Source organism: Chelon labrosus (genome assembly GCF_963514085.1).
Source record: "Chelon labrosus genome assembly, chromosome: 23".
Taxonomy (NCBI): Eukaryota; Metazoa; Chordata; class Actinopteri; order Mugiliformes; family Mugilidae; genus Chelon; species Chelon labrosus.
Window position 1 is genome coordinate 14252032 of NC_140356.1, and position 144179 is coordinate 14396210.

A 144179-nucleotide genomic window follows, 5' to 3' on the forward strand; every position below is an offset into this window, starting at 1 on the left:
AGTATCATATAACGAGATTGCATGGTCAGACATGGAGGGTTGGTCCTGAGCCGCTGCACTCGGGCGCGCCGCCACTGTGGCTCCAGAACATTGAATGTGGCCAACCTGACCGGTGCCTGACACCTAGCATGTTTTGATGATGGGAGGAAACCGGAGTGCCTGGAGAAAACCCACGCAGACACGGGGAGAACATGCAAACTCCACACAGAAAGGCCTCCGCCCTGGGAATTTGAACCAGCGACCTTCTTGCTGTGAGGCACCAACGCTACCCACTGTGCCACCGTGCTGCCCGTGCATCCACACATATGAATGCCAGGTCCAAAAGTTTCCCAGCAGAACATTGAATTGTCACAAGATGTTATTTACTTCTCCTGTCAGTGGTTTTAATGTTGTGGCTGATCGGCGTAAGTAGCCTACTGCTCAGCAAAAACGTTACAAAGTCGAATTTATTAATGAATTTATTGGTGATTAACCAACCAAAGCTTTTCCAATAATTCAATTTGAGTGGTTCTTTAACTGAATTGCTTGGTGTGAATATTGTCATTTGTGGCGCCATCAGTTACCAAGAAGCGCATGAGAATAAGCAGCGACAGATCTGATTAGGGCACCTTTTAACTGTTCACCTCTTGGATTTGATAAGCTTACTTTTATGTTTATCCAGTTCCATAATCATAAGGTGATAATGTTATGTTGGATCGGTGTGCATGTGCTTATAAACTATGCAATGAAGACGTAGCTGAGTTCAGCTGTAAAAACTGGGAATTGGGATACTCCAGCAAGGATTATAAACTTTAACCGGTTACTTACAGAAATGCTATAATCCTGACACAGTGGTAACAAACTGCACTAACTGTGTTTGGCTTGGCTACTGTGGATGTGGGACCGGCTGATTTAAAGGCAGCCATTGCAAGTTAACCCTAAAAAAACCATGAACCGTCATATAATTCAAACACTAACTAAATAATCAATGTTAACAACTTCAGTCACTTAACAACCCCGAAAAGTGCACAATGTCCATGCCTCAGCCTTTGCCATAAACAGGGTCGACAATGACAGACCCGAAAAGAGGCCTGTCACGAGGAGAGCAGAGAATCGCGGGCCTGTGTAATTAGAATCGATAATTCATTTTCCCCTTTTCTGCCACTGTTCCATTCAAACAAGCCCTCACACACTGCAGAGAGAGCTTCCAAATCTCTGCAGGGTAGCGGTAATTGGACTGGGGATTTTTTTTTTCTCCTTTCCTCTCCACTTCTTCTCTTTTTGCACCTGACCAAAATCTCATCAGCTAAATGCAGAGGAGAGCATTCTTCTTGGGGTAATTGTCTTCGACTGCCATGTGATGTTTTCGCTGCCCTTTTCCAGGTGCTGGTATTGTTCTTCCGGGCTGGTTAATTTGGGGAGCAGCAGGAACTTTTGGTCGTTGGAGTGTATGGGTGCCAGACAATGACGGTGTCATGCTATTTATCCCCCTGGCAATAATGGAGCCTATTAGAGGTCTGCAACCGAAAGGCTTGCAGTCAGTAAGTGGATGAGGAATAGGACTTGGATTTCTATGTGTATTGGCCGGAATAATTATAGGAGTTCTTAGGTTTTCTTCACTTGGATGGTGGATTTAATCACAGACAAACGAGGAGGTACCCATTGTGTGAATGTGTGGATTCAAATTCTTGATTGCCTCCTCCTCTATCTGTGCATTTGAGCAAAGGTAATTACTCCTCGCCGTTAATGTAATGGACGTCAATTGCACATATTCGGATTCATTTTCATTCCCCGGATAGTCGGGGGCAATTTTCTTGACAAATTCATCGTGATTAACACATCATCGTCATCGTCGTCATCATCCCCAGCACAACCACCAATGCCGATCATTGCTATTACCGTCACTCACGGCGCTCATCATCGTAATCTCGGCCGAAATCATCGTCATCATTGATCCGTATTGGTGTGGCCGTCGTAACCATTGTAATCATCTCCGTCACAACAGCTGTCAAACGTGGAGCTCGCTTCACTTCAAACCTGTGAAGCGAATGGCAGTCAGTGTCAAGCAGAAAATTGCTCTGGGACATCGTATAGATCATGGCTACCTAAACATGCCTTAGCTTCCGCAGAGGCACACCGCGGCCGCACATTTCTATCTGTGGGTGTCACCCACAGAGACACAGATAATGGCGGTAGAGACCGGCTTCTCTGTCACTCTGCCATTCCCATCTCCCTGGCTGGGATTTAATGTGACACTTATAGCTATTGCATGGCTTAGCCCCCAGATAGCAGGGAACCACGCCTGAATGGAAATGAGATTGTCATCTGTCAGCTACACCCATCAAACCACTGGGAGAATGACGACAAAAAAAAAGGAGAGAAAGATTGAGAGTGATACTGGGTGATGGAGAGAAAGAGGAGGAACCCTGAAGATGCCTCTTATATAGGCCCCTCATCATTGAAGGCCTTATCTGAAAAAGGCAATGCTGGCGTGGCTCAGATGGCAAAGAATACAAATGCGGACGGACATGAATCATTGCCTAATATCATGCAGGTCTTTCGCCCAGTAGGATTTTTCATCTGAGCTTCATGATGTAAAAGCTAGTGGTGCACAGAGGGCAAAGCTGCTTTTTTATATATATATATATATATATATATATATATATATATATATATGTGTGTGTGTGTATCACTTGTTACATGTCAAAAAGATAAAGGAGCCCCTCAAAACATAAGAGCAACCATTATTACGACTCCTAGAGATTCTGCAACCCACAAGCAACATCATCCATTTTTGTTATTTACTGACGTGTTCCCTGGTAATACTGTATAGCTCAGAATGTAATAGGCTGTTTAGACTTTTGCGTCAATTTGACGCCGTATACGGCGACGGCGCAAACCCTACACAGACCTGTAGCTCCATAGCTGTTGTGCACCTCCCCAGAAATGTAACTACACGCCATGGCAACGCAGACTGCAAGAGCTGTGATTGGTCCGCTTGGTAGTAGCATGGTTCCGATTTAGTTCTTCCAGCTGCTTCTCCATCTCTGCAATCTTCGAATTGATTGTTTGGATCATTAAAGATGGAACACATCGAGGAAAGGTTAAAGGGAAACTAGTGTTTTTTTACAACCTGGACCTTATTTCTGGCATAAAATACGATTGTTTACTCACCCATATAACTTTTGTGTAATTTGTAGTCCTTCGGGAGATATTTAGATCTGCGTATATACATACAGTGGGAGTGACTGGGGCACCGAAACGCAGCCTCTAAATAACGCATTATCTGCTACTGCTATGGTTCGTCCACAACCTCAGAATCTGAAAATTATTCAGCCATGTTGCAAAAAACTAGCAGTAGCAAAGTACAGGTAAACAAGCCAACCGTCGCAGGTGCGTGGGGCGCTCAGAGATGACATCATCCAGGTCAGAAGACATCATCCGGTGTCTGTAGAGTGACCTACAGACCCCGGATAACAGGTAACTCCGGACTCAACGAGGAATAGCACTAGCATACGATAACAAAATATTGGTGAAAGAGTTTCGTGGCAGATTAAGCGTTATTAAGAGGCTGCGTCTCGGTGCCCCAGTCACTCCCACTATATAGATACACACAGATCTAAATATCTCCCGAAGGAATACAAATTACACAAAAGTTATATGGGTGAGTAAACGATCATATTTTATGCCAAAAATAAGGTCCAGGTTGTAAAAAATAGTAGTTCCCCTTTAACTGAGGAAGGTTTGGAGATACAAACATTTGTAGGACTTGTCTTCACAAATTCCGGTCGCCGTTGCTGAAGCAGGAAGTAGAAACAAAAATGGGCCTGACTGGCAAAAAAAAGACAGCGCCGACTAGAGCTTGGGTGCCGTTGTAATGGAGCGAGCCAGGCTGATTAGCACACAAGTATAAATGGCTCGCACCGGCATCGGCTACATACGTAAGTTACGGCGTCTGTGTCCCGCAGTACCTTAAAAGAGCCTTAAGTATTCGGAAAGTGAAACATTTCTCTTCAATGTTCTTACTCAAACACACTGGATTTGAAATCACTGCAGATTAACAGGTGTTTAAAGGTGTTCACGTGCACATTACAAGAAAATACCCAGTGGTTAAGGAGTTTGACTATGAACTCCACCTTCTCTCTGTTTGAATGCTGTCATCTCTTCCATTAAATTCACACAACGCCAACAAACTCTAACTTTGTTTTACTTGACCATCATCTTTCTAATTACTTTTTTGTGCCCTGAAACTGGGTCACCATGCATGAAAAGTAAATTAAATTATCACGTAAACACCCTCAAGTCGAAGCCAATTTAACCTCGGAGTCACCTAAGGCGCGTCGGCACATACCCCAAAATGCGTCACTTGCCAAAAACTCTCAGGCTCCCCCCTGCACGGGGTAGAATAATACAAAGAGCAGCCTCATCCAATCCTCTTGAAGGTGATAGCAGAAGCGAGTGGGAGGCCGGTGAGGCAAAATCAAATTAGCATCACAATAAATCAGCGGTAGAGAGACAGCAGTCAGAGTAAAGGTGAGGGAAGGAGGCCATGGATTTTCTGCCACGGGGGCGACTTGCTGTCAGTCAAGTGCCTGGAGGAGCGCTGTACACCGAGAGCGAGACCACAAAAGGGACATCCGTACCGACTCGGTCGGACACCTACGCACACATGTGCGCGTCGCACGCACCAGCTAATGCGCCACATGCGCGCTCTCTTCCGTGCATCGATTCCTCAAAAATAAGAAATCATTGACTGTGGCCAACTTGACTTGGGTGTGTTGACAGTGATCGATATGGATGTGCCGAGCTACAGTGAGATCGCAAGTACGGAGTGGGTGTTCTGAATTGCATTATTTCACAGCAAATGCGCGCACACACACACACACGCACACACACACCACTTGGTAATTAGTCAGCCTGACAGAACATCCCATGGCAAGTGAGGACAACTCCACAGCTGAATTAGACCAGAGAAGCTACTCCTGCAAACATACACACAGTCACAGACTTACACACAGTCACCAGGGAGGGTCTCCACACAGTATGAGGGCCTAATTAAGACGCAGGGATAATTGGAGAGGGGGGGTGAGGGGACGGGAGGGGGGGTCCGTGAATGTGTGTGTGTGTGTGGCTGTTTATTTCAAAGAGATGTTCAATTACTCAAAGCAACAGAACATGCGCATGAGCACCAACAACAGCTTCCCGTGGGGGGTCAGACAGAAAAGGAGAGAGGTACTGCGGGCGGCGAAGGCGAAAAAGACAGCAGGCCACAGACATACACGGGGACGCTACGGCACGTACTAAAGGGATGTATGCCAAATTTAGCAAGAGGGAGAGAGAGAGGGAGAGGGAGAGGGAGAGGGAGGCTGAGAGGTCACAAAGAGGGAGGGGGGAGGAAGAAGGATGGGAGGAAGAAGAGAAAGGGGGAGAACGGCGGATGAAAAATGAGGCTAGCTCGCAGACAGGCCTCAGACGACACCGCACGCTCCCAACGTAGCACAGCCTTGGGGATACACAGGGAATTTTGGGTAATGCGGTCCGACGTGCCACAGCTCAGTGGCCCCCTGACTGGCTGCTCTGATCAGGCCGTGGAGCTCATGGGGAGTGTGTGTGGGGGTGGGATGGGTCATGGCGGCGACTCCAGATTGGCTGCAGCGTTTCTAGAGGCAGCCTACGTGGGTTTGTCCTCAAGCTAAGGTCGATTAGCAGCCGAAACTAAAGCTACACACCATTTATCAACAGCAGGCGACGACTACTTGGTTCCATTCCCGAGCTTCGATTGCACACAACATGGTCTTCTGTATTCATTTTATTGTGGGAATACATAGCCGGAGGGTTCAGAGGCACACATTTGCGTTAAGGCGTCGTTCACGTGTACTAAATAGCCCCTAAGTAAGAACCGATGCCACTTCTAACCCTTAAAAATCTACTTTTATTCCGTAAATACACATTTACCTTTGTCTCTTTTCCTGTGCGTACTCCTTCTCCTCACTCAGTGATAATATCTTGCAAGCATGCATACATTTATAACCTGGGGCTCCTTGAAGATTTCTGCCTAAGCCTCAGAAATGCTTACCAGCACAACCGTCAGGCACATGGAGTGATATTAGCTTAATTCAAGGCATGATTAATTGAGAACCAGAGAGACTCTGGTGCCCCGTTCTCAGTCACTTTCAAATTCGGAGACACATCTCTTCAGCGTGCACCCGCCATCCATTGGTAGCAAAGTCATGTATCATGCATTAGGTAATATCTTAATCACCATAAAGATGACTCAAACATAATTAGATTTTCCCCTCGGTGCCCGCCTGATTTGGTGTTTCACTTCCTCCGTGTGAATTTGAGGTCATCTCTCCCCTCCGAGCTCGGGGGAAGTGTTAGGGGCTATCCCTCACCTCTTCTCGCAGCGGGGATTGTCGCTCACTCTTTCGCACTCCACCTCCATTTCTGTCTACTTCACAGATATGAATGGTGCTTTTATGGATGAGCCGCCTAATGAAGGATCCATCTTCCGTAATTAACATTTTCCCGGGCCCGCGAATCGTCGGCGGGTTCAATTATCACTCAGGAGCCCACCTATTGTTCGGGTGGCACGCGCCTGCTAAGTGGAAGTTTATACCTTCAACACTGTGCATTAGTGCACATCAATTATGCAGGTGGCAGCAATTACATATTTATGCATTCTGATAATTACATTTTTAATACAGCAGATGTCAGCCTCATTTATAGCAGTTAATGAAAATGAATGACAGCCATTTTACAGAGGGAAGTTCACAGGAGAGCTGAAAGTATGCGGCTGGGAGGCAGTTTCGTGAGTTGCGAACGAAAATGACGTCTCCTTCATTGATTAGGAGATCTGGAATAACATGAAGTTGTAATTCCATCGCAGAGATCATGATTAATTTGCATAATCGCGCTCTAAGTGCCCGCGCTACAAGATGGCTGCTGTACATATGTGCGCCTACGTGTGCATGCGGCGCTCATTAATAGAGCGAGAGGAGCTCACATCCGCGCGGGCACTCCATAATGCGGCACATCATTATCCGACACTCAGCTTTGTCGGCTAATGAAAGGGAAACGGAACAAGCCGATCAGCTCCTGCGCGTTGTCTAGCGGTTCTGTATAATCAAAGGCTTAAAAAAAGCAACAAACTGGGGCAAAAGTTTAAAAGCGGCGCGAAGGTTCGGCGTTCCCCAGGAGTAAAGGAACTCAAATTCATGATTTCGTCCAGCTGCTGACATTTGAAAAGCGAGTCACCAGCTGTGAGTGGCATCCCCCTACAATTCAAGTGCAATTTTTTTCGGCGTCCAGTCACATGCACCGACGCATCGACGAATGCCCCGTGGGAGGATGACTCCACATTCTAATGCGGCGGTCGCGTCTCCGGAAATATCTCTTGCTTCGACCGCCCGCCGCCACGAGGAATTGAAAATAAAATCAGCGCACGTGAGCGTCGCCGTGCTTTGAACTTCGCTGTCACGCCTCATCAATACTGCAAACGCGCTCGAACGCCGAGCACTTCCTAAACCCCAAGGTGTGTGAATTATTTGGTGGCCATTAGCGTGGCGGAATAAGGGTTGGTGCCATCAAGCGAGGTACTTTTAAGAGTCGCTCTAAAAAGCAGATTTCGGGATATGTTCGACAAGAGAATCAAATAAAAACAGCCTTGTGTTTGCTCTTTGGCAGGTGATTGATTGGTGGAAAGTTTTCCGGTGATAAAAAAAGGCTTTCTCAAACTATTAGCGTGTTTATTTGGGTGACACCTAGTTATGTTATGTCTTCATTTTCCGTGCTTTTCTGAACTAATTCCAGCTTGTTTGTTTCATAAGGCACAGTCACTTCTTGACAGGCGGCTACATATTCCGAATACCAGCCTCATCCGCGAGAAGCTTATTGACTATGAAGTGCAAAATTGAACACGTCTCCCTTGGGTGTAGGCCATCACTTCTGTCTGGGCTTAGTTAAGTTTGAGGAGCTCGTGCATCACGTCGACTTGGCAAGAGGAGGAGGACCCCACACAGACAGAGAAAACTGTGAAAACGAGCGCGATGTTAACGAGACGTGCGGGGGCCGCCGTGACATCCGCAGACTTCTTTATTTTTCTTTCGGGTTTCTTTTTCATTTTTCCAGCGCCGGTGCCTTCGACTTGTTTTGATGGCTGGCGAAGTTAAGGGCATATGTAAATGATTGCTGATCAATACCTGCCAGCACCTGGAGAGAATCCGAGCCTCGGCTGGAGCTGCGGTGCATTCCTATCTGTCAGCCACGGACTTCTGCCCTAAATTGAAAATCCAATACTTGTTTATGGAGCTCCAGATATTGCGATTAATTAAATTTTCTTCATGCTGTCAGTCTTTTACCCCCTTTCCCCCGCTGGTGATTCATGGGGCGGAAAAGCAGAGTCCATCTTCCTTACTGTCTCTCATTTGCCCCTCCCCCACCCTGGCGTTCTAGCTTGTGGGAATTTTTTTTTCCAGAATGAAAGAGATGTCAAAAAGAAAAAAAAACACAGTAAAAAAATAAATAAAAATGACAGGCCGGTGTCAAAACAATTCACCCGTGGTAATATTTGTGCAAAGGAGCTTTAACATGGTGACAGAAATGCACATACAATATTCATGAGATGGATCTCAGGAGCTTCTCAGATGGGTTTCATGTGCGAACTAGTGATTGACTGGCTTATAATTGTGTTGGTCATCAATCGAGCAACACTGACAAGGACAAAAAGGACATTCAACAAAGGCGTGAAATGTGAGCTGAGGCTCGCATTGAGCAGTGCCAATAAACAATGTTGTCCCAGAATCTGCAGTATTTGTTGAGGGGATTAATGCCCCCGAAATGAGGGACGTTGCATAAATTAGGTAAACAAGTAAAAAGAATTTTGAGTCGGAGGATTAATCAAAACCTGCGGACGACTGTGCCCGGTAAGCCACGAACACGACTGCTTTCAAGTGCAGTTTGTCCGCCAGTCTTTTCCCTCATGTGTCCCTGCAACCTCCGGCGAGGCGAGGCTCCGCTGCAACCTGTTGCCTTGGAGACGGCGGGCGAGCTCCGAAAACAGCGGCGTCAAGGCGGCGACGAGCAGGCGGACGGCGTTTCATTTGCTTTCCTGTTAATTGAAAAGCTGTGTTTGTTTCCCGGCTCGCTCGGCCCTTAATGGTTTTCACATGAACGCTTTGACAGGTAAGGAGCTTACCCTGCCACGCAAACATTAACATGACATTATATCGCGCCGTCTCCGCCCTCCTGAGACAGAGCAATTACTGTTTATAGGTGGCACGGTGGACATCACTTCAATTACGTAGCTGGAAGGCTGTCAACTTGGGCCAAATCTAGGAAGTCATTATAATGGTACTGTTCTGGTAGTAATTAAGTCAAGCAAATTGCAAACTAGTTATTATCTTCTAATTAATTTCATCAGGATCCACCTCTCTGCGCTGCTCTTGCATCATCACCATCATCACTCCCAGCGCCATCGTTGCCGTCCGTCTGCGTAATGTAACCGTCTCCCTTTGAACCCTGAATCCTACACCGGGGCTCTGCGGTACATCCATCACAATCCCTTCGCAGGTCGTCCTCGAGTTTTAAGCCTTCCAGTGTGATCCAGTATGATGGCTCTCTCCACGGGCGAAAACAAGAAAATGAAATTGATGCAGGAGTTGGAGGGCTGGAGTTCGCCATTCCCCAAATCGCATCCTGAGGATCTTAAAAGCAAGGGGGATGAAAACAGGATGCTGGTATCAATCTGCCCGCTGCATGCCCCTGACGGATGGCCCGAACCACTATCCCTAATTACCTGCTTGTTAACAGCAGAGAGAACAGAGCAGACCCGAAAGGAGGAAGCCTTCCCATGCTTCCACGTCGCTCTTTGTCCTTCCTTCCTCTTGCTATGGATAGTGTCGGAGGAAGCCCTAGAAATGTTTCCCCCATTGTGTCTTGTTTAGCAAGATAGGCATCAGTCATCAAACTTTGGCTTCGGGACAACCTTGCAACGGTCAATGTAATGGAGTGCCGGCCGGCAGCTCTGGACCCCACAGATTGATGCCGGCGCGTTGATTAATGCCAGGGCACACACGCCCAGGTTAGTGGAGGCCTGACAGCTTTATTGATAAATTAAACACATGGCCACATGAAAAGCATCAATCTCTCGGCTCCTCTCCTCGCTTTTTTTCCCGTCCTTGAGCGTTCCTCAGAGCTAATCTCAAGTGGTGGTTTTGGAGTACTGTCAGCTCGGAGGCTACTCAGTCTGCGGTTGTTTTATTGCCGTCTACAAATACCGGCCTGGGATTAGAATTCAGCCGCAACTCATGGTAGAAAAAAAAAAAAACAACAAAAAAAACAAGCCTCTCAAAGTTCACGGAGCCACTGGGCTGGAACTTCTTGTTAAACTCAGAGGCAGTGTTCGCTTTGATGTCTTGGTTCACCGGTATCAAATGCAACTCAATGGATCTAATTGAAATTGATGCAGGAGATCGTCCCTGAAGTCAAAGTTTTGACTGTAAAGACCGCTCAGGTCTGCCGCGGCAAATTAGCGGCGGAGCAGCATATGTAGGTCATAGGCGGGCCTTTTAACGCTCGCCATCATTATTTGATCAGAGCTAACAAAGCCGATCAAATAACGAAGGCGGCGAAAGCAGGAGGGCAACAAATCTTAAACCGCGAGGCTGAACTCAATCCATCAGGGATCGGAACGGGACGAGAGGAGGAGCGTCAAAGGAAATTAAATCAAAGGGAACAACACAAGGACTCAGACGGAGAGATAATGTCCGCACTCCCCTCCCCGTACACACAGCCCTGTCCACGTTCCCTTCCATCGTGTCTCCCACAGACAGATGGATGCACTTTTGAAGGGGAGACCGAGGAAACTTTTAATGAACAAGAAGCTGGCTGAGGGGCTTTCTGAATTATCTCATGGTCGATAAGCACCCCACAGCGCAAATGGCACCGCAAAGGGCTTTGGTCAGATAAACAGCGTCTTTTCAGAAGAAGAACAGAGGAGGGAGCTGACACTCGAGGAGAGATTAACAGGGTCTCTTTTCAGGGCTCGTCAGGCCCATTGGACGGGAATTGAAACAGTGGAATAGAACTCAAAGAAGAGTGGAGAAGACTCATGACCAAAAAACGTCCTTTTTCAAAGATTCTTTTACGCGTTCATCTTGAAAATATGCAAAGTACCGTAGTAACTGTTTATTAAAAAGACACATTTTCTGTTGCTAACATAAAGTGACAGCACCTACAATACTGTATTTCTATGTATTAACTCTTTTCCATGCCAACATACATGCATATGAAATGAAGTGACATCCCATTCTTAATCCACAGGGTTTAATTTGACGTCGGCCCACCCTTTGCTTCAACTCTTCTGGGAAGTCTTTCCATAGGGTTTAGGAGTATGTTTATGGCATTTTTTTTTTTACCATAAGTGCATATGTGAGGTCAGACACTGATGTTGGGTGAATTTCTTCCACACCAAACTCGCTAATCCGTGTCTTTATGGACCTTGCTTTGTGCACAAGAAGGGGCCATCCCCAAACTGTTCCCACAAAGTTGGGAGCATGGAACTGTCCAAAATCTCTTGGAAGCATTCAGAGTTCCTTTCACTGGAACTAACGGGCCAAGCCCAGCTCCTGAAAGCCCCCCTCCACCACACTTCACACTTGGCACAATGCAGTCAGACAAGCACCGTTCTCCTGCCAACCACCAAACTCAGATTTGTCTGTAGCGATTGACTCTGCAGAAAGTTGTCGACCTCTGTCATTTTACTTGGCCTGCCGTTCCCATTCACTTCCACTTTGTTATAACACCACTGACAGTTGACTGTGGAATATTTAGTAGCGAGGAAATTTCACGACTGGACTTCTTGCACAGGTGGCATCCTATCACGGTACCTCGCTGGAATTCACTGAGCTCCTGAGAGCGACCCATTCTTTCACAAATGTTTGTAGAAGCAGTCTGCATGTCGAGGTGCTTGATTTTATACACCTGTGGCCATGGAAGTGATTGGAACACCTGAATTCAATTATTTGGATAGGTGAGTGAATACTTTTGGTAAGATAGTGTATCTTACTATACCCTTGCTTGAGTGTAAAAAAAACAAAACAAGAATATTTAAAACATTATATTTGGACTCTGGATTTGCACAAACATACAATAGCGACATTAACAAGCTACACACTGATGTTTAAAGGTAACCAGTGAAGGCTGTACATTACATTCAATCCCAGTTCTTCAGGCTCCCACTGTCAGGCATGATGACAATGAGTCTTAAGCCAAAAAAAACAATCGTAAGAAGTGTCGGAATTGTTTAAACTGAGACCACGTTTCATAAAAAAATAAAACGGCCCACCACATGAAGCACAACCCTCATGCGCAAAAATCTCTGTTTCTGACCTTAAAACAAGACGCCATCGTGCTCCCATTAACGAGACTCCACTAAACCAGATGCTAACATGGAAGCTAGCATGACGGGGATACGTTTTAGCGCACTTGCCAAGTTCTAAGTGGTTTGTTTATTCACCGCGTACAAACCTATAAAACTAAATGCAGAGTCATATCATTTTCATTTACATAATCGCATTAGAGTTGGGCATAAGCAGCCATTTGCAGCTAAATAACACAGGTGCATTTCCAGTTGTGCAGGCTCTCTGACGAGCTTCAAATCCAGATTCAGAGCTCATCTTTTAAAAACAGCTCACTCCATTTAACCTGTTCTCCCTATTATCTAATTTCTGTATACTTTATTATTATTATTGTTATAGTTATTAGCAACATAGCGCTATCAGCACTAGCGCTATGTTTCTTACCTTTCAAAGTTATATCATACTCGATTCTAATCAATGCCAAACGGTACGGTTGAATAAAAGGTTGAAAGATTAAGTGGTAAGGATCAATCAACGACTAATCTAACAGCTAAAAAATAAGCAACAGATGGATCGAAAAAATAACTGAAAGATTAATAGACTGAAAAATAATCGTTGTATATGATGGCAGGTATATTCACAGTGATTCCACCAGTGCACTGATGTAACGTTAGAACAGGAAGGCAAACGCGTAGGTTGAAAACTAGACTCTGCTTTTATGTGCTTTTTTTTTTTCTGCACACATACACACAATGCATAACTGCAGAGCTGGCTTGCATAAACAAAAATGCAAGCGAGGACAGGTCGTGACACCAGGGAATCCATAATTTTTCTTTGTTTTGCGTGGCCGGGCACCAAACAATCGATCACCCCTCCCCCGAACTTTGATTTCCAACCTTGTCGCAATCACCACGCTTCCCACGGGAGCCCTTAATTGATCTGAGGACATCAAACAGAGATTGTGACAGCACTCTCCAAAGGTCAGAAGGCACAAGCTTTGATCCCCAGACACAAATGCAGATTATGTAGGTTGCTGATTTGGATTCATTATCCCGCGCCCGCAGCAGTGCTCCTTCTCTTGTTCTTACACCGGTTCTTATCGCCGAGCGAAATTATTCAGCGCGACGTGGCGCAGTAATCGTATTGAATGCACTAAATTCATTGCTTATTTGTCAAACAGATCAAACAATATTGAGAATTTCCATATCACGCAAGACAGAGGACATGCAAAGCCACTTATTATCCTGTGACGGTTATTATTCGGCATTGTGATGAAAAATGCACGGCTGTCGAGCAGATAACCCCCCCAACCACACACACTGTAAGTCATCAAAAAAAAAAAAAAAAGCACATCCAATAATTTTCTCATAATCTTAAATATGTTTATGGGAGGCCATTTGTCAACGTTAGTGATTATTAAAAAATGCAATAAAAATAAAAAATACATTGCAACGCAGCGTTTGAGTGAATTACGGCGGAGGTTTTTTGAGGACGAGGGAGCGCTGTTACATTTCTCAGCGTGTCAGTACGAGGGACTCAATTTAAATTTTTTCGGCAGCCTGCGCCTTTAAATCAGATGTGCCATCATTTACTGCATTGCAGATGAGAAGTCATTAGAGCCACCAGTCGAACACTCCATTGACCCCAGCGGTATTCATGAGATAAACTTGTTCACCCAACGGAAAGCCTCCCACTGGGAGCCAGAATGGTGTCCCAGCAAAACCAGTGTAATGGCGCAGCTCGGTGTGTTTTCCGGGTGTGAGTGTGCAAGCCACGGTGAGTGAGGCGGGTGAGCAGGCTGAGATCAACCTCCAGCCTTCTTACAGGGCTTTGAAATCTTTATTGACCTGTGAAGGTGAGCGTTTTAATGACCTCTCATAAGCAGGGAGGTATACTATGTGGTTAATGCGGTAAATGGGATGCACCCTTAATTGAGCTGAGCTCTGCACATTAAGTCAGTTGAGATGCATTGATGATTTTCAAGTATGCACTTTTCAACTCAGCAGTTAAAAATTGCTAAATGTATTATAGTTATTATTTTTTTTGGATGACGTTGATGGTGTCATTTTAGCCGAGAATGAGAATCTCTAGCAAATTTAGAACTTTTTGCGATTGTTCGGCGAATCTAAATGTAAATGTAAACGACTCTGAGAAAATTGCCCGTGATTTCCTCTTGTTTTCACCTCCTCGAGGAGGAAGCCACTCCGCAGTCTTCCTCGGCGAGCGGTAAACACAAACTGTCAGCCCGGATTTGCAATTTTTACCAAACAAACTCCCGTCTCCGCGAAAAGCCCGTTAGGCCCAATCAATGCCAACAAACTGACACCCGCAGATGAATCTGTTTCGAAAATCCCTTAGCTTGGAGAAAAGGCGAGCGGAGAGCGCACTGGCATTCCTAAGGAGCTATCCGTCATTATGTTCCCAGCACACACAGGAAGCAGATGATGTACAAACATAATATCATTTGCCGGGGCTTATCAAGCCTGAAATATAATTTTTCAGGATGGCGAGAGGAGGGGGGGGAAAAAAAGAGCAGAGAATGTGTCTTTGGATCTTTTAAGTGATTTGATTCTGAGACGAAAGCATGTAAATATGAATGCATTTTGTAAACAGTGGGATAATATGACAAATTTGAGGTAAATCAGGATATTGGGAGTTATTACGGATTTAAAACTGCCTTTTAAATGCCAAATTAACGGGTTCATTTGAAGAATGTACACGCATCTGAGGCTGGGTGAGAAAGGAGACGAACTTCAGTCAAGTTTGGAAAGAATCCTAAAGTAAATGTGCAAATTTATTGCAATTCAGGTCAGCTTTACCCAGCCAAACAGCGCGAAAGACATCCGAGAGTCCTTCAAATCCGCGTTAGTGCTGCCTCTATGGATTTAGTAGGTCAAGGGTAGCTGGGCACAGCAGGGTGGTATGAGCACTGTGGGAAGAGTGCAAAGTACCAGAGAAGGTCTGAGCAAGGGCAGCTTTTGATTAAGACCTTTCTACTACAATGCTCATTTGGAATTTTCACCTGCACGTTGCTGCTACTGCTGCTGCTGCTGCTGCTGCTGCTTTAATACAGCAGAGGTATAAGTATTGGCAACCCTGTTATGTTTTAGCTCTGGGTCAAGAGCAGGGTGCAGTGGCAGATGAATTCTTACAGGCTGTGCAGGTAGTTTCTCCTAAAAAATAAAAATTGAGCTACGCAAGGGTTAGATTTATGGGTTTGTTTGCAGATTTGTGAAGTGTATATTTCACCTCGATGACAAGCTCTGTGCGTGTGAGTGTGTGTGTGTGAAGGAAGGGTGACATGATTTATGGAGAAACTGGGTCATTGCTGAAGCAAAAAATTAGGTATCACCTCACATACGTATAACAAATTATAAACCATGTTGACATTTAAGAGCCATTACCCTTCAGCATACTTGCAACATGTTATTAAAGCTTTTACACCTGAGCTGAGGTGCAAGCGTAAAATGTGCACGGGCGGAAAGGGAAAAGGCTTGGGCGCTTTCTGTTTTGAAAACTTATGCAAATCTCATTGTCTGTATCATATTAGCCGAACGTCCTCTAAAGTCCTATAAAGCACAGTGATAATCGAATAGAACGGATACATGATACCTAACCGCGACCAACAGAAGTGAATGCATGCCCCCGAGCAACAATTATTTCAGGTTCTGTTTGGTATTAGCTTCCAGTCCCCGCAAAGCAGATCCAGGACACGGTGTCTTTACACATTCACTGGGCTCACGGCCGTGGGACTGGGACGCGACTCTGGCTCTGATGTGCTAACAGATGATACCTGGACTCCGCTGGAGAGGAGTCCAGGCACTGATGCCCAGTCAGGGCTCAGCGGCGCAGGCTGATGGACCACCCCATGGGAACACAAGTAGCTGCCCAAGCATGGCAGACAGGACAGAGAGAGAGAGAGAGAGAGGGGGGCAGTACCACAGAGAGTGAGAGGGCCCACATGTAAGACAAGACATGGTTAGTTACCCCTCCGCTCCACAGTAACACTAGAAGGTAAAAGATGGGACGGCTGAGAAGCAGTGGTACGAGACTTTGGCTGCGGTAGAGGATCACAGTTGGCTACATATGTATTAATTAAGACATTAATGAATAAAGTAAAGGCGTGCACCAGTTCCAATCCGCTTGATTGTGAGCTGCGCTGTCGCATGCTTGGATCGGTATCTCCAGGACGAGACTGATCCAACTCAATTTTTGGCACCACGATTATTCTGGTAGTATAAAATTACCGGTCCTGCTGTCACCATGTGGAGATGTTAATTATTGGGAAATTACTATGTACCAACATGACATAAAATTTAATTAGCTTGAAGCAAAGTTCAAACCATTAAGATAACTATGCACCAATCAGGCATAGCATTATGACCACCTTCCTGATATTGTGTAGGTCTCCCTTGTGCCTCCGTGACTCATCAGAGAATGGACATGGGCCTTCTGAGGGTGTCCTGTGGTGTCTGGCAACAGGATGTCGTTATTTGGGGCCTTTGGGTTGAGGGGAGGGGCCATCAGATACTTGATCAGTTTGGGATCTAGGGAATTTGGAGGCCAGGTCAACACCTTGTGCTGTTTTTCATGTTTTTTGAGTTGTTCCTAAACCATTGCATCCTGGCAGAGTTGGCTGCTGCCATCAAGGAGTGTCATTGCTATGGGATGGTGGTGCCTAGTCTGGTCTAGGTGGGTGGTACATGTCTAAGTATCATGCACACGAATGAATGCCAAGTCCAAACGTTTCCCAGCAGAACGTTGCATTGTCACAAGATGCTCAATGTTATTTACCCGTTAGTGGTTTTAATGTTGCTGCTTATTGGTGTAAATTAGCTATACTGGCTATATTTCTCTCGACAGAAGAGCTACGTCCTGGATATTCAAACAATTGGGCAATGTTCAAGAGGCATCGCAGGGCATGTTGTGTTTGGAACTGGCCCTGATCAGGCAACTGTGGAGATTACAGCTGCACTGTGGTGTGGCCCGCAGCTAAGAGTGCAAACCCTTTGCCAACAAGAGGCTGAGACAAAGACATGGCAGAAAGCATTAAGGGGCTTTTCAGACAGAAAATCCTGCCGCATCCGCTATTGTGTCGAAACACGGCATTAAAGCAACGGCAAAGCTCAGTCTTGACTAAGCGGCAGTGTAAGTGTGGATTACACTGGATGGCGTTTTTCCTTTTTCCTTTTTGCCCAACTGGTGAACCACGCAAACCTGCAAGACAAACAGGAAAGTAAAAGCAACTGGCTTAATAAAATATCAAATAACTTAGAAGAAATGTACACAAATAAAACAAAAATGAAAGAATTTCTGCATTTGCCAAGCCTCGGAGCAATACAGTGCCACCTTTGCAGGACGTTTCTACTAAAAAAAAAACTTCTCTGGACATTTTCCAGAATTTTCTATTGGAAAACGCTCGATGTGGGCATCAGCACATATTTGCAAGGGCAAAGGAAAAACAAAGGCACATATGGATTAACATATCAATGTGTCTACAAACCGAGGAGGCTGAGCGCACGGGCTGTAGCTTCAAGGTGCTGCTTTTATTCATGAGCCTGGGAGCTGCAGATGCATCGCTCCAATTCCCCAACTCACTGGTCCACCTGATAAACTCTGTTTTAGAGCGCCGACAACAAAGCGCGGGAGCACACGAGCTCTTTGTGTTTTGTCAGAAAATTATGTCACAGGGGAACACGGTAAGAAATTCCAACGCCCTAGTTATAGCTCCACTCTCAGATGTGTATAAACATAGAGAGAGGTACATATCCTGTAGGCATATTTAGTTCAAGCAAGGTTTGAAGCGTATGCGATGCATTCAAACCTATAGGCACCTAAAAGCAGCTTTCATGCCCCTCTAAAAAGCTGCACGTTAGTCCCATCTGCGTTTGCTAAGCATCACTTGCAGCATGCCCAATTTTATTGCAGGGAATTAGAGGGAGGGATAGAAGGACACACACACAGAGAGAGAGAGAGAGAGGAACGAGCTGACATTTTGATTAAGGTAGCGACAAATTTTATTTGCAGTTTCGAAATGTCTCCTCTGTATTTCCCCCCGGACGTTTGAGGTTAGACGGGACAGGTATTCTGTCCCAACTTCAGCTGTCAGGCATCGATCCTCCCTAGATTACACATCAGTTGCGGCTACAGTTCACGGCAAGACAAGTGTTATAAATTATGGAGCAGCCAACAGACGAAGACTGCATCTCCAGGGCAGATTTGCAACGTACCTAATGATAGAATTCAATGTAAAGTTTAAAGTGACGTAAAGGTCAATAGCGTCCAAAACGCATGGAGCCGGGATGCTATTGACCTTGAGTAAATATCAGCTTGAAAGGAGCTGGATATTCTCTGCTGCTATTGTTCTCATGTAAAGTGGTAATTTCGCTTTAGTGTTTTGCCATAATACTTGGCGCACGGTTATCCTGCTCCCTAAACCCTACCGCTGACGCTAACCGAACGCGCTCGTATCCATTTTCCCCAGACAAACAGTTTACACTCTATTAGGCGTATGGTTGCAGGGATGCAAAATAGAAAAGTGGACCTCGGTAAATGCGCCAAATCTGCAGTCTGGGAATCCTCTGTGCCTCAAATAGGCAATTGTCCCTTGTCATATTTACTGACTGACCCATCGCCAATCATCCAATTTGATGTGAATACATCTCGCCTACATTTCCTCTTCCTTCGCCACACAAACCCCGTTTCCATTGATTCCCAAATTGAACTCAAGCAAGCAGGACAAGTACGAGCTGAATAATCACCTCATCGAAACGGAGCGAAGATACCAGCTGGGAGTCGTGTTTGTACTGTATCCGTCAGAGGAAAGAAAAAAAATAAATCAGGGCACAGATTTCATCCAGAATCATTTTCTCCACATGCGCACAAAACTGCTTCACTTTATTCTATTTGAGCCAGACACGAGTGAGAGGAAATTGTGTTTTGTTAGCCATGTGAGCAGAGAGAGAGTTGAAGTAAACTATAAATCATCAGCAGAGGAAGGACATGCTAGCTACCAGGTTTACTCACATAAGGGGAGAACTCCAGGGGCGTATCTGCTGTAAGATTTACATCATTTTGGATTGGAGATTGTGTCTATCTGCGGTTCCTTTAAGGGTTGAAGTCAGGTCCGTTCAGTTTGCCTGGCTATAAACCAGCCAGGAAATGAAACTGTACAGTGGTAGGTGTTGCAAAGGGACGTTTCCTGTTTACTAACAGCCCTCTGCCAAAAAACTTAACCTGATGGGCTGAGTGTCTCTGTTATAATTCCATAACCGCGGGCTGCCTGCTCCCCTTAAGCCGTGCCCTCTAGTATGAGCCTGAGAGGATGAGAAAGCCCATCTCTTCACTGCTAAGTCTAAATCTGACAGTCTCTCTTTGCCTTACAGGGCAAGGAGGGGAATATTTATTTTTTATTTTTTGCACTCTTCCCAGGGGGAGATGGGTGAGTGCTATGCTCACAGCATATAAGAGGCTCACACGGCAATGCTGAGGAGCTGGCCATTTCATGGCAACTCTCTGCTGTGACAGATGGGCAGTGTGCTATTGCCATAGCCTTGAGTTTAAAAACCCAAGCTGCTTACTGAGTGAGGGAGATGAACGAAGGGAGACGGTGGGTGGAGCTACTGCAGGGTGGAAAAAGTAAGGAGATCAATGGAGACGTGAAGAAATTATGACACACATACTGTACTCTGACAAAAAACGATAAAAAAAAAAAAAAAAAGGTGGATGAGTTTAGTTCTGAAAGCACGTTTAAAGGAGATTGCAGCAAGATCAAGACAAAAAAGGAAGGAGACAGAGTGGATATTACTGAAGCATGAGAATCATAGCCGTCCTGGTGGGAAACCATACATACAGCCTGAGCACTAAATTAGTTTCCAACAGGGAGTTCATCTGTTGCTCCCACTGAGAAGCTCTTGGTCACAATTCAAATGGAGAAAATGATTTGACTTAAATTCTTACTGACAAATGAGGATTTGCTGTGTCACAAGGGGAGGAATGACGGGATGCTAATGGAAAAACTACCTTTTTATTTTTTATTTTTATCGCTTTGGTTCAGAGTCCTGTTTTTAAAAAGCGTACAGCCGTGCAAGCGCTTTTGAAGGTTCAATACCTGTACATACACAAATCAGGCATAGCATTATGACCACCTTCCTAATAGTGTGTAGGTCTCGTTTGTGCCTCCGTGACTCGTCAGAGAATGGACATGGGTCTTCTGAGGGTGTCCTTTGGTGTCTTGCAACAGAAATGTTGCAGTAGGGGCCTTTGGGTCCTACGGGTTGAGGGGAGGGGCCTCTGTGGATCATCCCACAGATACTTGATCAGTTTGGCATCTAGTGAATTTGGAGGTCAGGTCAACACCTTGTGCTGTTCTTCATGTTTTGCTGAGTTGTTCCTGAACCGTTTTTGTGTGTGTGTCTGTGTCATATATGGCATCCTGCTGGGGATGGCTGCTACCATCAATGAGTGGGGGGTGGGGGTGCCTGGTCTGGTCTAGGTGGGTGCTACATGTTTAAGTAACATCCACACGAATGAATGCCAGGTCTAAAAGTTTCCCAGCAGAACATTGTATTGTCGCAAGGTGGTCAATGTTATTTACTTGGTTACCTGGTCATAATGTTGTGGCAGTGCTGAAAGTAAAGTGTTTTTCGTCTCTAAACACTTTTGTTTTAAATCTGTCCTCTGAATGCGAGTTTCTTTTTTTTTTTTTTATTTAATCTGGAGCACCAAACATTGTCTCGGATACTTCTTAGACTCTGTTGAGTAGCCGTCAGCTCTGGAAGTCGCACACAGTTGGTTGTTGTATAACTTCTGGTGCAAAAGTGCAAGAATGTCACCACAGACAACACATTTAAAACTCTCGTAAAGATGAGCTCAATCAGCGTTGTGTGGACTTTTATCTTTAAAGGTTGTGCCTGATTGTTTTATTGTATTTCAGAGTCGTGTTCGGACAAGTCATACTTCATGACTGACAGTAGGTTTGTATTTCCTTTGACACATTTATTTTGGTCCTCTGATGAGAAGAATTCTGTCTCGTGCTCAGCACCATCCCTTTGTGCACCACCGGGCTTACTGCTGACATTTATCTAAATGAGCTCAGGTTCATCCAAGTCCAAACTCCGTTGCAGCTGCAAGTCTACTGACAAGCTAACTTTAAATGCAGCTTCATATCCCTCATTTGTTGATTTCTCAGATTTATCCATCACCCAGCTGTCAGATTGTCAATTAAGAGCTCGGTTTGTTTATCAAGACCGGAATGAAGTACAGGAAATAAATCATGTAGATGCCTGTTATCGCCAGGTAGCAAGTAATCTTTGCTGCTTCCCTCCGACAGAAAACATGCTGGTATGGCTGAGGAATCTGATTAATTAAATGGAAAAACAACGGGAAGTGCAATACTGTGTTAACACTTGGAGGAGTGTCTCAACAGTACTCTGCGCTCTCAGATCTAACCGTTGTATAACAGCAGCTATGCAATTGTGGAGGCAGCCGTGGGACATCTGACCTCTTTACAATTCTAAATTACGGTGCGTTCAAATGAGGTTGTGTTTACGCTATTCACAAGAGGAATCCACATTTACACCCAACTCGTGTGGTATTCACAACCTCAAAAGTGGAAATTCTCTGAAAGCTCTGTGTTGAGCAGACAATTTCAGAAACTGTGAAGGCCACTAAAGTTCTTTTTTTCTGCGGATGGAGACCGTTATTAAACTTAATTCTATTGTAATTCATGTAGAGTTTTTCATTGTATTTTATAATATGTGTGAGAACAGTGCCGATATTCCTGATGACCTTTTCATTATTCCTTCACATAATATATATATATATTTTGTCACTCGCTTGTTAGCTTGCAAAGCTGTTAACCTCTGCGACTTCTACGCGGCAAGCATTCTCACAACATGACAGAGCTATTACCACAAGCGTTTTGCATACATGACTTCACATGTCATAATCACAATTGCATGAACTCAATTTGTGAAGCTGCCGGTAAGTACTTATTATGAGAAATATAATGTCAGTATAGGAAAAGCAATTCATTTAATTATTGTGTTCAATGCATAGACTGTATATAAATATGGACTACGTGTCGCCACTTCCTTGCGTTGGCCAAACCGACGCTGTTTTCCCAGGGATACAGGCAGCGTTTTCGTATAATTAATACTGCTCTCTGGTCTACCTCCACCAGTTACAAGGAAATGTTGGATTATACACTGTACTTATTTTTTCGTATATTTTTTTTAACAACTCTCCAACGAGACTGCTTTAGGGAGCGGTTGGGATGGCAACTGGTAGTCACTATTATGTCACATCCTGTTTGTTTAGCGTCAAATAAGTAACTAAAAGGAAACCTATCCAAACAATTGACACTTGAACATGCATCAATATTATATTAACTACCTAAAATGGCAGAAAGCATCCTAGTGTTTTAGTTTGGCCCAAGTCCCGCCCACTAACATGGAGGGGGTGGGGCTTATGACCAATACTGCAGACAGCCACCAGGGGGAGCTCTACTTGCTTTGGCTTCACTTTTGAGAAGCTGTCCATCTTTATACTGTCTATGGTGGGGTGATTGAAAACAACTACTGCACCAGCAAGCCTGGCTTACTGCAATCTACGTTGTACAATATCTTACTCCTTTATCTACATAAAAGAAACTAAAGATTTACTTGGACGTGGCAAATTTCATTATCGATTAAGGTCAATCCAATAGTCTTGGATATAGCAGAGAGCTCTTAGACTCTGCCAAAGTCAGTCATCTGTATTTGTGCCTGTATACATTCAACAGTCGCTGATGCCACTAAGCTAAAGCACCAGATACCGGCGATTATTTTGTAGAGCTGAGGTGTGATCCTAGCGAGCCTCTGTGTGCCTCTGGAGCACTGACAGAATCAATACATCTAAAGTAGAAATCAAACCGCAGCAAACTGAGACACTCACACACATACACACACTTCCACCTCGGTGTGCATACGGCTGAGTACAGATTAGGCACTTTCCCAGAGGACCGGTGAGGACTTTGGTTACCCTCCACAGACACACACTTACAAATATAAAGGTGTGCACAAGCCTCTCCATTCCCTCTCTCCTTCCACGCGCATTTCCCCCGTCCCCTGCAGGGGAGGCGGCTTTCTTCAGTCTCCAATTTATAGTGAATTACCAGCTGTCCCGCCAGAGGCCCCGGTGATCCTCTCTACTTCTCTTTATTTATAAGCCACTTCCTTCAAGATTTGCACTGTGGAAGAAAAGGAAAAAAAAAACAAAAAACACACTTCACTCCTCCAGAAGTACTAGAAAGGCGGCCCGGAGAGAGTCATGTCACCGCATGCAAGCTGCAACACACTGAAAATGTAACAAAACAAGACATTTTTTAGACTAAATCTCGTGTCCATCTGTTACTATTAAGGCGCTGGTAGGGAACGGAGAAAAAGGGGCGCAGCAGCGAGGGAGGGGGAGGAGGAGGGAACGGATTCGAGAAAATGAGAGTGCACCGAGAAGAGGAAGCACGCAACCTTCATATGCTCCCTATGCATTGCAAATCATGCTTACATTATGCGGCCATCATCTTTTATGCAAATTGTTTGAGTGCCGCAACAGTGTGTTATACATATTCATGCTGCAGGAGGAACATGGCACCTGTCTGCAGATGGGCTGCTTACGGTAAATCTTTGCGTTAATGCAGAGCATATGCAGAGAGGGCACGGCGATTATGCACCGGCAGATGAGATACTTTTTCTGCTGCTGACTTGAAGAGAAATGACTTGCTGCGAAACCGCGCAACATCCTGATCTCATATTGTGGATAAATATTTCCATACAGGTCGTGCAGGTTTTTTTTTTCCCCCCCCCATCGATTTCAGAATAAGTTATCTGCATTTAATCTACGGCGGAAAACGGAAACGTTCAGCAGTTTAAAAATTGTGTGCCTTTGTACGCCGCGCAGCGACGCAGGTAACTTTCCGCACGATGTTGTGACGAGGGAGCGCAGTGGTGTGAATAAACAGGTGAGGTACAGAGGTGGGCTCGGCGGTGAGTCTGTCTGTCTGTTTTGTGATGAACAGTCAAAGAAGGGTCAGGCCTGTCATGGTCTGATCACATCAGCAGAGGGGATTTGGGGCCTGTCACAGCCATGACAGGCCCCAAAATGCGTCGGGAGGAGGGCGACAGGCTTCCTCTGTCTTCCTGTGAGCTGCGGTCGTCCCTTTGAGGCGGGCGTCTGGCTTCATGGAGCAAAGTTTTGGTTTTATTGCATCACGGCGCGTGCAGGGATTCGCAAAGTACGAGCTCACATCGATAGGACACTTTGAGGAAAGCATGATGGTTGTCAGCATCGTGTGGCCCGTGGAAACAGTTGGAGCCCGCGGAAACTGGGTCGAAAAAAGGTGAATATCAGCAAACGAATGCGAACAAACAACGCAGCGGGAGCACTGGGGCATGCGTGCGCTGTTTATGCCGGTGGAGGCTGAATTTGGGTTATCGCTTGAGGGGAGCGAAGAAAGAGCCGGAAGAGATCCTCGATAGCAGACGCACACGAGGGTAGACTCAATAATACACTGAAATCCACAACAAAACAAAAAAAAAAAGGCGCACGTAATTAAAAAGCTTGGAAAATTGGACGCCGCAACTTGCGAGGGCAAAAATGAGGGAGCTTGTTGTCCCCGAACAGATCCCGTTCACGGCACTCCTCTCCTCCCGCGTTTGAAAGACATCTCTGCGAATTTCATGGCTGTGTAATTATCCCTCCGTTCTAAAGTAGACATTAGTGAAGACATCCCGCCACTCTTGCAGGGATCCTATTAAGACAGGTAATTAAAGGCGGCGCAAAGGAAAATTGGCTGAGGAATGCATATTGAAAAGAGCCTCAAATGTGGGCAATAAATCTCCTGCCTGTCTGTCTTTAGGGCGCTTTGTTTGAGTGTATTATTCAGCAGCCTCTTTTGGCCGAGGCCAGAGAGAAGCATATGCTGACAGGAAGGGGGACCGAGAGGGTGGCCAAGCGGCGGCCATTTTGTAGGTGACCTACTTCTGTTTTAATAAATAGAGGGACGGGAGGATGCGGGGGGGAAGGTTTGCCAAAGAAAGCCATTTGTCCTTGCGGCACCTTTAGTGTACAGTGCGGTACAAACAATTCAGAGCTCTTGGCGTCCCCACGTGAAAGCGACACTTTTAAATTACACCAACGCTGATTTATTCAATTCACACGTCAGCCACGGTAACAAAGGCATTCATCATAAAGAGGCCGATTTGCATTCGGCACGGCGTCTGAGCCGGGCCTGCTTCCGTGTCGCGCCCCCCCAACCGATGTTTATAACTCTAATCACATTATGGTATTCCGATGAACATTTTCATCACCTGACGCCTTCCTGAAAGCTCCATCGCCGAACGGCTGAGCGGCCGATGAGCGCGCCCCGTCGTCGATTGATTGAACGCTCAAGCGGGAGAAAGGCCCCGCTTGAAAGTGAGGGGCTCGGCAAGTGAATATCGACAATTCAGGCAGGACATGAGACAGAGACAATGGAGGGAGAGTATTGGAAGCGATTGTAAATGGAAACAATCGATATCACGTAACATTCAGGAGGGGTCGCGGGAGGAGGGGGGAAAATAAATAAATAAATCAAATGCACAGTCTAATTGAGATTGCTATTGAGGTATGTGTCAATCCAATACCTGCAGCTATGGAGGGCTTATAAGGGGCAGCGGCTCTGAACCAGAGCCTAGATTGGATTCTTATTTGGAGTAGAGAGAACTTCGCTGAACCACCTTTAATGTGGACAAATGACTCTCATTATCTTCTTCTCCATTGAATAGCAGTTAGCGGAGTAGGCCTTTAAAGAAAGGAAATCAGATTCAAGAGGGCTCTCTATCTCTTCCCTCCTTCACTGTCTGCTATACACAAGAGAGCACAGCCTGGAGAATACAGGGATACACACTTCAATTTAGAAAGCATGAATAAACAATGGGGTTTCCATGTGCTGAAGAAATTTCCCCTGGCGACGTTCGCTCACGCACTCCACAGTCCGACACACTCGCACACGTGTGGCGCTCGCCGTGCGGACGGGACACACACAGGCTCGGTGCCATGGATACTGATAATAATATAAACAACAAAAAAAAAAGATATCTGGCCTCACCGACGCTGACGGCGTGCGAAATATCTGCGCAAACATCTCCGATCGCTAACTTTCCAAGAGACACTCCGACTTATGTGAAATAAAATGAAGGGGAGAAAAAAAAAAGTCCCACATACACTCTGACAACTGCGTCGTTTTATGGGATGTGATAGGGAGCGCAAAATTACTTGCTCACAGCAGAGTGCAGTGTCACAGTGGAAACTGCTGTGAACACAAATTTGGATAATGATCATGCATACACATGCGCCAAGAGAGAAACATAAACAGCCGGAAAGTGCAGCGCTGTAGAGATCTTTGTAACAATCTATTTGAAGGAGACATTTCTTAAGAGAGCGCCGAGATGGAAACAAACTGTTCCCGCAATAAAGCCTCCCCCGGCGCACAAATTAGGATAAGAGACTCGGGATGAGTTAGAAATCCTTCTTTGAAGCATATGCGCCTGTTGACGAGTGGTCTACTGTACTTTTTTTTTCTATGAGTGTGAGATTTGCATTCTTGAAAGCGCGAGAGAGAGTGTGTGTGTGTGTACGTGTGTGCCCCCTCGGTCCTGGTTCCTTTAATTCTGTGAGCTAAGATAATGAGAATTTTATCTGCGGCTCCTCCGAGGCGCGGGGCTCTGATTGAATGGGAGCAGAGTGTAACGGATGAGACGAGCGATAGTGGGCCGGCTAGGTTACACTCAAGCAGGCTAACGCGCCGCCCGCGTTCTCTACGGGGGAAACACGGATAGTGTGTTTGTGTCAGCGCTGGGGGAGGTAATGGAATGTGGCGTGTACCTGTGACAAAACGGGAGCCCCCTTGGGTTGCGAAGGATGCCACGGCTGTGATAATAATAACGCTCACTATGTGTCTGAAAATAGGACACGGTGCAACGCTGCAGCATGCAGCACAAGTTCATGTTTATTCAAGCTGCAAAAAATGGCAAATAAACTGTTGTTTTTTGTTGCTTTCCATTAAATTTTTTTTTTTAAATAATGCATACAGAGCACGTCTTCACCCCTTGCCTTTCCCTTCCGCGATTAATCTTTTCCGAACAGAACAGCGCACCTGATGAGTCAGACAGCACATAGCCTAAAACTTCATTTTAAAGATTAATCTAATTAATTGAATTGCACTACTTTTCCCAAATGTGGAAAGTCGACTCAGCCTGACCCGAAGTTGTAGTCTCTATCACTCTATTCCTCTTTTTTTTTTTTTTTTTATGGCTGTGCGCAGGATTTTATGTCAGCAGAGGCAGTAATCCCAGAATCTCTTTTAATTGGCCACCATCACTTTTTATCTATGACCCAGAAAGAGATGCTTATACGGTAAATGCATTTTACTAGCTCATCTAATTGAGGAGAAAAAGATAAGAGGAGATGCTTTGGTTAAAAATAAGCCAGCGTCTGCAAGCCAGAGTGTAAATCGTATGATTATATAAACTGGATTTTCAAATTATATATATATATATATATACACACACACACCCACACACACACACACACATGATGGCTAAAAGTAAAAAGGCTGCGCTGTCAATAAAAACAGACACACACCTTTAACTTGTAAATTAAGTTTTTTACCTCTAAACAAAGAACAACCTCTTTCTGGAACATTATTAAAGGGGAATTACCGTTTTTTTTTTTACAACCTGGACCTTATTTCTGGCATATAATACTATCGTTTACTCACCCATATAACTTTAGTGTAATTTTTAGTCCTTCACTGAATATTTAGATCCAGTGGAGTGCTGCGTATGTCCATATAGTGGAAGTGATTGGGGCACCAAAACCCAGCCTCTAAATAACGCATTATCTGCCGCGAAACTCATTCATTTCACCGATATTTTGTTATGATACGCTAGTGCTATTCCCCGTTGAGTCCGGAGTTACCTGTTATCATCATCCCGGGTCTGTAGATTGACCTACTAACCTCTGACCTGGATGATGACGACTTTGTTTATGATGGACGTCCTTACTGTTTTGAGCCAGAGTATACGGATGAGGAGCTCGTTGAAAGGAGGATGCGGAGGCGGAGAGAGGAACAGCTGGCCAAAGAACAACAAACCGCTGCACGTCCGCGAATAGGAAACAGGTAACTCCGGACTCAACGGGGTATAGCACTAGCGTATCATAACAAAATATTGGTGTAATTAATGATTTTCGCAGCAGATAATGCGTTATTTAGAGGCTGCGTTTCGGTGCCCCACTCACTCCCACTATATGGATATAAATTTTATGCCAGAATTAAGGTCCAGGTTGTAAAAAAATGGTAGTTCCCCTTTAATAATTATTACGCATAGGCAAACTTTTTAAAGAGCACATTCTGTAGCATCTGTGTTGTGCTTTGTGTGGAAACAGCAGTCTTTTTTCTTTTTTTTTTTACTTTCTTTAAAAGGTGACATTGTCCTCTTTGTGTTGAACAGGTGAGTCCATGACATCCATTATACAATGACTAATCTCATTCCCTGCTCCCCTTATCTGCCTTTGCCTTTTCTCGTCTTCCTGTGATAACGATGCCAGGGGGAAAGAAAAAAAGAAAAAAAAAATGTTTTGAAACGACTTCTTTGAGCTTCATGGCTCACTATCAAACGAGGATCCATCTGCATCAAACTTCTCTTTTTCACAGCGGCACAGAAAATGAGTCTCTCACAACGAAGCAGGAGAAGAGAAAATGGATGTCTGGGTATAAACTTAATGCATCTCTCGCTTTTGTCTTGTTTGCTGGCTTTTGCTCTGCGGGGCTTCTCGCTAATCAACAAACGCTTTCTTATTAACAAAAAAAGAAAAAAAAAACACATCTCCGACTCATTACGTCCGTGGCAAGGCTCCCTCATTCTCGTAAGCTTTTCTTACAAGTGATAAATCAGGCGAGGAACAAAGCTGACAATTAAAAAGAGGTCATTTAGAATCAACTGATAAAAAAAACACACACACTGGGAGTTGGTGGCAAGGAAGGCTAATGGAGAAAAGAGTAGCCTGACCCTGAAATGACATAGCAATTGACTGACAGTTTTATGGGTACAATGGTCACTACTTCAGGAATTACAAACCATAATTTGCGGTGTAGTATGGGTTATATTAAAATAGGCAATAGGTGATGCTTAAGAAGATTTATTCATAGCTTAGGACAAATGTCAACAGTGATGACTCTACAGATGAGATATGAGCTAAGCAAGCATACGAGGAACATGGACACATATCACATATGTATTAAACATAAGTCACCTAAAAGGTTTTTACTGTTCTCTCCATTATATCAGTAACGCTGAACGCCTGCTACCGCGGGTGTACATAAGGTGAACACGTAGTCTTGCCTTTTCAGTTGCACACATGAACCTGTAATGCAAAATAAATGAGTGGCAGTGCAATCCTGGGATGTGGTGGGGCGAACACTTTGCATGATCTAAAACTGAAGAGACAGGCACTGTAGTTACTGCCCCGTGTCTTAGAGGGGAAATTGGTTTGTCTGGTGTAACGCTGGCACTCATAATCAACCTAGAAAGTCTGAATTCAGAAGGTGAATGACATGATTTGACTTGAATTGCTGCCTGTGCAATTGAATGCCACCACCAACCGGACACGTTGCAGTTTATATCCATGCCCGCTCGCACTCAGTCGTAATTAGCATATGAATGAATAGGTTGTGACCGAGAATGTGTTTAGTGAGGCGTTTCAGCAGAATTTGAAGTAAATCCTTCAAACTGTTACTGAGATATCGCACGAACATGTTGAGCTATGGCCCATTGGTCAAAGTGACCTTGATCCTTGACTTCTGAACTGATTCTAAATAGTCCATGACTGTGTTTTTGAGATATTGTATTCACAGAAATCGGAACCGCTCAACCCAAGGTTATGTGGCACTTGAAACATATGGCGGTGATGCAAACTTTGGCATCACATGAAAACCTGAGAACAGAGATGTGGGTCCTCACACCGTGTTCAAAAATGTCCAGATAGAAACTTCCACTGCATCGTTTTCATACCAAACGAAACACTAAGGCGCCGTTTTCTTTGACGACAGACCTCCTTAAATTACACCACCTCTTCCTTTTGCCAAAGAGCCCAGAATATGCTGGCAAAAAGTAGGCGGCGTAATCCTGGGATATGGTGGGAAGAACACTTGCATGATCTAAAACAGAAGAGACAGACACTGTAGTCGCTGTCCTGCGTCTTAGGGGAAATTGGTTTGTCTGGTGTAACGCTGACAATCTGAATCAACCTAGAAAATCTGTCCTGCCTGTACAATTGAATGCCTCCACCAACCGGAAATGTGTGTAATGTGTGAGAGTAGTTTATATCCAGTCATAAGTAGCATTTGAATTATTGGCTTATGACCAAGAATGTGTTTAGTGAAATGTTTTGTCCGAATTTGAAGTAATTCCCACAAAGCTTTACAGAGATATCACATTTCCGTGTCGAGCTATGGCCAAAAAATGTGTTTAGCGACATCAAAGTGACCTTAATCTTTGACCTTCGGACATCAGATTCTAAATGCTTCATCCTTGAGTCCAAACGGACGTGTGTGCCAAATTTGAAGAAATTCCTTCTTGAGATCTTGTGTTCACAGGAATCAGAAACACCCAAACAGAGGTTATACCATGAGTCATCTGGCACTTGAAGCCTATGGCGATTACGCAAACTTTGATTTCACATGAGAATTTGAGAACAGAGATGTCATTCCTTACACCGGGTTCAAAAATGTCCAGCTAGACACTTCCACTGCTTATTCGGCCAGCACTGCATCCTTTTCATACCAAACGAAAAACTAAGGCTGCATTTTCCTTGACAACGGACCTGCCTGAAATTACACCGCCCCTTCCTCCGCTACACAAAGACCTTTGCATGTTTAATACAGGGCTGCTTCGAGATTGAAAGTCCACTGAGACGAAAACCAATAAACCCCAAAAATCATTCTCCGCCGGGGAACAGCAATAAGGAGTGGGAATCAAAGAGGCCACAAGTGTCAGAATGGATGAACCATTTCTCGACAGAAGACGGAGGCTTCAAAACCACTTATCAACAGCTAGGATTGCTGTTCTCTCATTCCCTCCCAGGTGGTTTCACACCAATTCACACCTTAATTCATGTGACTCTGATGAATCTTATGTTAACTACCGTGTGACCTCAACAAAATGTCTGCGAATCCCCACCAGACTGTAGAATTTCTTCAAAATCAAATAGCAAGTTTGGTTATTTTTGATTTAGTAGTTTGGGATTTACTATGGTCTGAATTACTAAACTCTTCTAAGTTTTGATTGCATGTCTTGCTTTTACAAAACTGTACAAAGACAAACTCTGTGTCTATGTCTGGGATTTCAAACTGACAAAAGAACTGCAGACAAAAAAACAGTAACTTAAGCTCCTACCCCAAACAACATGGTATGATGCTTGAATTCCTATCAAACCTTTTTCCACTCGGAAGTGATTGACTTGATGAACAATGCCCCAGGTCCTTTGGTGCAGTGGGGTTTTGCCGTTGCAGTTTGTGGATAGGAAAGCAGATGATGATGCTTCAGTATACATGAGCAAATCCAAAGTCAGAAGTATGTAGGAACTAAATAAACTGCAGGAATCCTAAGACTGTGGACCCAAAGAAACGCAACATCCGTAAAAAACTGCATACTGATGCGTATGACATTACCACATCAATCAGTGCTGACAGGTAGGTAATGATTATGTATTGATTATGACAGGATCAAAGGAGGTGGATGTGGGAGCTTGGGGCGGATGTGTGGGCCAACAAAACATTAGACTTCAACACAGGGTGCCGATACAGATATGCCACTCATTTTTAATAATAAAGGAGACCAGTAGTTTGGATTTATGGGTCACAAGTCTTAAAGGGGAACTACTGTTTTTACAACTCAGACCTTATTTCTGGCACAAAACATGATCGTTTACTCACCCATATAACTTTGGTGTCATTTGGAGTCATTCGGACAAATTTAGATCCGCGTATATCCATATAGTGGGAGTGACTGGGGCACCGAAACGCAGCCTCTAAATAACGCTTTATCTGCTGCAAAACTGATTTATTTCACCAATATTTTGTTATGATACGCTAGTGCTATTCCCCGTTGAGTCCGGAGTTACCAAAATATTAGTGAAATGAACCAGTTTCACGGCAAATAATGCGTTATTTAGAGGCTGCGTTTCGGTGCCCCAGTCACTCCCACTATGTGGATATACGCTTGAGGGACACTGTCAGAAAATGTTAATATTAACATCGTATTTTTGCTGAAAACCTTTGTTTACTAGTTTTTTTTCGACAAGGAAATCACCTAAAAAATACAGTAATTGCAGAGGACATGGACAAAATGGCAAACTTTTTAATTTGAAGAACTTAGATGCTTTAAGTGCAAGATAATTGTACGCTGGTTTAAGAATAAACTCTGCTGAACTAAAGTAGTATGACATAACTTTTACCTACTTCTGGGCTTAACACTGTATTTCGATTTTTTAAAAATGCCATCAGCCATTATGTCTATTAAAGACTAGACGGTATACCTCTACAGAGAAAACCACCAAAGAATACGAATGTTGTTTTGATTTCACCTTTTATTTCGCTATCCTTCATCTTTAGAGTTGTCTGATCAAGCTTGAGCAGACAGATTGTTGCGAGATTTAAAAAAAATTTCTGACTCCTCTGAGCCCCACTATCATTAGATACCTATCATAATAAAAGCGGCATAGTGCTTTTCCATATTTGTATTGCCATTATGGTTAGGTCAAGAGTGTGCTGCTGTCATTATGTACAAATTGGCAGGTACGATAGACCCGTAACCCCATCTTTAACCTCTTTTAAACAAATGTCTAACCGCTTCTTTGATAACACTTAAAGACACAGAACTTGGTAAGTGGACCCTAAGGGATGATAGTCGATGAGAGGTGCTTTTAATAATGCATAACACAGAGGCAGGAAGCCCTTCAAATTTCTGCCAGGTTTGTGGCAACGGAGACAATGAAAATCTTTCTACAGCGAAAAAAGAAAGTGAGCAAAGAGTAGAAATATATGCCATTTGGAGTGAGGTTGTTGTGCAGCAATGTCGCTCCAGCACGGATTAATTATACTAAGTTTGCATCGATCCGTCACTAGACTTTAAAAAGAATACAATCCGAACCCCATCAACGGGCTTTAGTTGCAACAAAAAGAGAAGAAAATGACTCACATTCCTAAATATGCATCCACACATGCTTTATCCGAGGTGTAAATCGCAGTTTGTAAAGTATGAATCACACATCACTCACAAACCATTAAGCTCAATAATTTGTGTCATATCCAAATCATTTTCCTATGACAGCCCGGCGCCGACGTGCTAATGTAATCTCGGGTTGTTAATTGTGTTAAATCATAATTAAGAAGACAATGGAAACACAGATTTAGCGCCGGCTCCATTGTTGTGAGAAGACTGTTATTTTTCACTTGAGAATCTGTATAATGAGCGCCGCCGCGCAATAAATAATATCCAGACAGTTGTATTGTTCGGGCCCTTTGAAATCAACGCAATCGGAGTACCGAGCTTTATCTCTAACTGCAAGTCTTAAATTGGAGATTCGTTATTGTCTCCCAGAGCCTGTTGAAAGAGAGGGAAAAAAAACTCCTGGTTTCATAGGAATATCAAAAAAAAAAATTAATTGGTTTTGGGAAAGGTTTTTGTCATGAAAGGTGTGTGGTGTGTTGTACAAACTGTGCTCGTATAGCATGAGTGTTTGCATCTATACAGTTTATGTGCGGCTGATCTGCCCAGCAGTGTTTGGACAACGTAGCCGCCCAGATGCCAGGCTTTCTCAGAAGAGGATCGATGCAAATGGCTCGCCGTTGCAATCACAGATGCCACAAGCAAGGACAGAGAGGAAGCCAACATCCCCCTCTCTCTCCCTCTCTCTTTCTGTCAGTTTGTCTGTCTCTCTCTCTCTCTCTCTGATACGCACTCTCCCTCTGTGGCACAAAATGATCTGCCACTCTGAGCAAGAGTCTGCGCTACAGGGCGGCCGCTGGCATCCATTTATCAGCGCCGGGCCCATCCAGAATATTGTCTCTCCTTCTGGCAGCAAGCAAATCAAACAAAAGAGAGGACAAATGGAGAGCACGGAGGGGGGGGACAAAAAGGGAACGACGAGGAAAAATAGTGGGACTTCTCCTGCCAACCTCTTCAATCAGGTGAACAGATACACATCGAGCGAAAGCGAAAGGCTCGGATGAAAAATCATCGCTTGCGAGATGTGGGCTGCGGAGTAAGGCCAATGACATCCTCTCCACACTCTGCATGCATCTCTGACTCCCCCTCCCGCGCACACATTCATCTCCTCTCAACCTTTCCTCGCCCATCATGACTCCTCCTCCAGCTCTGATTATCTATCTGCCTTCAATTTCTCTCTCACTCCTACTGGCTATCACGCCCCCTCTCCCTCTTATTCAGCCATCTAGACTCCCTTTCTTCAAATTGGTTTCCTTTCAGAGCCAGAGTCATTCCCCTTGATCACCTATCTGCTCCCCTTGCCTCCTGTCACCTCCCTACTGCACAAAATATGCATTTAAACAAGTAAGCAATCTGGATATTTGAGGCATTTTTGCTCAGATTTTAAGAAACATCTCGATTGTTATTGTCTTTTTTTTCCCCCATATAGGGTTCAGCCTCCACCCCCACCACACCACACCTTTGCAGGGGTCTCGCCTGGCTGAGTCGACGCCGGTGGCCTTGCAGACAGCAAGCTGTGGCCATTACCTTAAGCACGTCTGGCTGGGGAAAGCTAGATTAAGGGAGGAATGAATAAGGCTTCTTCTTGTGAGCGCTGGCCACCTACCTATAAATCACCTGCTAGCACCCCACAGCTATACCCCCTTTGTCAAAAGTCTCTCAGCCGACCAGAATTTCACTGCTGCTCCCTTTTCTTTCCCCTTCCACATTTCCTCCATTTGTTACCTTTCTCGCCCTATACCTGCTTGCCTTTCTCCACTTTTCCTTCCTGTCTGTTTCTTTACTTATCTTTGCTCCACTCTGCTAGGTATACACTTTTCCATCAATTCTCCTCCCGTCTATCTCTAGTACCCTTTTCAGCTGTCTTTATCTCACGGTTATCTTTCTCCCGCTCTCTCTCCTGCAGCCGTGCACTTTAACTTGCTGTCTTCACTGTTATTCCTTGTCTTTTTCCCCCCACTCTATCTCCTAAATTCTGCTCCTCCCGCCGCTTCCAGTGGACCGTGTAAAGGAACAAAGAAGGCAGCCTGGGTGGTAAAATCAGTTGTACTTTGAGTGTGAGCAAGAGCACCTGAGACGGAGAAATGAAAGCCTCGGGGTTTTAAGGAGAAAACGTCTTGCACCGCTTGCGCTTCATGATTATTTAGCACACAGTAAAATGGCCTTTTCGGATGGCAATTCATCCACTGTGTTTATTCCGCGCTGCCTATTGAAAAACATGCAATGAGCCCGAAATGGTGTAGGACTAAATACCTTGGTTCTAAATGGCTGTATTTGATGCGATTAGATTAAACTCTAATGATCCCTGTGGGGAAAATTGGGTCCTTACCGCAGAAAAGAATAGATACAGCGTGGAAATAAATAAGCCCTTAGCTAATAGAGGGCATAAAATATGTGGCACACAACTGCAACCAGTGGGAGCTACTGTTGAAGTTATTGCCGTTGAAAAAGCGGCTGAACATAAATGACCACATAAATGCACATTAAAAGGGTTTAAGTCGCCGCAGTATTGACAGTCGAATTTCCAACAAAACGATCAGGAATGCCATAAAAACGTTCACTTTTTCGACTGCACTGTTGACAAACTGATGACTTGAAACTTGAGCTAAAACTTCTATGCATAAAGTAAATCTTTCATTAATCACTACGATTAGATTTCTGCACGTGAATATACATAATCTGTAGGGTTTGGACACCGTTTAGGTGCTAGAAGCTCTCAGGTTTCAAAGTATTATTGACATTTGAGTGGACTTTGGTTGCAGGCAGGTAAACTGTCAGGTGGAAGACCCTGTCGTTGCCATAGAGTCTTAGCAAGGAAGCTAACATGTTGCGTTAGTCAAGAAAATACCTAAGGCAAGGTTGTTGCAACGCTTTTAGAAAATTAACTGACCTTAAACTGTCCAGCCATTTTTGTGCAGTTGCATCTCAGTTATCAAGTACTAGTCAAACAATGACCTATGACGCATGGACCAGGTAGTTTGAACCGGATATTCCTTATTTGTTATCTGGTTATTTCTGGCTACAATGGAAGGCCTAAAACTTTAACCGTTGTCCCAAAGGCTAAATAGGCGACAGGTTTCAAAGGTGGATCTTGCCCTAACAATCTTCTTAATGCAACAGTTTCCTCAGAAGACATGTGAACAGAGTTGTACCCTAACTGGACTGGTACATTCTCACAAGACTCTCCAAGAATCTCAAAACAAGCCAAAATTCATTGGTTCAAATCTGACTGCCAGCCAGCAGCGGTGAGGATCCTCGGGGTAATTTGTAGTCTGAGTGACGGTATTAGCTCTATTTTCAAATGGAATACTCCCTGCACTTCATGAGTACGCTCCGAAAACCCCCGGAGTTTTGTAATGAGGCGGTAATGGAAAAGGAACCGAGTGGATCTCTTTTAACCTCCACACACCCCCACACCCTCCATTTTCCCAAACACACTTCTTAACCACATCCATGTGCATACAGACACACACAAAATTGAATTTGGCTAAATTATAAAGTGCTTTTCCATTTCGCCAAAGCTAGGGTGCTGAACTTCCCGTATGCTGGCTGAGAAAGGAAAAGTGATAGAGTAGAAGACGGAGAGGAGGGGGAGGTCAGAGACGGATGGATGAGGTCTCGGAGAGAGATATAAATGGAAAAGCGTGCAGTGGAGAGAGAAAGACCCATCATCCGGCACAGTTACTGCCCACAGAATGGCAGCACTATGTCTTGTCGTGCACGTGTGCACAGCTTGTTTGCGCTCGCAGGTGTGCGAGCGGCGAAAAAGGCGCAGCCCTCGCTACCCGTGTGTCATCATCAATATAATTGCGGCTAATTGGAGTGTGTCAGAGATAACGGATGCTCAGGTAACGCCGCACACAAAAACGTCTGACAAAGACATAACCGGGATGAATGGGCGCTGCCGACACCTTGAGCAATACAGATGTGCGATAATGATGTCACTCGCTTTGACTTCCTGCATCAGGCACGGCGCCGACTGCTGGCTTGACTTGAGTTCTCCAACTGATGCAGCTGAAGGTCATCGACAGCTCATTCGGGTAAAGACGGTTTTGTTGTGCGGTATTCTGTTTCTGTGGGTGAACTCTTCACAAATTCCTCCAAGGGTTCCTGGAAATCTCTAGAATACAAGTATGACTCATGTTTTTTTCTATTTAGTTTAGTACTAATAAAAACAGTTCAGTCCTTTGCAGGAACAAAGCAGCCCCCGATTATTGATTTGCAGTATGTTCCACAATGAAATAATAATAAAACCAGAGAGATTAAAAGGTTTCTACCATGATCTTTAGCGTCTCATATGGGGTTTTATATATACATATATGCTTATGGTAGTGCTAACAAATATTGCCAAACTTATTTTGTGCATGTTTTATGCAGAAAATGGCCGAAAAGCTCAAGGTCATAGTCAGGTTAGATTCAATGAAGAGTCCAAAGCCCATAGGCATACAGTGTAAAATGATATAAATCAGATAACAGCAGTCCTAGGATCCTCATATGTTGCAAGGGGAACTGGAATTGATGCATATTTGTGATTTTGGATCATAAATGATCTAACCGACTGCAAACGCTCCCATTTACTTCTCTCTTAACTGCTGAATTGATTAGTTGTTTCAGCTCTAGTCATATGATTTACAGCATAAAGTGTGTAATCATTTTGCATTGAAAATCCCAAGTACCCAAATACTGCAATTAGTCTGTGATTGGAACCGTGATACAGAGGAGACGGCTCCCCTCCATACTCTAGGCTCCACAATCTGTCTGTGATGACACCTCTATTCCAGACAATACAATCAGACAGAAAGGTGGAGATGAAACGGTTTAGCCGCGATCAAGAATTCCTTCCACGGAGGTCTGCCGAATCCCGCGGAATGGAGGGGAGCTAAACTGTCCCAATCACGTTGATGTGGACTTAATGAGAGGCTTTAAATTTGTCTGCCAATCACGCCCGCCTTAAGACTCCGAATCCTCGGGCCTGAAACTCTCTACCTGCTCATATCTGGGAGTAACTACATCAAAAGTTGATGGCGGAGAGGGCCGGCGGTGGCTCATTGGTATGAGCGCAGGGGTCTGTTCGGCTGCATTAAGCCCCGGCAAGTTCATTAAGCCGCATGAGAAGGGAAGGACGAACAGTGGGGCAGATAGATGGGCTGCCTTGATCAACGCAGATGAATGTTCAGCTCTTCTGCACGACAGGCCGCGGGGATGAAGTCTGAAGTGAATTAATGTATGTGCATTTAGGATGTGCGTGGAAGTGCGGCTGTAATGAGAGGGAGGGCCGAGAAGAACATGCATGTGTGAAACAAGAAGGAACATGTAGATAAAGTGGAAACATATGAATCTCACTCTATCGGGGGGAAAAAAAGAGGACATAACACAGAGACCTCTTACAGTAAGTGCTCCACTTCTCCACAGTGCAAGGGTGCAGCCCTCGTTACCGCTTGAAGGCTATCAATTTACGCTTCAGACTGCTGCCGGTGTATCGGCCGGGCACTTCTCTCTAATCTGATGAGCGCAGTTACAGGAAACGTGATAGAAAGAGCAAACCGCAGACGTAACCTGACGCCTCTTCATCATTGAGATGGCAGTGAAAGGCGCAGGGATGATAGAAGGCGAGAAGCTTGGCTCATTTTAGTAAATAGAGAGACAGAGGACAGACAAACAGTTCTTTCTGTCTCCCAGAGAGCCTGCCTATCTCCCAAGGCACCGCAATCTCCCTAAATAGGAGCACCTCGGAAAATGAAGACGGGCGATTTTGGGAGAAAAGACGAATATGTGAAGGCTTTTATTTTTCCGTGTAGGGAGAAAGAAAATGTGTGTGCGTGTAAAACTCACAAAGCAAAGGATGCCCACCCCTCTTTAATATACTTGATTTGTGCCGGAAAATCTCAAAGACAGATGCTAGAATATCATTTGAATGCATTTGGGTGCTGACTGGCCCGGCAGACAAGCTGGCTGGCACTCGTCGCCGGCCAAGAACAGAGTCCCCGTCCGGATCATTATGTTGTTTCATTCCACTCCGTCGGCCTGCTCCGCTGTCAATCTGTTGCGCTTGTGCATTTTTTTACTGTATTATTTGCCATGTGTTCATGGGTGATTTTTCTCTCCTTTGAAGCAAAATGCGCTTAAGGGGTTGATCTACGAGTTTACCGATTCTGCGTAGAGTAGTAGAACAGCTCGGCAAGGACAAAGACCGGATGACAGCTTCAGATCAAAATGCACATAAATCCTGACTCATAACACTTTTATTTTTATTATTATTATTCATGGGGCAGCTGTGACTCAGTAGGTAGAGCGGGTTGCCCACAAACTAACCCGAGTTCCCCCCAGCTGTTGAGCATTTAGCGGTCGAGTGGTTAAATGCGACGTTGGGCCAAATAGCTTTCTCCAAAGGAAAATCAGGTCCTGAAACAGAAACCTAAAGCCTTTCCGTCAAGGCTACTAGAAACCTAACAATGTAATTCATTGCGCCGTTAATTAATTATTGCACCACCAGATTGTTCGATCAATGAACAACGGGACGTTATTAGCAAGAATCCCGGGCGAAGTCGCGGTAACGTGTTCCCCGACGCGCTGAGGGCACACCGAGCATTTGACAGAAAGGGGGAAACGCTGCAAACAAAAACATCTGCTATTATTCAATTCCCAGTTGTGGCATATCTTGACCTGATGAAAGAGAAATGAATAAATCATGCTCCATTAAATGTCATTACGCCTGTTAGCAAAATCTAATTCTACTAAAGTTCAGCGCCGGTTTACAAATTGAATGTAATTGCCCAGAATGCAAATGGACTGGGCTGTTGTTTGTGCGAATGTGAGACCAAGCGAGAAAAGACTGAGGAGTGCGTGAGAGAGAGTGAGAGAGAGAGAGAGGGAAAGAAAGAAAAACAAAAAATGTCGCAGAGGAAAGAGGAGGAAAACCTTCAAGCGCCAGAATAATGGGCGACACTTATTCTTCAGAGTTTCCATTCAGAAGTCTGAGCTGCTGCAGCGCCGGGAATTGACGATTGTCAGGGCTTTAAAAACTGATGGTTTCATTCCAGGAAAAAAAGAAAGAAGAAGAGAGATGGGGGAAATGTAATTACCCAGCGTGAGCTGTGTGGGAGTTTTACTGTTTGATAATTATCCCTTTAAGGCACGCTAAACTTTTCCTTAGCTATCTGTATAAAACTCCACAGAGAACCAGAAGCAGGAGAGAGGTCGCCCGGATTCAGGAGGGAAAAGAAATTAGATAAATGTGATCAGATAAACAATGCATCGCAAAAAAGGGAAGAAACGGCTGCCTTGCTAAGTCGCAAAAATGTATTAACTTGTAGTGGTTACCATGAGATTTTTGCAAAAGTTACCTGTCTCCTTGTGGAATGAGGCATCAAAGCAAGCTGCACTTTGGAAATGGATGACAGGGACATTTGATAGGCCACTTTTCACTTCCACGACTCGCTCCACCGTGCCATCCGTCTCTTTTATGGATGCATCAGCGCGTGCACGGAAAACCCATGCACTACGTTTACTCCGCTTTGTGTCCGCGAACACGAATGTGTGCAAACACGCGCGCACAAGCGGGAGCGGCTACAGTGTTGTGCCACGTTAATGCGCTGTCCATGAAAAATCCTCCAGCATGAAGAAGTAATATGTGAGCCTGACCTTATGGCACACAGCTGAGAATGAAAATACATTTGACTAAGACAGACGCTCAACAATCCAAATGAAAGCAAATAAAAAAGGCCAAAGTCAGAGGGAGTAACTTATCGCGGCGCAGCCTCGCTCTGCAGCTCAAACTGGAAACTTTCCAAAAGCTGTGAAAATACCATCTGAATGTATTTTATCTTTAAAATAAACCCAAAATTTAATCCCGTAGTTATTTTTTTCTTTTTTATTGGTCGACTATACGACAGAGTATTACTTTCAAACATCCGCGATATTCACCATCTCTCCCTTCACGAGCCTAAAGAAGCGTCACATTAACCTGAAGCAGCTAGTTTCGTGTCACGCCGGAGCTTTTCATCACGGTTGAAGCTGCTTCCACTTGCCTTCCGCTTCAGTAAGCTCCCGAAATAAGATAAATAGGAATCGCCTTAATTTGTTGCTGCCGGCATCTTCAGATCTCAGCCCTGGTAATATCCGTTTATCCCACAGGTGTAGTTCAAACCATGTGTAAAACCTGAGTCATCAGCTTAACATCTCTATCAGTGGCATTAATCTGGGTGATGCATTAGATCTTTGTAATTAATGGAGGATTGCGTGGTGTCATAAACTGGAGTAGATAAGGGAGACTCAGAAACGCGTGTACCCGTAACATTCACTGCATTGCGGGTGAGGCTAGTTTTCCGTAACCATCCCGCACAGATTGATAAGCGCCACAGTTTCGGCTGCAGGGGTGACCCACAAGTCCAGCGAGTGACATCTGAGATGTTATGTGCATGTCTGTAAATGTGTGTGTGTTTCTCTATTTGCTTGCAGGATGATGTTCTTTTACGCCAGAGAGCCAATTAGCGTCTCCCGGTTTGACAGCCGTCTCGCCAGGAGAGGTGCCGTCATACATGTTAATTGTGGTCTTGAGCGGCCGCGGAGGTTCTCGGGCTGCCTCGTTACAACGTCAACCAGTGGCGATACACTCACCCGTTCCCCCCCGTCGCCAACCTCTCAGTCACCAGTTTGTTACGCAGAGTTAGCGAGCAACGCTCCCGAGGAACGACCTTCTAGAGACAGAGGAGAGCAAATGCACCGCCGTGGTCATCTAGGAACAACTATTGACGAGACTAGTCGCAGATTCTCCAACACAGAGCTGTCTCGTCGCCACATCTCGGAGATTTTGGTTAAGAAAACAACAGACGAGTGCGATCACGCTGTGCTGATAGCTACGCTCCGTATTGGCAGGAAGCACATGCAACATCAGCAAAATACTGCAAGAGAGTAGTGGGAGCAGCAGGGAGCTGGGGAGTAAATAGGGGAAGCAGAGGCAACAATGGGAACTTTAACAAGAGGCGTAAACAAACTTAAAGACTTGAAGAAAAGAAGGATTTTGGAAATGGATGCAAACCTAGGATTTGGAAAAGAATGGGTATTCGAAATTCATGTAAGATGGATTAAAGTGAAAACAAATTGTTATCCATCCATTTTAGAGTCGGTCACACTTGAGGTCTCTCAAGTTTGTGTCTCAGAAATAAGGCAGAAAAGAAATTGGAGTCCAAAAAGCTTGTTGTCTGGGGAGTACGTGATATGCAGATAATAAGCAGCGCTTTTACCATTAGAGCCACAAAAGATGCTTTGATCCTCGGAGCGAATACTCGTCTCCGGTGTGGGAAAAGCGCGGTCAAAGTGCTGAAAGTAGATTTCTACCCAACATGAGAAATAATATCCCCAAAGACTTTAGAGGGCAAACATTACAGACGGTCTGATTGAGCAGAATCAGTCTGAAACAAGCACAAGCACCTCCGCTACAGTTTAAGGAAAAAACACAGACAACAACCAGGTTAATCTGAATCGATGACACTTTCCCCCCCGGGGCGGCTGTTCTCCTCTGAACTGGAGAAAGTAATCCACCTTTTCAGATAAAGAGGGCTGTGTTCTCAATCTTACAGGGGCTAATTCTCATCCTGGCTGCGTCCGTCGCACGCCAACTGTAAACCGCCCCCGGTGCGAGCCGGAGGTGGTGATCTGACAAAGCCAGAAGGACAACATCATCAGCAGACAATAGAGATGGCACCTTAATGTCATCCAACTGGACAATATCCAGGCCGTGGCTGCACTTTTAATATCCTGCGCATGAATATCACTAACAAAAGAGGAGACAAGGCCTTTGTCGGAGTCCGGCTCAGTTCATTAATACACAGGATTAGATGTTACAATCCCTTGTGCCAAAATCCCAGGCAAAACACATTTAGAGGCCCTGTCCAACTGAGAAACTCTAATAAACCTATAGTCGTGTGATATGACGCTTAATCTACAATCTAAATGAACTAAGTAAATGCTGCTGGCTTGTATGTCCCGCTCAGCAGCAGACGCTAACTCAAACCTTGTGAAATATAAGCTAACCAAATGCTGCTGGCTAGCTTAACCTACTATCTAAATGAGCTAAGTAAATGCTGCTGGCTTGTATGGCCCGCTCAGCAGCAGATGCTAACTCAAACCTTGTGAAATATAAGCTAACCAAATGCTGCTGGCTAGCTTAACCTACTATCTAAATGAACTAAGTAAATGCTGCTGGCTTGTATGTCCCGCTCAGCAGCAGACGCTAACTCAGACCTTGTGAAATATAAGCTAACCAAATGCTGCTGGCTAGCTTAACCTACAATCTAAATGAACTATGAAATGAAATGGCTTGTAGGCCCACAGAGCAACAGAGGATAATTCGAACCTTGTGAAATATAAGCTAACCTAACGCTGCTGGCTTGTATGGCCCGCTCAGCAGCTAACCATAGCTACCAAGCAATATGAAGACATCAGGAACCTGGCCTAAACAACAGCAGTATGCAGCATATCATTGGGGTTTTCAAGTGGGCACCTCCCTTCACCGATGTTTTAGGTTAGGCCCACGACACCTCAAGAAGGCTTAACAGTGACTTCCAGCGTCCTGGAGTCACCCTCCTCCAGACTGCCACTGCACAGCCCCGTTTTCCTCACCATTCAATGTCTATCAACAACTAATATTTCAATCATTAGCCTAGTCCTTTTATGAACCACGAGCCAAACAAACAAATCTACCATGGTTCGCCCCGTTGATGCGGACTGAACCACGTAACAAACAAACAAATCACGTAACAAACAAATCTGCCGTGGTTCGCCCCGATGATGCGGACTGAACCACGAACAGTCAGAAAATGATTGAGTCACAACATCGACCCTTGCACCCGGCACTCATGCAGCATCCCTTAAGAGACACCAGAAAGTCATGTTGACCGAATATCTCATGCAGAGATGAGAGTTCCCTAAAAGTCAGACTCTTTTCATTTTAAAGGGGTTAATTGACATGCAACTGAGAAGAAGAGAGAACTGGAAGGGGAGAGAGGCAGAGCATTACAGAAAGTCCTAGAGCATTGAGAGGAAGGTCAGAGAAACATTGGCAGATGTTAGAAAATGTCCCAGAAGTATTCTCTTTGCTACGATGTGCGATTCCCTCACCAAGAGAGAGAGAGAGAGAGAGAGAGAGCACAACAATAGCAGATACAAACAAGAAGCAGAGCCCCAGCTATCAATGAAATTCACACATTTATGTTAATCTGACTTGCAGATGTAAACACATTTGCATACATGTTTAAATATATGGGCGCAAACATGGGTTGTGCACACAAACAGAGACGCGGGAAGCAGCGGGAGCATTTGCATTTTGTTATCTCCCTCTTGTCATTGCTCAACGTGCTGTATTCCTGGTCTCGTCGAGAAGCTCGGCTTGGATTGCATACAGTCATTTGTTGCTGTATCCTTTCACCATGCTGTTTATAATACACAACGCGTCTCCCACAGCCTCCAGACTGCCACGGCAACTGCACACACACACACACACACACACACACACACACACACACACACCTGCAATAGCTACGTCAGCCCACCCAAGGACATTCAGCATGTCAGCTCTGATTAAGCCTGCACTCAGCCTGTAGAATAGAGTTCTTGGGTGGAAGAAGAGGCGCGGAGGAAAAGAAACGACTTGTGTCCAGTAATAAATCGCCGCAGGCAGCCGGGCTCTTCAGAGCCACGGCCCGGCCGACCCCCAGCAGATGCCGGCCGGTTTGCCGTGCCAGTTGCGTCGCCGGCCCGTGGGCCAGCGCCATCATGAGCGATGGCCGCCATCCAAGGCGGGGGTCCGCCGCCACAGGCGCAGGTGTAGACGTCGTTAACATCCAATAAGAAGAGAGCGGATCCCTGCGGGTTGGGCAAAGTGATATTGATGGAGGCTCCACTGCAGTTGCCTGGTTCACTGAGCAAATATGAGAATAAATATGGCCTTTTGTATAGCACGCGCCTTTCATTAATATTAACCAACGGCCTCAATGGTGCACGAGAGTGTCCATTAACAGCGGTCACTACGGGTTGACAGCCGCCGTCTGCTTAGATTTTTATTTGCAGTCGTTGTTGACTGTTTTACCGCTCTCTCTCCCCCCGTCGTCTTTCAAAGGAAGCCAGCATATGTAAGGCATGATCCAATAAATTCTTCCGGCGCCAAGTTGGCAAAGTCAATTATGTTTGTTGTTTACTGGGAAGTCGGGAGATTACGCGACCATTTGCCAAGTTAGAGACATGCTCGGCTGCAAATTAATCCTGTGAGGATTCGTATTGTTTTGGCGCACACCTTTCTCCTACCACTCTGTGTTGGTATTGCCAGCAAATTGAGTAGCTGTGCGTACGTGACAAAGAAGCAAAGGACGAACAAGGCTGGACATGAATTAAATGATCTGGTGGCTGGCCACGTCAGCTATCAATCCATGAATGACCTTTTCTAGGCGTCTAATCTTGTCCAACATCAGCCCAAGTTTCTTTAAGTTTAAATAATACTCACGTCACGTGCTCTGGTTGGACACATGGCCTTCATATGCTGGTGTCCTGTTTTATTATCAAGGCCTAAACACAACTTCCTGGAAGTCATATGATAAGTGGCCAGATCTGAGATTCAGAGTGTTAGACTCTCAAGTCGGTACTGACTTAAAGTCCGGGGGGCGAAAACCACCAGATAAGCAGTGTCTGAGCCACATCTGGGCAAGGATTAGACAAGTGGAAGAGCCTCTGTTCTCCTCAAGGCGGAATATTTGCTTCCCTACAGTTGTTCCTCAATCACCAGGACGATCTACCCCCGGCTGTCTATCTGCGCTTCAAAAGAAACCTTCCCTTGGTTTTCTCTGGCGCCTTCTCTCATGTGCCGCTCGTGTCCATTGAGGGGATTTCACTTAATCTGTCGCGCTTGAAGATAGCCCTGTCGCCGCCAGTCACTTCACGTCGGCGAGTCTTCATTTTAGGACCAGAAAAGCCCACACAGGCTCTTTATCAGGTACAGACGCACAAAGATGCCTCCAGCTTCGCCTCTGGCTAAGAGGCAGAGGGTTCCAGGGAATGGGTCCACTTCCGCGCAACTGTTTTCAGATCTCTTTCTTTCCACATGCCAGGGTCGCGGCGAGGAATGCAAGTATTAAGCTTCGCCCATGTAAGCCTGAAAAAACATTATATATACATTAAACGTTTATATGGGGGGGAAAAAAAGCAAGGTTACTTATTGTAACCCCACTTCAAATGAGTACATGATGCATCCCCCATATCACGCTTCAGTTGCCGCTTGGGTACATACAGTATAATGTACTGTTCATGACTACATACAGGCTTCTTCAAAGAGTGTGAGGAGTAAGTACACAAAAATGCCAGTGCACTGATCCATGGATCCATTACGGACTTTTTCTTTCTTTGCAGATCATATATGACCATAAAGATAAATAATTAATACTAGATAGAATAATAATTTATCAGTATGCCTCCCGGTGCTGCACTTTTGTTCAATTTTTAAACTAAACAGCACCAGCACATTGTTAGCATGCATGAAAATGAGCTCTTTACGTCTGTGAATGTACTCTTTTATGCACAGTGTCAGACTTCAGTGCTCTTATCCTTCCTATTTTGCTCACTGCATTTTTTAAATTTTTTTTTCCATTTGTTAAGACTTACATCTTCACTCTTCTTGCATATTCAGGGAGCAGCGGCGTGCTGGTGCCCCTGGGGGGTCTGGAGGCATTGAGTAAAGGCTGCTACAAGGTTCTAATGCAGACCTCTCATGCTAGTCATGACCACCTTGTGGCCTGACTTGACCAAGTACTTTAATTATAAGAGCTGTAAAAGTTGCTGCTTGGTTTTGCAATAATTCCATTTTTACTGTTTTGGGACACGATTAGGCCTTGGTTTATTGACACTCCAACACTAATGAGCTATCATATCTGAGCTCAAACACCTGTAAACCTTGATGTAAGGACACAGGGAGGATGCAGTGACTTGAAGATGTGTCTATAACATCTTAATGAATCTGGATGGATAATTTCAGAGCGAATAATAAACAATAAATTCTGATTGACTTTGACCCCGTTCACACCTGGCATTAAAATCAGATCCAGATCAAAGTGTCCACATAGATTGAAGGCAGATCAATCTCCAGCATAGTGTCTTGAATAACCTCCATAACTGAGGACTGCCAATGACTGCTAGCTGCTAATGTGCTGGTTTAGTTGCATTCACGTTTGCAGTTACACCGATCAGGCATAACATTATGACCACCTTCCTAATATTGTGTAGGTCTCCCTTGTGCCTCCAAAACAGTTGTAACTCATTAGAGAATGGACATGGGAACTTCTGAGGGTGTCCTGTGGTGTCTGGCAACAGAATGTTGTTAGTGGGGGTCCTTTGGGTCCTATGGGTTGAAGGGAGGGGCCTTTGAGGATCATCCCACACATACTTGATCAGTTTGCGAATTTGGAGGCCAGGTCAACACCTTGTGCTGTTCTTCATGTTTTTTTGAGTTGTTCCTAAAGTGTTTTTGTGTGTGTGTGCCTGTGTCAGGCTGCATCCTGCTGGGGATGACTGCTGCCATCAAGGAGTGTCATTGCTATGGGGTGGGGGTGCCTGGTCTGGTCTAGGTGGTTGCTACATGTCTAAGTAACATCCACAGGAATGCCAGGTCCCAATGTTATTTACTTCTCCTGTTAGTGGTCATAATGTTATGTATGTTCAGTGTAGTCACAATGCAGACAATTGGCTCTAGACACAGTTTCCTCAGTGCCACTTGGCTGCATTTACACCAGTGCTTTCACATGGTCAAGTGTTATTGGATGGTAATCTGACCAACCAAAATGCATTTTAATGCCACGTGTTGGCAGTTGGGTCCTTGACGGATTGCCACATTTATTCACTCTAAAGAAGAAAAAAAAAACTATTATTCTGTATTATCCATGATCAGTGTGCAGGAAACTGCAGCAGAGCTCCATTCAAGGGCACATGTCAAGCAGAGCCTGGATCACCATACATGTATGTGATGAATGCGAACACATGTATGCGTGTCATGGCCCATATGTATTAATTATCTTTCATAAGCTTATCTGGGATGAGTTTTTAATTAAAATGATAATTGAGAAGAACCATAGTGATATAACACATGAGGAAGAGACACTGACTTGATTTATTTGCAATTAATCAATATTTGGTTGCATTGTTCTGGCGCGCAGCCACCGCATACATTAGAGTGTCCTGAAGCCTCTGCAGGCTGCATCCCTGATGTTTAGTCTACAGACAACTCAGCTGCTAACGTTCCTGAAATGTGACAGAACTGTAATGTTTACCGAATCTGTAGAAGCATATGATTCTGTCCTCAGAACATCATGACATATTTTTCTCATTCAAGTTAAATAACAGCGGCAGTGCATCGATGTTTCCGGAGGGCCTGATAAATCACTGGCTGAAATTCCACGAGCATCTGCATTTTTCTGTGCAAGTTTGGAGGTGGTGAGGCTGGCAGGCACACGCTGTGAGGGATGAGTAATGACGCCAAATTGAAAGGCGGAGGAAGTAAACACACTGGGCTGTTGTTTCTATTGGACATTTCACCCTGGGGCTGCAGCCACAGAAAGCCCTTCTACTAAAATTTATTACGGCCCGTCTGTACCCCCTACCGCAAAAGCCAAGTAATTTTAAACCTATGGGACACAGAAACTGCTCTTTGCATTCCTTATATCTGAGCTCCCTTTCTTCTTGTTTCGCCCTCCTGCAAGGCCAGGTGTGAACTAAGTGATTGCTGTCACCTGAAACAGATTGTTAGAAGCTGCACAGAGAACAACAGGCGCCATGCCCCAGACAAAAACCGGAGAGGATGCGCGCACAGTCCCATCTTCACAACTCGAGATTAATGTGCACGGTGCAAGAGCGTGCAACCACTACACACTAAAAGCCAAAAGAGGGAAGCTACCAGCTTTATTTCCTGGCCTTTCTCAAACTGGCAGGTCAAGCTACAGGGCTGGCCCGCGGCCCATGTCTCAGGGATAAAGCTAAGCCTGGGCATATCCTCAGCCTGGCTGCCGGTCAACAGGCCGCACAATCCCTGGCAGTGGGTGGAGAGCTTTCTCCCTCCTACTCCGTCCCAGCCATCGCTTTCATTTTTTTTTTCCTTGGATTTAAAGGTTATCTTCAACCATCCTGTCTGGGGCCTCTGGCGAGAGTTGGAGAGAGTGGCCGGCCCGCCACAGGTGTGAGGGCTGCAGATAAGCAAAGGAAGGCGGGAGAGGAAGCGACGGGCGAAGGGGCGGGGCGGAGGAAGGCAAAGAGATACCGAGCTCCGCGGCGGCCCGAAACTGACCTTCATTCACGATATTGTACACAGACGAAGTGCTCCCGGGACGAGAAACCAAAAAGACTGTTCCACATGGCTAAACCGCGCAGCTGTAATCTTCCCTACTCAGCGAGGCAGCTTTTCAGGAGAGAGACAGAGAATACAGAAATAGAGAGACAAGGCCATTGTGGCAGAAGTGCGGGCTGAGAGGGAGGGGGGGCAAACATGTAGTGTACATAATAAAGTATGCATCACGTAGCGTTTGAGACAAACGTGAACTTGGCCTCGGAATGTTTTTTTTTTTTTTTTTTCCAAGGGCTGCACTAATGCGAGGGATCGCGGCTATCATCTTTTCTTGCAGCTTTACAAAAGTGAAAACAGAGCCAGGGCCGGGACACAGGCAGCCAGTCCCAAGGTTCACTAGCTCACTTTCGGTATGCGTAGCTCCGCCATTAATAACTAATAGGTGGAACATTAGGGGGAAATGGTGAATATGTCTTGAGGGCCTACATTAGCCTGGCACACAGCATCTCCTTATCTGTGTGTAGGACACGAAAGCGAGAGAGAGAGAGACCGAGAGAGAGAGATGAGAGGCGTTGTCCTCTCTTTGACTTTCTTCCTCCATTAACTGCCCTGGGAGGATAATTCGAGTGTGACTAAAAGTGCACGGAAACGGCGCAGACGTATGCAAACGGAGGGTGCACAAAGCACGTGCGCAGCCATTCATTCAGCAGCGGAGGCGCGCACCCCTTGATGTCCCCACTATGCATGCAAGTGCACGCACGGAAACTAGTTAGACGTTTAGTGTTCCGCCGCGGTGATGCAATAACTCAAACTCCAGTCGGCAGCTATACTGGATGCTTTGTCTCCATTCTTGAGTGTTAACACATTTGCACTGCACTCGTCAATATTATCAGGAGCTGCAAGATAATATGCGTGCCACCTTATTACTCATTACCCACATAATGAGATGCATTACCACCTCAATTGAACTGTCCTTGCACAAACAATTAAAATAGAAAAAAAAACACCACCGATACACATTCACGTCTATATTTTACTCAAGAAAATCCCTAACAGGTATAATATTAATGAATAATATCTGAGTTAATTTTTATTTGTTGCAACGCCGTGCAATTTCAAGGTAATTTAAGAGTCCAAATAATTGAATGGATTCAACATTCGAGTGTTAAAGGTGACGCTGAAAGCCACAGAGAAATTAATGGAACAAACAAACACATTTTATGCCGCAGCTATGTTTAATTTACATAAGGAGATGAGCGACGAGATGCTGATTTGCATGCGTGCACAGGCGTCTACTGAAACATCACAAAATCCATTCCTGTGGAATCAGAGGTGAGACTGCGACGTGACAGGAAATGAAAGCGAAAACTTCAAATCTGCTGCAACGAGTGGGGGATTTATGCAGCGCGGGGGAAAGTTACTTTTTTTTTTGTTTTTGGTGGGGAATGTTCATAATTATCATAATAACTAATGATGATTCATGGATTGTTTTTCAGAGATCAGCGATGCGCAAAAATTGCATCGTGATCGGGGAGGAGGGAGCTGCCCCTGCGCGCTCGGCTAGAGCGCACCGATTTTTTGAAACGCACCACTTAGTAGTAACCCGAACACGTATGTGTACAGAAAGAGAGGGAGAACCAATCTTCTATATCTCTGGCTAATTTCAGAGTCTGGCCGCACAAACATCATTAATCAAGCTGACTAAGATTAGTCGCCGGCGAGCTCCCCTACCTGTTTATTATAATTAAATCGATGTACGTGTCATTGCAGGCGCGGGCCCGAAACACGGCAGAGGTGGTTACGCTCAACACCAAAGACAAGCTAAGAAAAAAAAAAAAAAAGAAACAAACAAAGAAAACCAAGAGAAAGCTTGAGAAAGAAGTGATGGAGGTAAAATTAAGGTCAAGAGCTAGCTGTGCATAGGCAGAGTTGGATACAAGTTAAGGCTTGCAGACTGGTGGCAGAGGTGAGGGCCGCCTTTTGTTGTCCTGTACTTTAAAGAAAACCTCCACTACATCCGAAAGAACGGGTGCAAGTTTTCAGCACATTGTGTAACCCCCTCACTCATAGTTACGCTGCACAACAGAAATCCGCTCAGGAAAGGAAATCGCAGCGATGGAAACCCAAGTAAAAAAAGTGGAGAGAAAAGGGCAGACCACACACATTTAAGCAAGCACTCCCCTGTGTGAGCCCTACAGGCCGACAGAAACCGAAGTTTGTGTGTTTCTTTTCTTTGTGTTTTATTCCTCATGTTGTGTCAGGCCCTCTTTGGGAAATAAAATAGTTCAGCTCACTGGCTTTACTTAAAGGGGAACTACTGTTTTTTTACAACTTAGATCTTATTTCTGCCATAATATACAATCATTTACTCACCCATAAAACTTTTGTGTCATTTGCACTCGTTCAGGTGATTAGATCAGCGTATATCCATATAGTGGGAGTGAATGGGGCACCGAGACGCAACCTCTAAATAACGCATTATCTGCCACGAAACTCGTTAATTTCACCAATATTTTGTTATAATATGCTAGTGCTATTCCCTGTTGAGTCATAACTCATAAAATCCTAACAAAATATTGGTGAAATGAACGAGTTTCGCGGCAGATAATGCGATATTTAGAGGCTGCGTCTCGATGCCCCAGTCACTCCCATTATATGGATATACACTGATCTAATTATCTCCTGAATGAGTGCAAATGACACAAAGGTTATATGGGTGAGTAAACGATCGTATTTTATGCTAGAAATAAGGTCCAGGTTGTAAAAAAAACAGTAGTTCCCCTTTAAGAAACCGCCGTGTGCCCGGTGCTGTAGGAGCAGATGGAGAGCAGCACCACCAGTGCATACCTCCGTTTATATATGGGAGAGAGGCGTAGAATGAGAAGAGGTTGGGCGAGTGTGCAGGCATGCAGAAAGGTAGATATTTGATTTGATATTGGGGGAGCACACAAGACATAAAGCAAGTGAAGCCACTAAAACTTTTTTTTTTGCCAATAAGGTGACATGGTAATGGGTCATAAAGGGGAAGTAAATTGGGAGGCTGAGGTTTACGACTGGAGTGGTGCGGTGCTTTGAGAGCCAGAGGGAGGAGCAGTGGAATCATATCTGGGCAGCACATATGGACCAGACTTGCCATAAAGTCTGTTTGTCGGGGGGGTAAACTCCTTCCTGCCGTAAAACTCCTTCTCCGGCAGGGATTTTGACAACTGCCCCGATATTTTTTTATGTGGCGATATCCTCCAAAATCTGCTCGTGTTATTGCAACAAATTGCAAAATCCACACAGATGTGACAATTACCTATCCATTTGTCTGTATTAATGTGCATGTTTAATCACACTTAGGGAATAGGCCCCGCGGATACCGTGTCAGTTTAACTTGGGCGATCCGAATATTCCTGTTTCGACAAGAATGGGGTACATGTATAGAAACTCAGCACACTACAGTGAAATTGGACTGAAGATAATGTGGCTGGGATGATTGCAGTTTGAGCGGAGGAAAGTAAGAGGTGAACCCGGCGGCGCCGTGAATAAAACATGAGGGGACCGATAGGGCCACAGCGACTAAAATGAGACAGCTGTGTCTTTGTACGGCATCAACCCTCGACCCCATCGTCAAACCGGTTGACACCGCACACACCTGAACCAAGCATTAAAAGCACAGGGAAGCTTGTAATTAGATGGCGTCCCTAAGAGTACGGACACACTAGACTGTCATCAAAGAAGTACGGGCAACAAAGGCGGAAAGTGACATCTCCTCGCGACGCCTGTGCCCCGACCAAAAATTTGCATTTGAACGTACCGCAAAGACTATCGTGAATGATCAACTAGTACGTACTGTATGTTATGTGCTTGAATGGAAGGAAATAACTTTCTGCAAGTGGGGTAGTCTGTATTCAGACACCAAGCTAGTCAATGAGAGTCTGTGACAGTGTTGTAAGAAAGGCCAAATATACAATAGTTTTGGCATTTCCGTGAACACCCACACATCATTAGAAACTGATGCCTGCTCATACCCAATCCGCCCATACCTCTCTGGTTCCTCCTCACAGCCAATTACATGCACTAGCACTGCAACAAGCCTAAAAATGAAATGAACGTGACTTCAGAGTCCGAGGAAAAAATTAACAAAAAGAGTCTTTTTCAGACACTACATTTCTGAAAAATCATGCCAAAGGAAATGAACACACGTAAAGTCTCTAGATTTTAAGCGTGTGCATTTTCACATTGTTTTAGTACATATGGTAGTTTGGGTCGGGCGGCACAGTGGCGTGGTGGTTAGCACTGATGCCTCACAGCAACAAGGTTCCGGGTTCTCATCAAATCCATGGGCCGACTGGGCCTTTCTATGTGGAGTTTGCATGTTCTCCCTGTGTCTGCATGGGTTCTCTCCGGGTACTCCGGCTTCCTCCCACCATCCAAAGACATGCTGGTCAGGTTAATTGGTGATTCTAAATTGGCCGTAGGTGTCAATGGTTGTCAGTCTCTCTGCGTTAGCCCTGTGATAGACTGGAGACCTGTCCTCTCGCCCGATGACAGCTGGGATAGGCTCTGGCACGGCCTGCGACCCTTCACAGGTCAAGCGGTTACAGAAGATGAATGAAGATACCTTGGGTCAAAGTACGCCAATTTTAAAACGACAGTATGATATTTCTTCGTTTACCATCCGGCAACACTGGTATGTGTCTAACTTAGGTGGTTTGGCCTTCACCATTGCCCTCTTACTCATTTCACACAGGTGCAGAACAAATATGCTAGCTGGACGCTCGTTGTCGTCTTGTTCAAGGTAAATTTTTGGGCAATGTGAGGCAATGTTACAGTGGACCTGGCTGTTTGTTGTGGCCTTACGTTGCTGGCCAAAGTCGGCAAGAGCAGCATTTTCTCCAAACGAACATCATGTTTGCCTTCAGCTTTGTTGCAGAGCATGCTCCCGCTTGACTTCCTCTGTGAAGTTAGCATGTGTTGTTTTCAATAGAAGGATAAAACCAATAACTGAGTTCTGTTTCACGCTGTTAAGCAACCGGGCTGACGAGAATACAAATAGTGTCCAGCAATCAGAGCCAATCTTCTTAGTAATGTTCTCATTTCTTCACTGTAATTATACTAATTCCTACAAATTAATGGGGTAATGATTTGGGGATCTTAAAATTCGACACGCGAAACCTCTACAATGACAAATTAAAATGGTATTATCAAAGGGATTTCCAGGTGAAGTACGGTACAGAGACGAAAACATCCATCAAAACTAAATATGGGAAAGTGGCTTAACTATTCACGGCAAAAAAACAAAACATGCATGGGCCATTCTCTCAATGTTTAGTCCTCAGGTTTCATTCAGGTACAATCTTCAAATTTAAACAGAGCTGGTTTTGAGGCAATGGACCCCCCTGCAGACAGCCGGCGGGACTCACAGGAGAATATGCTTACTGCTTTCAATTAAATGTCAAGTGGAGCTTCGTGTGCAGATTTCAGGCTCTGGGCGTACCATGCAGCCCCTTGGCAGACTGCTCAACTGCACCCGGCCCATTATCACGAGGCCAAGCCATAAAATACCACAGAAGCAGGCTTGGCCGGAGCTCCCAAATCTAACTCGAGCAAGCGCCCTTGTCCAAGCTTACAGGCTGTTCTCATCGCCAGCATTCACAACACACACACACACACACACACACATGGCTGCAGTATTGGTGTTAATCAGATGCTGCTTTGGAGGGGAGGATGACTCATGTGCTTTGTGGGTGTTTGAGGAGGGATGTTCTTAGGTCAAAGTAGGTCATGGGGTAAATGGCTGTGTATTTTATCTTATGGGTATTAGGAGTGGATCCCTTATGTAGCTATATGCTGATGGATCGCTGATGTCAGCTCATTAGTGGTGCTACCTATGCAAAGTCATCAGTCCATGTAGGTGTAGCGGGGCTCTCTGGTTTAACAGGGAGCAGAACAGAAGCGAGGAGTTTGATGGTAAAATAGAAACCTGATGCTAAAATGCACCTACAACTTAAATGGGACGTCGGTCCGACAGACAAGTTTGAAATAATTAGACAAAATTTAGGAATTAACTTCAGCCTTTGGGAGATCCTAACCCTAACCCTAGACCGACATGTTGGGAAAAGAAAATGTGTTTAATTCATCCAGGGTTTAACAGATCTGTAGAATCTATGCCAAGGAGAAGCTAAGCTTTTCTGGCAGCTCATTGTTATAACCCTACTCTTCACTAAAACAAATCTATCAAGTTTCACCATTTCTTTTCCCTTTTGGGCCACTGCTAAGATACTGGCCCTAATTCACAGAGATATATAGTTATAAATTAAATGAAAACTTAGTTAAACTCCATACATGGTTGTCAATCCAATGGAACAACTTTGGGAGATTTTTGGACCAACATGTTAAACGGTAGTCTGAACTACTTTTATTGAAACAACACTTTTCTTCTCTCTTACAGTTGTGCCAAGGAGAAATAAAGCTTTTCTGGCTGCTCAGCGTGTCCCTACTCTTCACGAATACTTAAATCTGGCACTCAAACGTGTATATACAGGCATAACATTATGACCACCTTCCTATTATTGTGTAGGTCTCCCTTGTAGGTCTCCAAAACAGTTGTGACTCATCAGAGAATGGACATGGGCTTTCTGAGGGTGTCCTGTGGTGTCTGGCAACAGAATGTTGATAGTGAGGGGCCTCTGGGTTCTATGGGTTGAGGGGAGGGGCCTCTGTGGATCATCACACGGATACTTGATCAGTTTGGGATCTAGGGCAGAGGTGCCCAATACGTCGAGCGCGATCAACCGGGGAGATCGTATGCCATTATTTTAGACATTAGTCTAATCATTTATATGTTACACCTCTAGAACAAACAGCAACATTCATCTTCTTTCTTTTTTTTTTTTTTTACTTTTTATTGCAACATGCCCTCAGTTCAGTGGCAACCATCCACAGTCATGCACAACATCAACAACAACTCAAGACTGCCATCTCTCCTAAAGTGACAGCGCTATTTTTCTAAAGTTGCAACAATTTTTCTTCAGAGAAAAATAAAAAGAAAGATGGATTGCGCTTTTAACACTGTAGCAACAATTAATATGACTTAGGGTAGGGCATATATTCATTCATTCATTCATTCACCTTCTGTAACCGCTTATTCCTGTTAAAGGTCGTGGGGGTCTACTGGAGCCTATCCCAGCTGTCATCGGGCGAGAGGCGGGGTACACCCTGGACAGGTCGCCAGTCTATTGCAGGGCTAACACAGAGAGACAGACAACCACTCACAATCACATTCACACCTATGGTCAATTTAGAATCACCAATTAACCTAACCAGCATGTCTTTGGACGGTGGGAGGATATTTTATATATATATATATATATATATATATATATATATATATATATATATAGAGAGAGAGAGAGAGAGAGAGAGAGATCACTTTGACTTGGTCATTGTAAAAGTAGCTCGCAAGCCAAACAAATGTGGGCACCCCTGATCTAGTGAATTTAGAGGCCAGGTCAACGCCTTGTGCTGCTCTACATGTTTTTTTTTTTAAGTTGTTCCGAAAGTGTTTTTGTGTGTGTGTCTGTGTCAGCCTGCATCCTGCTGGGGATGGCTGCTGCCCTTGAGGAGTGTCATTGCTATGGGGTTGGGGTGTCTGGTCTAGTCTAGATGGTCTAGGTCTAAGTTTCCAAGCAGATCATTGTATTATCACAAGATGGTCAATGTTATTCGCTTTTCCTGTGGTCATAATGTTATGCTTGATCGGTGTATACTATTACCCAAGCTCAGATAAATCCAAACAGACATGAAGGCTGCCCTGGCTCAATAGAACACTGTTTATTTTCTATTCTTAGCCGTGCTGCAATTACTGGTAAAACTTCAGGCACCATAAGGTTAAGACAATGTTGGTCTCCAGAATTAGGGCTTAAATAAGCCCTAATTCTGCTGCCAGCTTTGAGGTCAAGGAGGTGGTAGCTACTGAGAGAAAATTATAACACGCTTTCTCGAGAGGAGCGAAAGAGAAACCGAGGGAGCGCAAAAGTGACATCTCTCACTGTGTAATGGAACGCAGCGGCGGGTGGCTTACCGCATGTTGTACTGGTTGCCTGGAGCACCATGGCAACAGGGAGAATCAGGGAGGTTCAAGGACTTCACTTGTTCCAGCAACGTTTTAATTACTTCGGGCGCCGGCGTTTATGGCGAAACAGATGCATTCTGGAGCTGCAGGAGAGAAAGAGAGAGAGGGAGAGAGAGACCCAGAGGTTCTGGTGCTCGAGTGCCCTTTCTATCACGGTTTGTGATATGGCTGCAACAATTGGAAATACAGCGAGATTAGAAGAAGCTGACTGATAATGAGAGGGGGAGACGGAGGCAGGGAGAGGGGAAGGAGGGTGGAGAGAAAAAGCAAGAGCGCATGAAAGAGGAATGAGAAGGGAGATGAAGCAAAGTGAACATAGATAGAGATCGACAGTATGGGAGATAGAAGCTGTTTGAAGAAGGAGGTTGGTAAGAGATATGAGGAGGAAGGGCCAAGGGAAAAGGGACGGGCGGGGGGAGTGGAGGGGGGGATATAAAAGCTTCACTATTCCCCTTTTAGATACACATAAAAAGAAGCAACAAAAATAATTATTTGCAAGGATTTTGAGTTTTGCGTTTACTTCGTTTGGCAGCTACGAGGGATGTGAGCGCGCGGCGATAGTGTTTTGCGCATCCCGCTCGTGTGTTTTTCCTTGCGCATGCAGCTCTTTGAGAATACAGCAGCGAAAGCTCCTTATTTTATTTTATATTTTTCCTCCCTGATGCCATGCCTAACACGATCAGCGCTCATTAGGAGCTCTCCAAAGCCCGTGCACCTCACAGACAGGAACCTTCTCCAAAACACAACCCCCGAACCCAGTAAACACACACGGCTTCCGGCCTGCGAGCTTCCTCTCCAGTGTAAACAAACTGGCATCCACTCGAAGCACTGGCAGCGCTACTTGTGTAAAAATGTAATCCAAAAGATTCGCCACGTGGTTCTCACTGCCCACTTTAAAAAAAAAAAATAAAGTAATGAGTTTTATTTTCTCCTTATTGCTTCAGATTCGACTGAAAAGTGATAGTTTGTGAGCATTTAAGCATTCATGTATTCCTTTCAAGCATGTATAATCTCTGCCTTTAAGAAGGAACTGCATCAGATTATATTGCCACTATTTTGTTAATCAGATTCTTCTAATCTTGTTAGAAACCATTACTGCCCGAAACTGGTCCATGGATGAATAATCCCGCGTCATAATCCTCCCAGGAATTATTGGTGTACCTTAAAATCCCCAATTCATTTTGTCACAGTCATCCTTCACCCATGCATCCACAACGAAAAGGAGCAATTTGGCTTCATTTCAGCGGTGGAAGGTTGCTGTTTCTCATCTTAGAGCTAAAGCATGATCACAAGAGGTCGTACATGCAGATCTTATGTGCAAAGACAAGCCTGATAATGCTTTAAGACGAGCTAATCTATTACACCTATGGGTGTTACAGCCGTAGCGAGGTAGCACGCTGTGTGAGAGGAGGCAACGGAGCATAGTATGCGATCGTCCTTGTCAGTGACATGCTTCTTTCTTATCACGGAAGGGGAAGTATTTAGATCCCCCAAGGATACGCTCGGGGAAGTGAGCGGCCCGCGGCTGTCCCTTTTGTTGCCTGTAATGGATTATTTCATACAAACATGCAATCGGGCCGCGTTACTGATGGATAGCAGCCATTGTTATGGTAAAGTCACTCTATCGCCTCCGCTGCCTCCACTATTAATCTCAGTCAAGTCAATGGCGCCATTGTGCAACCCCCCCCAACCCCCACCCCTCCATTAAACCGTACCACCTTAGCTACAATGGAAGTGTCAGTGAAGCGCCTTCCAGACGCTTCCCAGCCGGGGAAGGGGATGTTTTCCTAGCAGACTGCGTGCATTAATGGGCGTATTTAAGAACCTGTAGAGTGAAAGGGAACGAAAAGATAACTCATTTGTAATTGTATGTGCGGCAGATTGACTGCACGCGCGGGTTAAAGGTAGCTAACCTCATTTCCTCGGTGAAAGCGAGCCCGACCGACCCGCCGTGTTAAACAACGTCAGCCCGCGACCCCGGATTGAGAGATGGAAGGGATCGAAATGGAAAAGAGGCAGACAGACTGCGACAAAGGTAGTCTGAACATCCGCAGTCGCAGGCTATCGTCCTAAATTTTTCTCCCAAGCTCTCTCTCTCTCTCTCTCTCGGCCTCATTTTCCTCTTGCCTCGTCTCCAGCTCTTGTTCTCACTCTCTCCTTCCCCGTCTGTCAATTTGTGAAGGCCCCACATCATTACTGTCAAAAATCACACTGCAGTGCCACTACAAAAGCTACACGCACACTATCACATATACAGGCACACACTCGTACTTACCGCCCACTCATGTGTTGAAAGAGAGTGACTTTTTTTTTTTTTTTTTCTCCTCCGACACTCAGTGGCAAGCTTCTCCCACAGGAATCCTGAGTCAGACAGACGAGCAGTGTGAACCTCGGAAGAACCGGAGTCTTTGATTTTCCTGTCAGACACTTTTAGCCCCCTGGCCCTCGGAAAACACTGTTTGTCTCCATCTTCATCTGATTGTGTCACTGTCTCCTTATTGTTTGGTGCGCTTCTGCACTTGTTGATGCAGCCGGCGTCACAATCTGTGCACCTCGCACCATTAGCGAACCGGAGTCTCGGCGACCTTCGGCTCGCTTCATCGAGCAGACGTTTGTTTTGAAAGGCCATGACACAGTCTGCTCCAATTGGTACAAGGGGGAAATGATTGCGAAGGAGGGACGAGGAAGAATGAAAGAGAACATCCTAGATCCTTTAACCGCAGAAGCTACAACCCAAAGCCTCTCTGAGTCGGGGAGCCAGGTGATTAAACCCCCGTCATCAAGTCTCGCACTTTCTTTTCAAGCCACAGGAAGCAGCGGCAGAGCTCTGATTACCATCAATGACACTCCACCCCATCCATCTGATCCCCGTAAGAGGCTGTTAAACCCAAATGGGCTCCCTTGTTAAAAGTGATGTCAAGTAAATAATAGATCTTTTTATCTATGGGCGGGGAACTGGATAAACATAAAAGTGAGCTTATCAAATCCGAGAGGTTCAACAGTTAAAAGGTGCCCTAATCAGATCTGTCGTTGCTTATTCTCGTGCATTTCTTGGTAACCGATGGCGCCGCAGTGGAGGCAGGTGGTTTCGCCTTGAAGTGGAAAACAAACGAGGGTATTCGCACCAAGCAATTCAGTCACAAAAAATAATTTAAATTACATTATTGGAAGTGCTTAGGCTGGTTAATCGCCACTAAATTCATTCATGAATTCAACATTCAGTGTTTTTGCTGAACAGTAGGCCACTTACACCGATCAGCCACATCCATCTTGTGACAATACAATGTTCTGCTGGGGAACTTTTGGACCTGGCATTCATTCATGAGGATGTTACTTAGACATGTAGCACCCACCTAGACCAGACCAGGCACCCCCACCCCATAGCAATGACACTCCTTGGTGGCAGCAGCCATCCCCAGCAGGATGCAGCCTGACACGCCACAAAAACGGTTTAGGGACAATCCAAAAAACATGAAAAACAGCACAAGGTGTTGACCGGGCCTCCAAATTCTCTGGATCCCAAACTGATCAAGTATCTGTGGGATGATCCACAGAGCCCCCCCCCCCCAACCCATAGGACCCTAAGGCCCCCCACTAACAACATTCTGTTGCCAGACACCACAGGACACCCTCAGAAGGCCTATGTCCATTTAGGTGGTCATAATGTTATGCCTGATCTGTGTATCGAATCAGAATTTTTGTAATTAATCAAAGAAAATTTGACGTATCAGACAGCTCGGCGAAGCTCCACGATACATTTGATATTATTGCGACCTTTATAAACTGAAACCAAAAGACAACTTTGTCACCGCTTATTTGTCGAATTAGACAAAGTTCTCTGTCTGTTTCAATCGTTTTCATTGCTGCAAAATGTGACGCAACCAAGACTTCCATAAAAACATAAATATTATATTGCATACCTGATAAACCAAACTGTTTGTATTAAAGGCCAGTCCAACTTAATTGCTAAATCTAGTGGACAAGCACCGGCAAAACTTCCTCCAAAAGTTGGTCTGGAGCTGCTCCGCTGGGAACTGATTACGCTCTGGCAAAGATCTGCTGGGCCAATCAAATCGTTTGGGGCAGAGTTTATGCGGTGACGGACAGAAAGGTAACAGCTTCATAGTCATACACATCATCTGAGCGCCGTAGAGTTGGATTTCTTTACAACAAAATTAAATCCAAATAGCTTGTTACTAGACTCATATCCTGAAAAGATGTGAGTGGGGCTGGGGCAGGGTACCACTTCATATTTAGACATTTAGCGTCCATGCAGCCAAAAAAACATGGTAGTTTTTTCACGGTAGCTTTTTCCTCCTACCTGTTTTTTTGAAAAGGAATTGCTAATCACATGGAAATGTGTACCCGTCAAATCTCTACCTTCACCAGTACTTTTAATCAAGATCGATTGGCTGCTTTTCGCGTTTCTAATCAAGACCCTATAGTTCTGGATGTTAAAGTAATCCTCCCCTTCTTCGACCAATAAAAGGTGTTATTTGTCAGAATAAGAGGCGCTGCACAATACGTACCCCCACTTCACACATGACGGCGTATAACACCTCTTTAACGGCCTAATGCGCGTCTTTCTCGCGTGTGCGGCGAAAAAACAACTACAAAAAAAAAAAAACGAAACGTCGCCATCTGCAAATAAACGGTTGCTGTAGTTATGTAAAGCGGAGAGAGTGTGATGTGAGGCTAAGTGCTTAAAACACACGGCTGTCGGTGCTGATTAAAATTACATCTGCTGGTGGAATATGCTGCAAGGATTTCACTGCAGATGGACGCTTCCAGTGTGTGTGTGTGTGTGGAAATAAACTAATGTGATATTGTGAATGAGGCCGATGTAGAGGCTTCAATCGATCTTGTCAAGAATACAGAAAGCGTTTTTTTTTATTTTTTATTATCGCTCCACTGCAGAGGATGACGACACCCAGAGTCACCTGCTGCAGTGATGTGCGGCCCCTGGGGCTCCAGCTCCGAGTGAGGCATCCACGCGCGAGCCTATAACTCTGCCTCGCTGATGCCACGCTCGGGGATTGCCTCCCTCCACTACAAGGATCCCCTCCCCCCCACCACCTCCTCCTTTTTCTCCTTTCTCCCCACCTGCCATCTCCAACACCTCGTCCCAACGGAGTCGTAAACCGCTCCAGCGGCATCCGCCAGGAGCAATGAGGCCGACGCGCGATCACTTTACACGCAGCAGTCGCAGTCGCACACGCTTCGAACATGTTAACGCGCGTCTGAGTGCATACGTAAAGAACCCCATCAAGCAGGAGTAAACAAACTGCTGACAGCCTTCCTCTTGGTTTTTACACACTCAACGCTAGTAAAGCAAGAGAAGAGATTTGCCGGGACTGATGTTAATGGGTGGGTTGGTAATGTAGCAGCAGACCTAGTTATTAGTGCTTTAAAATGAAGGCCTGTAGAGAAAGAGGGGTAGAGGGATGGGAATTGAAAGCAGGGAGGAAGAAAAAGGGGGGGAGGGAGGAGGCAGACACGCTGACAAATGAAGAAAGTGAGGGAGAAGCTCATTAAGCTACTGTGGTTGAGGGAATAGCCAATAAAATGCAAAAGGGATGATCACGGGAGAGCGGGGAGAGAAAGAGAAAAATAGATGAGAGCCGAGACTGAGGAAGAAAAGGAGATAAGCGAGGGAGGGTGAGAATAGGGGAGGAAGGGAATTGAGGGATGTTTTGAAACGTGGAAAGAAAGACAGTTCCCGCACTCTTATTGCCCATCCCTTCCCTTTCCCATAAACCTGTCAGAATACTACAGGGTGGGTAATGTGAATTTTAACTCGTCCGTGCTCATCTGGATGAGACGTATGGACGGGTGTTTTTATTCTGTCAAGCTTCATTCACAGCGGAACTCGCACTCCTGTCTAAAAGTCTCAAAGGGTAGCTGACATTCGGCAGTGGAGTCCCTTTTAATGCCCCTTATAACAGGTATTACTTTGCGCATTACTCCTGCCTCAGCGCCGGCGAGCGGGGAAATAAATGAGTTGAACACACCTCATTATCTGTTTGCTAGTGGCGGCCACGTGCAGCCACTTTTTAAGATGATCCATTAAAGTAAACCGAAATTAGGTGAGGGTAAATTTACTAGAGCTGGGCCAAAAAAAAAAGTAGAAACTGAAGAGGGAAGATTTGCTCATGGTGCGCTTATCGCTGCGAATTAAGAATTTACATGTTTTTTTTTGCTTTTTGACCTCATAATGGAAGCTGCAGGCCGTGATCAAGGACAGGAGCGCGTCTCGGCACATTGCATTTTTAATCATCCCGCCGCTCGTCGCCCTGAGAGACTTGTGACTTTCCTCTTTCCGAACCGCCTGACGGTAGCCCATTAACAAGTAAGACACAGTTCACAGCACATCAGTGGCAGAGAAAGACAAACTTCCTCATAGTCTGAGCTCGGATTTTTAAATTTCAGGGACAGCAGTTTTTTTTTTTTTTTTTTTTTTTTAAACGTACATTTATTTGCACATAAAGCGACAGTGTCATATTGATGTATGGCATCACTGTAAACAAAATTACCAACAACTCAAAACCCACATTGGCTTATTCATCTTTTACACTTCCGATGATGAATTGTAGCTTTTACTAGTCAGTGAATCACTCTGAGAATATATTTGCAGGTATGTAAACTTAAGTAAGTACGTTTTTAACGGCTCGAATCGCATAAAAACTTTAGCTGCGATTGAAATCCACTTGAAATATCGCACATTGGCAGAGCAAACCGCGTCCTTCCCTGTCCAGTGTGTTTATTGCCAATGCTTGACTTGCCTCGAGCACCTTTATGATTCATTATCCTGTGATTAAGCTTGCCAGAAAATATTAAAGTCACAATTGCTTTATTTGATTACGCTACAAGAAAACTGCAACATCCCCAAGGTGAGGCATTTCAGAAGAGTGGCTTGCGAGGGGCACAGCGGAGTAAGCGCTCGGCTTCGGCGTGATTCAAGAAATAAAAAATGTTGTGTGCATTCAACAGTTTACGCAACTTTCTGCAAAATCAATTCGACGGTCACGACCACTTTGCAGAGCAAACATGTTTTTTCGTTTGCACACCAACACCACGGATACCTCAGAGGGAATAAACTGGCACAGAAGCTCGCATCTTTATACCAGTTTTGCACAATTCATCATGTCAGGAAACACACACAGGACGCAGAATTCTTGGAAAGAGATCAGGGAGAAAGTGTGATGCAGCCGGGGTGTGGGTGAGGGAGTTTGAAGGGGGCTATGACAGCTTCCCCTTTTTGAGTTTAGCCATAAACACGGAGGTATAAACACTTCAGATGAAGTATCTGTGTCAGGTTTGTGGGAGGTAAAGAATCTGCGAGATGAGTCTCAGCCGTCAGAGAGCAGCTATTTTGGTGGAATGTCCGTCACCGGCGTGTCGGGTAATACAAAGCCTGACAGAGGTGCAATACAAATGTAAATGAAGATTTGCTTGACGTGCTGAAGGCTGCGATACTCGAAGATGACAGCCTGCCGTTGTCGAGCCGTCAGAGCGCCTGTAGCGCCAGTTTTGTCGGCGTGTGCCAACCTCTGGTGCCAGCTGATCCCTGTCAGTCGGTAAGTGCTAGCTAGCTAGACAATATTTGTGGTTTTCACGGTGTGTTCAAGTGCAAAAATTTTGGTTCAGGCACATGCAGCAGGTTTGGTGTATCCGTACCGTAACACGCCGTATGGGGATGATGACTTCTGACTATGCCTGGTCTGCACATTTCTAAAGAATGCCTGTTTCCTTTAAATTTTGCCAGATCTATTTGTTATGCGCCGAGGTTAAGCGCTGCCCGTGAGTGCCAAAAGTACAAAGGGCTCATAAAAACATGCTTCTAATATCGTGTGCAGGCTGTAAAAGCCTGCCAAGGGCCGCGGATAGACAGCATTAAGAAGGAATAAAACAATTTGGCCATGTTTATTTACCATTTCGTTCTAATTTCCACTTACAGTCCAAAAAAAAAAAAAAAAAGAGGGTTAAATGAGTAATATCAAACGCTGCAGTGTCCACTGATCAGTACCTATACAACTGAATGTTCTAAGAAATAAAATTACAGCAGCCAATAAAAGACACTTAAAATGGCGAGTTATAGAATATGTGATATTAAATGCAGTAGTATTTTTGTCAAGTGGTACATACTGGAAGCAATGAATGAATAATAAGCCCTAACTGTCTCTAAGATTTACTTGGTCATGGCCTGGATGGCGTATAAAAAGAGTTTTAAAAGCGAGAGTTCAGGGAAAGTGTCAGCATTATATTTTAGATTATTCAACTGAATCCACGGTCCCCTCCCTTTTCTCCCCGCTTTATTCCACTACTCTCCCCCGCCGTCCTCCATTTCCATTATGCTAACTCACTCTTTGATCTCAAACAGTGAAAGGTGGCTTTATCTTAAAACAACAGAGAGGGAGACGATCAGAGACTCCGTAGACCTCAGAGAAATACAGTTGAGAGCGGAACGATAGAGAAAGAGAGGAGAGGTGGGGGCGGTGTGCTTTCAAAAAAAAACCCCAAAAATTAGTCGGCTCTTGGAGGAGGGAAGAAACGGAGTATGATATTCACCTGGATCAAAACATCGCAGAATTAACTTGTCATCCAACCTCCTCCTGGATGCCTCAAGCTGCCTCCCTGATTTCTGCAAGAGGCAGCAGGATAACAGTGCACAAGTTTAGACAGATGTGTACTACAACAAAAGCAATTCAATTAGTTTTGAGAAGAAAAATTGTTAGAAAACTGGTGCCTGTTCACACATCCAAAGTAGATTTAAAATGATCTGGTGGTAGATAATGTAATATTCGCTCATTATTTAGCTCATTTTCTGGTTTCCAACTATCTTGATGAATCAAGCGACATCCATTTAAAAAAAAAAAAAAATACTTGGCAGGCTCGGACAAACTGTCCATCAGAGGCTGACTTTAACTGATCAGGCTGATTAAAAAGATGTGGCGTAGTAGATGAGCACTAGCCTGTCATAGACAGACACATACTCTGATAGAGTTGAGTCTGGTAAGACACCATTAGAATTTCATTATACGATGCTTTTTAACCGATACAGAGGGGAAAAAAACACAATTGGATAGTTTTCTGACCAATCAGAATAATTTTGTTGTAAACTAATTCAACCCAGGGTCATGCAGATGATGTGGAAGGCTACATCACAATCTCTCTTCTGTCCATTACCCAATAAAGCCTACAAACGACTTGATTGGCCCGGGCAGTTGTTTGCCGGAGCATAATCAGTTCCCAACAGAGTGGTTCCAGACCTACGTTCTATCTAGAATGCCACTTGAAGCCGGAGGTCCTACTAGCGAAGTCGTGGCAAATCGATCTACCCCGACTTCACTGAGATACAACAGCCTGACGTCACAGAACAATGGCAGCATGAAAACATAATTTACTAGACTATAAAATGCATTTATCTGTTTTTTTATTTTTGGTCATACTAGATATCATGGTCGGCCATGTTTGTTGTTTATGTTCAACTTGATTCTCCTTTGAGGATGAATCTAGTACACTCCAAGTGGGATAAATCCGACATCCCAGCTTTCTCAAATGCAGCTTTAGACCGGATGTACGGTGAAGATGAAACAGAACAAGCCACAGTCCAAGAAGTTTGGTAGCCAGAAAGTAGTCAGTGGAGGTAGTTACATAATTTGCATGCCATCTTCGAACGGAAAATTCAAACCTACAACAATGACATAGCTGCCAGTAGTTCCTCATTGGAAGCTGATGGTCTGCACCACCATGGATCAGCGTGTGCATAGCTTGAAGCCTGCTCAGATGCATTCTGGTCAGTGTTGCCAGATGGGAAATCAAGAAAAATCGTAAGAAAAGTCACATGCTAGTAGATTTAAAAACTAAGCTATTCTATGTGCATGGAACTGCAATAACACAGAGGCTCGGCCATTTTAACGAGATACCAACGTATTTTGGGGTTTACGGAAATGCCAAGATTATCATGTACTTGGCCTTATTGTATCGTATAGGCCCTAAAACTACCGTATAAATATGATAATTATCATACGTCATGCAACACTGATTCTGGTGTCAGTGAACAAATGATGAACATAAGAATTAAGCTACCTCGCAAGGTAAGCTAAAAGGTACACGAAAAAAGACGCTTGTTGACGTTAGGAAAACTGCAAATGTCAGGTGTATTCACCCTTTCACGTACTACACAAGTCAGTGGCACTTGTATAATTCTCCAAGCTGACTTACACAGAGAGAGTTTTCTATCCTATACCCAGTGTAAAGCATGTATGTACAGTTATTTTTATTTTTTACCCTTTTGCTTCTGTTTTCATTTTAATATTGTATTGTAGTGTTATTACTCCTCATCAGTGGCCACTGGCCTTTGATGTTCGCATGAAAGGCTACGATCCATCAGTGCGTTCAAAATGTAATTGAATCCGACTGAAATTGAATCAAATTGACACAGAAAGAAAGACTTAGAGAGACTCGGGGAGAAGAGCCAGAGCAACTAAAGGCTAAGGATTTTTCAAAGCAGAGGACAGCGAGATTGCCCTTGCAGTAGGACCACCTTATCAATTTGATTAGAGTGTGAAAGGACACTTAAGATCTCAATTGCCTGCGCATTAGTAGTCTACTCAGCCCCCTGCCCTGGAATCCAACGGCTAATGTTTGAGGTAGTGGGGGAGTTTAAAAAGATTATTTGATTTCACTTAGATATGTCTCTGCATGTGAAATCAAATAGCGATTGGATAACGTGTGTGCTAAATATGAAAGGGGCCCGCTTCATTCGGAAGATTGATTTGCATTTCAAATGGTTTTGCCGAGCCGAAAAAAAAACAAAACAAAAAAGAAAACAGCGAGCCCATGGTGCAATATAGGTGAAAGGATTAAAAAATGGCAGCACCTATTAAATGACAAAGATTAGTATATTTCTGCTTCGCCACTGTTGTAGATTAAGCTTTTAACGGCCATGAAAAAAAACAGTTTAAAACGACAAGCTGGGATGAAGATGTATGAGATAAAGTTTTCTTATTTCCCCCTGCTCTCGGCCAGAGAGTGCAGCAGTAGGCAAAAAGTAATAATAATTCAATCTGCAAAAAATAATTCAGAGAGGATGAAGGGACAGATTTCCTATTAGAGCTATTTTATGCTCGGCTTGGAAGAGAGAACAGAGGAGAACAGAGGAGAAGGTGTGCATCAAAGTTAATTTTTCTTCATCATTCGTTGATCTGCGTGTCTGAAGTCGTTGTGCAACTCGCTTCTGTCTTTTAAGACAATCCTTTTAGGGATAATTGGCTGACGGTAAGTTTTTTTGAGACTCAAAGACAGTAAGGAAGAATCACATTGTTTACCATGACTGCAACTGAAATGTGCGTACGTCTTATGCAGAAAGTGTGCATCAAAGTTAAATTTTCTTCATCATTCGTTGATCTGTGTGTCTGAAGTCATTGTGCAACTTGTTTCTTTCTTTCTAAGACAATCCTTTTAGGGATAATTGGCTGACGGTCAGTTTTTTTGAGACTCAAAGACAGTAAGGAAGAATCACATTGTTTACCATGACTGCAACTGAAATGTGCGTACGTCTTTTTTGTCCCGCACCCGAATACATCTTCTTCAGCAGAAAGTAGTCGAAACACTTTCTGATAAACAAATAAATCATTGCAAAACTTTTTTTTTTTGTCGGTGTCTTTTCTGTTTGAGCGTGTTTACGATATATACAGACAAAAATCACCCGGGCCCCGCTCTCCCTCGGGTCTCGTAGCACGGCGCCTCTACATTCCCTAACTCATTCATCCGCGAAAGAATCATCCGGCAGTCAAAACCTCATTAAACTCCTACCTCTTCGACGTGAATAAGGGACTGTCGAAAGTCAGAGAAGTGGCAATTGGATTTGATCTGTCACTTTCCCATAAATACGTTCATTCAAGGCCCGTGGATTGCTTCAGCTGTGGTGCTCATCGCATTCAATTCCTTAGCCCTGGATCCAATTTTCGGAAAACTTATTGGTGAACCAAAATAGCAATGGAGCTTTTTACTGCAGGTCTCCTGGTTAGGAGGTAAGGCAGTGCGCCTTGATAGAGTATTATAACCGAGCATACACATTTAGAACATGCATATGCCTTTGTGCAAGGTTTCAGGTGGAGATATATGTGAGTATGCATGCAAGAGTTCCTGTGGTAGTTTTCAAAGTTTTTATATATCTAATATTGGTTTTTGTGCTATATCAAACACCTCATAGTCTCATGGTGAGACTAATCATTACTAACATGGCATATCCAGCCAATAAAGATGACTCACATCACCAAGGGAACAGAGCACATTTCCTTTATGCAATTTCTTATTTTCTCTCTCGCATTTTCCCTCCGCGGGTCTCCGGCTGTGTCTCGCTAATTTCTCTAGCCCTCACCTCCATTTTCCCTCCTTTCATTACCTTCCTCCTTGAGCATCGGTAAACGCACCCTCTTCTCTCCGTCTCAGGTCATCAAGCTCAGATTCTTTCTGCTCATCGAGGTGAGCCGGCTGAGATCCGGGAATCGCAGAGGGGTTGGGAAGAGGCGCATTTCTACAGTGCCACGGTGGATAGTGTACACACAAATATGCTGATGGCAGGCCCGGGGCAGGGGTGAGACCGATCCCTGTGTTTACTGTTTTTATTGGTGTTTGTGATGGGCTACTGCTGAGACAGTCAAACATCTCATCGCCAAAACAATATCTGGAGCAGAGGCACAGAAAGATAGCACCTTCCCTTTGCTTGCCCAGAGGTTTAAAAGAACGATATATGAATGAATGAATACACAGATATGCAGTGATGTTCGATCACTGGGGGTCATTTATCCAGACAGAGAACACAATTATGCACACACACAAAAAAAAAAAGGAGATTAAAGAAAATGCACGGCTTGGAGGAGCAAAAGCATGAGGTAATTTAACTGAAATGTCCCCCACAGGCTGAAAGGAGGCGTAAAGTAGGTTTGTAGCTTGTATGTTATTATGTGTGTTTGTGTGTGTGCACGTTTGGGATTTGCATTTCTGCGTGCACACATGTGGGTGTGTGGCCGGCTAGCGGTTATGTAAGGCACTAATTGTCATGCAGTGCACAAGGTGCAGACGCTAACCACAGACATGACGCTTTCTCCAGGCCCGCAGCGATGAATATTAAAATATTTCTGAATAATGTAATTGCCAAGGGAGAGCATGTAAACATCAAAACACTTTCTGCAAGCGTATATACATATACATATATATATATATATATATATATATATGTATATGTATATGTGTTAGTTTTTAAGACTAGCTCCACGTCTGTTTATCTTGCACACACACCTATGTGCTCGTGAGTGCTTCCATGTGCTTCATGTGTCCGCTTTTATGAGCGCGTCTGAGCGGAATTGCATTTGAAAGCCACATGCGTCCGCCCCTGCATGCTTGTGGGTCCACTTTATATCAGAGAAACTGGCAAATGAACGCTATACATCACAAGTTCTGAGACACCGACGCAGATGTTTGAATTAATAAGTAGTGGTGCCACGACGGCGGCAGAGTCCTAACACATGCATGTAATATTTATGGGCTCCGCATCAAATCATCTCGGCCTAAATTGGCCTTAAATCCTGCAAATTGGTCGGCCTTTTAAGATAAGAAATCTCCGCGCATAGGTCGCTCTACAATTTATCAGATGAAGTAACTTGGTTGAAATCTTAAGACTTCTTTTGGGGGGATGGGGGGATTTGAGCTCTTAACTGGTCCCTGTCATGATATCAGAGAATAATTTAAGAACAGAGAGATCTCGATAAGGGCGGAAATATTTCAAAGAGCATGAGGAATCAGATACAACAAGAAATAATCAATTTTGTATGAGACGTTTCTTGAGCAATTTGCAGCCTATGTTAGCCAAGACTTCTAAGACCCACCACAAAAATGAGCATTAGTGTCCTTCACTTTTATTTTGTTTGGCTCCTCCAAAACTCTGTGGGGTAATCTTTCGAATCCCTAATTCGCCGCCACAGGCTTAAACCACCTAATGAAATATAATTAGCGTGTCTTGAATTCCTGACGTTGCTATACAGGCTCTACACTTCCTCCTGGGATCCTGAGTACAGACACTGTTGTGGTTTATGCTTCCGCCCTTTTGCCCTCTTTGGCATTCCTCTTAATATAATCAATACTTATTATTATCTTTCCTACCACTGTTATCGTTGTGGTTTCTCCTCTTGTGAGAAAGCCCGCCAACGAGTCATGGCATCACTTAAGATGGATTTGTTTCACGTGCTCTTTCTTTGCGAACTTTGATCATGAATCTCATTATTTATCAATTAGTTGGTTTACAAATTACGAATTACGATTATATGACCGTTTTTGTTCTCAATCGGTTTATTAACGGGCTTCATTAATCAGCGCCGCTTTGAGACCTGCTGCGCCTGGCGCTGGGCAACGACCACATGAGATTTAACATCCTACCTGATTTCTAAATCAGGGTGCAGCGCACACTTCAGTAGAGTTTTATTTTTTCCCCCCTAATCTCAAAACATGCACACTCGACGAGACTTGAAAATAACAGGGCGACACGCTCTTAGGGATATTGCTTTGATTGTAGAGCCGAATCAAGGAGCGCTGAATGCACCGCCTCATCCAATCTCATTGGGAAGTGGATGCAAATAAAGTGACTCTGGTGTACTAGCAGCCTTGTAAAACTTTTTTATATTCGTCTAGACTCAGAGTGGAGTGCGGTTGATGTCTCCGTGGGACTAGACGCCATAACCTACGCCGGTTTTTGAGACTCAAAGACAGTAAGGTAGAATCACATTGTTTACCATGACTGCAACTGAAATGTGCGTACGTCTTTTTTTCCCGCACCCGAATACATCTTCATAACCTCTGCATCACTGTGTGATTGTGGACACCTCACACTACCAGATAATCTGGGCTGAAACTTGGATCAGAGCAAGGCCCAGACTGTCGGGAGGTTTGAACCATGTAGTCTGAGCCCAGGTTAACAGGGACAAAGACATGGACTCGGACATGGAGTGGATAAAAGACAAAGCCAAACCGCACTCAGTGGATTTTTCTGGTGAACATTTTGGACAGTGACTTGTAATGTTTCAATGTTTTATGTGTTTGCCTTCCAGTAACAAAAAAAAATAAAAACCCATAAACCTCTTACACTCTTGGGATATTGGTGCAGAAATGTACAAAAGTGCTTCTTGACAGCATGACATGGAAGAGGAATTTCAATTGCTCTGAAAGAAGTTACGAGCCAAGGATTCTTTCTGTCTTTGGTTCAGTGTCTATAACTCACCGGGGCATGGGTCTTGAATGGGACAATAACAGCCCCGCTGTGAAATCGGAGTCTGCAGAGGAGAAGAGAAACTGGGTGATTGGTGCTTCATTCAGTCAATTGCTCATGCCCGAGGCTTCTTGACACGGGAAGAGCTCTCTGTACAAATTTAACCCACAGTAAGAGACAAGATGTCCAGGGAAGAGCAACTGGACTCCTTGCAAACCCAGCTGGGCTGAGCTGATTCATTTTCCTTAAGGTATGCTGCATTACCACATTCCATTACATGAATAGCTATCTCATGGGGTTCACACTGTTCATATTGTTAAGTCTGAGTTATAAAATGGAACAAGTCAGCAGATATCAGCGAGTTATGGTGCTACACTGGAAAGGAAAGAATTTTTTTTTGTGTGTGTTTCGGCCCCAGCAGCCTGCAGGAATCAGATGACTTCCTTGTCATATTCACAGAGGCCATTATTTCTTCTCTTTTTGACACCAGTGTTCGTGTTCAATTCATTCAAAAGGTGAGACAGCATTCACTCAAAGTCAATCACGGCGCAGTGGCTCACAACCGCTTCTTTTCTATAACCACACAATTACAATATTTATGAGAACTCCTGCTGATGGAAAGACTATTTCTCCGCCGCCGCCGCCCCTCCCCGTCTCCCCGTTTCTTTTGTGGCCCTCATTCTTTTCTCTTGCCTTATTTTAATGAAAAGTGTGATGCTGAATCACTCGGGCATTCTGTGGATTTTGTAATTTCCACAACACGGTGACAAGAATAACTACGAGCCGATGGTCCTAAAGACAGCTCCCAGATTAAAAACATTAACAAAACACAGGAGAATAAAAGGCAGAATCCCTCTTCTTCTGTGGCCCCACTTTGCCCCTGAGAGCCTCGAACAATAACTCATATGAAATGATTGAAAAATGAAATGTTCATTACAATGACCCCCAGACAGTGAGGGAAGAGTGAGGCAAAATGACTGCGTTTAAGAGTGGAGCGAACAGAAGGGAACACAAATGTTCCCATCGGGGTGAGTATCTTCTAATACAGCTCCGCCGGGGGGGAAGATTATTGATAGCGATTGTATGATTGTGGGTGGGTGGGGTGGCATTAAAAATATTCCCACCACCACTGCTCCTGCCTGCACTGCCTCTTCTTCATTCCATTAAACCTCGCCGCTATAATATTCATCAGAACTGCTACTCTGTGGTCGTTCCCGTGCTTCAGCAGGCGAGTGAAATCTAAATCATTGGAACTTGAGGGTTGCGTCCCAGTGAGATATGACTTATTCATGGCGTCGTGTACATACCAGGGGGATGATTATCTACCCATGGGGCCCGGCCTCCTACCAAGGGCGCTCTAAAGAAATGTTAACCAGTGGTGTAGCACTTTATGTGCTGCCCAAAGCGTCTGTTCTTTGAAACAATAAGGAGAAATATTACAGAGAAAGGTTTGCAGGCGGTGTTAGGGTTTGTTGAAAGCTGGCTCTGTTGAAGCCAAGCTGAATGTTAAAGGTGCAGACAAGCAAATACAGAACAGTCACCCTGCCATCTCTGCGAGGCTGCATTTTAGCCAGAGAAGGGCTCTGGGCCTGTGGTTTGGGTTAGCTGCCAACTATGAGTCTATAACTAGTTATAAGAAGAGTCCAGCTCAGTATTCTTTGTACACGTGGCTAGACATCATGGCAGAGGCAAAGATGTTGACAGCAGAAGCTAAGAAGAGGAAAGAAAATGACCAAGCTAGGCCAGACAAGAGTAAATCTTGGAATGGCTTTTAGCCGTTGGCAAGAGCGTCGTGAGATAAATGCAGCAAGACGGACGTGGAGCTGGCTTTCTCTTGCTGTTAGGAAGTGATATTAGCTGCTTTGCTTGATGCACTTACTCAAAGATGTCGACTAGCAAGTTTTTTGTTCATAAACCACTTCGACAGTGGCTTAGCGCCTATGCTTTTGATGGAAGCGCCTGCTCTGCTTAACTGGTGCTACTACAAACTTAGCTGTTTTTATATCTTGGTAAACTTTGTAAAGGGGTAGTTGGCGTTGTTAATCACTCAACTAGTAAAAGGTTAAGTGGATTTATTCAACCGAAGCACGTGCAACACTAAGTTGCCTTTTTTGGCAGATGATTTAAATGCTTTTGTGTTTAATTCACAGGCTCTGTTCCAGTCCCTTGTTTGCTAGAGATTCTGCTCATATATGTGCATGTGATTGGTAAGCCTGATGCCACATGACCAAGTCCCCACTTAACAGGTGGCTCACTGGCTTATATGTACACTGCCTCGCCAAAAAAAGGTCGTTGGACCACCTTTAGCTTCGATTACAGCGCTCATTCGCTGTGGCATTGTTTTGATAAGCTTCTTCAACGTCACAAGATTTATTTCCATCCAGTGCTGCATTAATTTTTCACCAAGACCTTGTATTGATGATGGGATTCTCAATGAGGTTAAGGTCTGGACTCTGTGGTGGCCAATCCATGTGTGAAAATTATGTCTCATGCTCCCTGAACCACCCTTTCACAATTTGAGCCCGATGAATCCTGGCATTGTCATCATGGAATGGTTGTTTGAGAAATGAGAAGCTACTCATTGCATCAGTTGGAGTTAAATAAGGAAGATAATCACTCATGCAGTAAATATCCAATAGGAGTAATCAGTAATCATTGGTACAGTTCACTCAAAATCACAAACTTAAGAGCCCAAGGAAAAGTTCACCAAAGTCAATCCAATGACCACGTCAAAATGATCTACTTACACTGTAAATGAAATTAAATAAATATCCACTCGATCTACCAGCACCACCTTTGCAAATTCCCGGTCAATCGCGAGCTACGTATTGGGCATCCCTGTGATACACCGTCTGGGGACCATGTTTATCTGTATTAACTTTAATTGCAATCTCCCAAACGGCTAACCACATAACTATGCAGTAACCTCCATGTGACAGCTATGAATTGCTAAAGTTAATTGCACTTAACTGCATTCACCTTGAAATCCCAGGTGTAAAAAAAACATAAAATAAATAGTCTTGTTACAATTAAAAGAAGCACAGCTCTGCATCCTGAGACAGGACAAGCATTACCCAGACTCTCAAGTTCAGCTTTCTAGGATAATAACACAAAGTACACACCGAAAACGCACACAAATGCTCGTGCACATCCTGCATCATCATGAAAGTATTGTATTGTATTCGTATCTGTGGTAATCCCAGCACAGACAAAGCAAGGGAACTGGGGGTAATGGTGGCACCTACTCCGGGGACGGCAACCATTTCATGGCTGGTCACTCTGGTCTCTCCAAGCACAGTGTTGTGATCGATCCACACACACACACGACCGCCCTCTCTCTCTTCCTGCCTCTCCTTGCTTCCCTCCCTCTTTTCTAGGACATTTTAAGCTGGCTTACGCAGTGATGCATTAGATTGCACAGCACCCCACGAGGGCCAACTCATCAAAAACTTGATCCACGGAGAGGCAGGTGGGAGAATAGGTTTGGAGAAGCTATCTCAAGTGGAAACCTGTGGATAAGATAAACTCTATTTAAAACTTGAGAAACTACTAAGCAGAACATTTTCACAAATGTAGTGCCGTGCTGCCAGTCAGTCTAAAATATGTACAATAATGGAAAGGGGATGAAATGGGTTTGAAATTCCCATGACTCAACCGCAATATAATCAACAAAAAGAGGGTCAGTTCAGTCCAATTTGATTTATATAGCGCTGATAACAATCTGCAAACTGTCTCAAGACACTTTCCAGGGCTCGGGAGGAAAAAAACTCCCTTTTAATCAGTAGAAACTTTGAGTAGCTCATATGATGGGCCCATCAGCTTGTGGCGGGTCGAGTAGGGAGACAGAAAAAAGGAGGTTGGGACAGAAGAGAAGGGAGTACATGATACCACGAGATGCACGATACATGGAAGACGATGGATAATGAATAAAAAGAGAAAATATTGATTGAAGAAAGGTTTAGTCTTGTCTGGTCTGGTCTGGTGTAGGTGGGTACTACATGTCTAAGTAACATCCATACGAATGCCAGGTCCAAAAGCTTCCCAGCAGAACATTGAATTGTCACAAGACGGTCAATGTTAGTCACTCCTCCTCTCAGTAGTTTTAATGTTGTGGCTGATTGGTGTAAGGTATCATGAGCAACGTATAGGCAGGAATCAAAAGGTGGGGCCAGGACCATAGATCAGTAACATGCAGCTCCGGGCCAGAAACATACATGTTCTTCTGCAACCGCTTGTTCCTGTGAAGCGTCACGGGGGGTGCCGGAGCCTGTCCCAGCTGTCATCGGGCAAAAGGCGGGGTACACCCTGGACAGGTCGCCAGTCCATCGCAGAGCTAACACAGAGAGACAGACAATCATTCACACTCACATGCACACCTACGGCCAATTTAGAATTACCAATTAACCTAACGAGCATGTCTTTGGATGGTGGGAGGAAGCCGGAGTACCCGGAGAGAACCCACGCAGACACAGGGAGAACATGCAAACTCAACACAGAAACTTCGTTGACGTGGTCGCAATCAGATTCATGTCACACTCGTAACAGCCCACCCTAGCTACCCCATAGACTCGGTGTCCTTCCGCTGGTCTCGTCACTGCGTCGGACCGGCCATTAAATGATTCAGTGGGCTGTCCCGGCTTTTTACATGAACCTGTCACAGCCTTGCGTTTCATTATTGATGAGACACTGAGTGCGAGATACTCAAATATGCGAGATTTGCAAACTTCTGTCAGAACGAGCACTCTTCTCTGTATCGTCATCTGCTGCTGACATGAAATAGAGAAAGTGGTAAGAGCATTGTATGTGTGTGTGTGTGTGTGTGCCACTGCCTACTCCGCATTATGCTTGGCAAATTTGACACCTCATTATAGTTCGGATTTCACCTTGGCTCAACCTATGGCCCCAGGTGTTGCCACTGGAACGCTGCGTACTCCCCCGTTACGAGGATCCTCAAAGTCACACGCTCTGGCAGCAGCTGCAATTAGCCGTCCGCCAGCAAACTTTACCAGGATACCGGATATTCCTTTTCTTAATCTGCATGTTCACAACAGTAAATATAACTATTGCCATGTTGTAAATCTGCCCGTGTTCACACCAGAAAGCCAAGCGGGGCCCTCTAAGCTGGATTTGGTTGAGCAAACAAGCTCTGTGAAATGAAATCTGCTCACACAAACGCGAGACATTGTGCTCGAGTGTGTACCGCTCTTGGTGAGGGAGCCGAGGGAAGAAGGCAAAAATGACTTGTGCGATCCCTTTTGTAAATGGGCAGTCCATCCGTCTGTGTCTCCTGCAGTCTCTCCGCGCACTCTCGCTCTCCTTTCATTTCCTTTATCCCGGGCTCTAAGGTGTATCTCAAGCCTTTTTCTCGGTATCAAAGCTCTTTTGTGTTATCTCGGCATCAAATCATATCATCCACACACACACACATATACTGTACGTACAGACATTGTGCCTTTTTCTTTTTCTTGGAACAATGGTGCTCCTTGGTTGAGGGAGCAGCCAGGCTAGATAAGCACAGAGCCTTGATCCCAGAGACACCCGTTTGACACAGTTGCAGTGTAATTAAAGTCCCCTACCACGCTGACCACAAGCCCCTAAACCTCGGTCTCCACTGGGGCAGGCGTGCACGTTTGTGTGTGTTTAGCGTGTGTGTGTGTGTGCGTGTTTCTGTGTGTTTTGCTGCGCGTGCTGTCGATTTGCTTCTCCTGACATTTGAGTCGGTGCAATCTTCTCGTGCAGCACAACTTTGTGATCACACATGGCTGAACACACGCAGAGGGAAAATGAAAAAGAATACAATCTCGTTTTCAAAACAAGAGAGTTGACGCGAGGTTAACGGTTTTCTGTGATTTTTTTTTATAAGAATACAAGTAATGTGGATAAACTGAAGCAGGGGAGTTGAAGGGTTTCTCTTGCCTGCTGGAGGGTCAATGTCAGAATGTCCTTAATGTATTATTCTTACAATAATTCCTTCTTTCCGAGCGTGGAAGTGGAAGCAAGTGCGCTCACTGTATATCAACCCTTTACTAGTTTGCACTTCCATCGAAACCGCTGCAGTGCATTGAATCAGGAATTAAATGGAATTAAAGGACAGGAGACAGCATCACCAAAAGGTAATTGGTTATAGAGATACGGTGCATGAGAGTATGGTGGGATAGAACGGACAAAAGGAAAAAAAAAAAGGACTGAAATCCCCGTTTGTCCCTGCAAGAGAAGCTCTATCGATTCCCCAATGCAGATAATTTGGCATAAGAGGTTTTATACCCGTAGCTGCTGACGTTATAGAAGAGCTGAGCGGGTGAAGGTTGACTCTGATCAAGATGACACAAAATAAAGTGCACGAAAGGAGCTGATACAGTAAATATATATCTTTATCCTTTTCTGTGCACAAAAAAAGGCAGTTAAAGGCAGATTCTTTCTCATTTGTAATCTTTTAATTCTAATTCAGTGATCCCAGTCAGACCCGAGCAAAAGCTTCCTAACACGACCCTAATGCAGACGGAACTTTTCATTCCTCGCCAGCTGCTACCACTCCCTTCCTTCTATCTGGCCCTCCTTCCCTTTGCCTCTCTGTACGATTATCTCCCCTTCTCTTCCGCCAAAGACAAAGAAAATAGATGGTCTGTGCCAGAAAGTGTGGCTTTGTGTGCGGGAAGGAACAGTGTGCTTTCGCGGTGTCTATGCACATGCACGTGCACGTGCACGCGCAGATGATTGTGTAGCTGTAAAAGACAAAGCCTCTTTTGTAATTTATGCAATTGGATTACAGCGGTGCAGACCTGCTGTTTCCTGTGTAAGAATCTAGGAGGCTTTCCGAATCCACGTGCTCGTGATTGAATTAGCTTTTGTTCCGAGTTGCCGCCTTACACACTGCAGCGGGACGCGGTGCAGGTGGCGCCACGTTCGGCGCGCTACATTCGAACACGGCTCCTCGGCGAGATTGTGCGTCTGCAGGATTCGCTGAGCGGCGACCGAGCATGTAATTCCCCACTCGGGGTTGCCGCCAAAGCTTTAGCACGCTACCTTGGCTCCTGCGGTGGCGCGGTGTCACAACGAAGCGTTTATGGTGATGTGCCATGTCCCAACACATGCAGCGGAAAATTATAGAGACTTCAAAGAAGCCTCAGAAAAAATAGGCCTAATTTTGAAAACTCTAGAAGGAACAGATATTCCTTCACTTGCAGGAAGGAATACGTCAGCAACATGGTTCATCAAGCGACTATAAACCAACTAAGACTGGATTTAACCATGCACAGATAAACAGTTTGGTGAACATAATGCAACTAAACAATAAAACTAACATTCCTTGACAACTGCGATACCTTCTACTGAGATACATCTGTGTAGGTTCCTCAGTTATTCAGGTAATCACATATCCAAAAGAGTTTGACGACGTTTCGCAGACTAAAATTTTCATCACCTGTCATCATTTGGAGCTAATGACTGATAAGGGGCTGTTAGAGAACCTTTCATTGGAGAAAGAAGACAGTTTCCTTCAGCTACAGGTGAGTATCTGGTCCATACCAGCCTCTGACAAGCAACACCCACAGTTGTTCTTTGTTAAATCCCAAACTCCTCACCAGTCTCTTAGAACTGAAGAAGCTCCTTGGATGAAACATCTTCAAGAAACTCTACAAGTCCAGTTGCCCTTCCTTTCAGCTTTTTATTGCTTCTACTGAGACGTGAGCTTTGGAAAAAGGCCAACCGAGGCAGTTGCTTCTGCGGCGACGCAAACCGCAAGAGGTGTGATTGATCCGCTTGGCAGTAGCGTGTTTCCGCTTTAGCATTTCCGACTGCTTCTCCATCTCCGCAAATTGATGTTTTGGATCAATAAAGATGGAACTCATCGAGGAAAGGTTAGCTGAGAAGGTTCAGAGGTACAGACATTTATATGACTCGTCTTCCGCGATATTTCACCGAAAGTTTCAGTCGCCATTGTTGAATGTAAAACAGGAAGTAGAATCAAAAATGAGGCTTTGTGCGTAGGTTACGCCGTCTAAGTCCCGCAGTACCCTAAAAGAGCCTTCAACACTTTCCTTTTCCCTTTAACTGAAACACACGTGAAACATTAAAAACTCATTCGAATCCTCTAATGGAGGCACAAGCGGCTAAAAGAGAATATAATTTTTCCCCGTAATCATTTTCATAATTACAGTAACAACTCCTGCGCTCGGGGAAGTTTTATTGAGTTTGCCTCGGTCTGAACTTTTTGTCTGAAATTAAATAAATACAAAGTGTGATCCATGAAATAAAAGCGGTTGCGAAATGTGACATTTAATTTATTTGTTTTTTTCTTTGGATGCGACTGTACCTCCCTGGTTGATTTTGTGTTACATTACGTCTCCACCTGTAGGCTGACATTAAGGCGCTTTTGGAGGCTTTTTAACAGTAATTGCTGACTGGAAAAACAATTTATTTGAAAACTTATTTGAAAAACCCGAAGGGAAAAGACACTTTGAAAATACTAGACTGCTAGAATAACATATATTCAGAGTGCTGGTGAAATCCCCGCTATCACACTGTCATTTCGGAGTTTGTATAATGGTGGTGGACTGGCAGACTCCGTATACACGTCCAGCTAGAGGCACAAGTAAAAAATTGACTGTTGTACTTATCAGTTCGTGCTGAACTACTATCAGCCCACTACTGATTTAGAGTGTTTTGAATCAATAGACACATTTTTGGCGCTCTCAAAATGATGGACTGGTTTGCTGCTGCGGAGACATACAGAACATCGCTGCTGCTGCTAAAAGTGAATTTCGAAGCTACAACTTTAAAACTAGTAAAATAGACTTGTGTGACTCATCTCAGCCAGGAGACGTGTAAAAAGAAAATAGACGGTAGACTTTCACACTTCATATTCTCCTCACAAGAAATATAATTCATTTCTAACGTGTTTTGTATTTATTTTTTTTCATATTTTATATATTATGATTGTTGAAGAAGGGAAACTATACATTAGCATACATACCGGCTTCAGAGCAAAGAGTGTAGTGCTGGTGTGTGTGTGTGTGCATCCATTCTGTTATAGCAGAGCCATTGCGGCTGTCCTTCAGCGATGCTGACGGAGGATATAAATTCATTACTCCCTGAAGCAGACAGCCCATCATTCTCAACACAGTGGTTCTGCATTCACATACGGCGCACACTTATGTGTGTGCAAGTGCAACACCTATGTTTGTGTGTGTGTGTGTGTGTGGTCGGGAGGTATCTGTTTGCATTCCCCAGTCTGGTGTGTGGGTGTCAGTACTGGTGAAGGTCAACCAGATAGGTGGGGTCAGTGGACTGTTATTCAACAGCAGCCGTAACAGTAGCTGTCAGGAATATTGATTGACAGCGTTTACAGCAGACAGCTCGGCTCACCATGCCACCGACATAAAATGCAAGACTTCCACTCCAGTGAAGGAGCCCATGATTATCTGCCTGCATTTATCACACTTCCAATACACGCTGGTTTCAAGATCATGAGCTGACCACACGGTACATGTGAATATTGATCCGAGTGGGCTACGGCGTGCTGTGTTTATTGTACGTTGACCCCTTCACAAATGCTCTTGACCTTCCATGACAAGAAAATGTATTGCATGTGTGCACCGTTATCTCCAAAGGATAGAAAAGTGAGAAGAAACAACAAGAGATTATAGCCAGGCTAGCAGCAATGTTGGGCAGCAGGCGTGTGCGTGAGCTAAATGCTAATGTGTTCACAGTGACATAGCAGAAAGGGGGTTAGGGTTATTTTAGGACTATACCCAAAGTACAGCTGATGGGAAAGTCTTTGGGAGAGTTTTGTACATTTTTGCCCTTTAAGGAAAAGACAAATTACAGTTTTTAGCCTGAACACGAGAGTAGTGACAAAGTTTAAGAAATGTGTTTCCTAAAAAGCAGTTGTGAAGCACAGTGTGGTGTCTCTGGTGGCCGTCGCCATCTTGGTATTCCCGGACTACCAGCTAATACACCAATGTGCAAAGAGGTGGGGAATGAGTGGAGCCTAGGTGGGTGGGTGACGCCCAGACTGACATTTAGCAATCTGTCACTCACGCCCCAAAGCACTTAGGGGCCAATATTAAAGATATTTCAGTCAAGAGAAATTGGGACCAATCAGGTAACACCGCCAGCTCTAGAGCTCTAGTGCCACTGGCTAAATACCCACTAACATAAAGTAGAAAAAAAACACACAAACACACACACACAGTCTCGGAGATGATTTGAAAGGGATTCAATCTTAATTCAATCTTAATAGAGGGTGGCCCCTGCCCTATTTTAGATTTTGATGGTGTTATTTGTACATTCTTTTGCAGCTCTCATTTTCTGCCCCTTTCCCCTGGTGATTTATGACTGGCAGAGGTATAAACGAAAGTGCTTCAAATGCACCAAAAATGGCCCTTCCTCACCCGCCCCAACGAAGTTATTCAATTGCCACCCAATGTGGCAGGGACAAATGACAGCCATTAGGGCGCAAAGCTTCCAGTTGCACTTTGGCCTGAGCTTCTCACCTAGCGATTATGCCGGGGCATTCATCAGGAGAAAATGAAACCGACTCGGGGAGGCTCTGATCTCCGGCCAGAGTATCTAAAAAGATCATTATTTTCTTATTACGGAGCAATATCATGCTCTCAGATCCTGGACTTTTCACTTGAGGACTTATATTGTACTTTCCCTATTACACAGACACACAACAAATTTAGTTAGGAGAGTTAAAGAAGTGCTTCGCGACTGGAGAGTTTTGAAGAGGTCGAGGAACTCAAAACAGATCAGCAACAAAGACACTGTGGTATTTCCCCAAAATGTCATCGTCTTTGATGCGGCCCACAGTCGGAAATGGGGAAAAAAAAGGAAACCTGAATGAGGACTGGACAAAGGGAAAGACGGACTTTTCAATCTCTCCCCGCCTCTCGATGTGAGGCAGCGAAAGAGAGATATATAGATGAGGAAATTGGACTGAACATCTGAGTGGAGCAGAGGACAAGAGAGTGGAGTAAAGGGTATAGAGAGCATATGAATAGGAGTGGGAGGAAAAGTAAAACTTTATATCACCAGATTATCAAAGCCCACAGTCTATGGGGGGGAAAATAGATTGTGCAAGGTGAAGATGTTTCTGGATCAATTTGGCATTTGGCGCGTGCAGTTTGAGGTCGAGAATGAGGGTTATTCACTTTGCTTTCACCGTCAACCTGTTCAGTACTCTTTTGATGCCTTCATCAAAACTGAACAGATAGACAGTACACAACCCCGTCCCTGAGGCTGTGGTATGTCGCAGAATGTCAAGCGAGAAAGTCCTAACATGTTATCGGCACGCTTTCTTAGTTTCCAAAAATTCAGGCGCCGTTACGCTAGCGTGCTAGCAGCCCTTATGTGTGCCTGACACCGGCAAATTAATATGAGGAGCTACCAACTGAGACCCCTTTCCTCCAACGTTAATATCTGCTTATTCTTTGCAGTTTGATTTCCTCACAACACACAAACCTTGTGGATGCCGAATCCTTCACAGATCTTGCACACTTCAAATAAACAAAAAAACTGTAGAAAAACTGTAAATGTTCTCTCTCACTCTGAAATCGGTTTTCTAAAGCAAGAGTTAAGTAGTTTATTTCAACTTCACACAACATGAATTGAAACCAAGGACTGCCTGTACCTTAGGAAGAAGCGCTTTCAGACTGTTGCCGATGTAAAGCTCAGAACGGTTTGTATTCAAGCGTCTAAAACATTCATAAAAGGAGTATAATAAAATGCTGCATATCCCCAAGTGTACTTCAGACAGAAATTTAAATGGATGAAAACGTGGTGGATTGATTGGCCGTCACTGATGGCGGCCCTTACAGAGAGTTCATCGCCCCTAAACCACTCTAAGACGCAGGCCGCCATGCCCCGCGAGCCTGCATCATTAGCCGCCAGTCCCCGAAGGCGACGGCTCACGCAGCGAGAGCCCCCTTAATTTGAGGTGAGACGGTAAAGTCGGCGAGATCCGCGCGCCTTCACCCAGACCTATCCTTCACTCTGTATTACGTGGTAAAGGGATAAGGGGCGCACCCAGCCAGGAAGAGAGAGAACACAATTAAGGCAGCCTTAGAAGAACAGCTGTTTTGTTTTGCCGAAGCGCGGGTCGGACTTCGGTATTCATGTCTGTGAAATCAGAAACAAATATGTAGAGACGACAGCAGGAGGTGTGTTGGATTCAAGTTAAGACAAGGAAGTAAACTTTCATCAACAAGCCAAGACAGGAGCTCACAATATGATAATTGAGTCTGCACATTGGAGCTAGGATTTAGCAGTAGTAGTTTGGGTTAAACTGATGAGTGTGTGTGTGTGAATGGAACACGTTACTTGGGCAGTGGCTTCATGCTTTGTAGCTTATCTTGTGTTTCTGTTATAGGGTCTGTGTCTCAGGGGGAACCAAATGATCCAGTCTTCACATTCACTGATCCGAAAGTAACGCTTTGCAACAATGAAATCTACATTGTTGACCTCAATACATACTGTATCATCTCACACAAAAGCAGCTATGGACGTTTTTCTGCAAGATAACTGAAGCCTGAACACGCGCTGCTGTCGGCCGTAGCCCACGTCGACACCATAAACACGTCTAATCACTTCTAATATGCGGCTCTCGCTCGGCAACAAAAACAAAAAAAAATAAACAAGACACGCTCTACAACTACAGCAACATTGTCAACTAATAGAGCACAACAGAACTGAACATAAACACTTGAGCTTATCAAGACTGTAGATATGTATTGATGATGATAACAGGTAACTCCGGACTCAACGAGGAATAGCACTAGCATATCATAACAAAATATTGGTGAAATGAACGAGTTTCGTGGCAGATAATGCGTTATTTAGAGGCTGCGTTTCGGTGCCCCATTCACTTACACTATATGGATATACGCAGATCTAAATATTGTCCGAACGACTCCAAATGACACCAAGTTATATGGGTGAGTAAACGATCGTATTTTATGCCAGAAATAAGGTAGTAAGGTAAAAAACAGTAGTTCCCCTTTAAATGTGGCCTTTCAGATATGCAGTAGCTGAATTGTAAGCGTCAAATGAATCATCAGCCTTACCTTGTCAACATGCCAATAATCTTAATAACTTAATCGAAAATAATGGGTAAAGGATGATTTTTGAGGCCTAAGGTTTTCAGAAGCATCCTTGCTGTTAATTATTAAAGGGTCTGAACCCTAAGAGCATATTACACTCTGTTCTTTAAATTAACTTTTCAATGAAAATGTCTAAAGCTGGGTCATTAATTATAGTTTATAGTGAGGGCAGCACGGTGGCACAGTGGTTAGTGCTGGTGCCTCACAGCAAGAAGGTCCTCGGTTCGGGTTTACGTGGGTTTCCTCCCACCATCATCATCAAAAAAAACATGGTTGGTAGGCGCGCTCGGGACTAACCCTTCATCCAACCATGTAATTTCATTGTACAATTGTATAATGACAAATAAAGCACTTTACTTTACTTATTTTAATTATAGAGGGGAAAAACAGTATTACTATGTCCCCAGGCAAACCAGCACAGTGGAAAATATAGATACACCAATGCACACATGATTGCACAGCGATGCACGCACACTTGACAAACCCTCAACATTTCACCCTGAAATGCAATCGAGTGTTCCCACACTCTAAACCCAGCGCCAGCCCACACACACACACACACACACACACACATCACTCAGTGCAGCATGAGGCAGAGAGCGAGGCGACTTTGTAAATATCCCGACGAAGTGAGAGGTGACATTATTAAAAGAAAAACTTTATTTTTTTAGGACTCGGATGAAGAAACTCTTCTTCGCGGTTCCCAAAAATGTTGTAAAGTGTTTACTGTTCAGCGCGCTCGCCGAGCCCTCCGAAAGTCTACGGCGGCGAGGGGACGTTAAAAGGAAACGCAAGAGTCGAGCTGAGGAGTGGGTGATAAAATTCGTCGGGAGAGGAGGAGATGGAGGGAATGTGATAAGAAAGCCCAAACCATGAGAGAGAAGCCAAGACTCTGGAAAGTGGGAACGAACGAAGTAGGGAGTTCCTGGCATCGTGCGAAGGAATAAGACTCACAAAGACTTAATTCTTCATCGTTACAGCAACAACATTTGTTTCCTTCCTTTATTTTCTGGCTTTTAATTTACTCACGCTCACTGTTTTGTCAGCTTTATTGGTTTTATGGGGCCAAAATATATTCGGCTTTGAGTAATGCGGCGACGTAGCTGGTATGTAAGCGACTTTCCCCCAGATTTGATTTTCTTTTATGAGACCGTGAGCCAATGTAGCATAAAGAAACACAATTTACCAATGACATTTGAATCCGAGAGAGCAGATTAGGAGAGAACGATGGATGGATCAAGGGAGATAAAAGAGATGCTAATATAAATAATAAACCACTCTGTGATATTCGATTCATTCTCATTCTGGAAGTATGCTCGCGTGTTCAGGTGGCGCCTTTATGCTCGACGCTTACGTTCGGCTGCACTGCATTTAACTGCAGACTGTGCTTTACTGGCATAAATACCCCCTTTGATCCCATTTAATTTAAAGCTGAGTGAAGATAATGAAATGCTCTCCATCTGGCTTCTTTGTCCTATTCTATATTGATTATCTGGAGCCCCTAATGTTTTGGATTGGAGAGCACTTTCCCAGTTTACCCTGGCATATGTGGAAACCATGCCCGGCCAAGCACATCATCCAACCTGACCCTGGTTTGGGATCCCAGAGGATCCGTGGTTGTTATGCCACACATCGCCAAGCTGCTGAGTCTGGCCGGCAGCCACTCTCCGGAGCCCGTCGATGAACTCGGATCGACCTTTCGTTTATGATACCGCGGCATCATTCGCTGCGCCTCCCACACCACCGGTTTTTATACATCGTTGGGAGACTTTCCGTCATGCCACCTCCGACTGTTAAGAACTTCAAAAATTTCTTCTAACCCAATTTTGTCAGTTACACTGCGTATGTATCTACACAGCAGGCCTCTGTTCCTCCATATATATTTTAGGAGCAGTGAGCAACTAACCAGAATATTACTTACAAAAATGAACTGGAGTTGGACCGTGTTTGATTAATGCATCTCTTTTCAAATAGCATAGGCTCCAAACTATCCAAACTTATTTAATCTGATCCCATTTAAACGTCTCTCTCTCTCTCTTTTCTGTTTAACTTTCGGATCCAGCTAAGACCCTGAAGATCTAGCTGAATTAAAAGAAAGAAGAATGAAGACAGATGCAGCTTTGACTGGCAACCCAATTGATGTTCCCAGCTCTTGTAGCTATAGCATTGAAAAGTGCTGAGAGATAACTTAAAGGGGAACTACTGTTTTTTACAACCTGGACCATATTTCTGGCATAAAATACGATCGTTTACTCACCCATATAACTTTGGTGTCATTTGTAGTCGTTCGAAAGATATTTAGATCAGCGTATATCCATATAGTGTAAGTGAATGGGGCACCGAAACGCAGCCTCTAAATAACGCAGTTATAGTTGTTTGGATGTATGTAAAAATACCCTCCGTAACATCACCCGTAGTTTTCCTGTAGAGGACTTCGAAGCTCTATGTGGTGTCTACAGCCGACGCCATCTTGGAAGTGCCTGACTCTGCCTAACTCTTGGCTGATTCAAAAATGGGCAAATAGGTGGATTGAGGGACAAGGAGTTCTGCAGATGAAGACAGTTGCGAAAAACTATTAAAGTAGCCACAAAAATAATCACCCCTTTCTTTTGTACTAGCCTGTAAACATGGAGGACTATGGGAATTGACTCAACATTGAAGTCAGCCTCTAGTGGCCACTTGAGGAACTGTAGGTTTCTTTTTGGCACGTCCTCATTGTCTTCTCTTTTTTTTTTATTTTACCTTTCAAATGGTCGGCTGGCGAGACAATGACAACTCCCTCAGATCAGTTAGACTATTTAATAGAAACAATTGAGCACAAACTACTCAACGTAAGCCATCACGAAACGTGTTCGACACCTGTGGCTTGTTTAGAAAAACTGCTGCCGATTTAAAATCAGATTCGTCAAAAGTGTCTTTGAAGGTTGCAATGAACACAAGTACACCGTATCTTTGGATAACCTTCATTGTTGCAGTGTTTTATTGTATGAGAATCGCTACCAGACATTTTGACATGCAGATTTTCAATTTATCTGGTAATTAAAGTTAAAGAAAACCCACAGCCCCAAACTTAAACTATTAGCTAGTAATTTGTATTTATACGTTTGTATTTTTGAGAGAAAGTCTGAAAACGGACGCAACTTTATAATTATAAAAATGTATTGTCCATACTGGCAACTAATTCATTGGAGTTTCAAAGGTCAGAGTTGCACGCTGTAATTAATTACCACCGTCAGCGAGCAATGAAATCACTCAAGGCTAATGATTAACAGATTTGTTTTTTTCTAATTAACGTAACCACCTGCATTGATTCCGACTCCGTGAGTGGATTCTCCACATCAAACGGTGAAACTTAACCGATTTACATTTCATGCAAATCTGACTCCTCACAGTCCCACGGCGCTCAGCTTCACCCGAAACAGACTCAAGACGTGTGCGATATACAGTGCATCACATCGTCGTGAAGCATTTTTCCCCAGACTACTGACCCTCAGTGTCTGTTTGTAGTTTTCTCCATCAACACTAATGAAACATCTGTCCGCTGTTTCTCCCCAGCAGAGACGGGGCGGTTAATTGCAAATAGATTACCCCGCGAAAAGATGGCACTCTTCAACGTTTGCATTTGACAGCGCATGAGCGGAAAGGGTGCGATTCCTTCTTTGTCATGTGTACAACAAATAGATTAATGTGCATTTGAGGACATTCTTATACGCTGTGCAGGATCGTCTGTGCATTAGTGAGCATGCATCCCTGCTCTGTCAGCTCTGCTGTCTGTATGCATTCCTAACTATCAACCTTAGTAAGGAAATAATGAGCTCTGAAAGCTTTGTGTGACCCTTGTCTTTCTTACTCTTTTTCCGATAAGTTATACTGTCTCCCCCGTGGCGCTTTCTTTCATGAAATGTTTTCTTTTTGCCAGCTAGAGCTCAAGTCCCTTGTTCAGAGGCCAGCGATCTCCACCAACTGAGGAACGCACAGGAAAGCCATTAAGATGTCTCTCGTGTGTTGTGTGTGTTGTGGAAGGGTGATCCTACCGCCCCCCGCCCCCAAGGCAGGAGGGGCAGGCCTTCACCTTTCACTCCTCCCTCAGAGCAGAAGAAGAGGAAGAAGAAAAGGGAGGGAAAAAAATTCTGAAATACCCGTTTCCCAGACGTGAAAGAGGCAAAGGTAGATAGTGGTGGGAAGTGAAGTGAAAGAGAAGACGAAACAAGGAGAGGTCAAGAGGTCGGGACAGACAAGCTGGGAAAATGAAGGGGGAGATGTAATGAAAAAAGCACAGGTTCACGGGTTCAGACCTTTCCTGGCAGGAGGAAAACTTGAAGGATGAAAGAGTGAGAACGACGGACAGAGATGTTAACGTCGACTTCAAATGGTGCGTCCATAACCGCTAGATACTATACGGGCACGAAAAATATCAGTGAATAAGTTGAAACACAGAGACTTGACGTGAATGCAAATGAAAGAAGGCAAGAAAACGATTGCTACCTTTTGGGCGATATTTCTTCTTCTAATTAAAGATCCCAACGTAACCGTTTGCATGGGTGCTAGAAAAAGTGATAAGAAATACGTAGAATCAAACTTTTTTGACAGCCCACTGCTGGAAACAGAAGAAGAAGAAGAAGTAGAGTTTTTTATTGACAACACTGAATTCATTAAACAGAAGAACATGAGCGAGGACAGGCGATATGGACCCATGTTTTCATCCGTGCTGTCCACATCGATTCTCTTCAAACACTTGTTTTGACAATTGGTTGTTCTGCTCTGGCTGGTTCTTCACACATTAAAAGTATCCAATCTGTTAGAAGTATGCGGATTATCAAAAGTTTACTCCAGCCATCTGAGTCTGATTTTAAATTCCTTCTGATTGCACCGCTCTGTCCTGACCGCGACTCTATCCACGTCACATAAATGGAGCCACGAAAGGGAAAGTGAGAGAAAGAGGAGAGGGAACCAGTGGGAGGTGGCGTGACGAAAAAATAAATAAAATAAATAAAAATGCCAAACTTGACATAATCGGAAGAGAAGGTGGTGGGTAATACTATGGTAAGCTATATGGCAAGGTGACCCTGCTGCTCTTGCGGGCATGCACGCACGCACGCGGGCGTTCGCAGTGCAGCCCGGAGGCGCTCAAGGGATGCAAAGCCGTCGCGAGGTCAGCACCAAAGGCAACCGGCATGAGGCCTTTTACACTGAAAGGGCTGGCAAATCCCCCGGCCCCAGATCAGATGAAATTAAATATGCACAAGCAGGAGCTGTACATCTACCCCGAAGAGTTGGCGTCGGCATGCATTGGGGGAAGACAGCGGAGGGAAGGGGAAAAGAAAAAAGGAAGGGAATGCTGAAATAGAGTGGGGACTAAAGGGATCCGGTAATATACCGAGACAGAATAATCTCTTTTCATGCAAACCAATATTTCTCAGTGTGAAATGCACACGCTCACAGTCTTTTCAGCTACTTCGAGAGTTATTATTATTATTATCATTATTATTATTATGGACACTTGGAGACTGATATTGTGCGAGTCTATAGAAAAGTACATTATTATCTCAAATGATCACTTCAAGCATCATTGACAATGAGGCATAATTATCTCTTCTCATACAGAGACGGGGTTAGACACTCATTATAAAAGCTCATATTTCAGCTTTCGACTTTGATTATTATAATATATGATGGTTATTATGGTATATCTACACAATGTATATTATGTAACGCTAATCTGTGTGATATTTTAGGCGATCTTGTAACTTTAGAGAAAGGGCTAAAACAGCAGTGAACTGTAGATGTGTTCAAACAAACTCAAAGGCGGTTTATGCTTCGGCATTAATCTGACGGCATGGCTATGGCGACAGCCCAATGCGGACCTTAACGGCGTAGCCTGACGTGCACCTCCCCACGCAGAGCATGAGAGCTGTGATTGGTCCGCTTGGTAGTAGAGCGTTTCCACTTTAGTATTTCCGCCTGCTTGTCTAGCTCCGCAATTATCAAGATGGACCACACTGAAGAAAGACTCACCGAGGAGGTTCAAAGGTACAAGCATTTGTACGACCTTTGCGGAATTTTGACGAAAGTTTTTGTCGCCACTGTTGAAATGGTGCCATTGTTTAAACTCCGCTTCACACATACTTTTCCATATGCCGGATTCTGTTTCGTTAAAGCCATGGGCCCCTTTGTCAAACACTTTATCATAAAAAGTGGACATCCATAATTTATCCCATGAGGATAGGTAAATTGGGGAAACAGGTCTCCTTGTCTGCCTTTTGTAAGGGTTAGGGTTAGCGTCATCATTGGCTGTGTATGCACAGCATGCCACACAAACATAATTCAACATCTAATTCTGAATTCATCACGCACTGAACCTTGGAACAACATCTTGACTCCAACGAAGCTCAAACCGGAGAAGGTTTATGCAGATGATCTCCGTTGCACCGGGCGAACAACCTGGAAACAACCAGTCAGGCTTGCATCGATTCCCCTGGGACTCATCTGCACGGCTGTTTCCACTTCAGTGCAACTACTTCAAATATAATGGAGTATAAAGGTTCCTGGTGACGGATACACTATATATACACAATATAATTTTGACCAAATGTGGGGGAAAAAAGAAATAAAAACATCAGAAAGAGCACAAAAACAAACTATTAGATTATACCTGGCAAGCCTGCGACACTATGCATGAACAGAAACTTCCATCATATAACAGAGTCATCTGGTCAAGTGTGTAAAATACAGAACAACAATGGACACCTTTTTGTAGAAGTTTATCCATTGGACATTTTATATTCCTCCCAAGTTGTAGCTCCACAGGTGAAACACCTGTCGTCTCTTGAACTGCAGAGCTCACAGCAAACCTTGACTCTGGGATATATTTGTCCCAGTTCTTATGATTGTCTTCCACATAGGAAGCAATTGTGCTTTTCACTGTGCAGTTCACTCGTTCTCACATATTAGTCTGCGGGTGATAAGCGGTGGTCAGTTTTGGGATGACTGTCCATTGTTCACAGATCTCCTGGAAGACAGAGGAAACAAACTGGGATCCTCTATCAGACAGGATAAAATCTGGAACACTCCATCTTGTAAAAATTTCCTTTTCCAGGATTTGTGCAACGTTCTGAGCACTGGCAGTTTCGGAGAGGGAAGACCTCGGTCCCTTGAGTGAAATAATCCACAAAGACCAAGCGATACTCATTCCTTTCAGGGCTGCGAGGTAGTGGACCCATTATGCCAACGCCTAGCATGGAGTTTAGTCTTGGTACTACAGTTTCCCAGCAGGTTTTTGGTTATCTGCTTTTAGACGCTGGCAGATGACGTAATATTATGTGCATTTCTTGCCAGGCAAAGAGTTGGAGGAGTAGTGCAGAGAAAGGATACAGTATGTCGCTTATATAATCACACGGAGGGAAAAAAGGAATTCACGGCAATCGGCTCAGAGACCGGAGACATGCCTGTGAAATTCCCTGCATGATGTTACCCGGTTTGAGTCAGATACGCAAATCACAGAAGCAGTCACAGAGGCTCTGACTCACAAAGTACCTGTATATACAGAGTGACAGCAAAACTCCGCGTCCGGCACACTGTAAGCCCGCGACAAGACATGTGGTAAGCTGCTTAATGTCATCGCAGAACAGAGGGAAGTAGAGCTGAGGGAAGGGAGCGGGGTAGAGGGAGGGAGGTGCATGGATGGATGGATGGATGGATGGATGGGAGAAGAGAATGAGAAACCAGGATTTGAGCCTGTGATAGGACAACATGGGATGGGCGAGAGGGTTGGGGATGACATGGAAAGAAAAGGACGGGTGTATGTTTGAGAGAGAGAGAGAGAGAGAGAGAGTGGGAGCAAAGTAGACAGACAGTGAAACGAAAAAGCCCTTCTAGACAGCTTGTGACAGGCCTACGTAGCCCCCCCTCCCAAAGTCAGCCGGCACATAATCCAGGTAACGCGGTACGAATAATGGATGAAACATCAAACGGCAGCCCCCTCCCATTACGCCCTGCCAACCTCCCACCTTCAGCTAACCAACTATAGCGTTCGCACCCCTGCCTGCCTGCCTGCCTGCCTGCCTGCCTGCCTGCCAGCCCATCCCATCCATCCCAAATCCCCTTTCATGTTACACGCTCCAAAAGCTTATCGCCAGTGACAAATCCTCCTTTTTTCCAATAGGCTGGGAAAAAAACTAGAGTAATTCTTTATTACATATGATTGATATTTATTACTTGAACGCATCTTGCATCTGTGTCCTTTGGTTGGAAGTTGCTAACGTGCGCTGAAAGAGTCCCACTACAGTGTTAGCACTCCAGCGATGAGAATTTGAAGGGATCGTTACATAAACACGGGTCCCATTAAAGTGGAGCTATTGACTTTTACAACCTGGACCTTATTTCTGGCATAAAAACTTTGGTGTAATTTGGAGTCCTTCGGGAGATATTTAGATCAGCATATATCCATATAGTGGGAGTGAATGGGGCACCGAAACGCAGCCTCTAAATAACGCATTATCTGCCACCAAACTCGTTCATTTCACCAATATTTCTTTATTGTACGCTAGTGCTATTTCCTGTTGAGTCCGGAGTTACCTGTTATCATCATCCAGGGTCTGTAGATTGACCTACAGACCCCAGATGATGTCATTTCTGAGCGCCGCACGCACCCGTGATGGTCAGCTTGTTTTCCTGTAATTTGCTATTGCTAGTTTTTTGCAACATGGCTGAATATTTTTCCGATTCTGAGGTTGTGGACAAACCATAGCACTAGCATACGATAACAAAATATTGGTGAAATGAATGAGTTTGGCGGCAGATAATGCGTTATTTAGAGGCTGCGTTTCGGTGCCCCACTCACTCCCACTATATGGATATACGCAGATCTAAATATCTCCCGAACGACTACAAATTACACAAAAGTTATATGGGTGAGTGAACGATTGTATTTTATGCCAGAAATAAGGTCCAGGTTGTAAAAAACAGTAGTTCCCCTTTAAGTGTGGTGGGGGGAGGGGGGTGTAATTTGTGGAAGTGACAGATCATTCTTAAGTGTTGTCTGCTAATTGCAGACGCTGCATCAATGAGGCTGTGAGTGACACGGATTCACAAGGGACGTGGTCAGTGGGGGGTGGGTGCAGCCCGTCGTTTACGTGTCTGTTTGTGGAAATTTCTGTGCTCAAAAAAAACTTCTGCCTCTCCTAGCTGCTTCCACGGCGCATTGCACATTTTGGTCCCTAGTTAGTGGAAGCTTTCACATAATTGAAAGTGGCAGAGAGCACCCCCGGAGGCTGAGAGGAGGCAGGGTTTTATTTATTTATTTATTTTATTTTCCAGGAGTTGGGGGTCACAAAAGGGCAGGAAAGAAAAGAAGCAAGAAGGGGTAGGGGTTGGTGTCCGCCTCCCTTAAGTTCCTGAGGTGTTTTTGATAGGGGATGATTGCAGCTTTCTTTTCCTTTTTCTTTTCCCTGCCTGCTATCAACACACTCCCACACACACACACACGCACTCTTTTAGAGAGTCATAACTTACCTCATCAGAGCAGAGTCCTCTAGAGCCTGAGGGGGTCTCCCCTGCCCTCCTTTCCCTCCCTCTACCCCTCCCCCCACCCCTCACACTTTCTCTTCGCAGAGCCCCAGAGCCGAGACCTTAATGAAGACGAATGCGAGGAATCAATTTGCGGCATCTTCCCTCCATCTGGCCGGGGCTCGTCTCTGCGCCTCAATTAGCACGGCAGCTGGGGGAGAGCTCCTCCAAAACAGCCCTATTACACACACCAGCGTCTCGCGGAGCAGCCACGGGCTACTTCGGGCACGGCTGACAGAGGAGCGCATTAAAATGGGAGATATGCGCTACTTAAAGCTTAGAAGAGAAAATATGTTTTTCTTCCGAGCCGAGGAATGAAATAATAGCTTTGCCAAACTCCACACTGTGCCATTAAACGTCCTCTAACAACCAAGCTGGTGAACAATAAAGAGAATGAGTTCTTCAAATCAAGCAAGTAGCAATTTCTACATTAGCGACTTATAGCAATAAAAGTAATTGATTGTGTGTGTTTATGCCAAGAGGCAACCTGTGAGGCTGAAAAAAACACAACGCTTCTTGATTGGCCACTTGGTCACTTTAGCTAATATCTCAGTTTGTGACAACTGTACAGGGAGGAAATTTTATTTAACGGTCCCCTTTGAATATGATCGAGACTTAAAGCAGGTTACCAGCTCCACCTCTTTGCTCATGTTTGAACTAGTCAGGAGTTGAGCATGGTTTATGCCTCTGCAGGACATAGACGCCGTACGTAGCCCACACTGGTGTGAGCCATTTATACTCGTGCGCTCGTCAGTCTGGCTCACTCTGTAAAAACGTCACCCAAACACTAGTCGACGCTGTGTCTTTTTTGGTCAGATTAATTTTTGTGTCTACTTCCTGTTTCGCTTTAAACAATGGCGAACGAAACCTTCGCCAAAATTTCGCCGAAGACGAGTCCTGCAAATGTTTGTATCTCCGAACCTCCTCAGTTAACCTTTCTTCGATGTGTTCCATCTTTTTTGATCCAAAACAATAAATTCAAAATTGCAGAGATGTAGAAGCAGCCCGGAAATACTAAAGCGGAAACACGCTACTACCAACCGGATCAATCACAGTTCTTGTGGTCTGCGTCGCCGCAAATGCGTAGTTACATTTCTGGGGAGGTGCACGTCAGGCTACGACGTTATGGTCCATGTAGGGCATAAAACTGACGCAGAAGTCTAACGGAGTCAGGTGTGCCAAGATGGCGATGGCCGCACTGAGCTTCAAAACTTCAGGAAACTTCTGTGACGTCACAGAGGATTTTTTAGCCATGCTACCAAAAAGAAAAAAGTTGAAGATATTCTTGAAATCCACAGTTTGGGCCTGTTTAAATACTAAATATCCCCAGAGAATTGCCTTGTTCTCCTTTATCAAAAGCCACTCTTCAGGCTAATCCCTTGGCACAAACATCATGGAACATCTTTGCAGGAGAATAAAAAAAAATAAACAAACTTTCCACCTGTTGCACCTGCAGAGATAAAGCTGTGCAACTGTGCTTCCATCGTGTACATATAAGCATGACATCAAAGTATACGAACCAGAGGAACTGCATAAACCGTGTGCAGTGTACAATCATGCATGTGTGAAAGGCCAATTAATAAGCCGAGATGATAGGGTCTGCAGCCAAAAATTGAAAAACACTTTGTAGTGGCTGGCAGTGAATTTTAAGGATTCAGGCTCACTACAGGATAGAAGGAGCCTCCGCTGGGATCTGAGCTAACGACAGGGAAGATAAAACGACCTATAAATACTATAAAAAAGAGCTGTGTATGGAGATTATGTTGCCCACCGCGCCGAGTATCTATCTCCGCTCTGTGCTTGCCTGTCAACGCTGTATCCAGCGCTGGCTGATACCCAGACACGAACGTGAGTAGCAGCGTTTACCGTCCCCGTGCTCTGCTGTTTCTCTGGATTATATGAGTGTAAGTACAGCGTCACATACTAACCACATCTGACCAAATGTTGACGTCCCCCTTTCCAACGGTCCTAGCTCAGTGCTTGGCGTCCATCCTCCTGCGCTTCATATTAGCATGACGCTAACAAATAAGGGCGCCGCGGTATACTGCCAATATCTAGCTTAATCTTGGGGCATTTACACTGTAAGCTTGTTATGATGACAAGCTTGGCAAAGGATGGCTGGGGCAGATTTTAACACCAGACTAAAGAGCTCAGGCAGACGGAAGCCCCGTTCCTCGGAGGGACAGCTCAGTCTAAGTGGACCCCACTGAGGCTAAGAAGCTCAAGCGGAGGACACCCAGCGTGGCCCCACAGCAGAGGTGATCAGGGGACTTCTGGAGGCTATTTGGCTGGTGGAAGCCTAATTAACTGAGCAAGAAAGCAAGTCAGCTCACTATTTGCTCATTTGTTTGGCAGCGGCTCGCTGCGGGGTAGATTAATGGCCCTTAAGATAAGGGGGAAAATGAGACCCAGAGGAAAACGGAAGTCGGGATGAAGTCAACCCTGCAGTTTAAACCCCCTAATATCCAAATCGAGGTAAAAAAGTTGCCTTGATAGAAAATGAATTAAAAAAAAATCAAGCAGCTCGTGAATTTAATCTGAAGCCAGCGTGTTGATGGAACTATCAACACATCTTCTCTCATGCAGAACAGTCCCCTGCCAAAACCGCGTGGGTGTGCACACTCACCTAATTGAGTTCTCCCATGTAGGTCATACGTGTGATTCACAACATGCCTGCACGTTGTGTCTCTCTCCTCCTACTCTCTCTCGCCCTCCCACTCCGCTTTCCCGAGAACTAACAGTCTGCAGGTTTGTTTTAAGCATAAAAAAAATGTAAGTTAACTTTGATAAACAACAAAAAATAAATAATAAAACAGAAGAAATGAGTGGAAATGTGAGGTATAAGGAGGAAGAGGGGAAATGGGGATAATATGCACATATATGCACAGACTGGATGCAATACACTTGTGAGCGCTTACAAAAATTCCTCCCCCCCACCCCCCCCCCTTGTTCCTCTAACAGTGTGCCCTGCAGCGATGGATGCACACTCCGCTGGATGATCTGTACTAAGCTCTACAGGGATGAAAGCCGGGGAAGACCCCCTCATGCCGGCACAGAGCTGCCGCTGACGTCCACAGTTGCGATTGTGTGTGTGTACCAGCGCTGATGAGTCAGAGCGAACGCCGAGTCCTGCCTCTGGGGCATCACTCCTCCCTGGCAGTGGCTTCGTCAGCATCAGAGACATTTCAGCCAAATGTCAAGCGCGCCTTCCTTCCACGGCTACACATCTGTATTTATATATCCCCACTGCACATTTGCGTCCATTAGCTACCTGTATTTTATTTGTTTATTATTTTTTAACCAGCAGGTGTGCTTGGGGATGACTTATTTTTGCAACTTTTCTTTGCAGAGAGCAAATATATTGGCTCCGGTTTAGAAGGACGTTTGCGAGATTATTTAATTACCCCTTTGGTTGTTGTGTAACATACCATTAGCAAATGAGGATGCAAGGAAGGCCTCGAGCCAGTGCTTAATGTAACAAGGCTGAGTGTGTACGTACGCTGAACCTTCGGGATGCCCTTGGTAATGATTAAAAGAAGGCCCACGAGGAGGTGAAGAAGCCTCTTGTTTTACTGTATGTCCTACCACGCTTTCTGGCCTCCCCTCCCCTCCCCCCGCCGGCCACTCACCCGCCGAGTGGCTACACTCTCTGTGAAGTCAGTCCACACCAATTAGCTTTCGCTCGCAAGCTGCGCCTTCACACTGTCAGTGCAGATCACCTGCTAGCTCAACACTGCCCATTAAAGGTGGAGATGACTGAACGTGGAGGTGGTGGTGGTGGAGGAGGCTTTTCCTCGCGGGAGCGGCGCTGCTCGTCAGGAGCGCCCCCGGTTTCCTCCGCCTTTTCGGCCTTTTACTTCCTTCTGTCTGCCGAATTAAAGGTGAGAAAGGGAAGGAGAAAGGAGCGTTTGGGAGTAAGAAAGACAAGAAGAGGGACGATTAGTCTTTGCTGGTCTGTGGAAATGGGGGGGGGGGGGGGGGGCAGAGGAAGTAGCCATCGGAAAGCTGCATCTCTGCCGCCCCTCTCAGGTAATGAGGCGTAACTGCACGCTGTCTGTCTGCTGCGACTCTGAGGGGTGCTTTGCAGGCACCTCTCTCCGGTCGCCTTGCCTCTTCCTCCCCTTCCTCCATCATCTCCTTTGCTTCCCCATTTTCATGTTGCCTCTTTCACAGCCTCTAATCTCCACCCCGTCCCGCGCTCCTTTTACCCCTCCCCCTCCTCCCACTGCAGCACAGCACAGTGGAGTGGCTGGCCGTGGGTCATGCGTACCTGCTACAGTGAGCTCAAATAACCTGTCAGCGGAGGTAAGTCGCTGTGTGACATGAATTAGAGCAAAGGAAGATGAAAAAAAAAAAGCTTTCTAGTGAGGTGGTGACATACAGTAAATTATGTATTATGGTAATCTAAATGAACGTGTTCCCTCGCATAATATTTGTCCCACAAGTCCCTTTAATTGGAACGGAGTCACATTACTGGGCTGAGGCTTGGAAGTCCACAAGAGAACAATAACAAGGACTGGCGCTAATGGCAAAATTAATTAAAGCCATCGGAGAATGGGCATGTTTCCGCCGTAGCCCAGCATCAAATTAAAGAGACGCCGTATCTTCAGAAATCCACGATTACAATCCCGCTAGTTTTCCCAGTGATCAGTTCGGAGACTGCTGCTAGAGCGATGAGCCTTAAAGCGTACAACTCGGTCTACAGCTTTCTCTTGTGCCTTCAACTCAAACTGCCGAGACGCAGACAAAGAGTGGGAACCGTGTGATTTCTGCAAGCCGGATTATTTGAAGGTGCAGATGCTTTCACTTGTTTAGCCTATTGTAAAGTGGCAGCTGTGGCGATTGGTGGTGGTCTAATACCGCAAGTCATAAAATTCTGGTCACAGCTAAATAAACTGGTGCTTCAGTAGGAAAGTCATGAAATAATTTGCTTCTTCCAGTCGTTTTGTGTGCAGACATGATCTAATTAAACGTTTAAGGACGTTTGCCGCCCCTTCACCCGCAGCTCTTCATCTAGAGGCTCACTGTGGCTGCTCCTTCTTGTTCCATTAACGCCTGCAGTATTTCAAACTGGTCCACAAGTCAGCAAATGCCCCCCAAAAAATTACTAAGCTGAGCTCACTGACAAAACACATTCGTATTAAAAGGCAACTCGTGTTTTGGCAGTTAAATGCTTTTAATGCGAAGCTAGCAGTAGGAGATGTTCAGTTCGGATTAGCTGCAATCTCTGAACCCGTCGGCCACCGTCTCAAAGGGATTCAGTATTCTGCAGAGATGTAAACAGATTTCTTTTTATAGAAGTTATATTTGCAGTAACGCTGCAGAGATTTTTAGGGAGTATTCAGTGGGTCAAAGGCTCAGTCACCACCTCATCTGGAGCGTCTTAGCTTTTGTTTCCTGTTGGCGTTGTTGCACCTGTTTGGGCGGGAGACATTAATTTGTCTCGTCGGGTTTCTAAACAAACAGATGACACACGAGTGGATAAATGGAAGAGTTCGGCTTAACCCAAGAACACCTTTTTGTTGGCTGTTAATGATGGGTTTAATACAATGATGGCGCACCAAAGAACAGGCCTTGCGTCTCAAACAATTCACAGTTCCAGTGAAAAACATGGCTGAACAAAAAAAGGCCGTCTGTGTGGAGTTTAAAACTTTTTTTTTTTTAATGACAGTATAACAAGGCCACGCGTTTTCTGCTTCCGTGGCTAAAAGAGGACAGCCACTGCGAGAAGCTCGTTGGGGGAAAATGGTGCAAACGACACGAGGCTGTGTTAAGTTTTTAAAACCAATCGCCGGGTGCTGTTGTTTTCCTAATGAGCACAGCATCCATTAGACATAAGTCCTCCAGTGGGGATTTTAATACATTTAAATAACATTTGCCGCAGAGATGAGAGGACAATAGCCGCAGCGGCGCTGTCCGTGGTGCTGAAACAAAACTGCACCAAGCTGACCGTGGTGCTGAAAACTGAAGCTCACATGGCTCTAATAAATGCGATACTACACATGCTGCTTCTTATCTCTGCAGTTCTCTCTGCAGGAACACGAGAAAACTCACACTTTAGTCCCATGTTTGTGATAAATGTGAAAGGTACTGCACGTCTGCTGCCGCCGCCGCTGCTTCTGCTGCTGCTGTGCTGGGGTAGCAGGAGCTTTACAGCAATGCAGTGACAGCACCGGAGCTAAGCACAGAGTCTTGGGAAGATGTACTTAGAGCTTTAGTGGCGTATGCTAGACAGCAAAAGCTGACTACGGAGTACTGAGCACCGCAGGGATGCCAAAGGGAGACACGAGAGGGAGCAAGACAGAAGGAGAGCGAACGAAGGGGGGGGGGGGGGGGGGGGGGGGGTTGGGGGTGCTGGGTGACAGAGGAGATTCCATTACTAAACAGAGGGAACATTAAGAAGATTTAATTTGCTTAATGACAAAGGCAGATCCCTAAATGGCTGCGCGCTATATTGTGGTGAAGCATATTCCATTAGTGCAATACATCTCTGAATATTTAGGCTCTGCTCCCTCAGCTTTTTTTTTTTCCCCCTCTCTCTCTCTCTCTTTCTCTTCAGCTTCTGCATCCTTCCCTTCAGCTTTTTGCTTATACCCCTCTGTGCCAGTTTTTTTTTTTCCTTTTTTTTTCATTTCCTACATAACATTGCAGACAAAAAAAAAGTACACAGAGGCTGGTGCATGCTCTCTTTACGCCCCTTCCCCCATTACCGTCCCAGGACCAAAAAAAAAAAACACACATGCACAAGGCAAATAATTATTCATGCACCCATGCACAGAGTACACAGACACACACACACACACACACAAAAAAAAAACTTGTTCAAAACAATGCAGCATTCAATTGCGATCAAAGCAAAGTTTACATATCGAGCTTCTGGGGTGTGGGTAAAGCACAAATTACACACAGACACACACAAAAGAGGCCCAAATCTTCATCTTGCCAAAGTTACTGTATCATGATTACTTGCAATACTCCAAATTAACAAGTCCATGCATGTATTTTTCTTCTAAGACACCTGTATATCATGACAGTAGCTCCAATATACTTATAGGTGAGAGGACAGAGAGTGGTTTGCAGGCTCGCCGGGCCGGGCCGTCCCGCATGACCTTGGTTACCCGCAGGCGAGTTTGAGATTAAAGATTAGACGGGGAGAATGCAACTGGGGGGATTTAGGCTGTTAAAGGGAATCTGCGGTTTTAAGCGGGGAGAGAAAGGGAAGGTCTTAAAAGATACATTAAAGCTGAGCCAAGGCAGTATTGGGAGATGAGGAAAGAAGGAAAAAAAAAAAAGAAATGGAAGAGCCTGGTGTGTGTGTGCGTCTCGCCTCTTTGAAACGCCGTCGGCTAAAAGTGGTGGGAGGTCTTTAGGTTTTATTACGACCTAATTGTTAATCCCCCTAATTGTTCTTAATTACCTGATGGCTCTAATTAGGAGCGACCCTCCTGATTGTCCCGAGAGAGTCATAAAAGAAAAAAAAGAAGACCCCAGGTTGGATGAAGCCCTCTCAGGTGGACGCAGGTGTTGGAATCCAACTTTGAAGAAGATGACGGAAAGGAGACGGTGACACAGAACGAGCGGGCTCCCTTTTTGTCCCGCCCCCCCTTTTCTTCCTCTCCATCTTCTCATTTTTTCTAATAACGACGAGGGGTTGACACGGCAGAGGGCCCTGCTCTGTTAACCAGCTTATGTAACCGTGCCCCGGCGGCATGGAGGATGTGCTGACAGCGAGCTTTCTCGGCGTCATTAGCAGAGTTACACAGCTGGCTCCGAAACGGGGGGAGGAGCAAGAGGGAGGCAGGGGGAGATAAAGCAGGAAAGGGAGGAAAGGGAAATGGGGAGGAAAGCGTGAGTAGGGAAGTTGAGACTGGGGCAAAGGCATCAGCAGGGACAAAACGGAGAGAGATAGCTAAAGATAGAAAAAAAGGGGGGCGAGGAGGGAAGCGAAGGGAGGATGCTGGGTTGTCATGAGCAACGGGACCTCCGGGAGGTCTATCCCAACACTCCCAGCTGAGCATCTAACTCAAACACAGTTCACACACCTCAATCTCACATGCTTTTTTTTTTTCTGCACTTACTCAGTTTCTACTGCAGTGATGCAGCAAAAGAGACTCTGTTCTACTTCTTTTTCCCCCATGGGGTGCACATGCAGCATGCTAACATGCCCGACATCAGAGGCAACAGAAAGGCAATTCGCGTGCAAATACCAAAACTCCCCGCATACTGAACGCAGATTACGAAAACGGCAAACCTTGCATCACAGGCCGCGTCGGATAACACCAGCAGAACACGTGGGGGGGACATCAAACGGAGCCAGGAGCTGCACGACAGAGGAGCTTGTCAATCAAAACGTCTGAACTCCAGCACCTCGCCTGCAAGGATCAAAGAGAGCACAGACATAAGAGACCACACGGGCCCACTCTTCTTTCAGTTCCTCATTCTGCAGCTCGTACAGTGAGCGGGTTAGCGCGAGGCAACAAACCCTGCCTGATTTAGCAAGAAAGCTGCCTTCTATATGAAATGAAACAGCGGTTGAATCAGCACCTAAAATATCTCGGAGGCAGCTATGAGGAGTTTTATTTAAGCCACAGCAGCAATCTTTCTTGGCAACAGCGCGGGCAGGGGGGGAGGGGGGATAAGAGCCTGAGAGAGTCCGAAAACTGACAAAAACGTGACGGTAAAACGCAGCGACAGAAGTATATATTTCGACTTGCTTTTTCCGTCGCGCACACACAACCCCCCAAACTCCGATAAAAGCACAGACACGCATCCACGCACTTTCAATTTCTCCACCCCGCGTAGTTTAGCACAAGCAGCTTGGCAGCTGCTGTCTGTTTACGTGTTGGTATTCAAGCTGAGAATGATTGGTGGAAGGCCCAGTCCACTGAGAGCTGCAAGCTCAGAGCCTGGATAAACATCCTCTGGGCACAGCACAGAGGCAGACACAGAGAGGGAGAGGGAGGGAGAGAGGTGGGGATAGACTCTACATCCCCAACACCCTCGGCGGCGGCTAACAGCAGCAGCAGAAGCGGCGCAAAATCCCCTTTCCTTAAAACTTTGATGCTGAGGGGTGATGCCGCAGCAATCTGAGGCACCTCGTCTTCAAGTGTTGACAAAACAGAGATGAGTCTGTAGGAGGATTTGGGGGAGGCGCGCTTAAAGAAGTGGGAACAGCTGAGGACAGGAGTGGAGTCGGCAAAGAGGCGAAGAAGTGCTGCATTACTGCTGGAGGACGGAGGACAAGAGACCGTGTGAATATATATATACACCCATCAGCCATAACATTAAAAACACTGACAGTAGAGATGAATAACATTGAGCATAGCATTGAACATTGTTGACCTGGTCTCCAAATTCACTAGATCCCAAACTGATCAAGTATCTGTGGGATGATTCACAGAGGCCCCTCCCCTCAACCCATAGGACCCAAAGGCCCCCACTAACAACCTCCTGTTGCCAGACACCACAGGACACCCTCAGAAGGCCCATGTCCATTCTCTGATGAGTCACAACTGTTTTGGAGGCACAAGGGAGACCCACACAATATTAGGAAGGTGGTCATAATGTTGTGACTAATCGGTGTGTAAAAAGAGAGACCAAGAGATTGACATACGCGTTTGTTTATGCGTTTGGTGCAGTGAGGGGCGGTTTGAGAGCCGTCATCAGTCGGTCAATGACTTCAGCTCCGATGCCTCTTCCGCTCACAGTTGCACACAAATGCGGCGCTGCAGCTCATTTTGCTCCCCCCCCCCCCCATTCACTCCCCTTCCTTCCTTCTCCAGAGGGGGGCATTTCTACGGGACTAAGTGCCCCGTCATGGTCCGTGGTTATGTAACGCCTGTTTGGTCTGTCTGGTTGGTTGCGTGCGTCTGAACCTGGGTGTCTGTTCTGCGCACTGCAGTGACGTCACCGACAGAGTACTTTGACGAACCCCCCCCCCCCCATCCCCATCCCCATCCCCAAATGCCTCGGGGGCAAACCCACGGAAACATCCCACAGCGGCAGTTGAGACAGAGATCGACTGCTCTGACACACAGGTGCAATTAGGCGTCGATTTCGTCTTAAATACATGGATGTGGTGCACATGAAGGCAAGTAGTAAGAAGACATTCATGTATTTTTCATGATTGAAATTTAAAATACTTTATTGTACTTGTTCGAATCCATGGCACTACTGGGGCCTTTCTGTGTGGAGTTTACACGTTCCTTTACAACCAATAACCAAACAACCATGTGCAAATGTGCAAAAACAATAGTCTAACAAAGTGTCATCTGTCACACAGAAATGAGGGGTTGTACAGATGGATGGCTTGAGGCAGGAAACATTTGCTGTAGCGTTCTTTGAGCCTTCTGGAGAAGGTGCTCAGTTGTCTGTGTATTGTGTGGTGGAGAGGGTGGTCAGGGTTATCCATGACTGATAACAGTTTGTTTAGTCAGTCTGTTGGCCACAACAGACTGGTATAAGATCTCCAGCGTCATGCTGCAGCCCCTCGAAGGTCACTCCCAGGTATTCGTAATCCTCCACCACCTCCACATTAGAAAGCACTGGTTTTCGTTTTAAATTCATATATTTGACCCACGTCTGTTCTGTCCGAAGTGGAGGGGGTTATGTTTTTAACTGAATCTCTCAAAGTAAGTTGAAAAGTGGACAATGCAGCGATACAGCATAGCCGCGGGGCCTCCGGCACCGCCAGACTACGGCTCCTCTTAAGTAGGTTGGTACTCGCTGTGCTTTGGCTGCAGAGAGAACATCCCTTGAAGGAGGCGAGCGAGGGAGAGTGATAGAAGTGAGAAACGCTGCTGATTTTCCATTCTGTGTGAGGTGTGCCGCTCGTGTGCGTGCGCCTCCTGCAAATTTTTGTGTTTTTATTTTATTTTATTTTATTTTTATTCCGCAGCTGCTTTTATGTAGCTTACTGCGGGCAAACACAAATATCCCCGAGGCTGGGGTGGAGGAGGGGGGGGCTTGAAGATGGCACAGAGAGAATCGATTAAGACGCATACACACACACACACGGGTTCTCCAGACATTTCCTGGTTGGTACGTGCATTTCCATACACACACACTCATGAATAAACGTTACACAACTCCTACCCCACACCCCTTGCTCTCCCAAACTTGCCCTCTCCCCATTCATCATTCACAGTTTTCTCATTTTGTGCCATTTTCCCTAGCCTCTGTTCTCCCCACATTCCCCCCCGTCTCGCCATTATTTTTCACAACACATGAGAGACGCCAGCACCCCGTTCCTTCACTCATCCCGGGAATGGATCCTCCGTGCCTCTTTTGACTTTGATGAATCGTTCTCTGCGCCCGAAGAGTCCAATTATATCCGACGGAATAGCTTCCGCACCTCGCGATGTTTACCGAGCTAACCGGGCTTTGCCAGGTCTTGTGCTGCCGGTTACGACGCGGCTGTCACTCACTTGGATGAACTGAAAGTATGGAGTGTGTTGCTGCAGCTGCTGGTGTCAAGTAAACATGACAAGGCGAGCCAAACAAGCGACGACAACTTCCGCGTTTGATCCCGAAGCCAGTCCCGAAGCTGAATTTGACTCGGCAGCCTTGATATGTCAGAAAAGTATAGGAGGTTTCATTTTAATGACGGTTTTTACTTTGCCAAATCCCCTCCACATGGGCGTGCTCGGAACGAGACTCCAGGCCCGCTCTGCCCGTTGCCAAGCGGCACTCGGTTGCCATGTTTGCGAGGCCGCTTTTCAGCGCGTTCGGTAAATCACTTGAGATAAAAGCGTCTGTTAAATTATAGATTAAGCACAAACCAGAATTGCACTTGTGGCGAAATTATTTCTTTTTAAGAGACGCTGGCAGGCGAACAATTGACGCCGGCTGGCTGGCAACTGGGTGCAGGTGGTCAGAGCTCAGCAGTGTTTGATTAGGGTTTCTGCACAATGAGTGGATACACGCGCTCGCATAAAGGCAGGAACTCGAGCACGCACTTGTGTTTCCATTCTAGCGGGGACTCCACTGACTACGTTTGTCCTGAAACTGCGTGGTAAACTTTAATCCTCACTCTAACCACATCCCAAAATAAACTCCGGGTGTGTCCCAGAAACGTTGGCACCCTAAAACATGAGTGTGAGGGTTTGGGTCTTTACAAAATCATGCAACGAAATACACACACACACACACACACACACACACACACACACACACACACACACACACACACACACACACACACACACACACACACACACACACACACACACACACACACACACACACACACACACACACACACACACACACACACACACACACACACACACACACACACACACACACACACACACACTGACTATATTTGGCATGAAGTCCACCTATTGGTATTCAACACATACAGTAGGATTACTTTGATCCCCGTCCCACTCATGTTCTCCCTGTTCGGCACTTTTTATGCCGCCTTCTTCCTCCGTTCACTCAATTTAGCTCAAAGACGGCTCGTCCATATTTCAGTCTGATTTGCATGCCAGCCTTGGTTATGCCGTCATTTAAGTGAAGGTAGAAGTGGGACTGTTTGACAACTTGATCATACAAATGCAAAGTGGAAGCCACAGAGGACAGAAATCGGTAAAAGACAGAGGCATTGACAAACGCCCCAGATTACTTAAATCTCTTTATTGAGCGAGTTCACAGGGAGTTAAAATGGTTCTTTTCAGGTTTGAGCAACTTTTGATTTGGTTTCGAAATTAGCTCTTAGATGGCTCCCTCGTGGTGTTCAGTCACATGGCATCTGGTCAAAGTCATGTAGTTTGTCATGGTTGTCCACACTAAGCTGTAAAGTAAAATTAACATAATTTACTTATGGTATGAACCCCTGGCTAATGGAAAGCAGGGAGAAAGGGGTGTGTACACACATGCGGGACATATTTAGATCTGCGTATATCCATACAGTAGGAGTGACTGGGGCACCGAAACGCAGCCTCTAAATAACGCATTTTGTGCCGCGAAACTCGTTAATTTCACCGATATTTTGTTATCGTATCAACGGGGAATAGCACTGGCGTACAATAACAAAATATCGAAGAAAAGAACGAGTTTCGCGGCAGATAATGCGTTATTTAAAGGCTGCGTTTCGGTGCCCCAGTCACTCCCACTGTATAGATATACGCAGATCTAAATATCTCCCGAACGACTACAAATGACGCAAAAGTTATATGGGTGAATAAACAATCATATTTTATGCCAGAAATAAGGTCCAGGTTGTAAAAAACAGTAGTTCCCCTTTAAGTAGTGCGTGTTTGTATACTCTGATGTGTCCTGGCATTCACATGGATGATACTTTGCTATGCACAGCCCGTATAAACATGTATTCGACATGTATTCATAATTATTATATAAAAAATAATTATATAAACTGTTCATTTCCACTCAGTAGATAGATCAAATAATTGTTTCACAGCCTTGCATAATGTAAAGCATATCTGATCAAAGTAAAGCTAACGGAGACGTTGCAGACTGGTCTTCATCAAAACCCTTCTTTCCCTTTGATCTATAACAATAAAAAGCCGATCCCGAAGTTAGACGGGAAGGGCATTGATCTGGCCTCATGAAATATCAACTACGCACCCGGCCACACTTGGCTGAGCGCGCCCAATCGAACTCACGTGCGAGTGCGTACGTGTGTGCAGGTGGGCGACCAGTGGAAAGAGCTCAACCTCAGACCGCCACAGTATCGGCTATCCAATAAAACTTGGATTACAGGAATAAGATCGGTGAGTGGAGTGATGCTCGCTCTCTCCGGTTCGACATTACAGCGTGGAACTAAAGCAATCTTTTGGCTGTGTACTCATGCAAACTCTGACAGCCTCGCCCCTGAGTCGCCCATGCCTGGGGGAACGAGTTAAGAGTGCTTCATTAAACCTCCTCAAACATACCCCTCCTTCAGCCGATATAAATGTGCAGGTGCACAAACATGCATAAAATATAAATGCACAGACAAGCGAAAATGCATACTCACAAAGACAGGACCCTCGGCGGCTACAGTGACCTAGCTGGCAGGCTTCCTCCACCTTACTCTTATTGCATTAGCTGTATAAAGCAATGACAGGCATGGCTATGACTGTTTGCCATCCTTGAGGGCCTGAAGACACTTAGCGACGTACCAAAGTCACGAATGATCGAGGGTGACACAAGAGTGTGTAAACTGAATTAAAATCAAGTGTTGAAGCGGGGAATGCATACAAGAAAAAAAAAAAAGCACATGAAAAGAGCAGGGAGGCAGCTTGGAGCCGGGAAGAGCAAGTTAATGACAGTAAATCTTTGTCGACAGATTTACTGTCGACACAAGCACAGTGTGCTAAATATTTAAAAACTTACAGAAGATGATGAAGGCTTTGCCCCGAGCTATACCGACTCTGCGTTACCCGGCAATAAACAATTCTTAACAAATGATTAAATTGGCATGAAGATCGCTCATTAATGATAAACATGGCGGGGAGATGTGCCGTGTGGCTTGAGCAGTTATGCTTTTAGATCACACTAGGGAAACTAGATAAAGACAAAACCTCAAGTCTTGAGAAAGAAAAGGGTTCGTTCGTTCCTTTTTTGGTGAAGAATGAAACAAAATAAACAAACAAAAAAAAAGAGATACAGTTTCTATTAATATGGCTTCTCATTGTGTAAGTATAAATTTGTCACGCTGCAAAGCAGTGAGAAGAGAGAGCGTGGCAGTTCACTTGGATGACTCAAAATGTGTTTACTCTTCTGGCTTGCCACTAAGACACTAAGCCAACAGTTGGACATCAGGTGCTGTCGGACTGTGTGACTGCTTGTCAGCAGCTCTATTTGTGATCCTGCTGCCAGACTCCAAAGATCAATTACTGAGTTTACTTGCTACTTGTGTACTTTTTTTTTTTTTTTTTTACTGTTACTTGTTTCTGTTGTAGCGTAGAATATACAGTACAATCACAAATGTGTTGGAGAGAAGAACTGGAGCAGCGGGCAAGCTCAGAGGGTACGTACCTTGCATCAGGAGTGGCATCAGTGAGGCCAAGCGCAGATACGAACACTTCAACAGCAACAACTCCAAAGCCCCGTGGCAGGGGTTAAAGGCAAGTACAAAGAGAACCACATGGACACAGACACCACGCCCTCCAAGACGCACTCGACAACTTCTTTGCATGTTTTGATCATCACATCCACGCAAGCAGCATATTCCCCAACACCACAAGAAAGGGACACCCCTCCAGAGTGGCAGCTACACCAGGTCAGAGTCGTCCTTTGCAGAGTCAACGCAAGGAAAGTGACTATCCCTATGGTGTCACGGGAAAGTTCTTTAAGGCGTGTGCAGACAAACCAGTGGAGGTATTTAGCAGCATTTTCAGCCTCGCTCTCTTGCAGTCTGCAGTCCCAACCTATCTTAAATCAGCCACCATAATCCTGGTATTGAAGGCACTGGGATTATGGCATGGCATGCACCTGCACCATGCACCTGTACCCTGCATTGTGGGTGTATCCTGCTCAACGCTTGTTGCATTAACTCAGTGATTAATAAAGTACCTTTTTTTTTTAAGGTGAGCTGTACTAATCTTTACCAGATACTACAACGATGCCCCCCTTAATTCACAAGCTTTGTGGTGCTTTTTTTTTTGTGCTGTTCACAGTTGCTAGCCACAGGCTGGGTGTGACATTTAATCACAAACATCCATTACGTGCACGCTCAGAACATGCATTTTGTTGCAGAAGAACAGCAGAGAGAGGCCTGCAAATGTCCCCTCTCTCAACATGAAGCTCTGCACTCCCGCGGCTACTGACACACCAGCAACTTCTTCTCTGCTGATTTATTGCTTTTGCTGCATTCTCACACGGTTTAGTGTGAAATATAGCGAAGTGCAATATTTTAGATGTAAAAAAAAAAAGGCAACAATTTATGTAAGGCAACATCAGGCAGTCTGTGTCACTGCTAGATCCTTCTAGGCATCTTTGTGTAAGGATCCCAAGTCTGTGAATGCTACCACATGCCGTAACAAAACTGGAATGGACGCCAGAACGTCAGGATGGAGGACACCACATCATCCGCCCCCATCATTAACACTGGTACCCCTCAGGCCTCTTCTCTTTGCCCGAGTCGTGCCCCCATTCACACGACCAACAGCACTGTCGAATTTGCAGACGACACCACCGTTGTAGGACTGATAGCTAACCACAACGAGTCAACCTGAGCTTCATCATCTTGTGCAGTGGTGTGGTGACAATAACCTGGACTTAAACACCTCGAAAAAGGAACCTATAGTGGACTAGGAAATCTAAACACAACTCAGCAGTTTGCCCTCTGTATACAGGGAGAGGAGGTTCAGAGGTTGGACCGCAAGCTCAGCTTTGGATAATCCCCATTCTCACCCTAAGAAATAAAGAACTCCGGCATTCAGTCTCCACAAAAACGTCCAAAAGATATCCCTGATGAGTTACAACCCGGTTTGAGGGTGGAGACCGCATTTATTCGAATAAAAAGAAAACGAAAATCAACACGCGAAACTTGGTGAGCTTCTGCTCAAGTACTGCTACTGCAAGGCCAATGGAGGTGCAGCGGGAGAGTAAAACCTCACCACCTCTAGGCCCTGCTGGAAAGAATATTCCTCATCCTTTACCTTTTGCTTTCAGGTGGCATGAAGAACACCGTCTGCCAGCATCATTAATAACTGAAAAAGCGTTGATCTTTACTGTTAACAGCACAGGTGTAATCAGACGGTAAGTGATGCTGACACATTACTGCTCTGCATTACTCTTCTTACCTACCATCCACAGGGGACTATACTGATCTTTTAAGAAGAGAAGATGAAATAAAGAACCGCCACCACCACCTGTCCTTTAAAGGTTTTGTCCATGTCAAAGCAAAGAAGCTCTTATTGCTTTTTACTTCTCCTGCTAGACTTGATGAGGAAAGTTAAAAAAGAAAAAGTTAGACAGGAAGAAGAAACAGGAGATGAGGTGACCTCAAATATCAGTTTTTGATGAAATATAAATGAAACTATAAATCAACTCTGTGCCAAGTTACTATGCAGTAGCAAACGTAAAGATTTTTTCATATCTTTTTTTTTTTCTGAATATAAATTTCCATAGAAACGTATTTCAATAAGTCTACTTTTAAGACAGAGGTTTATTTGCAAAACCGACACATCACAGACACAATGCACTGAGAATCAAATTGAATTAATACAGGCAGAGTCAAATTGAATTACGACAACAATAAGCGTGTCTATTGCGATAAGATTAAAAGATGATGCTGATGCTATTCTCAGTTATATAGCCGTGCTGGCTTTCAGAGCTCTGCCCACTCAAAGACTGATGGCTGATATAAAAGCGGGTGAGCAAATGAGTGATCAACCAACTTAAGTATATGGGGAGGAAAATCACTTCATATCATAATAAACCATGACGGTTCATGGATCCCGCCATCTTAAGATGTAAGAATTATATTATTTATGGTGAGAAGACCTTGGGACATGCCATTAGTTTAATACTCTGTGATGAATAGATAGTTCCTAAGACAGTTGTACTCACTGACGACTGACGCCGTGGTGGCAGCGTGGTCCGCTGGCGCCCTGCCAGAACACTCACGGGTCAATTAGAGCATATCAGCTGGGATTTCAAACAGATTAGAGCGTGACAGTTATTTTGACTTATCAGTAGACCACACACACACACCGCTCAATCTGTGGTGTCCAGACAGGCAATTAAGATCCTCCAGGTGTCGTTGAAATCACTGCCACTGCCACTTTTAACATAACTTTGCAAGAAAGAGAGAATGGGGCTCGGCAGTATATCCAGAATAGTTTTTTTTTAAAAAAGGAAGAAAATCAAGGCAATTCATGATTTCTGTCTGCATGAGGTCAAGTGGTTTTCTTTATCAAAGCTAAATATATGCTCTCGTTGACCACAATGTGTGGTTGTTGAGTTAATGCAAGGGCGCACCAAGCCGGCATGAAAGAAAAATCCTTAAAAAAAGGCCAACCATGTGGCCGACAGCGGCTGCACTTGTCTGAGAGGAAACAACTACTCCATACCAGCAGGTGGCAGTAGTCCGTATTGGTCATTCGATATGGGAAGCCAGAACAGCAACCATTAGCTGGGAGGCTAAGAAGCTAGGAAGTCATTGTAAAGAGCGGGCCTCCCCTGAGTCATGTTGATCAGCTGGCGTTTGTTTGTTTATTCGAGACACTCGGATTAGATGAAGATCAGAAACCCTGCCCGTTTGATTGTTTTGTCTACTTTCAACATTTACATTTCTCCAACCAGAGGAGCCTCTCTGACCAAACTGTCCGCCGCCCATTCAACATGCTGAATCCGTCGAACAGACCTAGGAAAGAAAACTAGAGTCAACACCGACAAACAACGTCTTCTTCAACGTCCTGAAGGTTCATACCTCCGATCCATCGTCACGTAGCCCGACTTTTCAGCCGTTTAAATGGGAGTCTTGACCGTTACGAAATGCTAACACTTCAGAAAGTTCCTGCCTTCAATGCCCCATCTTGTCATATAGTGTGACACAGGAAAATGAGGCTGCTAAAGTTTGTGTCTTCTTAGTTGTGGTTTTGAAACCCAGAGCTGGGAACAAGCATCCGAATCTGCTCCTGTTCATCTGGATGTTTTTGTTTTAGGTGAAGCAACAGGTTTGTGATGCAGTGCGGCGGTCTCTTGCAGGTCCAGCCTTGCAAACTGAACCATTTGCATTTAGAACTAATGTGACTACCTTTATTTTTCTCCTCTTCAGCGGCGTCCATTCTTTAAATGTGCTGTCCATTCGCGACTCAAAGCCAGTTTCATTAAATTTAAACTTTAGCATAACATTAAAACTGGCCTGCAATTCTTATCTATATTTTTTGATTAAAGGGGAATTACCATTTTTTACAACCTGGACCTTTTTTCCCAGCATAAAATACGGTCGTTTACTCACCCATATACCTTTGGAGTCATTTTTAGATTTGCGTATATCCATATAGTGGGAGTGACTGGGGCACCGAAACTAGCATATCATAACAAAATACTGGTGAAATTAACAAGTTTCGCGGCAGATAATGTGTTATTTAGAGGCTGCGTTTCAGTGCCCCAGTCACTCCCACTATATGTATATACACGGCGCGCCACTGGATCTAAATATTTTCCGAACAACCCCAAATGACACCAAAGTTATATGAGTAAACAATGGTATTTTATTCCAGAAATAAGGTCCAAGATGTAAAAAACGGTAATTCCCCTTTAAGGCATTTTTCACAATGTGCAAAAGCAAATAAAATAAAGAGAGACTCCAGCGCATTATTTGGCTGCTTGATGCTATTACGGCAACTACACAACAAACTGCTTTTCTGTGAATGAGGGCCGTGAAGCTGCACAGCTGCAATAAAAAAAGTATGTGTCCGAAGAGAACGCTAATGGAATGAGGGTTCTCCACAGGGAGTCCAAGTTAATCCCACAGATGTGTCCTCTCAGGTTTTGGTTGCCTCCCTCGCTCACATCATGTCTTGGGTACTCTTAATGTTTATAAGTGAGAGAGGGAGGGAGGTGAAACGGTCAAAGTTCTGGCTGCAGGAGCAGAAAACGGAAAAGTCATGCACGTCGTGCGTCGCGGTAGCTCGCTTGTGCACACACCCACCGAGACATCTTGACAATTACAGTGTGTGGCACTGAAAGCCTGCAGCCACATCCCTGCTAGAGCAGCATCCTGCATCACTCTGCCTTCCACACAGCGTTAGAGGACACAGCCCCACACACACACACCACGCACGCGTTGCACAAACACTGTCACAGGAAGTTGTGCTAAAAATGTAGAGGACAGATGCATACTCAGCTGGGGAGAGCGAAGCCAAGCTAAAAGCATCGAAGGGCACCCGCAACTGAAAGGGCTGAAAGAAACAAGAAACAAACTAAATGGACGGCTAATGGCAAGTAAACCGGGCTGGAAAAATCCAAACGAAGCACAAACATCAACTTCAACCTTGACGCGATGTCACTAAAGTTCCACTTTAAAGCCGATCACGCCAGAATAAATTACAGCCAGGGATCCGCGCTGAAGCAGGGCGAACCCCGGACCACATTCAGTGCTTTGTTTGCAAAGAGAAGTAATCTAAAGTGATGTGTAATTAATTTCCAGTTGATTAATAAATTAAGCTGAGGAAATGAGTGGGGAGGGGGAGGGGGAGAGAAAGAGCTGATCTGAAATGACCTTGTATGAGGCAGGTAGAGGGTGGACATCCATGTCTGTGATATTTGTGTTAATCCTACCCCGTCATCTTTGGTGTGTGAATGATATTAACCTCGTATGTAGCAAAACATGAAACTCGGCTCTCCTAATTGAGGGTAGCGGAACTTCAGGCAGGTCATGTGGTCGAGCTCCGTTCACTAGCCCAGCCATGATGACAGTCGATTTACAAGCCATGCCATATCAGCTGATAGCTCAGCTGAGGTATCCATGGGCTAATCCCATTCAGGGCGTCTTATTTGAAGCTGGTTCTGCCTGCCTACCTTGGATGTGCTCCCAGCAAGACTCTGCTCAACCCACCTCCACTCCAGCTACTCCTTACATGCCGCTTCGGTCCTAATCAGTGTCATTTCTGTTTGCTCTGTTCTGCAACCGGGGGGGTCTTTGCTGCTGCCGCTCCCCTTGCCTTGGGCTTTCCACAAAGGCACATGGAAAGGCAAGAACAATGCGCTCTCCCTGCCTTGGGCTTTACATGCAGTTACATGGAAAGATGGGAACGGTGTGCTCTCCCAGAACAGAGTGAAACTTTTTAAAAAAAATTACTGCAAATGCAAAAGAGTTCCTTTGGCTAAAGTCTTCCTCTAGTTTCACCTCCAGTACTATGAGTGTCTTCTTTATCTTTTTCAATTATATTTCGTGTTTGGAAAGAGGGTCAGAGTGTACTCTTCTCAGGTGGCGCACGGCAAACTGCAAATCTCCGAAAAGCGCTAAAGTTCACAGAGTCTAACCCACGCTGTACTCTCTCGTGTGCTTTCAGCAGGAAGGGACGACACAGTCTGTTCTGTCGGTGTTCACACAACTGGATTTTACCGCAGCCGACGTGTATCGACTCCGTGGCCTTCGAGTCCATTGTGCACACACACACACACACACACTATCTGACTCATCTCACCCACGGATGCATTCAAAGGCATTGATTATTTTTCACGGAAGTCCGCTCGTTTTGCTCTCTCTTGGTCATGTGGCCTTCACCCTTTCCATCAAGACGCCTTACCTGTTTATGCTCTGTGAAAAGAGACACTTGGCGAAGGGGAAGGGAAACTATACCCTCTCTATCTAGTTATTGTTCAGGCAGCCCCGATCCCTGAGGTCTGGTCCCAGCTCTGGGTGAGGATGGAGGCGCTGAGCAGGCACACGGTTCCTAGATTTCTCTGAGGGGCGGGAAAGGTTTAAGGGGTGAAGGATGGGATTGCCCTGTTATGAGTCCAGACACACTCTCCACTTTTACTAGCACCTCATATTACCCTGTGGAGTTCCCCTCGCAGACAGTATCCTAAATTAACAGTCTGGAAGTACAGACACTGGCAGCAAAAAAAAAAAAAAAAAAAAACAGTCAAAGCTAGGCCTGTCGCATTTATTACATAATCACCTGACTGCAATTATTTGAGCTGACTGGAATCATTTTACATAATAGTTAGAAGCCTTTTCATGCCCGTGTATGAAAACTCCTGGGTAAAACCAAGCAGAAACCTCAGGGGCTGAAAAACAGAGCCAAAATGGAAGTGTCAAAAACTGTAGTTTCCTCGACTGGTTCCAAAAAGCAAGTCAGTCACCATATATCCCATGATAAAATGCCCAATTCCAGAGTTAAACATGTTTAAAAGTCTGGTACAAAAACAGATTTGGTCTCTGCAGCTAATTTCACAATTCATATCAACTGTATGGGGGTGGATTTATTCAATTATCAGTGCTTAAAGGGGAACTACCATTTTTTTTATAACCTGGACCTTATTTCTGGCATAAAATACGATCATTTACTCACCCATATAACTTTTGTGTCATATATGTATCCATATAGTGGGAGTGAATGGGGCACCGAAACGCAGCCTCTAAATAACGCATTATCTGCTCCGAAATTCGTTCATTTCACCAATATTTTGTTATGATACGTTTGCGCTATTCCCCGTTGAGACCGGAGTTACCTGTTAACATCATCCGGGGTCTGTACAATGACCTACTAACCTCTGACCTGGATGATGTCATCTCTGAGCGCCGCGTGCACCCCGCTAGCTACTGCTAGTTTTTTTGCAACATGGCTGAATATTTTTTACGATTCTGAGATTGTGAACGACGACTTTGTTTGTGATGGACGTCCTTACCGTTTTGAGCCAGAGTATACGGATGAGGAGCTCGTTGAAAGGAGAATGCGGAGGCAGAGAGAGGAACAGCTGGCCAAAGAACAACAAACCGCTGCACGTCCACGTATAGATAACAGGTAACTCCGGACTCAACGGGGAATAGCGCTAGCGTACGATAACAAAATATTGGTGAAATGAACGAGTTTCGCGGCAGATAATGCGTTATTTAGAGGCTGCGTTTCGGTGCCCCAGTCACTCCCACTATATGGATATACGCGGATCTAAATATCATCCGAACGACTCCAAATGACACCAAAGTTATACGGGTGAGTAAACGATCGTATTTTATGCCAGAAATAAAATATGAAATGGTGACGGCGGGGGGCCATCTGCATTTAGAAACGCTCCTCAGGAATCTACGGGTCACACGGGGTTTGTCCAAAAGGTCGGGATAAAACCAAATGTTATCCACCAGGCTATTTGTCTGCACTCTTACCCCGTCTTGCAGTAACTGCTATGTTTTTATGGCACTTAAGAGGAGAGTAAGTGCCACCAACTGTTGACATCTAGGCACTTAACTTCTAGCAGGATGACGATAAATGGACGAATAAATGCAGCCATTCTATGCGGTTAAAATACAAACTATTATCCTAATCCTAAAGATATGACCTGCTCGGATTAAGTTTTTTTCAGGCAAATCCTGAGTCCTTTAGTATTGGGTACTATATGCCTGATTCCGATTATCTGATTAAACCTGTACCTAACAGCCTTCTAAATTCAACAAGACTTACTTTTAAGAAGATCCCCATTCAAAAAAACTCAAAGCCCTGGTTTGACCCTGCCTGCTAAGCTTAAATTCATTCATATGAAAGAAGTTTCACTGGAATAACGTGACTCCTGGAGCAGATGTGACACAATCAGGAGGTGTTCAGTCCCGGTACTGAGCTGTAAATCGTGCACATTTTGGGAAATGTTCGTGCTCTAATACAGAATCACTGCAGTCACACGGATGGCATGCAGGGAAATAGACAAAGCCTAAGAGTCTGCTTCAGTTTGCACTCATGGGAGTATGGCATGAGTGAAACGAAACCCGTGATGGGAAAGCAATTATCTCTGCCGTAGTTGTTCATTTCGATTTTTTGAATGAAGACGGCACAAGGTGAAAATTAAGTGTTGGGATTAAAGGATTATATCGAAAAGCATAATTTTGTATGCTCCATTAGGATGCGGGGGGGGGGGGGGGGGGGGGATATGAAGTCTTTCCAGTATAATGCAGTCCAACACACCACATACACTTTGAAGTTGAATGATCACCTTTTCCGTAGGCACTGTATTTGCGTTGTAAAACTAAATTACATCAAACAGAGCTCTTTATGTTTGGTTGGCATACACTCAAAATCCAAAGTGAGCAGGGTTCAGTTAGAAGGAGACACTTCCATCTCTATAGCCACTTGTCTAGCATAGCTTAAAACCAGAAAGGCACCATAATGGAGTTTCTGTTCTGATAACAGTAACTTTTAATCTTACATGTGCAAAAATATGAAAAAAATATATATACGTCAGACAACACAGACACAAGCTTAGCCTCGAACAACAAAAACACACATCTGCTGTCCCCACACTCCCAATTCTTTGTGCCGCCGTGGAGGGGATCAATGTGTCAACACAACAAAGCCAGGGTGGCGGCCTCCTCGCGGCATGACAAGGTGGAAGATATTGAGTGCCTGGCCCCTGATCCCAGCGGTGGCGACAGACCCTCCGGGGGGAGGGACGGGGGAGAGAGAAAACGGAAGCAAGAAGATGGAGAGGCAGGAGGAAAAAAGAAATGATGGCAAAAAGTACAAAGAAGGAGAGTAATGATGGGAAAAGATTGAGACAGGGAAGACAAAGGTCTTGGAGGCATGGAGCAAGAGGCAGGGAAGGGGAGGAGGGAGAGAAAGCTGTGAGGTATAAATAGTGTAGTGTGTGAGAGAGCGTGGGAGAAAATGTGTGCTTTTTTGTGTGTGTTCATCAAGTGAATGTTTACAATTGAAGCCCTACATTTCTAAGCTTTATATCGATTGTGTTCGTCTATACGCTCGTCCTCCAACTGTCCCTGCAGGTACTTATTTCTTTGTGTACTGGTAAGACACAATATATGTTGATAGATCTTTCTCTTGTCATAGTTCTGTTAAAGCAAAAGCAAAACATAAATGAATGAAAAAAAAAAGAAAAGACCACCACCAAATTAAAATCACACAGCTACAGTATGTTCAAAATCATTACCATTCTAGGATTTCAGGTAAGATTATATAAGATGAGATGGTTAAGACAAAGATGGTTAAATTAAGATATGGTATGTTAAGATACCAAGTTACGGTATATATTAAGTTAAAAGTTAAGCTAAATTAATTTAAGATATATGTTAAGATATAAGTTAAGATATAAAATTCAAGATAAGTCAGGTGAAGTTAAGATAACATAAATTAAGCTAAGTTAAGATACGTTAAGATATATATCTCAGCATAACTTATAAGTTAAGTAAAGCAAAGTTAAGTTAAAAAAAGATTTGTTTCCTTTATTGATCCAATAAATGGAGAAATTTGCAACAAGACAAGACATAAAAGATAAAATAAGATATTCAAGTTAAGATATAAGATAATATGATACAAAATGAGTTGAGATTAGATATGTTGAATTGAGTTGCGCTGCAATACATTGAGTTAGGCTGAGATCCGTGGAGTTGAGATCCATTGAACTGAGTTGAGATCTGTTGAGTTGAGATCTGTTGAGTTACGTAGAGTTGAGATCTGTTGAGATCCGTTGAGTTGAGATACGTTGAGTTACGTAGAGTTGAGATCTGTTGTGACACGTAGAGTTGAGATCCGATGAATTACATTGAGATGAGATCTGCCGAGTTAGACTTAAACTTAGACTGACTTTATTTGTCATTTAGATTTTCATCAAAACGAAATTACGGTGCAATGGCTCAGAGTACAGCAGGAATAGTGAACAGAAACGGTATATAGAGATCCACTGAGTTGAGATCAGTTGAGTTGAGATCCGTTGAGATACGCTGAGTTGAGATACGTTGAATTGCGTTGCGTTGAGATACACTGAGATACGTTGAGTTACGTTGAGTTGAGATAAGCTGAGACCAGCTAAAGTGAGATATGTTGAGATAAATTGAGAGATTATCCTTTACTGATCCCATTAATTGGGGAAATTTGCAGCATTACAAGACAAAATAAAATTTAAAGTGAAGTGGAAACCATAGCCAACCACGTGTTGTGGAACTGATACAAAAAGTAATTTTTAACTCGACTACATGCAGCAAAGTTTGTTTCACATACTCCTAGTGTACCTATTAAACCAGTATGTGCAACAGACTGTAGAAGTGTATGTCGTACATACTGCTGAGCAAGTGGCTTCCAACTTCTTTGTTTATTTATTCATGGCTGGGAGTGTCACGGATCACTGTCCTGTGCATGTACCTCTGCTATACAGTAGTGCATTGCGGCTGCAGCAGGAATACATAACTACATTATATTTGAATATCTATACAAGCTGGCATCTCAGGGCTACGGGGGCTCGCTCCAAACTATAATACTGCATTGCGGAGGATTCCCCTGGAATCCCTCTACTCTTTACCGAGCACGGAGACGTGAAAGATGCAACCGCTTCCCGTCCTCTCTCTCCCTTGTCCGCGCACACGTGTGCATTCAGGTGTGCACGGAGTGTGCTCTGTATGTCTGAATTAATCTTTCCGCCTCCTGAAAAGTGTTTTTAACCGAAGAGTTAGAGATGACAATGAATATAAACAGAGGTGGCTTCTGTACGAACATAATAAAAAATAACTGTATGTGATGACTGTGTGTGCCCGTCTTTGGTCCGACTATTAGTCCTACAGTTTGATTTTGTGCAAAGTACACGCTGTGTTGTGCGTGCATACACTATTTGCATGTTCAGAGAATAAACATGCGCCCGTATTTGTGTGCACACGTGGCCATGTGTGTTTACTGAATGCGGCTGGCTTCAGATCCTGATGGCCCAGCTCTGGGAGAAAAGAAAGAGAGTGTTGTTGGGGGGGGGTGTAAGGATAAAAACGAGCGGGTCCAATCCTCTGAAGCTGATGACTGCGTGTTTGTCAGAGTGAATTTATTTATCACAGATGCCAGGGAAATTAGCATTGAAATGATTCTGGTGACAGACTCGCCCCGGATATCTCAGATGGCAGACACCCAAAATGTTTATGTTTACAGAACTGGAGGGGAGAAGCAGAAAGGGACGCCGGTGTTAGGAAGGGATGCGAGAGGGAGACTATGCGGCACGGGGGGGGGGGGGGGGGGGATAATAAGAGAGGTAAGATTAGGTGGGAGGAAAAAAAAAAAGCCGGGGCAGGAAAATTGGAGGAAAACGCTGAAAAGAGATAAAATATGTAAGAAGACGAGAAAAAAAAAAAAAAAGAGCGAGACTCTAGAGGACGAGCTCCACTGTAGGAATAGTTGAATCGTGCGTCACATTTGATAAGGACTTCGGCTGAAGAGAGCTCCTCCTACACAGAGGGGTTGAGAAAAGAAGAGAGAGTGCACACACACACACACACAGAAAGAAAAAGAATAACAGAGATACTTCTCTTTGTATGGGAGAGATACAGCCAGTGGACAAAATAGGCAAAGAATGTGAAGAGAGATTGCGGAAAAAAGAAAAAAAAAAAGTTGGGAGAAGAGTGGCTGAGCAGAAAGGCAGAAAGATGAAAGCATCTGCGAGGAAGTGACAGAGAGGAGGGGAAAGAGAAAGGAGGCACAAAGGAGCAAGTGAATTAGGTGTGGAGAAAGAAAGAGGCTGGAGCGGCATCGAAGGGGCTCGGGCATGTGCACGACGAAGCGTACGCACCTTCCCCTTTTATGTGCATAATAATTTAATCCCACCTATCAGCCGCTTCTTTTCATTTTTTATTATTTCTTTTCCTCCTCTCAGCGTGCCTTTACCTCCTGAGCTACCACCGCTGCTTCTGCTGCTGCACCGCCGGCTAAAGGAGAGAGGACTAAAGAGAGAAATAAAAAGAGAATAAGAGTGTCAGAGGAAGAAATGGACGAAAAGGAGGAGAGAAGGGAGGGGGAAAGAGAAAGAGAGAGAGAGGACATTTGCAAATTGCTTCTGGAAAGAGAGAGGAGAGAGAATGTTGCCATGGTAATAGATACACTTGTGGCACACAAGTGTGAAAGTGTGCATATAAATTGAATGTCGGCAGTTCATTCCAAATAAATACCTCAATTGAATTTTCTCATCTCTTGCACCTTTTTAATGTCAGGGTCTGTCATAACCTCCACCCCCCCACCACCTTTCATGAGGCTTATTATGTGCGTGGCGGGCATCAAGGCAATCTAATTGCTAAACGGAGCGCGCGCTTTGACGGGGAAAAAAAATGAATCAAGTCAAAGTTTCTCTTAAGACTCGCGAAGCTTAACGGAATCTGAATCGGGCAGGATTCATTAATAAGAGATGGAATAGGCACTCCGCAGATAACGCACCCCCCACCCACCCCCCGCGCCGAAAGCCCAATCGCTGCGATATCTGGCTGTGACTAAACAGAGAAAGATTGCAAAACATTATTCATTACGGAGCTCGACTGTAAGCGCATCCATAGGGGATCTGAGGAGAAAAAAAAACCTTATTAAATCATGCAGTAAAGCTCCAAATTAACCACTTAGCCTCTTCATTTGTGTTGATTATTCAAGAAATCAAAAGCTTCGGCTTATGCCGTTTTGGGACAGGCAATCAGGCGGGTAATTGTTCGCCGCGCACTGGCCAATGTTATCATCCAAATGTGCACTAATGGCATAATCAGCGCACACTCCCGATGCGGAATTAGTCCAAAATAAATAATAATAATAATAAAAAAAATAAAGGGAGGCAAGTGCAACAAATCATATCAGCTACATTTACCTTTAGGTTGCATGAGATAAAGAAAACCAAGCAGCACAATAAACAATCCCAGCACATAATCTTCAGATGCTGAGATGCTGCAACGACAAAAAATAAAAAATCCCTCCCAGGCGCAGATTTATCCTTTTGTTTACTTCTAATTTTGCAATTAAGCTGCATATTAAAAAAGAAGCAGGAGCATTTTATTTTCATATAAAAACACATGCATAAATAAAATACTACAATGGATAAACAACTCAAGGGGATGAACTCCACACGTGCCAAGACTACTTTTTTTTTTGTCTGTGCGAGAGGTAGGAAGTTGCATAAGCACAGCCTAAGTCGAAGCCATTTCTTTCTGTTTGCTATCTGTTCCATTACGGTAATTAACCACTATCTTATGAGCCGAGGCTGAGCGCATGGCGCCTCTCCCTCCCTCCCTCTCCTCCCTCCCTCTCTCATCCTCTCACTGCGGTGATTGCAGCAAGGCATCGGGAAGAGAAGAGAGAAGAGAGGAGAGAGGATGTTTCTGGGTCACCAGCTGCCTACGTTTTCTGCAAACACAGCACTGCTAGAACTCACCAGCTGTTTGCTCTCACCATCTCGACCCCTCCGAACTTCCCCTCTCTCTCCCTCTCTCCCCCCCTCTCTTTTCCCTCTTCTCGCCGCACGTTTTCTCCTCCACGCCGTTTGCAGATGCTCCCCGGCGGCTAGAGGAAAATTAACCGTCTCCTCTCTCGCTACGTGCCGGGCATCCGCGTGTAGTTTTGTTTGCATGTTAATCGAAAAAGATAACAGAGACTGTAGAGGAGAGGAGAGTCTCAAACATGTCAGGACATATTGATCATTGGTGAGGAGGCAAAAGAGAGAGAGAGAGAAGGACAAACAGAAGATGTGGAAATTCATCCTTTGATTCTGGCCTTGGTGTCATCAGTAGGGCGTGTTGATCATACAGCTCGGAGAGAAACACGCGATTACTCTCCAGTTCATTTAATTATCCCTCTGTAACCTTGCAAATGAGGTGGAGATGGAAAGAGGAAAAGATAAAAAAATATATATATATATATATATAAAAGGATCAAAAGAGGACAGGGAGCAAATGGAAGGGGGAGGGGGAGGGGGGGTAATTGGACAAGTGTGATAATTCTAATCCTACAGTTGTTAAATATGCATAAATGGGATTTAATCCACGGGGTGGAAAATGCGTGGCGCCACAGTGGTAATAATTACAAGTGCGTTTTAATGCACGTCCCGTATTACGTACGAGCGATTCGGACGGCACGCCGCGGCGCCGAAACACTGCTACGCCCAGAAACATTTGCGCAATTCATCCCTCCGCTAAAACAAAGAGCAACCGAAATCACGGCGTTTCTCTGCTGATGAATATGGATAACGGTGTGCAAAAGCTGGACAGCGGGGAAGCGGAGTCAAGTGGTGGAACAGGAATTGGCTTTGTGGAGTAATTACAATTTAAATGCTCTCTCTCTCTCTTTCTCTCTCTTACACACAGACACACACACACACACACACACACACAATTGATGAATGAATTCGCTTCCCCAGTTCTCCTGCACTCCAAATATAATCTTGATCAATACGTTCTGGGCTCGGAGCTAATCTCTCCGTGGTCCGCACGTGCGGCACTGTTCAATCTTTGTGTTTTACAGATAAAGGATCAAACACAGTCAAGTGCCGGGGATTTATGCTCGGAGGTCACATGCACCCCCACCGATATCCACTCAAGATGAGCGCACGGCGATAGGCCTCGACCAAAAATCTCTCGAGCGCACTCTCAGATTAACGTCTCCGCCGATGCATGCACGCATACATGTACAGATAAAGTCATAACAACTTAAGCGAAGCGCAAACTTTTGCAGCGTACACCTGGCATGTGCGAAAAAAAAGGAGTAGTAGCTCTAAAAGGCAGCACCAGGGGCCAATTTGAATTTAAAAACAAGCGATCAATCACCTCAAGCGAAGATTATCATTTCACTCACGCCTTGAGCCGAGACCCAGTTGGGAAAAAAATAAAATAATGTTAAGCTCTCCGACAGCAGCCAATACGCCCTTGAACACACTTCACGCTGCGCCACAGTTCAGTAAATCTAGCGGGAACAGTTGCAGCACCGCTACGGCAACACACCATCTCACCATCTTCAATAAAGAAATGAAACTTTGGTCTTTAGCAACTCGATATCTCCCCAACTTCAACCACGCCAGAGCGCTCTGATCATGTGTGACCCTGAATAGATATTCCCTTATCAGGCTCTGTGCTGGTCTAGTCTTTGGGCTACAATTTACAGCTGTAGGCTACTTTATTTTTTACTCTTTTTTTGCCTATTGAACAGTAGAACATAAATTAAATGGACTAATTTATACTGAGTTAGTGTCCAATAGATACTACCTGCCACAAGTTAACTAACTTATTTTGGTTATACACCAATCTGCCACAATATTAAAACGAATGACAGGAGAAGTGAATAACATTGACCATCTTGTGACAATACAATGTTCTACTGGGAAACTTTTGGACCTGGCATTCATTCGTGGAGGTTATTTAGACATGTAGCACCCACCTAGACCAGACCAGGCACCCTCACCCCATAGCAATGACACTCCTTGATGGCAGCAGCCTGACACAGGCACACACACAAAAATGCTTTAGGCACAACTCAGAAAAACATGAAGAACAGCACAAGGTGTTGACCTGGCCTCCAGATTCCCTAGATCCCAAACTGATCAAGTATCTGTGGGATGATCCACAGAGGACCCTCCCCTCAACCCATAGGACCCAAAGGCCTCCCCACTAACAACGTAGACACAGACACCACAGGACACCCTCAGAAGGTCAATTCTCTAATGAGTCACAACCAAAGGGAGACCTACACAATATTAGGAAGGAGGTCATAATGTTACGCTTGATCGTGTGTGTGGAATCGGTCATGTGCTGCCAATATGGCGACGGCCGGAGCAACCACACTGAGCTTCGAACCAACACGTCTAAAGGTGACGAGCAATACCCCATCTTTATATCTTTTAAGCCTTTTTTTTAGTTTATAGTTTAGTTTATAGGTATTATCATGTGTTATATTCACTCAATTCATTTTATTTATTTAAGATAAATGTGGAAGTATTTCATAATTAGACCTGATTGAGAAGAGGGCTGCACTTTAGGACTGGGGCGTGGACTCTGATGAGCTAAAAATTGGACCCCGGATATGAAGATCAGGGTTGAACTGATTTTCGGAATGAAATGGCCATTTATTTAAAGAGAACATATTTAAAGTTTGACAGCAATTCCTGTACATGATTGGCGCGTAAGTGTGGCGCAGTCTTAAAGGTTTAAGCCGGAAAACGCCTATAGTCAGCCGATTAGAGAAGCAGGAAGAGGGAGAGCATAAATGTGAGCTCCCTGATTAAACACACACCAAGCCTCATTTGTTTTTTGTTTTTTTGTACTGTAACTTCAACAAGTTTGACCTTCACAATGCAGTAACCTCAGCTTCCAACAAACAGCACGTGCAAGTAAGAGATATCTGGCGTCCATTAAATTTCCATATTCACATTTGTTTAGTTTTTTAAATGTTAAAAATGTTTTTCGAAGCAGATATTTGTCTTAAAATCATCCTTTAGAGTAGGCTAACTACCACCCACACCACTGCTCCACAGCTCTGTGCAAGCTTGCCGGTAAACAAATAAAAAAAACATAATAGAAATTCTCATGGAGTAAACAGTATTCTGCGTTGTTCTGAACACAGCAACGGCTGTATGCCTCTGAATGTCATTGCCTTGGTGCAACAATGCGCATGATGCTGTAACAAACCTAGAATGACAGAGGAAATAACAAACCACTATTCTCCAAAAGAATGATCGCCGGAATAAACCAGGTCCTGCTGTAGTAGGAACTATTTTAATGTTACATGGAAAGAAAGAAAACATAAAGCAAGCTACAAATGAATGGCAGTGAGTAGCAACAGGGAATGATGCAGAAAAAAAAGAGGAAGGTGGAATAGGAAGTAGCATCTGGCTTAACGGGGGACGATGAGGAAAGGTTGGAATTAGGGAAAGACGTGGAGGACATGCTGTCAAAACCCCACATAATCTCTGTCACCATGACATCAACACTTTCACCGTCTCCTTTTACTGCTTAATCAAAGTCTAGCCTGAGTGATTACACGGCCCCCCCTTTTCTTTTTTTTTTCCCCCTCCATGAAAGTGCCACTATTTTTAAAAAAAAGCTCCTAATGCAGCGCTGTAGGAATCATTTCTAATTTATTCTCACCAGTCCTGATCTGCCAGCCAACGCTATTATAGGAAAGTCAGGATGATGTGCTGTCAGAAGCCAGAGAAATAGATGTCATCCGCGGCAATAAGCCTGTAATAACTACCGTCAAATTATTTTCAGGGACTAAGTAACTTTTCCCTCGTCTCCCCATTTGGCCCCTGGCGCCTCTTTTGCAGCTTGTAAAATGCTTATTATCATAATTGCATAACTGCACATATAGCATCTGAGATGTTAAATTGAGGCAATATATGGCTCTTCCCATCATTACCATACAAGGAGATTACAGAACTCCACTCGTGCACAAAAATCCTCCTCTCAAGTGGACATATTTTCTATAACAGTTGTGACTAATGCATCTTTATATATATATATATATATATATATATGCTACACTAGTGTTCATACATACACACACAGACACGGCATGCAAGTACTGTACAGAGCGCAGTTAATTACAGAACATGTCTAAATTTGCCTCCTAAGAGGAGGATTTAGGTGAGCACCTAAATGAGGAAGAGGACAAGAGAGGCAAGAGAGCACAAAGCAGGATGAGGACTTGCTTGTGTTTAGGGTGGCTCGCTGGAGTTAAAGTGACATTCTGTTGAGATGTGCACTTTCTAAAAGCCCCGTGGGGGTGCAAGGGGCATGCCCAGCCATGCCATCCTACTCTGTGCAGTCACACTGTATCCTGACACTGAGCACAACAGGCAGGCCAGGCTACGCGCCCGAACACATTATACTCTTCCCTATCTGAACCTCAAAGAAAAACACATTCATTTTTATCGTACCTGACATAAATACAGTAACCTCTGATAATCTAACGTGAAAATGTGCACACATACATGACACCTGCATCTCAAGCACTTGTGAGATTACACAAATGTAGCATCTAGGTGCTTAGAATTTGAACTGTTCCCACTGAGGCACAAAACAGTGATGGACTTGTGCCGTAGCACACAGGAAGCTCCCTGCATACAACCCACAAGGTCTCTGACTTTGATCCGGCACATGGATTGAGGTAGTATGGATTTTGAGTGGGTGCAGAGTGGATATGATTGGACAGGACAAGGGTTATATGGAGGAATTGACTGAGAATATTGTACGTATTGAACTTTGACACTGGTTAGGGGCAACGTACACGTACCAATTACAGTCTGGTACCCCGGGGTGCTTTCGGAGGATAATACAGGTTGATTTTTTCACACTCTGACAGAACCACTAATGCTAAAATGTCAGCACACTGTTGGGGGTGCAGGCGAAAAAGCACAGCTTAATTTTACACCTGTGGTTCAGTTCCGGTGAACATTAGTGGAAAAGAAACTGCAGATATAGCTGCTGACCTTACAGTTAGTACATCATCACTTATAAGCGTAGATAATTTTGTTTTTGTTAGCGGCAAATTAGCCCTTCATACACAAAGAGCATGCCTTCTTCCATGGTGCCTGCTATGGTGCACGACCATGGGTCAGGGTTAGCCAACCAAGCCAATTGACCGTGGCGACATTTGTATTGGGATATGTGACATTAGCATCAATACGAGGGCACCAGTATAAGAACATTAGCATGTTTGATGCTTAAGCTGCACTTTTAACGGCACCACTGAACTGGAAAATACAATGAATGCGTCAGGTATAAGGTGCAGTATGGCTAGGAGTGCCAAGGCAGGTTCATCCATCACAACGAAAACTACACAAGCCACGGGACCTGGTCTGGAGCCAGATGGATGCGCTGTGCTGTCAACAAGAGATTTTATTTACCAGCTCATGAGAAATAAAGCTCACTGGACGCTGGACAATATGCAGCTGGATTACCTCATATGGTAAAGTGTGATACCAATGAGAACAAGCTATAAATTAATGAAATATATGGTGACATTTCACAGAAAACCTTCCCAAAAAAAGGCCTGCTATGAAAAATTTATTTAAACACTGCTTTGTCTGCAGTCTCATGTCAATGGCTGTACCTTGCCAAAGACTGTTTATGAACTAAAGGAAGCATCGCTGTGTAAACACCATTCTACAATCATGTGCTTTTGAAGTTCCAACAGAGTGCAGAGTATTTTCTAATAAATCTATCACATGGTCAATTCATGTCAATTTCTTTAATCACAATTTCCCATTTTCAGCTGACTTCATATACCAATCTCTGAGAAAACTCTACTGTGTATGGGTATAGGTCCCCAGTATGTACAGAGGTAAAAAGGTGTGCGAGTACGCAGGATATACGTAGGTAAGAATATATGAGCGGTTGTAAGTCCCCAGTATGTACACAGTTACCATAAGGTAGGAAGTCAGTCCTGAAATACAACAAATGTACTACTGCAATGCACACTTATGTGAAAAGGCATCCGCTAACGCTAGCAGAGGAACGGTGCAAATCCTCTCAACGACAGTCGGTTAACAACTTCACCAAACGTAATGTGGAAATAGAAAGAAGGACGCTGCTGATCAACAACTTGTTGGTGAATTTCATTGTCTAATGTTATTAGACCTTTAGCTGCTATACACGGAAAAGGCTTCAGAGAAATACCGCTTTTTTTTTTTTTTTTACCCCAGCTACACTATCCTATCTTCCCATCTTCATGCTGTGAAGTTCTATGAAACGCTATTGGCATTGCTGATTATATAGACAAAATGCATCTCCAGCGCACAGTATCGACAAGCTCAAGTGTTTATGTTCATTTCTGATGTGTGTTCTATTAGTTGACATTGTTGCCGTGGTTGTAGAGTGGTTTTTTTTGTTTTGTTTTTTTTTCGCCAAGCGAAAGACGCTTATTAGAAGTGTCAGACTGATGGTATTTATGGTATTGACATGGGCTACGGCTGGCAGTAGCCCGTGTTCAAGCTTCAGTTACCTTGTAGAAAAGCCTCCGTAGCTTATTTTGTGTGAAATGCTTCAATATATGCAGATCAAGAATATAGATTTCACTGTTGCAAAGCATTACTTTCTACTGTGTTTATGTGTGATGTCATCAACTAGTCGACTCTCACCACATATTAGTTGACTTTAAAAAAATCCAATGTCGTTCAACCCCTAGTACATAGATAATGAGCCATTGTAAGTCCCCATTATGTACACAGTCACCATAAGGCATGAATGAATGTAGGTCCCCAGTATGTACATAGGTAAGAATATATGTGTGGGTTTCTAAGTGTCCAGTATGTCCATAGAATTTGCACAATCATGGTGCGCATTAAACACGAGTATCAACTCATAGACTTTATAAAATAATATACTGTCTCCTTCCTATGAATAAAATCCAACATTGCTGTGAATTTTAAGTCTTTTTAAATTATTATTTTCAGCAAACTGAAGAGAATGAAAAAAACAAATGTCTGCATGGAAGGATAGGAAAAACATTCTGCAAATAATACACGCCTATTCCGTCAAGTCATATCCCTTTAATGTCTTCTGAAATGTTGGGGCCAAAGGTCACAAATTAAGAGCTTCGGATTTTAAATGTTCTCAAGCTGTATATATGTGAGTATTTAGTCAATTCTGGATTTGCCCAGAAAGCCAGGACACCATGCCTAACCTCACCTCAACACAGTGCCTTCACTGACCTGTGAAGTTTTATCCAGTGGACAAAACTACACCACTGTGCGGCTTTCAAGTAATTTGGAACGGTCCAAGAGAAGGGGCAAGGAAACCCAGTCACCTTCAGCGTTCACCGTGGTACAAGGACGTCACTGGCCTATGACCATCTTCTTAAATTTAATGGAAATAACTGAATGGTTCAACGAGCACATCAGCTAAAGAGCGCTAACAACGGTGCTGACCAAGAATGTCCAATTTGTGCTTCTTCCACTTCTTTATATAAGGGCCAGAAGTGTATATGTAGGCATAATACATAAGAACACGCCCCCCCCCCCCCCCCCCCCCCCACACACACACACACTCACACACTGGTCCAAGACTCCAGAGACCAAGAGCGCCCTTTCCCTCTCCCTCGTTTTCTAATCCTGGCAATTAGCGAGAAATAATTAATGATAAAAAAATGAAAAAGTTGAGGGCAGAGAGCCTTGAAGATAGAGTTCTGCACTGTAAGCATTCAATTCCCCCTCTCAAGGTCCTCAAGGTCCAATGCTCTCTGGCTCTGATCCCCACACAGCTACTCGGGAAGGCTTGAACAAAGGTCCCTTTGATACCACGCCTGCCCTCCCTCCCTCACTCACTCAATTTTACACTCACCCTTCATCTTATGCACTCTTTCATTTGTCTTTTTCCTGTTTTCTTGACCGTCTTTGCATACGACTTTATTCATCTCCCTCTCTCTCTTGATTTCATCCTCCCAAACGCCAAGGTTGCGGCCTGGCTGCTAAGGATGAAAATATTCCAAAGGTTACGCCAGACATCTGCTGCACTCCCCAGATAAGACTCTGTTTGATTGCCTCTCTGTGAAATTAAAAGAATAGCCATTAACAATCTGGTATAAATAGGAAGTCGGTGGATGCGTAGCCGGGAAGGGACGCGTGGTGCAGCTGAGCCTTGATAATGCAGCGCGGCGACGGAGCCATGAGTTGGGGGAGGAGGGGGGGGGGAGGAGGGGTCGTGACCTTGTGAAGTCACTTCGGGGCTACATATGAGCGTAATGTGGACAGAGCTGCACTGTCATCTTAGGCTTGGGAGCCACCGTAATGTGATGCAGGCATCATGTGCAAAAGCATCTAAATATTTCACAGGGAAATCAATATTCATATTTAGTTCAGGGCATGTGTGCAGATGTATGTGTACATGCATGTGCAAATGCACAGTTACTCTGGGCTGACAAACCGCTGCTGGAGAAAAAGTGATTAGGAAGAGAGGGTGGAGAGAAAAAAACATTCCTGAGCACTTCTGCCCCCTGGTGGAGGTTTGCAGGAGCACCTTGCTGCACTATGCATAGAAGGCTGCAACTCCAGTCGAAGAGGGACCACTGCAAGAATAGTCTAGGGCTTTCTGCTTATTGCACCACCTCTGCATCCTGAAGGGTGGCTTTGATCTTTGCATATATTTAAATTCCAAAGAGGAAAAGGAAAAGAAGAAGAAGGAAAAAAAAAACACAAGCAGTGGTGAAGCTCATTCATTCATAAATGCAGCAGCTGGGATTAGATCTTGAATTACAGAGGGAGCGGGCATCATTTCATAATACTCTCGGAGCAAATTGTGTTTCATTTGCTCGATATTTCAAACGCTTGATGTCAGACTTACTTAGAATACTGCTTTCACAGTGATGGCTTATTCGCCACTGGCGGTGATAATTTAGTACAAATCAGAACAGATAACAGCAGCTTCCCGAGTCGCACGTCAGTTTGTTTAATCTTCTCGGGGCACAGAAATTTGGTACCAGCTCCAAAGTGACACAGAAACGGTTAGAAAGGGATTATCGTGCTATTAGAAGCGCTCAAAAAGTCAGCAGGAAGGTACTTGATCTGATAGACGTGCCTGTAGTTTACACTTTTAGCCAGCAGATGGCATCAGCAGTTAGTGCAGTGCCCTGAGATGCAGTGAAACCACCCCGGTGTTGTGTGTCCTCTAGGTCAGCGCCTATGGTGAGGCAGCCACAGTTAAGCAATCTGCTTGGAGCAAAAACACCATGATCAGACAGCCGGGATTTCCGATTCTTATAAGGCACTTTTTTTTTTTTTTTTACCACCACCGGACTCATTTCTCTCCGTTTCAAACAGCCTCTACTCCAATATTTCAGCCCCCTTCAAACTGCTAACCCTCCCACACACTCACTAGCACACACACACACACATGCAGCCCTGTCAAAGAGTCTGCGACCTAGCAGCACAGCAGTGGCTGCGAGTGTGAAAGCGATAGATCATTAATACGCATGCTAAGGAGCATGGTAAAACTTGTCCGGGGGAATCGATAGAAACATCACAAGGAGGAAGAGGAAGATTAGATATCGACTGAGGTAATGGGGTGAGGTGAGAAAAAAATTGCATTTAGCTAACCGGGGCTTTCATCTTAGCGGCTCTAATACGGCCGCTCTAAATGGGTGAGAAGCGCACATTTATGCTTTGATCTGTGTAATGTACAGCCAGCGCCATGATGGGAATTAAGAGTGCGAGTGCAATAATAGGTCCGAACTACCGAGTCAGATAGCTGTAAATATTTTCTCTAGATGAATTCACCGCCTTAAATGTCAGTGAACAGGAAGGTTCACAAAGACAGTAAAAGGGCCAGATGCTTTCTGAGCGCTGTGGATGTCCACGCAGAGACTCGTATTACGCTAGCAAGGTGGGTTGCACAGAGAAACCCCGGTAATTTCTGAGAGCGCAGCCTCAAAAGAATAGTTTGAAAGTACTTCCTCGATCAACTAGACAATTATTACAGTTATCTTTGTCACAGCTGTGTCCCCCTCCATGTTGCAGGAGAGCAGCAACAATGCCCCACTCCACCAAACTACTACATCCTTTTCTAGCTCTTATTGTGCGACTTAATCCAACAAAGGCACCAGAACTTGCTAAAGCCCAAGCAGCAGTGACCTTGGGAACAAACGTTAGCATTAGCAGTAAGCTTTGGTAAAAGGCTAGTTTTCAATCCAAACAACAACAACAACAACAGGAAACCTTCAGGAAAGCATCCAATTTATCTCCGCAAATTAATACTGGTGGCACAGCATGTTTATTCTTGCAACCGGTAAGATGTCATGCGCATATACTTTCATCTGGTAGCCTGGAAGCCAGCCTGACTTCCACAGAACATCAGACATTAGAGATAGCAACATTAAATACTGGCATTGGTCACTGAATAGCCTCTACTGATTGACCTCTTCTTTCCAGATATTGAAATGACAATAAACACAATTTGATACTATCTGCTGTATTCACCATACAGTGAAAACACGCTCTTGGGAACAGGGACTATAAATGGACTGTTTTCAAAGTAAGTTGCAATCCAAAAATTCAAAAAGGAGCCCTTTTGTCTGTTATTTGTACAAAAAAAAAAAAAAATGTAACCAGAAAAGTTTAAAACATACCCGAAGACAGGTCTTCCATGAGCGGGGGAGGGGCTCACGCGATCGCTTTTCTGAAGGATCCAACCGTTTCCACCGAGGTTTGTCTTGAACAAGTCCAATATGGCGTCACCTAGGTCACCTGGAAGACATAAACAGGCATTGCCGTTTTAGTTGCGCAATATTCAAACTGTCCTCGCTCTGCAGAAATGTCACAAATTGTCTTGACTTCTGCGATTACTCAAAGCTTAATACTAACTATACCGTCAGTCGGTCAGCACTAAAAAAACATGACTCAAAGGGCCAGTTTAAAGGGTTTGAAAGCAACAACGATCCCACTTGATCCCAACAGATTAAAAGAAACTATAGAGTTTGGAGGAAGCTGTTGCATCAATACACACAATTACGCAAAGTTAACAATCCAGCCAGCGTCTATACAAGCGCCATTTAAAGTTAACAGTAACAGTGGTCAGTTTAGTTGATGAATATATATGTATATAAGTAGCTTTTTGATATTTTACTACACGAAGGAGGTTATTTATTACAATACATTAAATGCACACAGTTTATTTTGTGTCTTTTTGTGGTTTTATTTGTCGAAATTAAGCTTTTTTTTTTTTAAAGTAAACTGAGAAGTTGCATAGACAAATGCCTATATATGCTGCTTCCTCATTAAAGGATACTTCATATAGTGGTTCCAGTAATTGGAAAACCGGCCCAGATAACGTGTGTGTGTGTCTACATGCTAGATCCCAGCTGTATGATCTAGATCTGCCACCGTGACGGCTGATTATATCGTCTGACAGCGAGTTTCAAGCATGAGGGAGCAAAAGAATAGAGTCCCTCGTGTGCTGTCTTGTCGTTTGCGCGCTCTCAAGGTGAACCACGGAGACCGACCGATATAAAGTCACCACCAGTCCGGATGTCTGTCTGCACCGGCGCGTCGTCATAGCTCAGAAAAGTGTTGGAAGGCGTGCATCATTGGAAGGTTTTCAGTCATGTTGGTTAAGGTCTTGTCGATGGAGAGTTTCAGAAACTGTCAGAAGCTTTGGAGAAATAAAATCAACCCAAATGATTCTATTTGGAGAAAGCACGAGTGGAAAGGTAGTCAAAAAACTCTAGATACCATTTATTCAAATCTTCAGGAGGTGCTGTTCTAATCTTTAAATCTTTAAACAGTCAAGAAATCTGCATTTTCTATCATTCTTTGGAGGGCATCATAACATTTTAGCATCCGTTGGTTCTGAAGAGCGTGCACACCTATATCTTACATGGTCCGTGGGAAAAATGGAACGGATGGAACGTGGAGAGATTAATCTGACGCGCCATAGAATAATCCAAGAGAAAATAATGACAGCTCTATCACTGGATGCTCGGACGGTCAAAGCAGAGAGTGATCTATAAGCGGAAACAGCTGCTGAAATCCTCCTTGGTGGTTTTTTTGAAGATGCAAGCGAGGAGATGCTAAATCAATATTAAGAACAGCTGTCCAGATGTGTGTTTCATAACTTTTTTGAAGTGTGATTTGTTTGGGGAAAATCACCCCAGCAACTGAACACTACAGTCCACGACCATCCCACGATGCCCGACGCTGCCTTAGCTTCCTTCTTCCTTCCTTTCTGCAGCATCACCACCACTCATGTGCCTCCACCCGGGTGTCACGAGGCTGGAGTGTGTGCACGTGCCCGTGTGTGTGTGTGCGTGCGAGCGGCAGTGCGCGGCAAGGGTGGGGTGGGCAAGCCGGAAAGGGGGGGGCCACGCAGCGCCGCATGTCACTTGATCTCGGACATCAGAGCAGATAGATAAAGCTAAAGCGATTAAATGGGAGGAGGGCTTTGCGTCACTGGAAAGGTGGCTGCCCTGGATATGTGAATGGATTAAGAGGAGGGCTACATGAATGACTGCATGAATGAAAGAACAGTGAATGGATACTATAAAAATAAATCCCGTGTTTAATTTGGCCTCCTTTTGCAGCCCAGATAAATCTCCTTACAGTAAAGTTAAGGGAGTTAAAAGTTGGAGATTCGGCAGAAAGTAGCATCATGATCTTTTTCTCTCTGTATATGTGTGTTTATTTGTTTTATTGTAATTCCTAATGAGTTTAAGGTTGATATTTGATTTATCCACATATTGTCTTTCCAGTTTTTATGCAATACGAGCTAAAATATGTGTTAAAATACTTATATTGACCTGTATAGATAATAGTTTGAGCTTGGTGACGAAGGATCGCTGGTTTCAAATGCTCCCTGGCTCCTTGTTTCAGATAGCAGCGTGTTTGTTTTTGATTTAACCTTCGCTCAGAGTCCCAGGCATCAAATTCATCTAGGTTACAGGGCAAAAAAAAATTAAAAGCACCAGACTAACAATAGCTACGGAAGTGCAACATGAACAGCTCACTGCAGAGCTATTCATGCAAAGTTCAGGGAACTTCCTGGGGTCCAACAATAAAAAAAGAACCTGAAGGGTTAAAATTCAGCATCGATAGTGGCCTTAACGTACAGCAGGATTTGTTTTGTTTCCTAGTTCCTAAAATTTTTTTTTAAAAAAAACCTAATCCTAACCATTTTGGTTCTGAGATAATATTTCCATTTTGTAAATTCATATACCTAAAATCAAAGCAGGATTTAATGGGAGTTGAAGTTTGTTTTTATTTCTTCATTTCTCTTTACTGTAGAGCTCACACTATAAACCACAGTAGCATCATTGTAATATTGCATTCAATAAATCAGTCATGTAAATGGGAATAAAAACAATCAACACAAAAACTGCTGCCAGACACAACTGAAGAAATATTACTTTTAGAATGGGACTGTAAAGCAGGGGTGTCAAACTCATTTTAGTAGAGGGGCCAGGAACGGCCTAATTTTTTGTAGTTTTCCAGTTTTTGTATTGTATGTTCAATGTATGTTACTGCTACTGGATGCTTGAATTTCCCTCGGGATCAATAAAGTATCTATCTATCTATCTATCTATCTATCTATCTAATTTGATCTCAAGGGGGCCGGAGCAGTAATACCATAGCAAAATAACCTACAAGTTACGACAACTCCAATAAATGCAATGTCGGTGCATTGCTGCCATCTGCTGTTTAGTTCTGTGTCTCAGTGTCATGTAACCTTTCCTCGATGCGTTCCATCTTTATTGATCCAAAAGAATCAATTCGGGAACAGCGGAGATGGAGAAGCAGCCGGAAATACTAAAGCGGAAACACGCTGCTACCAAGCGGACCAATTGCAGCTATTGCGGTCGCCGCAGCGCGTAGTTTAATTTCTGGGGAGGCGCACGTCAGGCTACGGCGGTAGGGTCTGTGTAGGGTTTGCTGACACAGAAGCATAAACCGTGCATTAGAAGGAATCAGGCGTGCCAAGATGGCGACGACCAGAGCCGCTGCACTGAGCTTTAAAAACTTCAGGAATCTTCCGGGTGATGTCACAGAGGATTTTTTTTTCATCTTCATTTACAAACATTGTGCCAGCGAAAAGAAAAAAGGTTGAAAATATTTATCCCCAGTGAACACGGCGTCAAATTGACACATAAGCCTAAACTGTCAATTACGAAAACAGTGCGACCCCTAGTGGAGAAATTAGGGACAGCAGTTAGTTTGCACTTTTAGTGAAAAATGCTTGCAAGCGTCTAATTGCAACGCCAGGCGCTCGGCGTCTTGCATCATTTTAAATAAAATTAAAAAAAAATAAAAATAAAAGATCCCTGCAAGTTTCATTAACATCGAGTGCGACGCCTAGTGGAGAAATTAGGAATAGCAGTTAGTTTGCACTCTTACTGAACAATTGCAGTTCTTCAACGTAATTTTTACACTTTGCAAATTCATCCTGCGGGACAGATTGGACCCTCTGGCGGCGGGCCGGTTTTTGGTCCCCGGGCCATATGTTTGACACCCCTGCTGTAAAGCATCAGGTCCCGTAAACGCACCAGTGAATTGCTCATGCTCCGGAAACGATACCACTGAAATATGATATTATAGTGTTAAATATAGCACATGGCAACAGCCCTGAAGCACAATACAGTAAGATGTTAATATATAGACCATATAGAGAGCTGTTGGACCGTTTACTGTGATATTGTGTATTATATTTAAAAAAATTAAGCACAAAAAAAAAATACTCGGGTATAAAGATGCTAACTGAGACAAAAGATAATAGAAAAAAATAAGAATTCAAATTACTACATTTTGAATGTGATGAGATGGAGACTACTGGATGAAAACCAATGAGAAAGGGGTGTGCGTTTGTTTGTCTGGTGGGGGGGGGGGGGGCGGTCAGGAGAATATGGTACTGATAGAAAGCAACAGTCGCCAAAAAACAGCCCCACAACTACCCCCTACATACCCCCAGCCCCCTTCCCCCAAGCCTGGGGTTTGAATTAATGCGTTTCTATTTTTGGCTCTCCCGTGTTTCCAGGGGAAACCTAATGACGCAATGACGTCAATGCAGGTCACCAGCAAGAAGCAGACTGGAGGAATTGAGTGGCTTCCATTAGAGGTTTTGCAGCATTTTCCGGAGAGGAGGGGAGGAGGACAAAATGGATTATAGGAAATGCACAGAAAATAAAATAAATACGGGGCGAAGTGAACGGGAGAGCAACGCGGACTGACGTCTGGGGAAGAGGAGCGATGGGGAGGGAGGGCGAGAGGGGTGGAGGTGGAGGGGTGGAAGTGGCGGCGGTTGTGGCGGCGGCGGCGGCGGTGGTGGTGCTGGAGGAGAAGGGGGTGGGGTGGTGGAGGAGGTGGTGGTGGTGGAAGAGGTGGTGGAGGTGGAGGGGGGGGGGACCCTACTGCTGCATATCAATGGGTGCCGTTCAAATTCCCAGGGATTATTGGAGGGAAAAAAGGGGGGGGAAGAGGAAAAATGAGGCACGCTTCTTCGGGATCCGCGGTGACTGGGTGAGCCCATTCTATTTTTATTATATTGTTGGAAGTGAGTGAAACAACAAGCTGCCATTCTGTTGTTTTCTTTCTCTCTCTTTCTCTCCCTCTCTCTTTTTTTTTTTTTTTTAACCCGTGGTGCTTATAGACTGTGTACAGAGCCATTGAGAAATTTAGTTTGAGCGTGAGTGGCCGCTGGTTTCTCGTGTTGATGTGTGACGATAGGGGAGAGGAATACATATATATGCGTGTATATATATATATATATATATAAAACCTAAAACAACAACAACAAAAAAACAAACTAAAAGTGTTTACTTCCACCGAGTTGATTGCAATTCTTTATCATTAACCGCAGCGGCGGACGTGCTCCGTCTACAGCCCTGCTACTCCGATGCAACACCAATTCTGCATCCATCCACATATATCTATAACCACACACACACACACACATATATATATATATATATATATATATATATAGATATATTCACTGCTGACAGCCGAGTGTGCACCGAGACACATTTTTTACTATCTATAATCATCTGGCTGTAAAAATTCGCAACGAGAAGAAAGGAAAACAACAAAAAAACGGATCTGCAACACTCGCAAGCGTCTAATTGCAACGCCAGCCGCTCGGCGTCTTCTTGCATCATTCTAAATTAAAGAAATAAAAAAATAAAATAAAATAAAATAAAAGAGTTTCATTAACATCGAGCTATCTGTAGAAATGGAGCTGGCTTGATCATCGTTCGCCAAGAGGCTACTTTTCATAGCCGGGTGGAGTGTGTGTGTTTGTGTGTGGTGATGGAGGGTTGGGGGGGGGGGGGGGGTGAGGGTGGTGGTGGTGGTGGGTTGTGGGGGGGGGGGGGGGGGGGGGGGGGCAGTCGTGCGAGTGCAACCTAGAAGAAGTACTTCTTTTAGAGTGGAATAGGCGACGATTAGACGCAACGCGCACCCCGGCCACTCGGCAGGCTTTTCCCAGTGGCAACAAGTGCCAATTCACGCGCGATCCATTCCACGGTGACGCCACAAAGCAACAGATTCTACCACGGAGCCGGGTTTTAAATCTACTTTTCCTCTTTATTTTTATTTTTTTATTCTTTCCTAACCAACTCTACTTTTTCCCCCCACCCTCCCTTCCTCCCTTTCTCTCCACACATTGGGCTCCAGTGCAGGGCGTTCACCGCGCAGGGAAGCGCTGCTTTCAGCACCGTGGACAGCTCCCAGTGCATTTCAGGACCACGGAGAGCGCTTCTTCTGCTCGCACTCGTCTTTGACCTCATCTCTCTCTCTCTCTTTCTCTTTGCCGTGTAAAGGTACCACCTCTGCAACTTCTATCAAGACCTCACTGCCACAAATTTTTTTTTAAAAAATGAGATAACTGGAGCCGTCACACAAAGGCCATCATTTATTCATCAAGGAAATAAATAATCAACAAAAAACATAGCATCTTCCATCAGTGATGGGATATTGTAGGGCACATTTATAGAAGAGGAATTGTGACACTTCTTTTTTCCCCCCCTTCACATATGACGCATGTGGTGAGGTAAGTGTGGCAGATGCCTACGTGTGCAGATGGTCCAGTCTGCTGCTGCTGCTGCTGCTGCTGGTCCCTATCCGCCCTGGGCTTGACGTAAAAACACCCATATGCAGGCGAAAAGGGCCCCAGTCGTCCAGATGTGGTCGTGTGCCCCCCCTCTTTTTCTTTCATTTTTTTTTTTTTTTGTTAAAACCCCTCTTCGTGAACTTGTTCTTTACTGGAGCACGAAATTGCACGACGCACGCCCCGCACAACCGAGTGGATTTACACAGCTTGTGTTTAATCCTATGTTGCAGGGGTTTCTCGTCTCTCCCAGATTTGCGTAAAGAGTTCAGCTGGTTGTTTAATTCAGGAGAAACCGTCGAGACGAAAACAACCCACAGCTGCAGACGTGAAGCGTGCGTCTTGTGATGAGATTTGAAGCAAGTGGAAATGGTTCGAACAACTGGCCCAGTTAGCTAAAGAGGCCGAATGCAGTGGCCAAAATAATGTCTTATATTAAACAAATGACTTAAAAAAGGGGGGTTGTTTTACGTTAAATATATTTATGAAAACTGTGAAAGAGTGGAGCAAAGCAGGAGGTGTGGCAATTCCTTCTCTCTGACGTGTATCGTTTTTCTTTTTAAGTGACACCGGCCTACGCTGTGCAGCATTTAAAGTCCTCGATGCAGCCAGAAAACGGGTCAAGAGAGGACTGCGTTCTTAACAAACATCGACAATTATCGGAAAACACGCCCTGGCTGATGAGGCGGTGCGCCGTGTTGTCTGGAGCAGTTTGGATCCTGCAGCAGGTGGTGGCTTTGCGGGCAGTTGTTGCGTTCTGATAAGGGTGTGGCAAGGGATGCAACCATTGGTGCCCAAACAGCATGAAAGACGGAGCGTCACATTTACCAGTTTCAAATGCCTTCTTCGTCACACCGACATACACTGCCTGGCCAAAAAAAAAGTCGCCACCGGAAAAACAGTGCGCATTCGCTGTGGCATTGGTTCGATAAGCTTCTGCAATGTCACCAGATTTATTTCCATCCAGTGTTGCATTAATTTTTCACCAAGATCAAGTACTGATGATGGGAGAGTCTGACCACTGCACAAAGCCTTCTCACTCCAGCACATCCCAAAGATTCTCAATGAGGTTAAGGTCTGGACTCTGTGGTGGCCAATCCATGTGTGAAAATGATGTCTCATGCTCCCTGAACCACTCTTCCACAATTTGAGCCCCATGAATCCTGGCATTGTCATCTTGGAATATGCCTGTGAACATCAGGGAAGATAAAACATCCATTGATGGAATAACCTGGTCATTCAGTATATTCAGGTAGTCAGCTGACCTCATTCTTTGGGCCACATAATGTTGCTGGACCTAGACCTGAGCAACTGCAGCAACCCCAGATCATAGCACTGCCCCCACAGGCTTGTACAGTAGACACTAGGCATGATGGGTGCATCACTTCATCTGCCTCTCTTCTTACCCTGATGCCCCCATCACTCTGGAACAGGGTAAATCTGGACTCATCAGACCACATGACCTTCTTCCATTGCTCCAGAGTCCAATCTTTATGCTCCCTAGCAAACTGAAGCCTTTTTTTCCCCAGTTAGCCTCACTGATTAGTGGTTTTCTTAAGGCTACACAGCTGTTCAGTCCCAATCCCTTGAGTTCCCTTCACATTGTACGTGTGGAAATGCTCTTACTTTCACTATTAAACACAGCCCTGAGTTCTACTTTTGTTTTTCTACGATTTGATTTCACCAAACGTTTAAGCGATGGCCGATCATGATTAATCAGGATTTTTTTCCAACCACATTTCTTCCTCAAAGACGATGGTTCTCCACTATCCTTCCAGTTTTTAATAATGCGTTGGACAGTTCTTAACCCAGTTTTAGTAGTTTCTTCAATCTCCTTAGATGTTTTCTCTGCTTGATGCATGCCAATGATTTGACCCTTCTCAAACAGACTAACATCTTTTCCACAACCACAGGATGTGTCTTTGGACATGGTTGTTTGAGAAATGAGAAGCTACTCGTTGCATTGGTTGGGGTTAAATAACTTGTTGTCAGCTGAAAGATAATCACCTATGCTGTTATTATGCAATAGGAGGCTGGTACCTATTTGCTTAGTTAAATCCAAGTGGTGACTTTTTTTTTTTTTTTTTTTTTTTTTATTGGCCAGGCAGTGTGTGTGTGTGTGTGTGTGTGTGTGTATATATATATATATATATATATATATATATATATATATAGTGGCTGGTTCCTGGTGGTCGGTACACACACACATTACACGATGCACGGATTTAAATCTGGGTGTGTGATTGTATGTTTA